At 35.9% G+C, this 144,179-nt stretch overlaps 1 pseudogene; it reads right to left on the bottom strand.

Annotated features, from left to right (window-relative positions):
• Positions 1-47,958: 47,958 nt before the first annotated feature.
• Positions 47,959-135,634, bottom strand: LOC110199083 (alpha-enolase pseudogene; annotated as a pseudogene).
• Positions 135,635-144,179: the final 8,545 nt, after the last annotated feature.

Genomic DNA, 144,179 nt, shown 5'->3' with positions numbered 1-144,179 from the left:
ACAATCTGGAAATATTTTATATTTCAATCCCCTCTAAGATCACAAGATTTATTACTGAGCAAATTGTACCTAGGTTGATATTGATTGACTTAGTGAAAATTACGAATCTATCAGCAAGATAGATTTAAAGTTGGAAGAGATCTTAGAAATTATTTAGTTCTATGCCCTCAACTTCAGGAAACTGAAGCCACAGGGGTTTAAAATATTTTCCCAAGTTGACAGTAAAGGCCAGAACCAAGATTCAGATTCAAGTTCTCTGATTTTAAATCCTGCATGTTTTCTGACATCTTGTTACCTTCCTATGGAAGATATTCATATTTCTTGATTTGTAATGATATTTTAAGGCACTGTGATATTAATAAGTTTGATTCACAAAGAACCCATAGTTGCCATCCTAAATTAATGAGACTTTTGTACTAGGTTTCATATTGCATTTGTGGTTTTACGTGTATGAGAAGAATCACACAGGATGAGAAGGCATGACAGCATTGTAGTATGTAATGCTCGACATTGTACCCTCATTGATGAGATCCTAAAGTTTTAATTGGCTAATATCAGGTCTACACAAGAGAGGCTGTGTGGCCAAACTGATAGTTAGCCTTGGAGCCGGAAAGACTTTGCTGCAAGTCCTGTCTCTGACAAATACTGGGTGTGTGATTTTAACCAAGTTGCTTAACCTCTCAGTGCTCTACGAAATGCTCTTAAACTATATGTTGTAGAGAAATTGATGGCATGTGTTGGTGGAAGGAGTTTTCCTCATCTCAGAAATTCCTTATACAAATAAAATCATAGCTCCTTTTCCTAACTCAGATCTACACAAGACATATTGAGGTATAGCTTCTGTAACTCGAGTAAACTCATTGCAGGTTAGTTGTGCAATTTAGGTAATTTCAGCTTTTGTCTCAATTACTTAAATAACTCAATCCACATATTTTTCTAGCTTCCTTGTTCTACCATGTCAGCAAATCTAATTTAAAAGGAAAGATAGAGTTTTCAGGAGTCCTAAAAACACCCTGGTCCCTGTTTAGGCCTATTTTATGATTTTATATTAGGTGAGAAAAGAGCTTATTTTTTGCTTTTTTAAGATTGATACAACAAAACCCTCTTTTGGGTAGGAAGTGATCCTTTCAGTTACCCATCTCCACTGGCTCAGTTGCTGCCAACATACCCAGGCTGCATGTCCTCTTGAGCCTAGGAAACTGCGGCTTGGCATCTAGAAATGAATATTATATCTTTGTGAACATGTGTAGCTCTTTTGTGTAGGAAATGAAATAGCTACTTGCCCTTATACCTTCAGAGGGATGCTGTATGCATCTTCCATTAAGTTTCAATGCCCTTTTTTCTTGCCTCCTTAGGTGGGAGAAAAATATTGACTCCATATGACACTTGTAATCAATTTACTTGGAAAAGCATCTTTTCTGTAAGTTCAAAAAATAGCTTCTCTAGGCCTTCCTTTTCAACCTATAAAATGAAGGGATGGGGCCAGTTGACTTCTATTGTCCCTTCCAGCTCTAAACTTTGATGACTTTCCCACTTCCAGGTGATTGGCCTACTCCTATTTGTGCATTTGGCTGTTCATTTCTTCTTGTAAAACTGTTAGTAGGCCAGTGCTCAAGAAATTACCCAGTTCCTTGAGGACAGGGCAGAGACTATCTCTTCTTGGTGTCATGACCAGCCCCATAATGCCTAATGTATTGCTTAACATAATGCAGCTATCCAGTGACATGCAGTAAACATTTGCTAATAATGGTGTCAATGGTGTCCGGGCCAAACAGGCACAAGGGTGTCCTTATTAAATATTGAGCTCTGTCCTCATTTATTTTGGAGCATGTGCAAATTTAAGCATGAGACAAAGTGTCACAGACTCAAACATGGTGTCAATCTGTGTGTGTTTACAACCTCTTTGCCTCAGGCAATCCTGGCTAATCAGAGCCTTGTGCCTTTCAAAATCAGGGAGACAGCTTATTATTTAACTGAATTTGAATCTGGTCCACCATCTGTATAATCTTTAACCTTATGCAATTGGAAGAGATTGTCTGCTGAATCATCCCTCCTCCCTAGCCCCTCCAACCCATTATAATGCTGAAAACCTACTTTGTAGAGGAGTGGAAATGCATCTTCCTAGAATAAGGTGCTAGTGGATCAGCAGAAACAAGCAAATGTTTTTAATGATAAATCTGCCCCGTGTCAAAGAAATATTGGTTAAAAAAAAACAGAAAGGAAAGGCATGGGTAACATCTTTGGGAGAATTTTTCTATTTAAAGCTATGAAAATGCTTTCTTCCCTTTTCCTTAATATTTCCAAATATTCCTAAATATTTGACTTTCCAAATTGAAGAAAACCTAATTTTTTCCAAGTGAACTGGATTTTCTGATTATTCAAATAGTGAATAGTCTATTTACTTTTACGCTATGACAATGAAATGAACACCAAAATAAGGTAGTGAGGAGAATGTATTCCTCATCTTTAGGTGAATCAATCGCAGCACGTTGCATATAAGTATCTGCTCATTTAAAAGTATGTTTAGGTGCACCTGTCTATCTGCAAAGGTTCAGATCATTACTTCCCAACTTTGTAAGGCTATTTGGAGCTGTATTACAATGATCAGAAGGAAGCTAACTACTCTAAATGTCATGACTTGTTTACAGCTATAAGAAATAAGCAAAAGAACAGAGACAATGAAGATATTTGCCAACATGCAATCTCTAAGAAGCTTTCTTTTTCTCTTATTAATGCCAGCTAGTCCAATGTTAACAGACATCCCAGTCTACCCTTCAGCACCTCTGGGCCTTTCCATTCACCCTGTGGCTTAGCTCCCTTACATATATTGTCATATGTAGAGTGCGACCTTCTTGGTGAGCTAAGGCACTTAGCACAGTGATTGATACATAGTAAGTGCTTAATAAATGCTTTTCATTCATTCATTCACTTATCCATGTTTAGATGTTTCACTCACATCTGAGTCTCCTTGACCTTATTTGGAGTTTTCTTGGCAGAGATGCTAGAGTGGGTTGTCATGTCATTATCCAGCTCATTTTACAGATGAGAAACTGAGGGGAAAACGGTTAAGTGATTAGCCCAGGGTCACACAGCTTGTAAGTGTCTGAGGCTGGATTTGAACTCAGGTCTTCCCGATTCAAGGCCCTGGCACTCTATAAGATGTGCTGCCTAGCTGTCCTACTAATTCATAATGTTTGTATGCATATTTGTATATACATAAATATATATATACGAAACTATACATACACATATGTATACATATATGTATATATGCACATATATGAAGATATTGTATACACTATATATTTCCAGGTGTGTGTGTGCATGTGCATGCATATATGTATATGCATACTGTATAAAAACTGAACTTATGTTTTGTTAGTTTAGGGAACTCCTAGGTAAGGAAACTCCCCTCACCATTGCTCTTCAGCTTGTATTTCTAGAGCACCTGAATCACAAAGAGACTAAGTTAACTTGCCCAGGATCACAGGCAGAAGTTGACCCCAGATTGTATTGGCTTCAAAGTCAGCTGTCTATGCACTAGGTCATATATATGACTCATATATATTCAGTAATGGAACCACTTTAGTATATCCTCAGAACAAATGTTCTACTTTTCATGAACTTAAAATAACACAAATTTCATGAAAAACAATAACTATCCATGACAATTCTTTCTTGGTTCTCTTAGTTCCATTGGCCACCCCTCTACTTCCTTTATTATAGCATCAACTATGTTGTCCCCTTGACCATGAATATTCCTTATCCCTCTGTCCTTGGCCTTATCTTTTTCTTAATATTTTCTTGGTTTTCTCATCAGTGTATATGGGTTGTATTATCACGTCTACACAGATGACTTACTATTGAGCCCTAGTCCCACATCAGCATTTACTTATTAGACATTTTCAATTAAATATTCCATTGGTATCTCAAACATAACATATCCAAAATGGTTCTATGAATTTTTTACTCCCTTCTCCAGGAAGGTACTTTCTCAGTTCTCTATTTCTGTCAAGTACATAGACATCTTTCCGATTATCTAGGCTTATAATGTTGGGATAGTGCACTATTCTACACTTTCCCTCATCCCCCATCCAAACAGTCCAAGGAGCAGAGAAAAATGGGAGGTAGGTGCATATAAAAGATGACTAAGTTTTCCATTTCTGTCAAGTTTATAGCCATCCTTCTGACTCTCTAGGCCCCTATCAATTCTCACTTGGATTAGTTCAAAAGCTTCCCAATTCACTTCTCTAGCTCAAGTTTCTATTTCCTCTCTGATCTACTTTCTATATGGCTGTCAAATCAATATTTCTGCAGCTCTGCTCATTTCATTACCATACTCCAAAAGCTTCATAGGCTCCCTGTTGCCCTTATAATAAAATATAAAATCATCTCTTTGCCATTTAAAACATTTCATAGCCTGGTTCCCTACCATCTTGCTAAGCTTATTGTTGCATATTACTCACCTTCATAAACTCTGTGTATCATCCAAACTAGCTTACTTGCTATTTCTTAGACACAATGTTTTATCTCTAACCTCGATGTCTTTGCAAAGACTATTATCTTATGCCTGGAATATCCCCCACCCCTACCTTATAGAATATGGTTTCCTTCAAAGCTCAATTGAAGTACCTCTACTACATAGAGCCTTGCATGATGCCCACCTTCCAATTACTAAGCTTAGAAAAAGTGGGCCACAACCAGGTTGGACCAGACTCTGTTGACATGTTGGCTAGTTTGGCTGAACTGCTTTTTTTTCCTTCCTTTTGTTTTTACTTTAAAATATTTTTGATTATAACTGTGATAATGGATGGCTCACTGGGAAAGGATAAGGAAGAGGAATATATTTGAAAATAAAGATGATTGAAACATAAAAAATTTCAATAAAAATGGTTTGGTGAAGTCTGCATTCACTCAGTTCCTTCCTGTTCCTTCTATACCCATAATGGTCCACTTTTATGATCACTTACCTAGCCAATTATTGCCTTCTTTGGTGTTAACAACTTGGCTTGGACCTCAAGGACACTGACAGTCTATTTTCCCCTCAGAGTCCTGTGATTCTAGAAAAGCTTCAAATCTGCTGAAGCTGACTCAGTGATGAACCTGTCTTTCCTTGTATCACACATCCACCCACCACGTCATGTGGAAATCCTATCACTATAACACATCAAAAATGGTGTTTTTTTTTTAAATCTCATCTACAATATAACAGCTGTCAGGGATGATATTGTGGCTGTAACTCACATTGTCCAAGAGGTGATCATAGCCCCATGAAAAGATTGTATTTCATAACTTCCTGCAACTGATTCAAAAGCCTTGGAACTTGTAACTGAATGGTCACGAATTACAAGTATCTAGTCTTTTTAGATGGGTTTCCAGTACTCAGGCTCAAGACACAATTCACAAAGCTGTATGGAAAGAAATAATTATCTCATTCATCAGCCTTCAGTAATAATTCATGAAGTTTGAACTATGTTACTGATCATATGTCTTTTATGCCAGCTTTATTTTTGTTGGTAAATAACAATCCATTTAATTACAGAAATAAATCTGGTGTAGCATCAGCATGTGCTTGAAAGTGATGAAAAAGTTTAATAAAATAAGTGCCAGAAATAGGGGAGCACAATTAGATGCCATACCTTGGCCTTGGCATTCATTTCTTTATGAAGAGGTGGAGTGGGATGCGCCCGAGTTGAATTTCAAAGGAATGAGTTCAACTTCAACACCAGCCACGTACTACCTTTGTAACCTTAGGGAAGGTGCTTAACTCCTCTGACCTTCAATTTCACCACCTGTAAAAAGGGATAAAAATGTTTTTCACCTACAGTCCCACAAGGTTGTCAAACGAAATAACATGTGAATAGCAGTTTAGAAACATAAAACGGGAAACGTACTGTTATTATGTTTTATTTCTCCAAAGGCCTCATGAACCCCAAATATCTCTGCCCAAGGGAAAATGATTATTAAAGCTTTCTACTGGAGTTTGCCATTTTTGTAGTTGCTGTTAAATTCTTCTTTGCTTTACTTCTATCATTGTCACATTTATTCTGCAATTTTTTTTTAAACGTATATTACATATCTCCACCCCCCCACACACTTCTGTTATGATCTCCTGGTCTGAGAAAAAAGTATCTTTACAAATACTAAATTATCAAAATGTAGGTCAAAAGAACTAACAACCATAGAAATAAAACCTTTTTTAAGGTAAAATTGCATGTAAAAATTATTTTTATGCTTTCACTTTTATTTCTACAGCAACTTTGTGTCCTATATAGACACACACACACCATCATAGTCCTCACACCCTTAATAATATTTTCCCTCTACTAAGAAAGAAAGAATGGAAAAAAGAATGACTGGCTGAATTAATTAATTAATTAATGAAAATCATTGTCAAAATGCACTGATACCTTATGATGACACTTTACAATTGTAAAATTCAGTACTTTTGTCATACTTTGGACCATGCCATAGAAAAAGGCAAGCACCATTATGACTTTCTTGGATAGTGTCTCTAATATGGACCTATAACATAGACTACGTTGTTATCATGCTAATTGGAATTGTGGGGGGCATTGGAATTGTGGGGGTAGATAGGCAGCAGTTGTGAGCAATAACCCAGAGAACTCAATGAGACGTTTGCTCCCTCTCCTCCTCCTCCTCTCCCCCTTCTCTTACTTCCCACCTCCTCTCCCTGTCTTCCTTTCCCCCTCTCCTATGCCCCCCTCTCCCTTCCTCTATCTCATCCAATCCCCTGTTCTCTCCCCATCTTCTTTCTTTCCCTCTCTTTCTCTTTCTCTCTACTTCTCTCTTCTTTCCCCTCCCTGTCCCTATCCTCTTCTTTCTTTCCCTTCCCTCCTTTCCTCCCCTTCCTTCCTCCTTCCCTCCCTTCCTCTCCTTCCCCTCTCCTCTCTTTTCCTCCCCCTCCCCCTTTATCCCTTTCCCCTTCCTCTTTTCTTCCCATTCTTCTTCTCCTACTCCATTCCCCTCTCCCACCCCTCTCCCCCTCCTTCTGTCTATCTTTCACTGGACAAAAACCCAGGTAGTCAGAACTCCAGAGTTCATGTTACTGTCAGGGTACTGCAACATGGGAACACAGAAGAGAATAATAAATGGTCCAGGTGTTCTGAAGGACACAGATAGTTACTATCAACCTTGGCACCCAAATTGATCACCACCAAGTCCTCTAATGTTCTTTCGTTCAAGTAAGAACTAATAAATACAGCAGTGTTTCAAACAGGCAAGAAATCTTCCAAACAATCTACTGGCCCATATATTTCAATCTGTTCATTTTAGTGGTGAATACCCACCTTACATATCTGGGCAAAATGATGTATATGGGAGAGTGGGGTTGGACCTGGAATCAAAAAGGCCTGGGTTTAGTACTTTGGACAGCATTCTCAAAATTTACAATCTCAGGAAACTTCATATCCTTCTTATAAATTTAGTTGATTTCAATTCTATGAGAGGAAATGAAAGGAAATGATCTGAAAGGTAATTTCCCCATAGTTTATTTTTTCTCTGTGTTCTGTATGACACTGTCTTCAATGAGACCTTTGTTTACCTTAGGTGAAACTCTTCAACCCCCTTTGGCTTACATGGTACTGAACTCTTTATACCTTGAACTTGTCATTCTGCTCTGTGATATACCTTCTTGCAAATGGAGGAACATTCTTATTGATATCTTTAAAGGACCTGTTAACATGCTTTATTCCCTTACAACATAATGTCCAAACTTTTCTGACAAAACTAAGTACAGTTCAAACAAATTCAAATTTTACCATATGCTTTCAATCAGTCAGTGACTTCCCTTGCAGCTAGGATACTCAGTTTATAGAACACTAGTCCTGGAGTTAGGAAGATCTGAGTACAAATCCAGCCTCAGACACTAGCTGGGTAACTCTGAGTAAGTCAAACACCCTCTGTCTAACTCAGTTTCCTCAACTTCAGAATGGGTATGATAGCAGCATCTACATCCTAGGGCTGCTGTGTGGATCAAATGAGATAATATTTGCAAAGCACTTAGGACAGGGTCTGTCACATAGTAGGCATTTAATACATTAATGTTTCCTTCCTTCCTTCCTTCCTTCCTTCCTTCCTTCCTTCCTTCCTTCCTTCCTTCCTTCCTTCCTTCCTTCCTCCCTCCCTTTCCTCCTTCCTTCTTTCCTTTCTTCCCCTCTAAAAAAAATTCTAAGATAAATTGTTACATCGTTTCCTTCATCCTACAAACATGGGGTCATTATCTTTTTTTTCTGGACTCGTGTCCACAACCCCACATCCATTGGGACCAATTTAATATGCTTTAAAGGAGAGGGAGGACGAAAGTCAAGATGACTGGTATCTGGCCAACTCTAAGTGCTCCACAGAGCCTGTTTCAGCTGCTTTCCTGGATGTTGAAAGAAATTGTTCTCATCTGCCCTAGTCTCACCAATGGGTTTGAGACCTGTCAGTTACCCTCAACTTGCTTTAACCAATCTCCCAAGACAGTTTACCTGGGTGTGGCCACTGCACATGGCACAGCTTCTTGGAGCCACAGGTGAAAGTTGGATGAATCAGGTGAACACCAAAAGAGGGTACACATCCCTGAAAAGGCTTCAGCAAGCCCTCATCCTAGAGGTGCCAGTCTTCCCGAATACCCCATATACTCCAAAACAACTATTACCTATTAACAAGTACACTGAAATCTATTATGTCTATGACACTAGCGGATTGGGCTCAAATCCCCTCCTTGAGGCTTATTACATATTCTACCTTGTTCAAGTCATGTAATCTCCCCTGGTCTTAATTTCCTGGTTTGTAAAAAGAAAGGTTTAGATAAAGGATTGCTGAGATCCATTCTAGCACTAAACCTGTGATGCTATGGCCTATTCTTATTCAGACTTTTCCTTTGCTAGTAAGTCTGACACTGTTCTACTTTTTTTTTTAAATGAAAACTTCTAGGATAAATCCAGAACCTGGACTGCCTTAATGAATGGAATGGTCCACGTTGTTATATTCAGCTCTGAATGTGCATTATGGAAAATCTACAGTGAGAATTCTAACATTGCAGCTTAACTATTCATGAAAATAACATATCATGTTGCAGTGGGCAAGGAGACAGCACAATTCCAATATCACCCCATAAAGGTAACAGCAAAACATTTTTCTACTTTGCTTCATTCTCAGGGATTAATCTAAAATTATAGTTTAGTGTTTGGCCCTGGCTTCAGATAGGGACACTAAATCTTTTAAATTCACAATTCAATGTTCAACATCCTTGTTGATTATTTTAATCACATCACACACAGAAGCACTTCAGTCATCCAATTTATCCCAAGAGGCACAGCCTAGATTGCTATGTCTAATCTTTGCAAAGCACCCTCTTCTACTACTATTCATTAATTAAACTTACTCCCATCTATGCTTCTGCTTGTCTTCTTTCTCCGCCAGCTCTAAGATTACTTGTCATCACATTGTTCCCTTCATCCCTTCCACATTTGCCCATCACCCATTTTTTTAAAATTTTGCTCCTTTAGAATCTTTTATTCTTTGATATTTTTTGTTGATGACTTAATAAAATCTTGACAATCAGTCTCCAATTCATTTGTCCATAATTATCTCACTGGAAGGCACCCTCCTTTCACCATTTTTGCAGTTGTTTCCTGTTCCTCAATTGAGTTTGACTATTCAGGAATAACAATATAGAATGATACTGCAATGTGACCTCTTTGGTGTGTTTCCCACAGTGATGAAGACCTCAATCCATCCATCCATGTCTGTCCATTCTGTGCAGTTTTCTCCCAGGATGTTACCACAGTAGGTAGTCCCAAACTTAGGGGAACATGGTGTTCCTGTTTTCTCTTTGCACTGCATGTATACCAATACATTATGTGGGTTGTTGATGTCATTTACATTTTTCCTTATGTCACCTGCCCATCTTGTTTTCTAGTTATACACTTCTTTACATAACATACTATTTTCATCATAATTCCCAGCTATAATGTATGAGAGCATGTTTAAATGCCTATTTACTCAGCAAACAGCAAGAGGGTGAAAATGTTTATTGTTCAGATGATGATATGTATATGTTTGACAGATAACCTTTTGAGCTTCTCTCTCTCCATATATTTATAATGTACACACATGTACATAAATGCAAATAGACATGTGTGTATGTGCATTTGTATGTACGTTTGTGTGTATATTTTTTGTAGAAAATATAATTGAATGAGATTTGACCCAGAATTAAACAGAAGAGTGGACTCAATTGCTTGTGGCAAGATGCAAAAATATTTTAATTACCCCTAAGATTCTCCCTGAAACAAAGATTCCTCTTTCTAGCACCAACATTCTTATGGTTGTGCCGTATGCTTTTAGAATCATGGTATACTACAATTTCTTAAAAATTGAAATGGAAGGGAGCCAAAATGATAGCAGAAATATGCACAGTGAATGTGAGAAGACTACATCAATTGCTGATAAGAGAAGAAAATTGCTTTGTTCAGGGGCAAATGTCTCCAGCCATCCTGATCTATATCTTGTTGCTGGATCCAGATGGCTCAGTATGAAAAAGTGAGGCTGACAACTTTGCACAGCCCTGCCTCACCTAAATCCAGTTCGCTCACTTGTCAAGACATCATCTTCCTGTTATCGTTGGTCCTCTTTGAGAATGAAGGACAAACAACAAAAGCAACAATAACAGCATTATGTAGTAGACCAAAAGCAAGAGTAGTTGAAATCTGGTTGTCAGAAGTGTTAGGTTAGATCCAAAGGTCAGATTCAGGACAGTAATACTGTAAGATAGCTGAAGTCTGGGGATGCCTCAGATCAGTAAGTCAGTTTATTAAGCAGGCTATTCAGTGTGCTAAGCGAGCCAGGCACTGTGCTAAGCAACGTAGATAAAAAGGGGAAAAAAAATAAACAAGAACCTGTCTTGCAATGGACGCCAGTGGAAGCAGAGGTGAGGAAGGAGCAATTCCCAGGCATGGTGGACATGGAGTGAAAAGACATGGAGTAAGGAGATGGAGTGTTGTGTGTTTAACACCTTTCCCCCTTTTCTTTGCTGTCTTTGAGATACAGACCTACTAGTATTGCTGGATCAAAGGATGTGCACAGTTCTGTAGCCCTTTGTGCACAGTTCCAAATTGTTCTCTAGAATTATTGGACAAAGAACTCATTATTTTCCCTTCAAAACTCTCTCCTTTTCTGAACTTCCTTCTAAGTTATGACATCACCATCCTATCGGTTACCCAAGGCTCAAAACCTACTTGTCATCCTCTTGTCCTCACTCATTTTCTTACCCTCTTATATCCAAGCCTTTGTCAAGTCCTAATGATTTTACCTTCACAACTTCTCTAGTTATCTCTTTTTCCTCCCCTGACTCTGCCATTATCCTGGTGCAGGTTCATATCATTTCATATCTGGCTATTGCATGATAGTCTTCTGAGTAAGTCCTGCCTAGATTCTTTTCACTTTCCAGTCCTTACTTCTATCAGCTGCCAAAGTAATCTTCCTAAAGTGAAAGACTGAACATGTCACTCCTCCCTCCCCACTTTTGCCCAATAAATCCCTGTTGTCCCTATTGCCACCAGAACAAAATATAAAAGCACTTGTTTGTTTTTAAAAGCCCTTCACAACCTGGCTCCTTCCAACCTTTCCAGTATTCTTTTACTTTACTACTCTCCAAAAACTCTAGATCCAGCAACAGTGGCCTCCTTGTTATTTCTAACACTTGAATGTATCTCAGCTCTGAGCCTTTTTACTGACTGTCATCTCCCGAATGTTCTGCCTTCCTTTCTCCACCTTTTGGCTTGCAAGACTTATTTCAAGCCTCAGCTAAGATCCTGCCTGCTGTGAGAAGCCTTTCCTAGTTATGCTCAACGTATGTTTTGGGACAGCCCAAAATGATTACAATAGTAAAATCAAAGATCAATGATCGTAGGTCACCATAACAGATACAATAATAATGAAAAAAGTTTGAAATATTGCAAGTACCAAAATGTGACACAGTGATATGATGTGAACACATGCTTCCTTCTGATATTGCTTCCAATTTACCCTATATGCATCTTGTATACACTTGATTATTTGCATGTTGGCTTCCCCATTGGAACATGAGCTTCTCAAGGGCAGGGGATTTTGCTTTTTGCCTTTCTTTAGACCCAGCATTGGCTTATTGCATAGCAGGTATTGCATAATGAGTGCTTGTTGAACATTTTCACACCCAATTTTGCAATAATTGTTTTGTTCCAATTTAGAGGTTACTAAACTAATTATTTTTAACAGTTATTTAGCTCCAGGGGAGTCTCATGATACAATGAATCCATAATGAGAAGAATAGAGCATTGACCTGAAATGAGGACATGGTCTCTTGTCTTGGCTGTGCCTTTAACTTTTATATGGGACTTTGGGCATGTCACTTAACTACTCTTTGGTAGAAAAAAACAGTAAATGTCAGAGGCGGGACTTGAACCCAGGCTCCATAGCCAACCCTGCACTCACTACAACGCATTGTCTCTGTAAAACGACAGCCCAGCTCTTTTGTGTTTGTAAAGCATGCTGTATGCAACATAGTTTCACTTGATCCTCCCAACAACACTGAGCTAGGCATTGTTATTGTCCCCATTTTACAAATGAGGAAACTGAGGCTCAAAGAACCTCAATAATCTACTCAGTCACAAAGCTACAACATATACATGGTAGGATTTAAACCCTAGCCTTCCAGATTCCAACTTTAACACTCTATGACTATTCCATATTTAAGGGAATATATCTCATTTTATTGAGCTTCACAGATATTTTTTAATCAAAGTTTTGTAGTAACCCTGCATGGAGCGTATCTATTGGTGCCATTTATTTTCCAACAGTATGTGTTCATATCATATTACTGTGTCACATTTTGGTACTTGAAATATTTTAAACTTTTTCATTATTGTTATCTGTGTCATGGTGATCTGTGACAAGTGATCTTTGATTTTACTGTTGAAATTGTTTTGGGGTATCAAAACCATAACTATATAAGACTATGAACTTAATAAATATTGTGTGTTTTGACTGCTCTACCCACCTGCCATTCTGTCTCTCTCTCCCTCTCCTCCAGCTTTTCTATTCCTTGAGACACAAGGCTATTGAAATTAGGCTAATTAATAACCTTACAATGGCCTCTAAGTGTTCAAGTGAAAGGAAGAGTCAATTGATGCAGCAAACTTCATTGATGTCTTATTTTAAGAAATTGCACAGCCACCCTCATCTTTAGTAACCACCACCCTGATCAGACATCACACATCAACCATCAACATTGAGGCAAGACTGTCTACCATCAAAAGGATTATGACATGCTTGAAGGCTCAGATGATGGTTAGGATTTTTAGCAATAAAATATTTTTTACTTAAAGTATGTACATTTTTAAGACATAGCACTATTAGATACTTAATAGACTTCAGTATAGTGTAAATATAACTTTCATATTCACTAGGAAACCAAAAAATTCATGGGACTTGCTTTATTGCAATAATTGATTTATTGTGGTGGTCTGGAACCAAATGCACAGTATCTCTGAGGTATGTCTTTTGTACTAGTAATATCCTTTCCTTTTATCCTTGGATAAAATATACCAGTAACATCCTCTGATTCTACGATTCCAATCCTCTCCTTTCAAACTATCAGAGAAAAGGGAGAAGAGTGTTCCTGTGTCCTAATTGCCCTGATGTTTTGAGTTATCACATCCATCATATCAAAATCATTTTACTATGAAACTTTCATACTTCCCCTCTATCATCTACTTGCTACTTTCTCATATTATTATTTTAGGCTGCCTAGGCTCACAAGTTTTTAACTTCCTTGGTAGTAGCTTTGAAAAAGAAATGTGTCAGTATTCCTTTTGTAGTCTATATATTGCCTACAATAACACTTTTAATAAAGTAAAGGCCTGAACTATAGAGATGTAACAGTAGAGATGTAACAATATCCTGAACTATAATAGCCATCATTTATTTTATGGACTATATTTCTTCCACCATTGTTGGCTGTAAAGTAAAATTCTGTTTTCTTCATTAACATACATTTTAAAATCACAGATTTTTTTTTCTTTAGGAAAAAAAAAAGAAACCCCAAAAAGCTGATTTCAAAACTGGTGAGAAAGGATTAATCTATGGCTTAGCCATAGCATAATCATTCTTTTTGGCTGTAATAATGTAACTCTTATCACCTCCTCAACAGCTCTGGATCTAATGCTATCATCTTGCTATTCTCTCCTTTTTTCATTGTGAAACTTATATTTATTTCCCAATGAATCCTTAGTGTGATCTATACTCCTTTGGTGCACATATTACTCTACATGCATATATATCCCAGTGTTTTATGTCTTTTACCAGTGGCAAGTGACATAAGATATTTTGCAGAGCCTACCAAGCAGAATGTTCCTCTCAATGCTACCCGACTTCCCTTGCTGACATTAGACTTTGGACACCATCCAATTTCCTCTAAATGAATGTGGGAAAGAACTGAACTGTTGCTCACTGAATCTCTTCAATTCTTGTCCCTTGTTTCCTTTTCGACTATGGCTTTTAATGGTTGTACTATTCCTCCTCTGTTTCCATAGCTCATAACCTTAAGGTCATTTTAGACTCACATTCTCTCTTGGGATGCACATTAGTCAGACAGTCAAGAATTTGTATATGGGGGCGGTAGTGCAGCTCCATTTCTGGGACATATGTATACAGGTTCAGTTGTTAAGACTGGTATACATAGATAGGCTTTTGTTATTTCCCATCTGTACCATTTCCTGAAGTATACTATTAGACTTTTAGTAGTCTCCTAATGAGAACTGAGAATAACAATTACCACTTTTTTGCACCTATTTTACAGCATCACAGTCTCCATATTATGTGAGGGCCCAGCATCTTTGCCTAACTGGAAAAATGGAAACTTATTATAAGGAACAGTAGAGGCAAAATTAATGTCAGCAGGTGGCAATGACAACCATCCAAAAAGGTAAGTGTGAGAACTTCCTGACATTACCAGTGGTCATATACATGCACAGAATCAGTGATGAGCTCAGTATCTCATTTTTTAAGAATGGAGACTGATCAGGCATGTCTATACTTTCTCTACCTTTCTTGATCATACATAATCCAATCCAGGTCAGGACGCCATGAAAATAATGATTTATTCTCTCCAAGCATCTTAATCAAGTAATCATTTAACTCTGTTTTTCTTCAAGCAGAGCTATGTCTATAAAGTCTTGTGAGCTTCCGTGTAGGAGCTTACATGAGCTATAGTAACCCAGGGAGGAGGAAAGCCCTGGGACACCATTAATGGATTGGCAACTACTGGGGGGTCAAGGAGTAGAAAAAAGTAAATGAATATGGAAAGAATTATATCTGGGGACCATACTGTTAGTGGCTATTAATTATGAGCACCCTGGGGCAAAGCCCCAGTCATCCTAACATGATTGGTATGCTGCTTCTATGGGTCAATCCCAGCACTACACTTTTTTTAAAAAAAATTAATTCTATTTATTTATTCTTGTTACATTTTAAGTCGTAAACTGTATTGCTCCTTCCCTCCCCACCTCATGCTAGAGAAAGAAACTATCTGACACCAATTTGCAAATATATATAAAATATTTTATACATTTATGTATGGATCTATGCATGTGTGTGTGTACTTCTATTTATATCTTGCTACTTTGCTAAAATTATTGTTTCAACTAATTTTTAGTTGAATCTCTAGGATCTTCCAAGTATATCATCATATTGTCTGCAAAGAGAAATTACTTTATTACCTCATTGCCCATTCTAATTCCTTCAATTTCGTTTTTTTCTCATTGCTATTGCTACTTCTAATACAATATTGAATAATATTGTTGATAATGGGCATTCTTGTTTCACTCCTGATCTTAGTGGGAAGGTTTCTAGCTTATCTCCATTACAAATAATGCTTACTGATGACTTTAGGCAGATGGTTCTTATCATTTTAAGGAAAAATCCATTTATACCTATGCTTTCAAGTGTTCTTAAGAGGAACGAGTATTGCATTTTGTCAAAAGCTTTTTTTCTGCATCTATTGATATAATTATATGATTTTGCCACTTTTGTTATTGATATAATCAATTTAGTTAATAGTTTTACTTATGTTAAACCATCCATGCATTCCTGGTATAGATCCCAGTTGGTTGCCATGTATAATCTTTGTGATATATTGTTGTAATCTCTTGGCTAATATTTTATTTAGAATTTTTGCATCTATATTCACTAATGAAGTTGTTCTATAACTTTATTTTTCTGTTTTTCCTCCTCCTGGTTTAGGTTTCAGCATCATATTTGCTTCGTAAAAGGAATTTGGTAAGACTCCTTTGCCTATTATTCCAAGTAATTCAGTTAATACTGGAATTAGTTGATCTTTAAATGTTTGGTAGAATTCACTTGTAAATCCAACCACCTTTTCTGAAGAAACCATGCACTGCAGTAGAATTTAGAGCAAAGTGGCATTGTGGGTAAAAAAAAACTGGCTTCGAATTCAGTAAGCTTGTGTCAAGTCTTGCTTTATATATTGGCTACATGATCTTAGGCAAATTAACTAACTAATATTATATATTACAGACTAGGTACTGATCTGTGCCGGGAGAAAGATTTTCTTACTAGGGGCTCCATATAGTAATGATTTAACATATTCAATCCAATGTATATGTATATGTAAATGTGTGTTGTACATGTCTATGCATATGCATATATCATTATGCAGTATTCATGTGTACATATATATTTATATATGTCAACACACATATCCTCTAGTTTTTTCAAAAAAAGGAACCAAGATGAAATCTGAATTAACGCCAGGAAGGTGTTGAGTATTTCAAGGCATCAGTTTCAGCCTACAGGTCTGGTACTGGTTCATATTCCTCAACACAATGGGGAAATTTGCTCTTCATTTTCCCCCAGATAGCACTTGATAAAGTTTATCACATACACTGCTTCTCTCAGGGAATTTAAAAACAGTAAAATAACTGTAATTTGGAAAATATTGTTTACCTATGTTCTTTTCCTTTCCTTCCATGACATTTATAATGCTAAACTTGCATATCCCATGGAGTAAGTAGGCTTATTCCAAGGGATAAGACTAGGAGCTAAACCTTTGATTTCATTGGTATAGGTAACTCCAAGGTAAAGACACTCCTTCACCAATGCAATTTGACAGCTTTTCTTCAATTTATTCTCTTGATTGGCACATAGGTGTGTATTCCTTTCCCATTCTCATTAGAAAGCTGTCTAGATTATGAAAGCGTTAAGTGATTTGCCCAGGGCCATATAATCTCTGTGTCAGAGGAAATATTTGACCTTAGAACTTCCTGGCTATGAGGCTAGCTCTTTACCCACTATATATCTACCTCCACACAGACCATACAACTCTGTGGAAGCCTTCCACAAACCGCCTTATTCTTCTTTCATGTAAGTTAAAGACGACTACCACTATGGGCATTCTCAAATGCTTCTTGGGGCAGAGGAAGAGTGATATACTATACACCAACATCTGTAGAATGGGCAAAGTCTGGAGAGACATGAAGAGGAGTCTTAAGAGAATAACTATGATGAATGGTTCTTCTGGCTGGCAGCTATGCCAGGTGAACAAGTGGTATGAATTTATGCTCTTGGTATCTCCACAGATAATTCAGAATGTTAGTTCTCTTATAAAAATGAGGGTCTTGGGGTATATGGATCTATAAAACCTTTTCAAGCTCTGAAATCTACAATCTACACAAATTGTATCATCTTAGCTAACTAGGAAATAAATCTTCAGCAAAGTATTTTCTCTAAATTTATGCCTTTTTTGCCTCCTCTTTGTCAGCCACATACTCTGGGTCCATAGGTGATACTATTTTAACAATGAGAACATGTATACATGGTGGGGTAAAGAGGGATTAAAAATTATAGCTCCTTTAAAATATCTATAACTACATTCTTTACCCTAGATAGTGTTGAAAAAGAATATATGGCTAAAAAAATTTCAACATTCTTTGTGGGAGGGATTATGGTAAATTGGGAAGTGACTTAAAATGAACTTGAAATAGATATTAAAGAATTTCTCCCAAGAAGGAAGATCTGGGAAACAAGAAAAGTTTTTAGCTTGGGTAGCCATTTGGAGAGGATGGGACTTTACAGATAGCATTTAGGGGCTGCCACAATTTCAAAGTTGATAGCTCCTCAGATCAATCAGAAAGAAATTACTTCCCTGAGGGTCTCCAGTATTTGGGATTACTGAGCACATTAGAAGAGGATGTAAAATTTGAGTGGGGGAAGGGAAGCCACTCCTATTATGTGTCTGTGCTTCCTGCTCGAGTAAAGTAGATACTTAACTGTATATTTAAGACCTTAAGTGCCTTATTATATCGGAATAGAATGTATTTTAAATCTTAAGCATAGGCAGGGTGAGAATGAGGTTTAAAAATGAGACTATGACACTATCTTTTTCTCTCTTTGAACCTTCGTATTCTCATGTGTAAAGTGCTTGTATTAGATTATCAATAAAGTTCCTTAGATATAAAAAAAATCATAGAAGTAATATTTTTTCTGTGTAATAGAGTTCATGGCTAGAAGTTCTTTTGCTTGAAATGGGAGAGGAGGCTGTGAAAAAGGCCAAGGCATTTGGCAGTGAAAACTGCACTTAGGAGGCCTACCATTTTCTGGAGATCATAGTGAACATTAGTAGCTGCACTTTGAGGTTGAGCATTGTGCCTGGCTCAACCACAGCCCAAATATTGTCTTTTACCACTTCCTCCTGATTTCTGATTATTTTAGCTTTTTTTAGGGTGTGGAGAGACAAGGTGGCATCAGCATTGTCTCAGGTGTTAAGGTTGGGTGAGTCAGTATGCATGACTCTAGCACATATGATCAGCAAAATAGACTTCCTCCATTTAACTTCTGTTGCTGTCAATAGACCACTTGATGGTGTTTATTCATTTGTGTAGGCAAAAAGTTAACGTCTGATATAACTTGATTTTTCAAACATACAAATTACTCTTACCCTGGAGGTAATGAGTATGGAGGGCTCATAATGGAATGTTTTCTGAAAATTCCCCAAATCTCTTTATCTAAATATTTATGATGTTTTATAAAACAAGATTTATGAAATAATTTCTATTATTCCAAATATTTCTACCTGGACTTAACAACTAGCCCTTTTATTGTTATACTCTCTCCCTTGACACTGCAAGGTGCCTGGCACGACAATCCTTAATTCACTCTACATTATTACTAGTCACATTGAAGCTACCGAGGTTGGTAGAAGGAATGTGGTAGAGAGGAACAAAAGGATTGAGGCAGTGAATTTACCAGGGACAGTGAGACCAGATATGAGAAGGCTCTAGATTCACAAAGTAATATGAATGAAATGACTTCAGAAAGGGCCTTAGTAAAAGGCCCCAGGTAAAAGTCATTGGATTTATGCCTTCAGTATTTTCTTAAATGATATAAGTGAAAATGTGGTTAGAATGTTTGTCAAAATTTCCAATTACATGAGGTTTAGTAAACTAGCTAACCCATTGGATCAAAGAGTCATGATAAATAGGTATCTTGACAGAATAGAATGATGAAATAAATAGAGTATAACATTAAATAAAAATAGATGGAAAGTTCTGCCTATGGATTAAAATAAATTTCTTTAAAAATATAGAAAAGATAATGTTATGGTTAGGAAAAAATGAGTTCTGAAAAAATCCTGAGGGTTTTAGTGGAATGGAAGCTTCAGATAAGTCAATGGAGTGACATGACATTCAAAAAAAATGCTAATGCTCACCTAGCTTATATTAATAGAGATAAAATGTACTAAGTGAGGTAAAAGTTCTATATCCTAGTCATACTACATCCAGATCATTGCATTCTATTTTGTGTACCTTTTAAAGAAATAAACATGTAATTTGAAGCACATATGAGAGGGAGACCAATATGAAGATATCCCTGGAGAAAAGGCCATAAAGGTGTCAGTTAAAGGAACCAAAGATGTCTAGCATGGAGAAGAGAAGACTTTTACGGGATATGATAGATGTCTTCAAACATTTGATATGCCTTCATATGGAAGAAGAATTTGAATTTTTCTGCTTGGTCCTAGAAAACAGAGTTGGAACAGTGGACGGAAATGGCACCAAATTCATCTCTCTTATCAGGAGGAAAACAACTATAGCACCTTCCTAATAACTAGAGCTATCCCAAGGTAGGCCTGGGCCACCTAACGCAGTAAGTTCTCCCTCACTGCAGTATCTTGTGGACAGGGTGGGTGATAATCTGGTGCAGGATGCTGTAGGAGTGATACCTGGTCAGGTACAGGTTGGACCATATGGCTTCTGAGATATTTTGCAAATCTTGAATTCTATATAATTTTGAGAAGCAGGGAAATAAAGAAGGTAATGAAACTTGGCATAAGAGACTTCCAGTGAGAAAAAAAAAAAAGATGATACAGGGAGACTGGAATGGTCTGGAAGTGGGGAATAGCCTGATGCTTTGCTTCATTTCCTTGATAATGGATAACTGAGAAAAGAAGTATTTAATAAATATTTATTACCTTTCCTTGCATTTACAGGAATGGTGCCATGCAAAGGAAAGCAATATATTAGGAAGAAATGATGCAAAGCAGAAAAAAAAATTTCCTATGATAGAACAAGGGTTTTTCAAGGCCCAGTAGGAAGTAGAAGAGTATACTTTGAGAAAAGTGGGATCCTGGAAATGGGATCAAGTGATATGAAAATTGGCCCTATGGAGGGGCTTGCAAAGGGGGATGTTATGAGATGGGGTGAATAAAAACAGTAGATTGGAAGGGAATATTAGAAGCATGTGTTAGTTTCAGAAAGAGAAATATATTGGACAGGCCAAATTTTGTTAATAGAAAAGATAAAGAGTAAGCCTACTTCCACCAAGAGATGTCTATAGAATAAAGGACATGGACAAAATTTTTCTAGATTCTAAGCTTGATTCTAAGAACTGGTAGTGAGGCAAGGACTTAGGTAGCATCCTTTGAGATATGGCTCTGCTATTGCTAAAAATCAACCAGAACATTAATAAATATAATTACTTCATCAATATTCTCAACTAAGAATCTCGCATCTCCAATAGCCTTTAAGAATTTCAAGCTGGAGGGGAACCAAGATGGCAGAGCAAAAAGGTAGTCACTCTCACCATCTCCTATCAACCTCTCAAAGCCCAGAAAATGTCACCCCAGGAAAAACCCTGGAATAGTTGAACCAGAAGAAAGACAGGGAGCAGCAGTGTAGTAGCCCAGGTAGCCTGAGGGATTAACATGAAAGGCCCCTCTTGCCTTGGGGGAAGGGGAGCAGTACAGAACAGGAGGCATCCCAGCAAGTCAGCAGAAAGCCCCACTTTGGCATGCCAGAAGGAGATCCTGAAACCCAGGTGGTGGAGCAGGCAAACACCAACATCTGGAACTCCAAGTACCTCAGTAAGTGTGGGAGATCCACTGGAAACCAGCTCATTCCACAGAAATCAGGTCTGCCAGTGCCTCAGGAAAAATAAGGGAAGCCTTGCTACAAAGGGCCCCAGGCAAATAAACACCCTTCAACATCGATCTGAAAGGAGCTGGGGAAAGCAAAAGGAAAGAAAAAGCAGGCAACCTAGAGTTACCCTAGAGTTCCAGCCTTGCTGTTTCCAGCAAAACACCAGGTAAGCTGCCAGAACCCTACAGCCTCCAACTGCCAACATCAGGGGCCCCAGCACACAAAGCCAGTGACCAAGACCTAGGCTCCCAACACAAGTCAGTGCCTTCTGCTCCCCAGCAGCAGAGCTCAATCTCTTTAAAGGCCAGGGAAAAATCAAACACCATGAGCAAAAATATTCTCAACTAAAACTGAAAATACTACATTTGCCCTTCCTCCATCATTCCTTTCAGGCTGCTCATTTCAGATGCTCATGTTCTATAGCAGACAAAGTGGTGAGCTTTGAATAAATAAAATTTGGATTTTACCCATGTCTCTTCTTGGCTATGTAGACAAACAAAGGGCCTGGCACTGAGTCCTCAAACTAGCAAACTTCATTATAGAGATTGTAGGAAAACTGTCCAAATTCTAGGCAAATCTCTTAGATTCTCATCTTCAATTTCTTTTTCTGTAAAATTGGAAACATTGGAATGCAGATTTCAAGCTGGAAGTGACCTTAGAAGTCAAAGTTCACTCCATTCATTTTACACATGAAGAAACTGAGGTCAATGTAAATTAAATGATTTGTTCGGGTTCACATGGCTAATGTGTCTGTTGAACCCAGGTCCTCCTAATTTCAAGTCCAACACCTTTTCTTTCATGTTTCATATTGAAGAAATACCTAATAATGTACTATTTACAAAGCACTGCATAAGTCAGTGAGCAAGGTACAAAGATGAACAATGCATGGTTATTGTGGTTGTATTTGTGGTTTGGGCCTTCCTTCACTAAGAGGATCATGACGTCAGGGAGATGATGACATGACTTACTATTGATTAATGAGGGAGAGCTGTGCAAAGTCCCTAGCCTCACTTTCTCCTCCAGAGCCATCTGGGTCCAGCGGCCAGATATAGATCAGGATGACTTTGGCCCAGGATGCAGAGGGAGATATTGGTCCTTTTAAGCTAATGTCTTTTCAAGTTCTTGCTTTTGGTGAGGCAACACAATGAGTAGGCCCCTTTAAGAAGTGAGTCAAGGGATGGCCCCTTTAATAAAAAAAAAAATCAAACTGGGAGGGGAAGACCCCCAGCATTACTGTCCAAAAGAAAAACAGTTACTATTTACGTTCACTCTGAGCCAGGGGCCCCCAAAAAACCACTACTGAGTGGTGCTTGGGTAGCGACCTGTTGTTGTCCAATCAATGAGATCCAGAGTGAAGTGCTTTAAGGCTTGGTCTTTGACAAAGACATCTAGCCAGTAAACCCTGAGGTAATGAGGTAGATTTCAGCCAGAAAAATGTACCACCCTTTGGGCAGAATACCCTCAGGTAAAGGGGGGAGAAGAAAGAAGAAAAGAGGTAAAGAGAGGAGAGGACCAGCTAAGTTGACCAACTAGAACTGGCCAGCTGGGTTCAAACTACTCACAGGTTGTTTGTCCATCATTCTCAAAGAGGATGTGTAAAGGAACTAGCAATTTAGTAGGGGATGTCATCTACATGACATATATACCAACATAGCATCAAAATATGCAACCAAATATGCCAACATAGAACATGATGTTTGTATTAAATAGAGATAGGAGATACATTCTGTGAAGATGGTGGAGTAGGTTAGAAATTTCCAGCCTCTCCAGATTTCCTCCACAGACAGAAAATTATATTAAAAAGGGACAAATGGTGTTGCTTTGGTGAGGGTGCACACATGTATTCTTTCTCCTGCCATACTTTGACAAGCCCTTCTGTTTAGTATTTTGGTCCTCAGAAACCAAGGTGAAATAATATCAAACAAGATGAGTTTTACTAGGGTGACAAAAATATCAGCCACAATTTATCAAGATGGGACAAAGGGCAATAATGTAGGAAAATGTTTTCCTTTTTGCTGTTCTAGGTTGTCAGTACTGATGCAAACCGTAGGTTGTGGTATTCATTGATCATTCTTTATACATAAAAAAAATCTTATTAAATTCCAAAAACTGAGTGAAATTTTAGAATGTTTAAGGCTATGACAGAAATGAATTTGCTGTGATTAAATTTCTTTCCTAAATTTTCCTGAATGAAATTGCCACCTTAATTTCTTGAGTCCCAATATAAAAAAATGCATAAGTAACATTATCCCATAGCCAGCACTTAAGTTGTTGAAGCAAAAATAACAAAGTTTACCCTTGTTCCTAAGAGTACACACATTTCCCCAGGCTAATTCTGGTTTTTATGTCTTCACTCTTATTGATTATATCAGCCATGCATATTGCCTGTTCACAGAGAGCAATTAGAAAAAATAGTAATTTATTAAAAATGATTACATGCTGAGTGAATGGCAAAGATTATAGAATAAAGGGTAACTTCTTTAAATGAAATGATTCTGTTATCCTAATTAATCCTAAATTAGATACTACTTAGATTTTTAGCACTATCTTCATATAAAATGGTGTCATTGAACACATTAACAACACAATTTGAAAAAAAAAGCAAAATGATGCAAAGTAAGTTGTAAATACAGTGACTTAAAATACAAGAACCAGGAAAACAATGTACACAGCTAAATGGAAATAACAACAATGAAATACTTGAAACAGAATGTATCAAAATTATAATAACCAGACTTGACACCAAAGAAGAGGTATGTACAGACATCTCTGCACTGAGGGATTATGGCTGTTTAACATTCATATGATGTCAAAAAGTTTTGTGAATGGTTTCGTTTTGTGGGATAAGTTCCATGATTCCACAAAGGTTTCTCTACATGCTCTGGATAGCTCCCTCTATACTTCTTTTATTTTTTGGATACCAGTGGAGCACATGGGCTAGTCCTTGGCTGTCGCTCACAATGATAAGTGTTTCATCTTTTCAGGTCATATTTATACATGATAACATCAATTATTCCATTTCTCTTAAGCATTTCTTCACCAGTAATGTAGTTGTTTTTTTTTTATTTTGCATATTCATATTCACCATGATTTTTTCTCTTGTCATTTGAGTGACCAACAATGTGTCTCAACGGATATGTGCGAATCCGAAAACATTCTTTAAATGAAATAATGGAGGTAATTTTGTTCAAGGTCCCTCTTATTACTGGTAACAAGTGAGGCATAAAACACAGAGATACATACTCACTGAATGAATACCCCACCATCATAAGAGAGGGTAGATTAGGCGAAAATAAGTAATGTAACATGATGGATTCTGATTATTTAAAAAGTTGATTATTAATACTCAACAAATAAGTAATGTGAGAAGTGCAGAAGAAATTTGTTTTCCATTGACTTCTTTAATATACTAAGTGAATGTTCCAATCCAGGCAAGAGAGGTCAATATATAATAGAAGAATAATGGTTAATGTTGTGGGAGGGGACAAATAAAGGCATTACACTCACATATCCACCATTGTTCATACCATAAATCATCTCAACTAACTTGTCAAGAGGTATTTGTAGGTAAAACTTTAGCCTTTTTTCCCCTTTCCAGAAGGATATCACTTTCGACGCAACTATTATAACAATACATTGTCTCACTTCATTAGAGTTACTAAGTTTGTTAAAAGCATATTTGTGAAATGGGGAAAGTCAGAAGACAATTTAATTGGAATTGCTTCAGATAAACGGAAAATGCCAGTGGAGATGTATAACTCCTTGCTAATGTCTATGGAAGGGATACAATTTGATTTACAAGCCATTTCAGCAAATAGTGACAGATAGCTTATGATAATTTTGCAAGAAGATCCAAATGTATTTATTTGCATATCATTTTTAATTGTTCTCCAATGCTAGTTTACAAATGTTCTATCTGCATATGTGGAGGAAATAAGAATGGGGGAATCTTACAAGGCAATTCTTGAGTTTAAGTGGAATTTAATTTTATTAAATAACTTGACCTCTCAATTTCATAATGATACATACATTGGAGAAAGTATTCTTATCTTCTTAACTTGAAAGAATTGCTTGGGGACTACATATTTTATACTAATTATTTTTTACAGGAATTAGGTCAGATTAATTAGTTTAAAATTCAGCTGAACAACAACGTCTCTGCTAATTACTTTGGAGTGTATACATAATTCACTTACAACATCAAAAAGAAAAATGGTAGGGCCAAAATGATGTAACTGAGCTCTGACCCTTGGGTAGTCAGCTCACACACAGTATAAAACACCTTATTACCGGAACTGAAAGGAAGATAGCAAAGGCTAATTTCAGTCAGTGTAGTGGAAATTTAGGGACTTAAAACTAAAAGCAGAATACGGTCTGATGACATATGTTTATTAATGCATATACCACGAGTAGCATATTCTTGTGTTCTTGGAGAGTTTAAGGAATTAAATAACTGTTACAAATGTTTGTCATTTCATGTACAAATTTGTCTCCTTTTCCTAAATAATACCTCAAAAATATAGCAGAAAAATGCTATATTTTACATTTTGGTTGGACTGAACCAGACCAAGTAAGATCAATAATATAGAGATACTTCTTTAACATGACTTTCAGGGTCCCATTGATATTAATACATAAATACATGGTTTTTTATTACTCTAAGAACACATGCTTTCATCCATGAAGGGGAAATTTATCCACTAACACAAATTGTGATTGCTACATATATATGCACACATACATCTATAATGCATGTATATGCACATAGCATCCTAATTTCTGTTGATGAGCTTCTCCAAACTTACCTCAGTTGCTCAGAGGACAGGTGCATATTGGAGACTTGGTGCTCAGACATAAAAACATCATAGTTTGCTAGTCCCTTGAAGAGCTTTGACTCTACTGCCTTAGGCTTTGAAAACCAAGTGACATATCCACAACACAATCAAATTTCACAGGAATAGAAATTTTGAGGAATAAATACATTTTTATATATGAAAATTTTATCAAATTTCATATCACATAAAAATAAGTTATATTGGGAGGTGGTAGATTTAGGTATCCAAACATAATGATCTTTTAGACTGCTAAAGTAGTGGGTAAAGTTTGAAACTCCAGTGGTTCCTCTATTAAAATAAACAAGGTATGAACATTTTAATCATCTTTATAGTCTAGTCATAAACAAACAAATAGTGTATTAAAAACATTCTAGAAAACTTATTCAAGTTATTTATAGCATCAGGCTTAAGGGTCAGCTGGATTTTAAGAATCAAATATTGTGATATATTTATAAGTGTAAAATTAAAAGGAAAAGAAATCACTAAAATTTGATAACACTAAATGAAATGGAAAAATAATTTTCAGAGTGAATATTGAAGTAAAAAATACATGTTGCAACACAATTTGGGCCAGTGTGATCAAGTTGTTGTACTTATTACATAAGTTAAAATTATTTTTTAGCCACTTACTTTAATATCCCAGTTTCAAAAATGATCAAATAATGAAGACTACAGATGGTTACTAGTATTATTATAATGAAATTTTGTAGCTCTGGTAAATGGGAAGTTTTGCTATTTTCCATGGAAGAACAATGGCTTTTAAAGCTATTGGGGACTGTCTAAACTGTTTTTATTAGATTCTCTCTGTCTCTCTCTCTCTCTGTCTCTCAGCTAATATTCATATATACATGCTCTTCATTTTGTGAACAGTTTATTTCTTTAGAGTTAAAAGATACTCTGTGAAAACTAACAACAAATAATCAAATGGAAGAGATTTAAAATAAATGTAATCTGAGTGTTGTAAGAAAAAAAAAGAAGCCTCTGGATGGTTATGCTGTACATAAAGAGATATGTGGTTGTGTGGAATGTTGTTGTCTATGTGATGCAGAGCTAGCATATAGGTATTGTGGACAAATATCAGAATATTTTGACAGGTTTTAGTGAGAGAGGTAGAAGGAAAGAAAAAAGCAATAGAATTTTGGAAGTCCAGATCTATATTCATTTCCTCCATTCTATCACAATGCTCTAATTCTGATGGTGTCACAATGAGTTTTGTAAGTTTGCAATAAACCTTAATACCCTCTCATATCATTCCTATATCCAACCAGCTGTTGAGTACTTCATTCTATGTCTACAATAGCTCTCACACATTCCTTCTTCATGCCACTCACATGGTTATCATGCTATTTGTGGCCCATATCTCCTCCCAAGTGGACATTAATGAAATCCTCCTAAAAGATCATCTTGATTCCATTATCTCACTTCTCCAATCTGTCTTGCACACAGCTGACAAAATATTCATATAAGAAGCATATGTTATCATACCAGTGCCCAAGTGAAAATCCTTCAGTGGCTCACTATTGCCTATAACATAAAGTAAACATCTTAAGGTGTCACCATTATTTGAATACAATCTATCTTTCTAGCATTTCTTTTCATGTTATTTCTCCTTAGACACTCTGTACAATAGCCAACTTACTATTTCTCATATTTTTATTTTGTATTTCTCATTATTGTTTTCCGTGCCTTGAATATATTCACTTCTCATCTCTACCTGTCAATATCTTTATCATACTTTAACTCTCAGCTCAGGTGTCCCTTTCTTTGTGAAGTCTTTCTAGGTGGTTATAATTAGCAATTTGTTTCTCTTTAAATTATATTGTATATTGTATATGAGATTGTATATTTCCGTCTTATATCCTCACCCTCACCCCTTTGGTAAAATGTTAATATCATGAGTGCAAGGCTTGTTTACATTATATTCTTTTATATGTTGGGCCAGTAATTGAATATGAGCATAGTAGGATGTTAGCACAAATTTGTTGAGTTGGATAACTACCTATAATAATAATAATAAAATTTAAATAATAATAATAGTAACTAGCATTTATATAGCACCTCAAGGTTTACAAAACAATTTTATAGATGTCATCTCATTTTATCCTCACAACAAGGGAGATAGGTGTTCCCTATTATTATTTTACAGATGAGAAACCTGAGGCACATAGAGGTCAAGTGACTTGCCACGGCTAGTAAGTATCTGAGACTGAATTTGATCTCAGATCTTCCTGAATTCACATCTATTGTACAACCTAGCTTGTGTATTTCCTCATTTCATTTGAATAGTCACCGTTTATTTTGTAATGGGATCCCTGCCCTTCCTGTAGCAGAATATTATCATGGAGCTGGATGATTCTGAGTAAGAGGAACCTTCAACCTAGCTTAAAACTTTAAAGTAAAGTTAGTACATCGGAGATTTAACTCAACAGGTTATGACCCCTATCATCATAAGTACTGGATAAGCCATGAGAAATACTGGATATGAATGTTGCCCCTTCCCTAGGAATTCAGGACTTGTCCTTTAAGACCTAGAAAGACTGGTTGTATGAATGGTGTCTGCCAAATGGGGCTTATTTGATAGATTATAAAAGAAAAAAGTTACGTTCAATTTACTGTTTAAAGAAACTTTGGGTAAGGAACCCTGGTTCTTGAGCCCTGAGTCCCATCTATTTGAAAAAGACTGTTACAGGAGTGTAAACTATAACTTTTGGAAAGTTCTACTCTAACCCACTCAAGCCCTAGGTTATCACTGCAATTTATGAAGTGTCTGCCCCTTAAATAATGTTGCTTTAAGTATATGTAACTATGCAAGTGTATAATTAACTATTATGTGAATTATGAAATGAATGAAGCTACTCAAATAATGTTATGTGTAACATCTCCAGAAATGTTTATATCCAGAGGTTATTAATTGTCAAGAATTCCTGACTTAGGAAACCTTGGTTAAAAAAAAAAGGGGAAAAAAAAGCCAGGCTAACAACTTCCACATATAAAATGCTATGCATATTTTGTCTAAGTCAATATCCCAATTCAAAAGCCTGAGTTGAATTTTTTCAGTTTATTTCATAGACACAAAATGGAAATGACCAAAGGATATTGACATTTATAATGTGCTCATGCAAAAAAAGAAGAAGAAGAATAATTTCTGAATTAAATGCCAAAGACGGTAAGAGACATTTGATGGAAAGTTTGTGGGTGCATACTATTGCTTTGAATTTTCCTTGGGAGTAATGAGAAGGAAACAATTATATTTCTTCCCATGTACTCTGCATGGTGGTCCAATATGAAAATTTACCTTGCTTGTTTAGTATAATGTCATCTTCTACTAAATTGACTCCATGATTAAATTTGACTATACAATATGTCCCCTAAATGGCCTGATAAATGATACCTACAAAAAGTCAGTGTAACTGAAGATTTTCTGCTGAAAATGAGTCCATACATATAAGCTTCATTTGTGTTTTGCTCTGAGTTTCAATATAGGTAGTGTGCAGAAGTGTGGGCCACCACCAGGGAGTAGGATGAAGCTATTTCTTGTTATATACTCTACTGTTTTCTGCCTCACCAGCAACCAAAATAATGGTTTAAGTAGTGTATAACTGTGCATAACACCGTGCAAAAAGAACTGCATAGTCTCAGCTCTTTATGAAAAAAAAAAAAGAACAAACACATATGACTACATTGGTAAAAGAAATGGAAATAGTAGAAGAAAACATTAAAGCAATTCTGGAGTGAGTAGCAAAGCACTGGTATATTCTGGTGCCCTTTAGATTTAAGGAGAAGATGACTGTAAGGTGTGATTCTATAAACTATATGTGACAATCAGTCTTCCAGCTTTTTTTTAATAATACTTCAGTTCAAAGTGAGATAGGAAATGTGTCTATTGAAGAGTCCAATAAACTTGAAGAAGACAATAAAATATCAAATTTTCATAGTTCTATCAATCTATTAAGTTCTTAGGCTGATGGAGTAGAAAGTACATCTAAATTACAAGGGAAGATTGAAATAATTTATTCAGATACAGTCATGCTAGCATAAAGCATACTAAATGGTTTTGGAAACACATTCACATTTTCCAAAATAAGAAATTCCACTTTAAAATGTAAACTTTATCTTAAATGGTTCCTCATGAATGTTTTCAAATTTTAATTTGCTGCAATTAATTGAAAAAGACACAGTCTTTATAAAAAGTGATTCTTTCTTCTTTGGCCAAATGGCATTTAAACATATGAGTTTAAAACTGAGATTTTCTTTATTTGGAAGCATATTTGCTTTGCCAGTTGCTAGAATTGTTTACTAGGTGATCTTTAGGGTAGTCTGCTCATTTGCAATTTCAAACTAATTCTGTTCTTTTTGCATGAGCACATTGTAAATAAATCAGCATCCCTTTAGACATTTCCGTTTGGTGTCCATGAAACAAACTGTTCTGGAAACCCAGCCCAGACTTTTAAATTGGGATCTTGGCCTAGACAAAATATGCATAACATTTAATCTGTGGAAGCTGTTAGCCTGGCCTTGTTCTCTACCCTGCACCCCAAGGTTTTCTACTAATTTTAGTAATCGTCAATTCCCCATCAGGTATTCATTGAGATCTATAGTAAATGTATTACAAGCTGGTTGACACCTCCCCGGACTTAAACTAGATGCTGGAAAAGCAGACCTTCTGATAGCTTCAAATTACTCCTATACTCAGTCTCCCTACAAATACTCCACATATCTTTTATAAGAATCTCTTTTTGATTAAGTCTTACTTGCAATCATTCATTAACCGGTGCCAATTATGGCTGAAACAATAGACTTTCCTCCAGCTATACTTCAGTAAATGATGGATTTTTGCAGGGTGTAGTAACTTTTAATACTTTAAAATCCAAAGAAAGCAAAAAGGTATACAACCAAATGTGGAGGGCAGTTTGTTCATAGCACAATTCTATTGGAGTTCTGAGAACACCTTGAATTTCAGTTTATTGAATATTGACTTCTAAGACCCATTTAACAGTCTTATACTATCTTTGAAAAGAAATAAATACTGAAATCAGAGAGCTAGATGATATTCCAGTTGGATGGATCTAACTATTTTAATGACTGGACCTAAATAATAATCATGAATTAGTTAATGCTAGCATAGAGAAAAGTCTCTAGGAGAGCATCACAAGGATCCATCCACGGTTCTGTACAATCCAACTTTTATCAGCGACTTGAACAAAGCTCGGTACAGATTAAAATGCTTATAAAATTGGAAGATGGAACGAAGATAGGAGGGAAATAAACATGTTGCATATTATACCATTGAAATCACTGAAAGTTTTAAAGGAAAGGAATGAAATGGTCATAGCAGTAAATAGTAGGATAGATTGGGGTGAAAGGGCCTGGAAGTGGGGACAATGGTTAGGGAATCTATCATAATATTCTAGGAAAGAGGTATCCAAGGCCTAAATTAGTGTGTCAGCAACGGGAATGAAAAGAAAAAGTAGATATAAGAGATATTCTGGAGAAAATAATGATATGACATGACAAATTATTGCGTGTGGGGGATGAGATAGACAGAACACTCAGTTGACTTGAAGGTTTAGGTTTTGGGTGACTTGGAAAATGTTGATGTCATTAGCAGAAGCAAGAACATCTGGAAGAAGAACCTTTTTTTTAAATTAGAAAAAAAATTGCCTTGACTATATTTATTATGAGTAGCCAGCAGTTTATACAAATGGCATATAGTAAACAAATACATATGTGCATCTGACATTTGGAGAACACTTGAGGCTGTTGTTGTTTTAGTTGTTGTTCACCTTTCCTTTTCCAAGGGACCAATGACATCACAGAGTGATATCTTGACTTATTAATGAATTGGATTTAAGTGAGGCAGAGTTGCACAAAGTCCTCAGCCTCACTCTCTCTTCCAGAGTCATCAAAGTTCACTGGTAAGGCAAAAGTCAAGATGACTAGTCCTCACTGAAAACCACATACCACATACACCATCTCTCTCTCTCTCTCTCTCTCTCTCTCTCTCTCTCTCTCTCTCTCTCTCTCTCTCTCTGTCCCTTGATGCAGGCTAGAAATATAGGTGTGGGAATTGTCTGCATAGAGGCAATAATTTAACCCATGGGAGTAGGAGTACATGAGATTACCAAAGGAGAGGATGTGGAAAATGAAAAAAAAAACACCTAGGGATAGAGACCTAGTGATTCTCACATTTAAGAGATAAAAGAAGGAAAGTGACCCACTAGAGAGAAAAATTATTTGTAAGAGTGGGAAGAAAATGGTCAGGAACTCAATTTTACAGATGAAGAAACTGAGACTTTGAGAGGTGGAAAAACTCATCACATTACTATGCAGTGTGATGAGCAGCATTCAAATTCAAGTCTTCCTAACTCCAAGTAGAAGAGCCTATCAACTACACTGTATTCCCTCTAAGAGTCTCCTAGAGTGATGGGAAATGTGGTGCTGCAGAATGGGGACTGGATTAGGATTTCTGAAATTATGAATTTTTGTCCCATTTTTTGCTATTAACTAGCTATGTGACCCTGGACAAATCTTTAAGTTCCTTCAGGTTTGGCTTCTTCATCTATAAAATGAGGGGACAGTTGTCTATGAGTTCTAATGTCTCTTCTTGCTCTTATTATTTAGGATCCTAATTTGCCCAAATCTGGGAACACTCTTTCGAAAGCAGCGGCAGCAATAGCAACAACAGCAACAGCAGCAGTGGTAACACTAATAGTAATTTGGAGAGTACCATAGCGCTTTAAGGTTTATAAAAGGTTTTATATAAGCTCTCTCATTTGATCCTCAAAATAACCTTTTGAGGTAGGTATTATTACCTCCATTTTACAGATGAGGAAACTGAGACTAAGAAAGAGTGACTTGCCCAGGGTCATGCATCTAGCAAATGTCTGAGGCAGGAGTTGAGCTCAGGTTTGCTGACTCCCAGTCCAGCACTCTATCAATTGTGCAATCTAGCTGTCAATAACGAGTGAAGTTTTTGAGTAAATTTTGCATATTTCACAAACTGTATTTTTTTACCTTATATATTATATATTAGTTAAGAAAAAGTTACAACTCTTCATTTTCAATGGTTGTTATATAACATATCACAATTATGTTGTGTGAGTTACAAATATGTAAGGGAGCTATGATTTTATCATTATTGAAAACTCCTGATGTAGGAAACTCACTGCACTTAAATTACCATCCAAGTATGACTTTAATAATATATCCTAGGGAACTAAATGAGGTACACCAAATATAAGTAACTTGCTTAAGTTAGCACATGTTTCAGAGGTAGGATGCGAGCTCAACTTTATTTTAACTCTGAGGTCAGTACTCCATCTATTATGCCACACTCCTTCTATATGTGGGTGGAGGAGGAAGATAAAAGAAGCAAGATAAAGGAAGAAAAAAGGTGGAGGAGAAGAAGGGGAAGAATGAGGAAGGGAAGGAAGAAGAGAAGACAAGTAGGAGAGTGAGAATAAGAATAAGATGATGATGATGATGAAGAAAAACAAAAGAAGAGAAGAACAGGAGGAGAAGGAGAAGAAGAAGGAGAAGGAGAAGAAGAAGAGGAGGAGAAGAATAAGAAGAAGGAGTAAGAGAAGAAGAAGAAGAGGAAGGAGAAAAAGAAGAAGTGGAAGGAGAAGAAAAAGAAGAAGAAGAAGAAGAAGAAAGAAGAAGAAGAAGAAGAAGAAGAAGAAGAAGAAGAATCAACAACTTTTGATTGGTTTCAGTGGCTTCTGATGACACAGTTTTATAATTGCCCTGAAAGAAGGAAATCACTCAAAACAGTGTAATGAATTCCTAAGAAGCACCACTGAACACTTTTATGAAAAAACAAAAAGACAAAAAAAACCTGAGAATAATAGAAAATAGTGGGAGATTGCTCAGACAAAAGCCAAATAAAATTGTTACCCTCAGGGTAGAAAAGTTTCTTCAATTTGAAAGCCATGCACTGAGCCATAGATCTTGGACATTTGTTCACAAACATAAACTTTTTTATAGCTCTGTGTTAATCATCGTAATATTTTATCCCCTTATGATCCTGGCCATTGGGCCAAATTCTGTCTTGAATACTTCCTACATTTCCTCTGGTTCTCTTTCAGGGGAGGACAAAAGGGAGGAACAATTAATAAGCTCTCTCTTTTTTTCTTTTCCTTCAAAGAATAAATTATTTTCTTCTTTTCTGAGTGTTATGTGTTGTCACTGTAAACTTCCAATGAGGGATGCAGATATCAAAGCAGCAAATTATTCATTTTTATTTAATAATTAATTTCATATGAGGTACTATGCTAGATACTCTGCTTGAACAATAGACAAAATCAACAGGATAGATTCCTCCAATGATTTTTTTCAACAAATTCAAATTCAACTATATCAACCAAATCAACAAATTTGAAATATTCAATGAATATTCAAAATATTTATATTCTCTTGGGAAATGAGATGCCTGAAAAGCTCAAATACAGTAATTTCTTAGAAAATACTGGATTCTGCTTAGTTGACCTTTCCAGTTTTCTCAAACATGACAAATCGCTTTTCTGTTGTTGCTATTTTCACCTTGTTATTGAAAACATTTCATACATTGGTTGACTTTAGTGTCTAAATATATTATAGAGAACATCACGGAATCTTAATTTTTTTAAAGAAATGCATTTTTTTAAATTTTTCCACATTCTTATTTAAAATTTAGAGTTCCAAATTCTATCCCTCCTTCCCTCCCCTCTCCTCTCTTTGAGATGGAAAGCAATTATGTAAAACATTTCTATCTTAGTAATTTCATACAAGAAGACTTGAATTAAAGAAAACAATGAAAGAAAGAATGAAAAACAGCACGCTTCAGTCTGTATTCAATTAATATCAGTTCTTTCTCTAGAGGCAGATAGTATGCTTCACCATTTGGGATTTTCTAGGATAATTGTATTGCTAAAAATAGCTAGATCATTCACAGTTTTCCTCTGAACAATATTGCAGTTATTACGTACAACCTTCTTCTGGTTCTGTTCACTTCACTATGCATCAGTTCACGTTAAGTCTTTCCAGGTTTTTCTGAAATCATCCTGCTTGTCATTGCTTATAGTACAATAATATTCCATTACAATCTTACATCACAGCTTGTTTAGCCATTTTCCAATTGATGGGCATCCCTTTGATTTCCAATTTTGGATCACCACAAAGAGAGCTGCAATGAATGTTTTTGTACAAATAGGCCCTTTAACCATTTTTTGGATGTCTTTTGGAGATAGACTTAACAGGTTTGCTTGATCAAAGGATATGCACATAGCTCCAAATTTCTCTCCTGGATTGTTGGGTCGATCCACAATTCCACCAGCAGTGTATTACTGTCCCAGTTTTCTGATATCCCCTGCAATACACATTTTCCTTTTTTTGTTATATTAGTCAATCTGATAGGTGTGAGGTGGTAGCTAGAGCTGTTTTAATTTTCATTTCTCTAATCAACAGTGATTTAGAGCATTTCTTTTTCATATGACTAGAGTTAGCTTTAATTTCTTCGCCTTGTTCATATCCTTTGACCATTTATCAATTGGGGGATAATTTGCATTCTTACAAATTTGACTCATTTCTCTACATATTTGAGAAATGAGGCCTTTATCATAAATATTGGCTGTAAAAATTGTTTCCCAGCTTTCTGCTTCCCTTCTAATCTTACTTGCATTGGTTTTGTTTGTGCAAAATCTTTTTAATTTAATGCAATCAAAATTATCTATTTTTTTTCATTTCACAATGTTCTCTATCTCACGTGTGGTTATAAATTCTTCCATTCTCCATAGATCTGAGAGGTAAACTATTCATTGCTCTCCTAATTTACTTATTGTATCACCCTTTATGTCAAATCACGTAATCATTTCAACAACTAGTCTGCCATCTTATAAATTCATGCCATTGGTTGGGAAAGGGAAAAATGTTTGAGAAGTTGAATAGTACCCAAAACGTAAGTTGTAACCAAAGCAGGTGCACAGCATCATCTTGGTCCATGAATTACAGCATATCATTAATTAAAGTGAGAAACTGTGGGTACTGTTTTCAAGGCTAGATAGTTACAGTAGTAAGAGGCTAAATAAGGAAGCTGACTCTCCCTTTTCTGCCAGACATTGCCTGAGGCATATTTTCCCACTGGTCCCCAAAGTCTTTATTAAATTTCAAAGATAATGACTTTGAATAGTTATTGGACCAATTTACTAAATTGTCACTAAATATGGTCTCAGGTATGCAGAGAAAGTTTGTTCTCTAAAAGCTAAGGAATCTGTATAGTTAATGTCAACATTCCTTATTTAAAAAATCAGAAAATTTTTAAAAAAGGTTCTGAATTTTTTTAAAAAATTATCAACTTGACTTATTAAAAGAGCATATATTTAATAAGTTAAACATGTAAATGACATGTGGTTCTATTGCAGTCTCTGAATCTATGATAATGATACATTGCTTTATCACCAGTTAAAAGATTAATGCTTAAATTTAATATATGTGTAATATTTGTTTCTAGAAGCACAAGTGTGCCCCCTTCTGAAGAAAATTATTATTGGCACCAATGTTTGCCCTTTAATAAACAATTCTCAATTTTTATGTGTCTTATTTAGAAAATTCTATTGGGGAGCTTTAAGAGTTTTCTTGTTTTGAGAAATATCTCTATTTAGTGGCCTTTTTCTGGTAATATTTTTGGGATTAAAATGTATTTTTGGTTGTGTAACATTTTCATAAATGAATCACTAAGGAATCTTTCTAAGACACTAATCTTTCTTTTGCTATCAGTTTGGGGTAAAAAAGGTGGGAAAGGCTATGTTTACAAGGTGCCGAATACAAAGGAGGGCAAGCAACTTTCCCCAGAATTGGAGTTACACGACAACCAGGCTGAAAATTTGAGCAAAAATACAATGGCTTTTTTTCCCCTTTAATTTAAAATAGTAGTGAGAATAGTAGTCTATGACATCCCACTTGGGGCAGCTTAGTTTTGGTTTGATAAATATCAGTAAGTGGTTAGAGTACTCATGATGCTTTCAAATTAATACATAATTTTAAGTACTGAAAAACTGTATCCCTGAGCTTCACAATATAAGCATAGGTCAGGGATGTAGCATTGCTGAATCCTAGCATATTAACCACTAGATGGGACTTCAGAGGGCATCATGTCCTACCCATCATTTTAAAATTGGTGAAACCGATGGCCAGAGAGTGAAATAACTTTCCCCTGGTCACACAGGGAGTTATTGCCAGAAATAGGACAAATATCTAGTTTCCCTGAATACTTCCTTTTTTATTACAAGATTTTGCTGCCTCAAGTTCTTTAACTTACTCTAGCACACTGTTAGCTATCGTTGTTTGTTCTTCTTATTCAAAGAGGGCCAAAGGACATTACTATCTTGGGGTCAAGGTACAGCAAATTTGACTGTGGCTGCTCAGTCTAATATGAGCTTGGGAGTCTTTAGCAAAGGTGAGGCACCTATAATAGTGTGTTTGAGCATTTGGGATGGAGGTACCTCTAGATTTGCACATCTCAGGTTTCCTTTGTGTTATTGAAATTCTGTTTTGCTTCTAGAGCAAAGTGTCTTCTTTGATGAAGATAGACCATGCTGGGTGGTCCTGTGCCAGTATCTCCCATGTCCACAATCAAGTACCAAAATTCTTCAAAGAGACCTGGATAGTGTTGTTGTACTGCTTCTTCTGACCTCTAAGTGAGCAACTGCCTTCTGTGAGTGCTCTGGGAAATAGTTTTTAGGTAAATGTACATTTGGCATTTAGACTACATGGCCAGCCCATCCAAGTTGCACTCTCTGCAGTAGAGTTAAAATGCTTGGCAGTTTACCTCTATAGAGGGCCCTAGTGTCTAATACCTTCTTTTTGCCAGGTGATCTTCAGAATGTTCCTAAGACAATTCAAATAAAAATAATTATATTTTCCAGCATGGCACTTGTATACTGTCCAGGTTTCACAGGCACAGAACAATGAAGTCAATACAGCTGTGTAGACTTTCAGTTTGCGTGTAACCTAATACCTCTCCTCTCCCACACTTTCCTTTGTAGCCTCATAAACACTAAACAAGTTGTAACAATGTGTCCATCAACCTCACCATGTATGGGAAAGCCCTGGAAAGTATACTGCCATGGTAAATGAACTTATCCATAGCCTTCTTTTTTATTTTCCATGTGCTGTAACCAATAGTCCCATGTATAGATGATAAAGAACTATCTGGTGGAGAAAATTTGTTTTCTTGGTATTAATTGACAGGCCAACATTAGTACAAGTGGCAGAGAATCGATCTATATTCTGTTGCTTCTCAGCCTCAGAGGCTGCATTGAGTGCACAATTATCTGTGAACAAAAAGTCAGTCACCAACTCTCCCTTCACTTTATTCTTGGCTTGTAGCCATTTCAAGTTAAATAGTTTACCATTTATATTTATACCAAGCTTACCTTGATATTGTTTTCATCCTCATTGAAGGCATCTAACAGTATCAGAAAACATTATGCTAAAAAGCATGAATCCAAACACACAGTTTTGCTTCACTTCATTGGTGACTGGGAAAGTATGAAAGTACTGTACTTTATCCACAACCTGTGCAACCATGACATTATGAAACTGACATACAATACTGATGAACTCCTCTGGGCAAACAAATTCCACCATGATCTTCCACATACCCTCATGAATGACAGTATCAAAGCACTTGGTCAAGTCAATTCATGTGTACAAACCTCTGTTCTGCTCCTGGCATTTTTCCTGGAGTTGTTAAGTTGCAAACACCATTTCAACCATTTTTTTGGCTCTTTAGCTATGGGTAGATGACCATCTTCCAGGTAGAGAATCAGGCAATTAAGGAGGACTTTGGTAAGACTCTAGCCAGAAATGTCTAAGAGAGAGGTCCCCCGTGACTGTAACAGGATAATCTGTTTCCTTTTCCTTTTTAGAGATGGACAATGGAGGCATGCTTGATACCCTGGGGAATAACCTTCTCGTGCCATATAACCCAGAAGATTTCAGTCAGCTGTTTTGAGCAGTGAACCTCCTGCCTTGTAAATTTCTGCTGGGTTAGAATCAATGCCAGGTACTTTGTCACACAAGAAGGGCTTAATGGCATTTAATACCTCTTCTTCAGCTGGAAGTTTGGCTAGAGAGGGATTGACTTCAGCCAGAGAAACACAGTTTGGGGCTTTAGTGTTGGTTGATAGCAGTCTGCTGAGAATACTATGGAAGTATTCAGCCCACTCTCCAGGATTATATATTTATCCCTGATCAATGTGTTTCCACTAGCACTGAGTAGTTGAGATGCACCAGAGGTCTTTGACTTATAACTAGTCTTCAGAACATTGTTTAAGCACTTTTGATTGTTGATATCAGCATAAAACTGAATCTCATCTGCCTTCTCATTGAGCCAAGAATTGTGCGTTTTTCTAAATTTTCCTTGCACTTTACTCTTGATAGAGTTAAATGCTGCCTTGTTAGAGAAGTTGAGCTGTCCTGATGGTAAAACCTGTAGAACTTTCACTTTTCATTAATAACTTCTGAGTTTTTCCATCATTTTTATCAAACCAATCCTGATGTTTCTGAGTGTTCTTGCCCATATGAGCAAATGTGGTACTGTAACTAAATCTCTGAAAACTAGTCACTCCTTTCCTGCACCACTGTTGTTAACTGTATGCTGACTCAGCTTTCCTTACAGGACAGCAATAAACTGTTCATGCATGGAGAAGCATGAGAGAGGAATCCATCACAACCTTAGAAGAAGGCTCTCTAACTTTTAAAAATACTAAACTTTATTTTAAGAAGAAAACTAATTTGCAAAACTTTTCAAGTGGAAAATTATGACATGCAGTGGAATAGTAGGATGCCAAGACTCAAAGTCAGGAAAGATCTGGATTAACCACTTAACCACTGAGAAATGTTATAAAACACTATAAGTTTCTTCAGCTGAGTTTCTTTGCCATATGAGTAGAGATTTTACAAATTGGGGAGGGTTTCTTATATTGATATAATTATAGGTCTGAGAGAATTTTTTTTGAGAAGAAATGAATCAGAACTATCCAGGATGAGATATTACAGAAGTGTTATGACCTGTATCTATGTAAAAATTACCCACATTGATTAAACCATAGAGTAATTTTAAATGCTAAAAACATGAATGCATGTATCATTCAATAGTTGGTAAAATTTGTCTTAGCTAAGGTGGAAACAGGGGCAAAAATTCTTGTTTTAGGACCCTCATCTAACCATTCTTTGTATTATAATACATTGGTTCCAAATCAACTTATACCTTTAAAAATGTAGAAAAGTTTATTATTTTTAAAAAAAAATTGTTTCATTGTTTTTACCACTCTACCATAGGCACTGAATCCACATTTGCTGAAAAAAAAATAATTTGGGAGCCCCATGTGCACACCAGGCTTGTAGAAAGTATAAAGTACTTACATAGAAAGAAGATGATGATGGTAATCACACTGATGACCATCGTGATGAGTTATACCCTGAAATAATAATGGTCAATATGAAATGTTTGACATTGTTTAGGGAAGAGAACATTTCACTTGGAATCATGTTGTCTAAACTCTAGTCCAATACAATCTAATAAACACTTAGCTATTGCTACAGGTAAGGCACCTTTCTAGGCACTGGCTAAAGGAGGATATAATGGGAAAAAATCTCTTCCTTCAAGGAAATCATATTCTATTAGATTTCTACTCCTAATCCTGAAATTTTGGAAGTAGGAATTACCTTTCTTTTTCAAACATTTGGGAGACAGATAAAGCCTTAAATTACCCAACTCAGCCCAGACGGTTATAGTCAGAGGAAGAAACAAGAGTAGTAGGGGTCTTCTTTAAGCAATGTTACAATAATAATTCTCTAAAATTTAAAAGACAAAGATGGACATGGAAGGATTTTAGAGAGACATCCAACATTTTCTCCTTAGACAACTTCTTGTATATAGTGATTTATTCTATATTCTAAATAATTCTAAATTCTAAAAAAAAAAGATGAGCTTTCTATGTTTTGACAAATTTTCAAGGAACATGAAAGTAAATCCTCAGAACTTTGAGCTAAGGTGATACATAGCTCTTGAAGCATAGTGGCATTCTTGTTGTCCTTAGGTCCTTTGCAGCTCTATCATTCTATAATTTGGTGTCAGCACAATGTGATCTATCTACATAGCAGGTAACATTGAAGATGGTGAAGAAAGCTTGGATTCAGGAAGTTATAAACCAGTGGGTCTTTAAATTTTTAAAACCTCACTAGAGAAACTGACTGATAAAAGCACATTTGTAGATGCTGTTGCCATATGGCTACACTTTCTCTGATGAATATACTCAGGATTAAATCTATCTTTGAACAAATGTCATTATTTAACTATGAAGTGTCCCCTTTCAGGCCCTTATCTCTCACTGAGCTATTATACCCACTGTTGCAATAATTGTTTAGATTGCACTTATCTTCTACTGCATATGTTACAAGTCCATCTCTTTCCTTGGTGGGGACACCTTAGTACTTTACCAACACATTTATTCCTTAAAACAGATCACATGTTCAACATACGTAGCTGTTACTGACTGAATTCATAGGAACGACAGTCACAATTATACTAGCTGCCAAAATATAGAGTTGACTAAAATATGAACTAAGATCACCAACTTATATATGGTCATTGATGATTATTCATGATTGTGCAATGAACAATTTTTATATTAAATAACCTTCATCACACTTACTTAGAGAAACTTAAAAAAACTACTCAGAATAGTAATTATGTTGAACGAAGGCATAATTTGGATCATAAAGGACCTCTAGTGGATTGTTTATTTCATTTCCACAGTGTGGATATTTCATATTGCTATGTTACTAAGGTAGTTATATATATGGTGTATCAATATAGAATGTAAAAAAATATTAAGAAAATTAACTTCTTTCACTTTGTTTTCATTACTGTAAGATCAAGAGAATGATGGAGGTCTAGCCAGCTTGGTTATTATGATTATTATCCCCAAGGAGGATATTCTTTCTGAAATCCACCCCACTTGTATGCCAGTCTTTCTGAGAACCAAAATGAACTTTGATTACCTGAATAGTTCTTTGATCGTTTTTGATTACCTGAATAGTTCCTCTCAAATGGCATCCTTAAGAAAGAGATTGTTCTGCTGAGTCACAGGTATCTGTCACTCATGAATCCATTCCGTGAGCATTTAATTACACGCCTATGATGTACAAAGCACTGTCACTCTCTTCAAGAAGTGGTAAGGACATTTAGCAGAGGTTGAGATGACCTAAGCATGACACCCCATAAGATTCATTCTTTCTTTTTCTTTTTTTACTTTGATGTGTAATTGAATATGTGATCTCATTGACATAGGAACTTCTGCTAATGATGCAGTTTCCAACTTTCCATACTTTCTTATTTTATGTGATTCTCATCCATATCTTCTGATCCATAAATCTGCTATAGAAAACCCACCCAACTTGTTGATATTCTTTTAAGCTGTTTGTATATTAGGGAAGCAAATGGGCTTTATTTCCTTACCTCTTTTCTGTCCATATGTCTTTCTGATGACATTTCTGATTTTTTTCCCAAAAATTAGCAAATAATTATTCATTGTTGATATGTCCCAACTTATGCATGTATATCATGTCCATCTCTCTTACCCTTTGTTGTCCAACAATTTCAATTCTTTAGAGATGGCTTCTCAGGATTAGCTGTCCTATAGTAACAGCAGAAGAATATTGTAAACAAAAATGGGCCCTTATTTCAAGGTTAATCTTAGGGTCATTAAAAACATTGTGTGATTTTCCAAAGGCAATTTAGCCTGCTTCTCCCTCTCATTCACTTCTGGGTCTATAACATTTCCATACGTAATGTTAGTCCAATATATATGTACTCACTGATAAGTTCAATGGAACCTCAATTTAAATGCATACCATTATCTGGAAAATAAACATTTATCCAAATTTTCCCCCATTTAGACAGTTAAACTGAACATATTTGGGATATTACAGATCTCACTTAAGAGACTCTTCAATTTTCCTGGAATGCATTGTGATGAGTACATCACCCACAAATGTGAGCATCTGGATAACATCACCATTTATTAGAAATACCTCTTCAACTTATTTTCTATTGGATGACGATGGCTAATAACTCTGGTGAGCATAATATGCCTCATCTCTCTGATTTATTGCTCATTTGATAAGAATAAATGACCATTAAACAAAGATATGTGTATATATATATATATATGTATATATATATATATATATATGTATATTTCAGTGATTCTTTATGATTTTGACATATATCTGTGGACTACCTTATTGGAGAATATTTAAGAGGATCTTTTGTTCTACCAAAATCAAACATGCTTTTATTGTTAAAAAACAGTAATCACCCCACAATCATGTATTCTTTTCTCTTTTCTGTTATTTCTGTTACTGTTAGGGTTTTTTATTTGCTGTAGAATATTATATGGATTAGTCTATCTGTTCACTTCTCATCTCTTTACCCAGAAGAACAGCACTAGATTTTATTATTTTTGGACAAATTCTTACAAAAATTAAATTGGCGCAATGATTTTCGGATAAGGTAATAATAAAACCAGACAGTGTTAAAGGATGTAAAGAGGGATGGTAGATTACACTCAGCCATTATAGATGATGAAATATGATTACCACTAATTTTATGTGTACCAAATGGCACAGCACCCTATTATGCAAAAGAGAAATTAACTGAAATGCAAAAAGACTTTGGTAGCAAGACAATACTTGTAGGTGCTTACCATTTCTTGTCAAAACTTCACATATATAATAGTAAATAAATAATAGAGAGGGAAATTATAGATATAAATAAAATGTTAGGAAAATAACTAGATTTGATATAGTTTATGGGTACCCAGCACACAGTATGCACTTAACAAATGTTCATTGAATTTATTTATTTCAGGATTTCATGATGTGTTTATAGAGACTGATCATATTCTGAAGAATAAAGAACTTGTAAATATGTGTAGAAGGACAGATATTGTAAACATGACCTTCCCGGACCATAACAAAATTAAAATAGTAATATGTAGAGGAAATATGAATAAAAAAGTTTATGTGAGAACCACATGGAGACTAAATAATTATAATAGGATCATAGATTTTTAGTAGAAGGCAAAATCTGTTTTTACCGTAGCCCATTAACAGTTGGCTCATTGTCACAAAATCTACTCATATCATCAAGTCATGTTCCCAGAGAGCCACTGGCTAGGATTCTAGGGGTAACATTTAATGGTCGGGAGAATTTTTTTCTACTACTATTGCTCACATTCCTCTCCTCAGCATCAATCACTGATTCAAATTCTCCCAATATTATCTAGCCAATTAACATTTAAAAAAGTGATATTTCCTGAGAAGACATCACAATAATTGAAATAAAACAACATACCAAATGGAGAGCATACACTCTACTACTCTCTGCATCTGTGGGGAAATGGGTCAAACTTGAAGTCATTACTACAAAGCATTTCATTTCTGGGTGTGGCATATCTAATGGACAAGTCACCCTATTACATTCAGAATGCAGTGTTTCAAAAGGGGATTCAATTCACTGTCTGGCTTCTTCAAGCAGGTTGCTCTTCAAGGCTGTCTCCTCACTTTACTCAACTACTGCTGCTACTAGCTCTGCTTGCCACGGGGATTCTTTTGCCTTTTTGAAGCTAACAAAGTCATAACGTGGCTCATTCTGTTTCCTAGTTTCACTCACCTAATGTTAGGAAAAACTAAAATACAACAGAAGCAGAACAAAAGGCGTTATGTCTCTAAGGCCACGTGGGGGACTCAGTTTAGAGTTAAACATCCATAGCTGGACATTGCTGCTGATAGTGTTACTATTTCTTCCTCGACTTGGAGGCTAACAGAAATTCTTCTTTCTTTTCACTCAAAAGCTGAAGGGAAGAGAATTTGACCATTCCATTCTTTTGTATGTAAATTCCCTATAGAAACCAAATTTTCATCCCTAAGCTATAACCCCTTCAGAAAATAGTGACAAAAAATTTGTTCGTAGTCTGAATTGGAGAGGCAAAAGACCCTCTATCACATGCTCCCAGAAGAAGGCTCACCAAAGCTACATGTAGATGGGCAGCAGATAGACTACATTGTGCATGTAAGCAGGATTGGGACTTCATTGGCTAGTCTTTTTGTCATTATATATACATATATATAGACATATATATATATATATATGTCTATATGTATGCATGTATATATGTATGTATGTATGTATGTATATATGTATGTATGTATGTATGTATGTATGTATGTATGTATGTATGTATACCAGAGCAAAAACTGTATTATGAAGCAGAAATCATCAGAACGATTTGTTATTGGCTAAGAAACAGTGGTGGATCACTGGAATAGGTTAGGTATACAAGGCACAGTAATCAATGACTATAGTAATCTATTGTTTAATAAACCCAAAGACCCCAGCTTCTGTGATAAGAACTCAGTATTTGACAAAAACTGCTGGGAAATTGGAAAATAGTATGGCAGAAAGTAGGTATAGTCCAACATCTTACATTGTATACCAAGATAAGGTCAAAATAGGTACTTTAGACATAAGGGTGATACTATAAGTAAATTAGGAGAATAAGGCATAGTTTACCTGTCAGATCTATAAAAAAGGGAAGAATTTATGACCAAACAAGAGATAGAGAACATTATGAAATGCAAAATGGATAATTTTGATTATATTAAATTGAAAAGGTTTTGCACAAATGAAGGCAATGCACCCAAGATAAGAAGGGAAAAAAAAAGTTGAGAAACAATTTTTACAGCCATTGTCTTTCATAAAGGTCTCATTTCTAAACTATATGGAGAACTGAGTTAAATTTATGAGAATACAAATCATTCCCCAATTGATAAATTGTCAAAGGATATGAACAGGCAATTTTCAGATGAAGAAAGTAAAGCTATCTGAAGCCATATGAAAAAATGCTCTAAATCACTATTAATTAGATAAATGCAAATTAAAACTACTCTGGGGTACCACATCACACCTATCAGATTGGCTAACATGACAAAACAGGAAAATGATAAATTCTGGAGAAGGTAGGGGAAAATTGGAACAGTAATGCATTGTTGGTGGAGTTGTGAACTGATCCAACCATTCTGGAGCGCAATTTGGAATTATGCACAAAGGGCTATAAAACTGTGCATATGCTTTGATCCATCAATACCGCTTCTAGGTCTGTATCCCAAAGGGATTATTAAAAATGAGAAAAGTACCTACATGTACAAAATAATTATAGCAGCTCTTTTTGTGATGGCAAAGAATTGGAAATTGAGGGGATATCCACCAATTGGGGAATGACTGAACAAGTTGTGGTATATGAATGTAATAGAACACTATTGTTCCATAAGAAATGATAAGCAGGTGGATTTCAGAAAAACCTGGCAAGATGTGCATGATGTTGAGGGAAGCAAGCAGAACCAGGAGAATGTTGTACATAATAACAGACTTGATAGACTTAGCTCTTCTCAGCAATGGAATGATCTAAGACAATTCTAAAAGATTCATGATGGAAAGTGCTATCCATGCCCGGGGGGGAAAAACCTATGGAGTCTGAATGCAGATCGAAGCATACTATTTTCTCTTTTTTTTTCTTTTTCTTTTCTTATGGTTTCTCTCTTTTGTTCTGATTTTTCTTTCATAAAATGACTAATGTGGAAATATGTTTAATAGGATTGTACATGTATAGTCTATATAAGGTTGCATGCTGTCTTGGGGAGGATATAGGGGAGTTGGGGGGAAATCTAGAAATCGAAATATTATAAAAGAGAATGTTGAAAACTAAAAAAAAAACTAATAAAATCTGACATCACTAAAATATAATCAGGATTTCTATGTATTAAGTACAATAGCTGAAAGTAAAAGATAAAAAATTCATTTAGAATGACCACAAAGTTCTAAATTTTTTAACTAATTGCTCAAGATATTCTCAAAACTTCTATAAATGTGATTTATAGAATGTTAATTCCTTAAGAATAGGGAGCATTTCTACGTCTCATGCACCTAGGATAGTGTCTTACACGGAGTATGGTAGATGCTTTATACATGCTACTGAACAGAATAAAACAAAATGAGTTTCAAGATATTCACTATTTATAACTGGAACCTACACATATTATAAAAATACTGCTACTACTTAAATTAACCTAGAGCTTTAGTGCCATACTAATCAAATTAACAAGGGGATACTTCATGGAATTAAATGAAACAATAAAAAGAATATGGATGAACAAAAGACCAAGAATATTTTTTGGGTTTACTGAATACTTTTATTATGCACATAAAAGCCTCCAAGGATCTAGCTTGTGGGCTTGTTGGGGCTGCACCACAAGTATATGGATGTATCACAGCAACACAGGCATCGGGGGTGAGAACAGGTCATTCTATCCCAGTCACAAGATGATAAGGGTCTACCCACACAGCCCCAGATGATCAGGCATAGTCTCTGGTAAGACAGTTGTAACGAAGCAGCAAGAACATCACAGAAAGGTGGAAGTTAAATAGCAGAGATCAAAACAAAACTGTTCTGATACTTGGTGTTGCCCATTCTTAGGACAGGAGCAGACTTTTACAGAAATGACTGGTGCCTGCAAGCTCTGAGGCCTCCTGGTCACAGAGCTTACTTGGCCTGAGGGTTTCTGAAGTTCCTTCCAGCAAATTTAACCTTGCTGCCCAGCTCTTCCTCAATTCTGAGAAGCTGGTTATACTGGGCCAGATGCTCAGATCTACAGGGGGCACCAGTCTTGATCTGCCCAGTGCAGGGACCCACCACCAGGTCTGCAATTAAGGCATCTTCATTCTGCCCAGAATGATGGGAAATCATTACTCCCCACCCATTGGACTGAGCCAGCTTGCATGTCTGGAGAGATTCAATCACAAAGCCAATCTGGTTTGCTTTGAGTAGGAAGCAGTTGCAGGCTTTCTCATTCAGATAGTCACTGTGAGATCATCCCCTACCACCTGGATGACTGCAGTAGCAGTGAAATTCTTCCAAGTTTCTCAATCACCTTAGTCAAAGGGATCTTCAATAGATACCACTGAATAATGCTTGATGGAGATCTTATAGACATCCTCAAGCCCAAAGGGGACAAGTATCTCCTGGAATCATCAGGAGACTTGAAGTCCAAGTCATATTTCCTAGATTGGAAGAATTTTGAGGCAGCAACATTCATGCCAATTATGACCATATCAGTATAGCCAGCCTTAGCAATAGCATTCTTTAGTAGCTCCAAAACTTCTTTATTCTCCAGGATGTTAGGAGCAAAGCTGCCCTCATCCTCTATGTTGATGGCATCTGGTTCATATTTCTGCTTAGTCACATTGTTCAGGTTGTGGTAGACCTCAACTCCAATGCATATAAAAAAGCCACAAATATTAAGTGGAGTATTGAAAAAGAGGAAGAACGAAGAGGTTTTGACTACTGCCAGACAAGTTATATTATAAAGTAGTAATTATTTTTTAAAAATTACAAGTAACTGATTTGAAAGAATTGAAAGTCAGTGGACCAGACTCAATAATTACAATGACAGTGGACTGGCCTATAGTGAGGGCAGTCCTTGGAGTATCTGTACTATTTCTCCCATGGAGAATGTGGAATTTATTATGACTTAAACTTTTTCAATCTTGTGATGACAGAGTTCTCTGACTGCAAAGATTACAGAACTAATGATTCAGGAGTTGCTAAGTCAGAATTGCTTGGCTCTTGAGAACCAGGTGGGGAAAAGTTTGCTTTCCAGTCTTCCATCTGGCCACATGACAGCCTCAAGCCCATGTGAGCAGCCAGCCCCTGGAGTATGTGTAGATACTCACTATGTGAGTCCAGTCTAATTGGCTATGTTGTAGTGTATGCTAAGAAGGTCTCAGAATTTCCTTTCTTTTATGTTTCTTTCCCTGGAACTACTTTGAGGTGGCAATGTCTAAGAAGTGCCCTTTTGAGGTTGGAAATCACAAGGTCTTACTAGAGGTTTCATTAGAGGTCAAATCCACATGATTCCTGAGGCATTTATCAGAGGGCTAGTGGCCATTGGTTGTCTCCATATATAATGTAAAGACACTGAAGACAGACAACAAAAAATATACTGGACAAGAACAGTTTACAATCATATTCTATCCAAATTTAGTGAGTATAAGATGTATTCTACCAAACTCCCTTTATGAGATAATTTATAATGATAGTCACTTAAGAAAAGACACTTTCAGGGAGTATTAGAACTCAGAAACCATCAGGAACTGCTGGCACTTATGTTTTGGTTGTTCTCACTGTGCCTTCTTAGTTAATCCCTTTTCTAAAATCCAATAGTGAACTGGTTTATTGTTAATGGGGAGTACACTATGGGGTGAGTGGTGCTTGTCAATGACAATATTAAGGCCACAGTACTCAGGGTTACTTCTAGAGTCATTACAAAAACAATCAATTAGGTCTGTTATGATTCAACCCTTAAATAGGATTGAAAGTTGGAAGGCTGACCCCAAAAAGGGTGCTTTACAAGGAGGGTCTAGAAAGAAATCGGCACAGCCCAGGAATACACAGTGTTTGACAAGAGCCAAAATGAAAGTTTGCACATGATTATTTACGTGACAAGAACTGGTGGGCAAACTAGAAAGCAGTTCAGCAGAAAATAGGTTTATACTAGCACCTTACAACATATATCATACAATTAAATACTAATAATTTAAATAGTAAAAAATACAATAAAAAGGAGAATTGAATAATAGAGTTTACATCACTAGGAAGAGGGGAAGATGTGGGTTTGAAGAGATTATAAAAGACATAGTAGACAATTTCCTTAAATATAATTTTAAAGCTGATAAACAAATGTAATACATATATCCAGAATGAGGAGAAGAGATATAGGTTAGTGATGATGTTGATGATGGAGGAAATCTTTGCATCAAATATATCTGAAAAAGTGATATATCTAAAATTCATAATGAATTGGTTAAAATTTATAAAACTATAATGGCTTCTCAATAAGAAAGTAGTGAGAGTACATGAATAGATAGTATTCAGAAGATGAAACGAAAATTATCAATAACCCCATGAAAATCTGTTCAAGATTGCCAATGACAAGAAAAACGTATATCAAGACAAATTTATAATTTCACTGTATGAACTTTAATTTGATAAAAATAGTAAGCAGTAAAACAGTCTATGATGGATAAATGATGGGTACTGGGGACAATATTTTTTTTTCTGGAGGAATTACTAATTACTACGACTGTTCTGGAAGACAATTTGAAATTTTTAAAGAACAATTCCATGTTATATGAAAAGGATGGTCTGTTCATTGTATTACTACATTGTTATGTATACCTGATGTATAAATCAAAGATGCACAATGAAAATGACTTAGAATTGAATAGGATGAAGAGAACAGGATGAATTGAATTTACAAGTTCTGCAGGGCTTTGAAAAATCTTAAGTGGCTCAATAGCACTGGAAAAATCATGTATGTTTTTGTTAACATAAATGGCTTGCTAGTAATGCTATATGATAGCATTTCTTGGAATGTCAAGATCTCTGAAGAATTAAATGTCATGGATAACCAAATGGAAACAGAAGTGTGGTGGGTCCAAAAAAGCTTAGCATATTTACAATGATGCTACACACACACACACACACACACACACACACACACACACACACACACACACTGTGCTTAATAAATGATTGCAAGGTGGCATGGGAACAGTAGACCTTTTAAATTATGGTTTTATCAATATATTTTCTTTTGACCATTTTGGTCAGCTGTCCCCAACCACTTGGCCTACCATTTGTATCCAGCTTTTTGTCATTACAAATCGTGATGATATGAATAATTTATTACTTCCTTTTCTTTTGTCATTTGTCTTTGGAATACAGTAAAGAGATGGCTTAATCAAGGATTTTGAAGAGTTTAGGAATTGTTCTTACTATTTTTATCAAATTAAAGTTCATACAGTGGAATTATAAATTTGTCTTGATATACATTTTTCTTGTCACTAGTAATCTTGAACAGATTTTCATGGGGTTATTGATAATTTTCATTTTATCTTCTGAATACTATCTATTCATGTACTCTCACTACTTTCTTATTGAGAAATTCATTATAGTTTTATAAATTTTAACCAATTCATTATGAATTTTAGATATACCACTTTTTCATTTTATTCAATTTGTTGATTTTTTCTTTATGATGTAGTAAGTAAAACTTTATTAAATAACCTATTAAGCAGGGTAGGTAATACTTTTGGACTAATACAGCAGAAAAACATAATTCACAAAGAAGAATCTCTCAAAGACATCACCAACTATATGGAATCCTTTCTCCTTTCAAAAGTTGCACAGACACCTTCAATGACCATGGTTTCCAACTTTGAAGAACATTTATCTCCCTGTTTGTTTCAGAGATAGAGACAAACAGTGACAGACAGAGGTACATGGAGATAGAAAAAGACAGGGACTCTTAGGATGGATTTCATCACTATGGGACTAAAGGTAGTTCCTCTCTTGGGAGACCATTGGAAAAATGAAGATGAATCACAGAGGGTGATTTTGTGGGAACAGAATCTATAATATTTTTGTGCCATGTATTAGACTATAATCTTTAGTAATGTAAGGAGTCCTCACAGTAGTTAGGTAAAAGATCTTTTGAAATATTGAACTTTATTCACATATTCCTTTCCATTTCAGCTTCTCACTGATTGATTCACAAGCATCCTGAGGATTCCTTCCTCCTCAAATAACTATATAATTAATGGGTGAATTTCATGATTCAGCTATCAAGATTGCCTTCTGTGAATGCAGTTTTCCATATTGTTGTGTGGGAAGTCATCGTGCCATTAATTTCTGAACTACCACAAATATAGCTTATCAGATCACACATAAGACACACATACACAGACACCTACGCTTAACAAATTGTTACATACAGTTTTATTCTTTACATATTTTTAAAAATGAACAGATGATTTGTGTTACTTGAGGGGGTGGAGCTAAAAATTTCTCCAATTATTTTTTTTTCACGTCATAGTCATGGGAAAAAGTTAAAAAATATTTTAAATAGAAGTGAATCACTTTGGATTCTGAAGTTTCTTGAGGGAGGGAACTCCCCCTCCCCCACAGGGTCTAGCCAAAAATGTTTAGTAAAAAAAAAGTCCTTCTTATAATTTCATGATTTGAAGAAATGTTTCCAAGCTTAAAATTGTTTGAGTAATAAGGAGTTTATTTTTTTTAATTGAGTGTACTTCCTGAAAGTCATTTTTAAAATAAATGCAGTAATGAGAGTGAAAGCATTTAGTAAATAAACATGTTTTAAGATATTTTTAGCTCAAAGTTTTAAAGTCTCCTACACATTAAAATCCTGTAGTGGCTAAAAATATGAGATGGATTTATATTTCTATTGATGCTTCTATTCTAAAGAACAGTTGTATTTTAATATAGTAGGAGAAAGTTTTGGTTGATACCTCATTTTGGCTGCAAAACATATATATGATTTTATAAAATATTTCATATATATACATAATCAGACATACTTGTTGGAAATTGGAACATTTTTGATCATTGATTACTTGGTTAATAGAAAAGTAATCTATTTAAATTATTCTTCTGGACGGTATAAATTTAAAGAGCCCTCTTGTTAAAACGTTGATAACTCTTCTTCCTCCTTCAGATATCAGTGTTTATTTCTGTCTTTATATTTGTGTATCTGAAACTACTCTATTAGGAGAGAAATAGAGTACTCTTCCTCATTTTGTTCTGATTCTCTAAGATTGATGAGTTTTATCTAAATGAGAAATTATGCACTTGGCTTCTGAAGCTTCTCTCCAAAAATCACATACTTAAACAATGATCAGCAAAATTGTCACTGTACTGTAGGTATACATGCAAGTGTATAAATATATAATATATATATATATATATATACACACACACATACACATGCATGTGTATACACATATGTAATGCACATGTATACATATGCACTATATATAAGAATATATACCTATACATATAGGTATTAATATGTGCATGTGTTTGTGCATGTGTGCCTGGATAAATGAATAGGTAAACCCATGTGGATCCTGTAAGATTTTATGCATTACTTCCATTTCCTACCTATTTCACTTTTGAGGGGGTTTGCCTCTCAGACACAGAATCACAGTATTTTTGATACCTACTCACTACAGCCCATTTCCCTAACTTAAAAACACAGAGGACAATTGAGATAATGGTAGACTGGGCATATAGATATAGTAATGTATAGATCACATGGGACACATTTGGAATCCAGCTTTGCCTTCATTAAACTTTTTTCTTCCAACTGAAGTTGGATTCCCCAGCCAAGTTTCAAATACATTTGATGCCTGCTGAAATAATGCTCATTTTTAAGTATACCAATTAACAATTTTATTTTGGCCTACATTGATAGGTACCATCAAACAATCATACCCACTACATATGACTCTACAATACCATATCCACATAAAGTATATGAGAAACACTCATGGAACAAAAGAATTGTGACCCCTTATATAGCTCCAGCTTTTTCTTGTTCCATTGGATAGTATGAACTCCAGGCCACTGCTTTCACAGTTCCACAATCAAAGTGTAAATTTCCAATTCATTTGCTGTGAGTTTGACTTTTATTCCATTTCTTTTTCTGGGATGAATAAATTTCATAACTCACTCCACATCTTCTCATATCCCTTTTCCTAAATCTCATACTTCTCTTTTACCCCCCTCCCCTCCAGTTTGGAAATTACACCAAGAAATAAGATTATAACGGATGCCAAACTTGCTTAAATCTGAGAACTACATTTCTAAGGCTTGTACAAATGAATTTAATGCATAACTTTCATTAAGTACCAGACCTGGAAAGGAAAAAAAATGTCTATAAAGAATGTGTAAAATCATTCCTATCACTGTTTTATATTGATTTTAGTAACTGGACTAAGGTAAGCTGCCTTGGAAAGTCTGATTACATCTCTGTGTTAACAGGAATGAAAGGCTACATAAGTTGAGAGAATTATACAGATGATTATGACAAGAAATGACAAAATTTTAGTTTATTGTTCAATAACATAGAGCTTCAGAAGGCCACTGGGGAGATTAGCATCTCTGGAGGAAAAGATGATTTCTTAAAATCTCTTTAGAATGATTTTAATCAATAAAATGCATATCTTTACAAAAACAATATAATAATCTTTAAGTTTTAGGGAACTAATTGGATATTCACAAAGTGAATCCAAATTAGGGGAACCTGTAAATCTGCCACACGTACAAGGCATGTAACTTTTTTCAAGGTTATGAAGGGTGTGAATTTAATGAAAAAAATTTAGTTTTTACCCACACTTCTAGTGCAAATTCTTCAGATTCTGCTTCACTCCTACTGTTGTTTATATAGTTTTTATAGTTCCTCCCCCATGCCCAACCAACCATGAACATCAACTCATAAAACAGAAAGAAATAGCAAAGTCAAGAGCACAGTCTATTCCTGTTCTGAAGCCATTATAAGCTCAAAACCAAACATAAAGATTGAAGTCAAGGCGTGTAGGAGAAAACAATGGTAGCAGAATAAATGAAAGTGAACGAACATTTAAGAATGCAGTCAACTGTCAATTGTCTCCCTATATTTTACTTGTTGCAATTATCATTTTTAAATCTGGTAATCATTAAAAATTAGACAGAGATAAAAAGGTAGATGGTAGATTGATAGATGTTAGTTTATATATAATAGAAAATAGATAATAGATAGAAAATTCACTTATTAAATATTTACTATGTTAAAGACACTATATTGCATTCTTGGAATACAAATGCAAGCAAACAAGACAATCTCCATTCTCATGGAGGTTAAATTCTTTTTTAAAATAATTTAATATTTTTGCAATTACATGTAAAAACTATTTAATTTTTTTTTCAAATTGTGAGTTCCATATTCTCTTCCTTTCTTTCCTTCTCCTCATTGAGAAGGCAAGCAATTTAGCACAGGTTATACATGTATAGAGGAGCTTAAATATAATGGGGTAATATGAATATGAAGGGAGTCTAAAAGAGGAGCCCTGTAGTGGTGTGGACATGGTGAAACATGACATGAAGACCTGGTTCCAGAGAAAATAAAGTGAAACCACCAGTGCCTGGAACATAGCACATAAATAATGAATGAATGCTTGTTGACTTGATGAAAACTCTGCTGCAAGATCCTGATTTCTTAACGGCAGAGTCCAAGGTTCTGATGGGAAAAGAATAAAAACCATGGCCAGAATCTGGGCAGCATTGTTTAGAAATGATTGGGAAGAGGCTTGGAGCCATGGCAAGATCAGACAAAAACCCACCTATCAGAATCTACATCTCAGGGCATGAGACTGTGAGTTTGGAGAGAAAATTAAAATATCTATTCCAATTCTCTGTCATGGCCAGATGTGATCTTGGATTTATGAAGCCTAGTCCAGTGGAGGACAAGCTGTGGTAGGTCCTACTAAATGAAGCAGACTTAGAGTACAGTTCTAGTGACAGAAGTCCTAACGGTCAAGACTAGCAGGCACTCAGTTCTTTGACCATGGCTATGGTGTCTCACAAACCAGTTATAAAAGTAAATTTGAGAAATAGCTAGTACAGTTTTCTCCTCTTGCATTACCTGTCTCCACACATTTGTGCTACACAATTACATACTCATTGAAACATACAGAGTTAGCTGGAAGAGACATACAAACACGAAATCAAGTAATGCATTAATCAATAAGCATTAATTTTTAAAATAAACTTCACCCCCCCATGACACAGATTTATTTTCTTTCCCTCCTGTCCCTCCACTGAAAATAAAACAAAACCCATGTAACACATACAGACAGTTTGTCAAAACAAATTGCCACATCCACCACATCTAAAACTCATCTCATTTTGAACTTTGAGCTCATCACCTCTTTGTCAGGAGATGAGTAGCATTCTTCATCATCAATCCTCTGGCATCATGACTGGTCATTGTGCAACCAGAGTTCTAAAGTCCTTCAAAGTTATTTTTTTATGATGTTATCATGTAAATTGTTTTCCTAATTTTTCACTTCATTTTGCATCACCAACAAATATTTTACAAAACATCTATTAATGTTCCAGGCACACCAATTCAAGGAGATCAATGGCTGGATGCACAGACACAAAAAGGATATGCCCATTGGTTCTGGGCTCACTATATTTTTTTATAAATTTCTGAATATGTGACAGTGTTGATATATTCCTTTTATTGAAATTCTCCTACATAGTCTTATCTGTATGTGTGTGCTTGTTATAATACACTATCCTGATGTTTCTGTTACTTTGACTTCTCTGAAAGAACAAGTTATATCAAACTAACTTTATTTTTCTTTTCTACTAGAATTGTAGATCTGGGAAATTTTATCCATTGTTATAGTTGTTGCATATGTTGTTTTCTTGGCTCTGCATCAGTTAATTTTTGAAATTCTGCATCAGTTCCTATGCATCTTTCCATACATCTCTGGATTCATCAAAAACATTATTTCTTACAGAAAAATATTTTTCCATTTTACATTAATGTACTACAATCTGTTTAATTATTCCTCAACCAAGGGGTATCTTTTGTTTCTGATTCTTTGTTACCATGAAAAGCACTGCTATGAACATTTTGGTACATATGGGGATTTTCTTTTTTATCAATGGCTTCCTTGGGGTATAAGTCCAATAATGAAGTCTCTAAATCAAAGGATATGTACATTTGCTTCACTTTATTTCATGGTTCCAAATCGGTTTCCAAAATGGTTGCAATATTGCACAGCTCCACCAACCATTTGTTAGTGTGTCTGTCATCCCACAACCTTTCCACCATTGATATTGCCATCGTTGTCATCTTTGCTAATTTTCAGGGTGTGAGGTGGCATCTTAGAATTGCTTGAAGTTGATTTTATCTCATTATTATTGATTTAGAATATTCTTTCAAGTGGTTGTTAATACTTTGTATTCTTTTGAGAGCTGTTTGTTCATATCTTTGAGAAATGCCTATCACACATACATGAATACATACATATGTACATATGTCAACATTGACTGTTTGTATATTATGGATACCAAAACCTTATTAGAGAATTTTCATACTTTTTTCTCATTCAACCATTTTGCTTATCCAGAATGTATTAATTTTGTTTGTGCAGAAACTTTTCAGTTTCATGTAGTCAAAGTTATCTGTTTAATTGTGGGTACTTCTTCCATCCTTGGTTTAAGGATGCATCTTCTACCCACATCTGTGAAGGGTGTATGATCGGCTTGTCTTCTATTTTTTTAATACTATGATCTTTAACATTAAGGTTACAATCCACTTAGAATGTATTGTAGAATGTAGTTTAAGATATTGGTCTAGGCCTAATTTCTGCCAGACTGTTTTTTTATTTTGCCAGCAGCTTTTATAAAGTAGTTCTTTCCTGGGTGATTTATATTTTCCACTTTATCCAACACAGTGTTGTTGCATTACATTATTTTTGATTTTCCCTCATTTAGTCTACTGATCAATTCACTAATATTTAACTAGTACCAGATGGCTTTGATGATTGTTGTTTTAGAATGTAGTTTGGGGTTGGAAAGTGCTATTGTTTTTTTCATTCTCATCTTTTTAAATCATCTCTCTTGATATTCTAGATTTATTGTTTTTTCAAATGAATTTTGTCATTGTTTTTATCAAGTTACATAAAATATCCCCTTGTTAATTTGATTGTTATGGTAGTAAAAGTGTAAATTAACTTTGGTGATATTGTCTTTTTTGTTATATTGGCACAGTCTAGATGCAAACACTGAATATTCCTCCAGCATTTTAAGTCATTCTTAATTTTTTTAAAGAACAACTTGTAATTGAATCTATACAAGCCTTTTGTGTGCTTTGATCACATTTGAAAAAAAATTACATTAATTTCTCATTGGCACATTTTAGGAAGGACATCAGTAAACTGTAAAATGTTGTGAAGAGGGAGATGAATCAATTGCTGGATATAATGTTCACCAAAGTGTTGGAGATACTGGTAGGGAGAATAGAGGTGAAAGAATTAGTGGATAGTGTTACAGATTTAAGAATCCAAGAATGAATGCTGAAAAATGAAAGAAACCTCAAAGGCAATCTAGTACAACCACTACCTGAAGAAAAAATCATTTGATAATATATTTTTCTATAACACAATATAAGCTATAAAGACATGTTAATAAAAACCAGTCAATAGAGTGATGGCTCTGGAATCAAGACGACCTGAGTTCAAATCTAGTCTCAGACACTTGCTAGCTCTACGTCCCTGGGTGAATCAACCTTTCTCAGTCTCAGTTTCTTCATGTCTAGAATAGAAACAATTGTGACAATGACATTCCAGAGTTGTTGGATCAACAAGGATTCCTGATCAGATACAGGGATGGACAAGATGGTGTCTGAGGTCCCTTCTAAGTGAAACACCATAATTCTATGATACACTGTCTTTTTCACTGCCTCCATCAAAGCTCTATCCTTTGACTTCATCTCATATTTCCTTTATAGCACTCATCCATTCTTTTGAGTATAGTTGAAGATGAATGGTTAGTGAATTTCAGAATTACTGAAATGACCAGACCTGAAATTACCACGTCTTCAGTAGCTTGAAGTCAACTTGAAAGTATCTCATGAATCTGCACTCATCTCTATGATATTTACATTTCTTTGGTCAATGAATTAGACAATGCAATAGATGGCATGCAAATCACATTTATAGGAGACACAAAACTACGTCATACAGGTAATACATTAGATGACACCCTGGATCCAGAAAGATTTCAACATACTATAACAATGAGCCAGCACTAAGAAAACAAAATTTAAACAGGATAAAAAAATCTATTTTACAAGCATAATTTTATTCAATGATCATTTATATATTACTTAACATGTGGCAGGCACTGTGTCAAAATTTTGAATATTTTTTTTCAAAAAGACAGTCCCTGCCCTACGAAACTTAAAATATAATGAGGGAAGATGATACACAAAAGGCAACTGTAAAAGGGGAACAATAGGATACTCAATGGTAGTATGTATTCCTTAAAGTTAAACTAGGCAGAGCCACTGATGGAACGTGGAGAGTTACCTAGAAAGTTGTGAGCCCTCTATAAAGGAAGGCTTTCAGAGTTTATTGCTTTACTACCCAGACCTCCAATCAAGAGGGAGAAGCAACTGATGGTGAGTTGAGAAGGTATTAAGTATCAAAAGCCTGAGCCAATTTGTTAGATGATAAAATTTCAATTTATTAACTTATCCTGGGGGAGGCATGATTTTCCTTGGAGTCAAACCAAGAAGAACTTCTGAGGGAAAATGGAGAGTAAGATGGAGAGGCACGTCTAAAAAGTTGACTTGGGAGCTTTTAGTACAGGGTGTAGATGTGAAGCTCCTTATGTATTAAAAAAATGATGTGTTATAAGAGGTTAATGTGATTTTAGACTTCCTTCAGAGATGTCTAAGAATAGGGAGATGATAGTACCACTGAACTTCACTATGGTAAAACCTCATCTGAAGTACTATTAAGTTATAACTCTACAATTAAGAAAGGCACTGAGAAGCTGGAGAGAATCTACAATACAACCAAGATGGTGAAGAGCCCACGAATCATGTCTTTTCAAGAATTTTTAGAGAACCTAGGGATATTTATCCTAGAGTAGGAAAGGTTGGTAGGACAGGAAGGGCATGACAACTGTCTTAAAATATTTGAAGGACTATTTTGTGAAAGAGACATTCAATCATTTTTTAGGATTAGATTACTTAGTTTCCAATTATTTTTTAGTCTATCTTTCCATGGCCCTTTAATTTTTTTATTACATTATGATCTGAAAAGGATTCATTTAATATTTCTGCCTTTCTGCATTGGATTGTGAGGTTTTTATGTCCTAGTACATGGTCAATTTTTGTGTATGTGCCATGTACCACTGAGAAAAAAATATATTCCTTTCTGTCCCCATTCAGTTTTCTCCAGAGGTCTATCATACTTAACTTTTCTAATGTTCTATTCACCTCCTTAACTTCTTTCTTGCTTATTTTGTGGTTAGATTTATCTAGTTCAGAAAGGGGGAGGTTGAGGTCCCCCACTAATATAGTTTTACTGTCTATTTCTTCCTGTAACTCCCTGAACTTCTCCCCTAAGAACTTGGATGCCAAACTATTTGGTGCGTATGTGTTCAGTAATGATATTACTTCATTGCCTATGGTGCCTTTTAGCAGGATGTAGTTTCCTTCCTTATCTCTTTTGATAAGATCAATTTTTGCTTTTGCTTTGTCTGAGATGAGGATTGCTACCACTGCTTTTTTTACTTCAGCTGAAGCATAATATATTCTGCTCTAGCCTTTTACCTTTTACCCTGTATGTGCCACTCTTTTTCAAAAGCGTTCCTGTAAGCAACATATTGTAAGATTGTGTTTTTTAATCCATTCTGCTATCCGCTACCATTTTATGGGAGAGTTCATCCCATTCACATTCACAGTTATGATTACTATCTCTGTCTTTTTTCCATCCTCCCCACCTCCCATTTAAGCTTTTCTTTCTCCTTTCTCTTTTTCCTTCCTCACTAGTGTTTTGCTTTTGATCACCGCCTCCTTCAGTCCCTAATCCCTTCTATTAGTGCTTTCCCTTTTCTTCCCCTTTACCCTTACTGCTTCTTCCCTCCCTTTTATCCCCCCTCCCTTTTATTTCCCCTTTTCCCTCCTACTGCCTATAGAGCAAGTTAGATTGCTATACCTAATTGATTATGTTATTCCCTTCTTGAGTCAAATCTGATCAGAGTAAGGTTCAAACAATGCTCATCTCCCTCCCTTCTTTCCCTCTGCTGTATTTGATTTTTATGTCTTTTCCTGTGATTTAATTTACCCTTGTCTGCCTCCTGCTTTTTCAGTACATTTTCTTAGATCAGATTAATCAACTTACTTGGATCCATTTAACCTACTCGATTAGACTTTTTTAATATCACTACATCAAAGTCAACTTATATCCACCCACTTTGTGTATACTCCTTTAACATGGTGTAATAACAATACAGTTCTCAAGAGTTGCAAGTGTCATCTTCCCTTGTAGGGATGTAAACAGTTTGCCCTTATTAACAACATATTGTATCTTTCTGCCCCATTTACCTTTCTATGTCTCTCTAGAGTCTTGTACTTGAAGATCAAATTTTCTGTTGAGCTCTGGTCTTTTTATCAGGAAGGTTTGGAAGTCCCCTATTTCATTGAATATCTATCTCCTTCTCTGAAAGATCATGCTCATTTTCGCTGGGTAGTTGATCCGTGGTCGTAATCCAAGCTCCTTTGTCTTACTAAATATCATGTTCCACACCCTACGGTCTTTTAATGTAAAAGCTGCAAGGTCCTGTGTAATCCTGACTGTGGTTCCAGTTCCGTGATATTTTGTTTCTTTCTGGCTGCTTGCAGTATTTTCTCTTTGACCCGGTAATTTTGGAATTTGGCTACTATGTTTCTTGGCATTTTCAATTTGGGATCTCTTTCAGGAGGTGATAGGTGGATTCTTTCTATGGCTATTTTATCTTCTGGTTCTAGGACTTCAGGGCAGTTTTCCTTTATGATTTCCTGGAATATACTGTCCAGGCTCTTTTTTTCATCATGATATTCAGATAGACCATTAATTTTTAAATTGTCTCTCTTGAATTGATTTTGCAGGTCAGTTGTTTTACAAATGAGGTATTTCACATTTTCATCCATTTTTTCATTTTTTTGTTTCTGTTTGACTGATTCTTGCTCTCTCATAGAGTCATTAGCTTCCATTTGCCTGATTTTAATTTTTAACAAATTGTTTTCTTCTATTAGATTTTGTACCTCCTTCCTCAATTGGCCAATTGTATATTTCAGGACTTGTTTTCTTCAGTGTATTTTGTTTTCCAGTTGGCCAATTGTATTTTTTAAGGACTCTTCTACCTCTCTCACTTGACTTTTAAAATCTTTCTTGAACTCTTCTAAGAAGGCTTTTAGGGCTTCAGACCAGTTCATATTCCCTTTTGAGGTTGCAGATGTGGTTTTGTTGACAATGTTGTACTCTTCAGAATTTCTGACTTGATCTTCACTCTTCTCACAATATGAATCTATGGTACTTTTTTTCTCATGGTGTTTCTTTATTCCCTGGCCTTTAAAGAGATTAAGCTCTCTTGCTGGGGAGCAGAGGGCACTGACCTAAGCTTCTTGTGTTGGGAGCCTAGGTCTTGGTCACTGGCTTTGTTTGCTGGGGCCTCTGATATTGATAATTGGAGGCTGTAGGGTTCTGGCAGTTTACCTGGTGTTGGGCTGGAATCAGCATGGCTGCAACTTTCGGGCAACTCTAGGCTGCTTGCATTTCCTTTCCTTTAGCTTTCTTTAGCTCCTTTCAGATGGATGTTGCAGGATGTTTATCTGCCTGGGGCCCTTTGTAGTGCTGCTTCCCTTATTTTTGCTGAGGCACTGGGAGACCTGTTTGCTCTAGAATGCCGAGGCACCTGGTGGTTTTCTGAACATATGAATCAAACTACCAAGAAATTATTTTATAGAATTAGAAAAAAATAATAACAAGATTAATTTGGAAGAACCAAAGGTCCAGAATATCAAGGGAACCAATGAAAAGAAATTCAGGTGAAGGTGGCCTATCCATTCCAGATCTTAAATTGTATTATGAAGCAGCAATCATCAAAACTGCTTGGTACTGGCTAAGAAATAGAGTGGTGCATCAGTGGAATAGGTTGTATACGCAAGACACAGTTGTCAATGATTATAGTTATCTATTATTTTCCCATTTTCTATAGAACAAACTCCAATCATCTTAGCATGACATTCAAAGCCCTCCATAACCTGAATACTATATATTCTTAGACTACTTTTCTATATCTAGCCTCCACATCTGTTATACTTATGTCCTCATTACTTCTGGTTGTGGCTTACACAGCCCTGTTCCTTCACACAGATTTGTGCTTTCTATGGTAGTCAGCAGGAATGGGCTTGCTCTCCTCTTTAACAAAGATTTACCTTTACTTTTGAGGCCTTGGTCAAGTTTCACCTCCTCCTGGAAGCCTTCTCTGGCCACTCTGACTTATAATGATCTTTCTTGTTTATGAAGACATTCAATAAATAAATATTATCAAGTAACTATCATGTTCAAGGCATTGTATAGATGCTGAGATCATAAAGATGATCTCTGAAATTTTAAAGTTGAACAAAATTCTTGATGCTAGTAAGAGGGATGTGAATGGCAAGAAATCTTCCAGTTCTTAATGCAGGTCCTTAATTATCTTTTAGATGCTTTAATAAAAAACAAAAAAAAATTGATGATATTATTTTCCATTTGAACAAAAGCTCTTCTCGTGTCTAGGACTGGGTGATTTTCTTCATCCTGAGATGATCACAGGGATGTAAAATATAATTTTGAACATTTTCATAATTCTGATCAAAATAATAATAACCAATTATGATTTCAAAAGACTGATGAAGTATACCACTTGTCTTCTATCAGAAATAATGCACTAGAGTTATACACACATGGATTTAAGTGTCTACATCTCAGGCAGTGTATGAAGTGCTAAAGACACAAAAAGAGGTAAAATATAGTCCTTGTCCTCAAAAATCATATATATGCATAATACACACACACACACACACACACACACACACACACACACATATATATATACACACACATGTATGTATATACACAGTGCATATTTCTAATGTATACATGTAATATCTATACAAATACATGTATATATGAATAAGTGTGTAAAATATATGTACGTGATAAATATATGTGTGTATATGTATATGCATGTATGTATACATATATAATTTTCAAACATGGCTGATATTTTGTCGTGTTTGTATTTATTTATTTTAATAGTGTTTTCTTTTTTCCAACTTACATGCAAAGACTATTTTTAACATTCATTTTTAATAAAATTTTGAGTTCCATATTTTCTTTCTCCCTCCCACTTCCTAAAATATAAGCAATTAGTTACAGATTTACTCACATACATAAATACATGTATATACACATACATACAATTATGTAAACCATATTTCCATGTCAGTCATGTGAAAAAAGAAATATTTTTCAAAAAATTATAGTTTGTAAAAGGAAAATCCATGAAAAAATAAAGAAAGTGAAAACAGTATACTTCTTTCTGCATTGAGACTCCATTAGTTCTTTCTCTGGATGTGGATAGCATTTTCCACCATGAGTATTTTGGAGCTGTCTTGCATCATTGTATTACTGAGAAGACCTAAGTCAATGATAGCTGATCATTGCAGAATATCACTGTTACTGTTTACAGTGTTCTCCTGTTTCTGCTCCTTTCATTTTTACCAGTTCATGTAAGTCTTTCCAAGATTTTCTGAAATCTGTTTGCTCATCATTTCTTATAGCACAATAGTCTTCCTTTACATTCTTATACCACAACTTGTTCAGCCATTCCCCAATTCATGGGAATTTCCAATTCTTTGCCACCACAAAAACAGCTGCTATAAATATTTTTGTGCAAGTAGATCCTTTTCCTTTTTTTTTCTTTTTTAATCCCTTTGGGATACAGGCTTAGTGTTGGTATTGCTGGATTGAAGGGTATGCACAGTTATATAGTTTGGACAGTTCCAATTGCTCTCCAGAATGGTTGGCTCAGTTTACAACTCTATTAGCAATGCTTTATTTCCCCAGTTTTCCCAACCCCATTCCGACATTTATCATTTCCCTTTTCTTTCATATTAGCCAAACTGATAGGTGTGAGGTGGTGCTGCAGAATTGTTTTTAATGTGCGTTTCTCCAATTCATAGTGATTTAGAGCATTTTTCTATCATTATAGAAAGCTTTGATTTTTTTCATCTGAATACTGCCTGCTCATATCCTTTGACCATTTATCAATTGGAGAATGATTTGTATTCTTACAAATTTGAGTCAGTTCTCTATGCATTTGAGAAATTAGGCCTTTATCAGTGGCACTTGATACAAAAAAAAAAATTCTGTTTTCCTTCTAATCTTGCTTGCATTGGTTTTGTTTGTGCAAAACTTTAAAAAAATTTATAATCAAAATTATCCAGTTTACATCGTGTATTACTCTTCATCTCTTGTTTGGTCATAAATCTTCCCTTCTCTATAGATCTGACAGGTCAACTATTCCTTGCTCTCCTAATTGTCTTATGGCATCACCCTGTATTGACATTTTTCTTGACTATGCTTATTTATTACAATGGAGTATAGAAGAGCAAAACACAAAAGGCATATCTGCTTTATCATTTGATGATCTCATGATTGGTTATTGTTCTTTGTTTGCATTTCATCCTGGTTCTGCTCATTTCACTCTGCATCAGATAATAAAAAATGGAGTAAGTATGGAGTAGTTGACAATGTTCTGGACATGGAGTCAGGAAAACCTGGGTTTATATGCTGCCTCAGACACTTGCTAGCTGCGTGATGCTGTGTCTCACGCTCCTCACCTGTAAAATAAGACAATTTGAATTGGTAGCCTCTAAAAACTTTTCCAGGGCAGCTACGTGGCCTAGTGGATAGAGGGCTGGACCTGAAGTAAGAAAAACTCCTCCTCCTGAATTCATCTCTGGTGTCAATCAGCAGCTGTGTGACCCTGGGTAAGTCATTTAATCCTGTTTGCCTCAGTTTCCTCATCTGTAAAATGATCTGGAGAAGAAAATGGCAAACCACTCTAGTATCTTTGCTAAGAGAACCCCAATGGGGTCACAAAGAGTCAGACATGACTGATTAACAAAACAATAACAGCAAATACAAAGGGAAATAAAACTTACTTTTGGATTAAATTTTATTTTGGATTGTTTATTCCCTTCTAGTATTACAAACAATTCAAAGAGCATTTGAAATAATAAGCTCCAACTTGGATGGCTCTCCCTCCTTATCTCTGTTTCCTGGCTTCCCTAATGTTCCAGCTAAAATTCCATCGTCCATAGCAGCCCTTTTTCAATCTCCCTTAAGTCTAGTGCTTTCTGTAGATTGATTATTTTAAATTCAGCTTCCATATAGCATGATCATATATAGTTGTTACCATGCTGTCTCTCTCATTAAACTGTTAGCTCTTTGAGAACAGGGACTGTCTTTTATCTTTCTTTGTATACCCAGCACTTAACACATGTCTCAAATATAGTAGGTAATTAATAAATGTTTATTGACTGCTTTAAAAAGTTTTCATAAACATTTTCTCATTCACAATAATTATAAGGTAGGACTGGGACATATTATTATTGCAACTTTACAGATGACAAAAAAGAAAAGATTTCACAAAGATACTGTGATATGTCCAAATTCTCACAAATGAAGTCAGTCAGTAAACATTTATTAAGCACCTACTATATGATAGCTCTGGGTTAATTACTGGGAACACAATAGGAGGCAAAAGACAGTCCCTGTCTTCACAGAGTTCACAATTTAATGAAGTGGGAGTTGAGAACCCATTTCTTCTAACTCAAGTCCCAGGTAGCTTGATAGAAGGGAGATTATGTCTATTATTTAGCAACACATTTTATGTGATATGATTAGAGAATTAAAATCAACAAACATGCATTAAATGCCTACTATGTATGAAAAGATTTGCTCTATACTAATGAATAGAAATGAAAGAGAAAAAAAAGGAGGCCCTGTCCTCAGGGAGTTTAATTCCTGGAGGGGAAATCAACAATTTTGTAAATATTTAATGATATTGAATAGTAACTTTGTAAACTAAAATCAGAATTATATAAATATAAAGAAGTACAAAATAGTTACAAAAGGGAGGGAAAAGGGGGAGGAGTTGGATCAGAGTGGCCTGTGTAGGAGGTAGCAATTGGGTATCACTACTAAGAATGCCATAACTTTTGTCAGGTATAGAAGAAGAGACAAAGCATTGTAGAGTCTAAGCACTGACATGAAAACTGATCACTTATATAAAGGCTAGCAGATGGAAGATGGCATTTCAGGTTATCAAGTCAACAGGTATTTATTAAGCACCTACTACATGCTAGGCACTGTGCCAAGTACTGGGGGACAGTCATAAGACCAGTTCAATTAGAATGGAGAATGTGCAAAGGGAAACAACAGGCAATGATACTGGAAAGTTTGAAGGGGTACATAGGATTAAGTGACCAGGGGACAAATTAAGAGTTTTGACTATCTGAAGGCAAGACATAGGAATTTCTGTAGGGAAAGAAATAATGTTATCTGACTAAAGTTAATGGAGCACGTAAAGGGTACAGATGAAAAACCTGAGTACTACTGAAAGAGGCACGAGATTAAATGATGTAGCAACAGAGAAATGGACCTAATTTGTCACAGTAGGCAAAGGAAAATTCTTCCCATCATAATTTTGCAATAACTGAAAACGATTTTGAGCAAATGGTTGTGGGAGGCCATAAAAACAGAAAATAAATTAGATTCAATTGCTGTAGTCAGAGTATAAGGACTTCATAACACAATGGTTAGAGCACGGGACTCGGAGCTACCTGAGTTTAGTTCCAATTTCTGATATTTGCTATCTGCGTGACACTGGACTCATCATTGAACCTCCCTGTGTGTTGATTTCTTTTTCTCTAAAATGGAATAATAATAGTAGACGCTTACATGGTTTGTGTGAGGTTCACATAAGATAGATTTAGGGACGAGACCTGTAATTTCATTGGCATGGGCAGCACCTGGTGAGGTATTTCTTTTACTAATGCAGGCCAGAACCTGGTTGGAAACTCATAGCCTTAGGAAACTTCTCAAAGTGCTGAGACCCCACACTACCTAGCCAGGACCACAGAGTCACAACTTGAATGTACATTTCCCCACTTTCATGGCCATCTCTCTATCCATTATGCTGCCATGCCTCACTTCATATAAAATAACATGTGTAGCATAAGATAATATGTATCCTCACACCAACCCTTTGAGCATATACTATTATTACTTTCATTTTACAGATGAAGACATCAATATTTAGCTTCATGCCACTAGCACAGATTTTACATACCATAAAGTACTACACAATATGATCTATTATAATTTTTATTAATCAGCATGGAAAGTATTTTAAAGAATATTTAACGAAGATTTCTAACTCTCATGTACAACATTAGTAACAGAAGGCATATTTTTTTTTAGTCAAACTGAAGAGAGTACTTCACATCAACTTTCCTTCCATTTCATAATTAGCTTTTAAATACCTTAGCCCCCTTGTCCAAGATCTCTAAGTAGTTCATAACTAGAGATGTCACTGTGTACCCTAAAGTGTATTATTTACATAACTAAAAAGATAGAGTTTTCCTAAAGTGTGTTCTCTCAAGGACTCACACTGTGGCATGATAGAACTGTTCCAATGTTCCATATTCCTATGAATTGCTGATTGGGATTGCTCTAACTGGTCTCTTCTCTGCTTGTTATTCTTTGAACTTTTCAATTGCTTCCTGCTATTGACATTGAATTTCTAGCCTGATTTCATCTTAGTCTACTCAGTTGTATTGCAGTTAATACTTCTGCTTTGAAGCAAGTGGAATAACTGTTAATGCCGCTCTTATGATACTCATTGGCTCTTATTCAGGATGTGAGTACTCACTTTCTTTATACCTTCCTACTTCCCATAGTTATACTCTGCCAATGCATCCTAAGTCCACTTAAATTACTTAGCATGCATATAATTATAACATTGGCTTTTAGCTTAAACTTATCATAGGTGACTTTACCTTCTAAAACATAAAATCATATGGACTCTATTTCCTTCCCAAAGCTTTAGTTGTTTACTTTAAGCATGTGGTGTGTTTTCACTTGATATCATCAATGGTTCTCTGGGAAAGAATATTAACATTAATGTAGAAAAATGGTAGCCTTTATATTTCAGTCACCTTGGATTCTATTTTGTAAAGAGATGAGGTCTTCAAGAAGAGCCTGAGTGAACACAGGGAAATAATTTAAAAACCTAAACCTTTCTTAGATGTTACCTGTTCCATTCCCCTTCCCCACCTATTTTAAAGAAAAAAAAAAGACTAGTGAATATTGACTTACTGAAAGTCACACAGATACTAAATGTGATAGTAAGGACTTAGAATTCAGGCCCTTAGATTAAAATTTCAGCAACCTTTCCATTTTTCTCTGGCTGTTTCAGGGGGGACACTTAGCCAGGTGCAAGTTGGACTGTTGTTTGTACTTTATTTTTGAAGAGGACAAATGACATCGTAGGGTGATATCTTGACTCATGAGCAAATTGGATGCAAGTGAAGCAAAATTGCACAGAGTCTCACTCTCTGCTTTACTCTCTGTTCTAGAGACATCAAAGTCTTGTAGCAAAATAAAATTCAGGATGACTGGCAGTGGTCTGGTATTCAGTGGATGGCCTTGGTGTCTTCAATGCCTGATTAACTTGAAGTGCTCCTCAGTGCCTGCTTTAGTTGCCTTCATGGCCATTAGAACAAATGGTTCTCATCCACTCATTCTTCTGGGGGAACTCTTCACATGCTTGGGGTAGATAACTCCCTAACTCCCAATGGATTTAAGGCCCATCAATTGCTCTGAAGTGTTAGTTTGTCTGTCGAGATGGTTTACTGGGTTGTGGCCCCTTCAATGCTACAGCTTCTTGGAGCCACAGGTGAGAGTTGAGGGCCAAGTGGAAACCAAAGTGAATCAGCAGCCTTGAAAAGGGATTTCTGATCAAGTATCCTTGGACTTCATCTCTTACCTGTTTCATAGCTCTCATCCATTCTTTTAATTATGGTTGAATATGAATGATAGGTGAATTTTAGAATTGCTCAAATCGGAAAACCTGAAAAAAAGGACTTCAGCATATTGACATCAACTTGAAGGCAGTCTCTAGTAGTTCATGAATCTATGCTTTCTTATCCCCTTCCCTTCCTATATTTTTCTTTTTAAATTTTAAATTCCAAATTCTCTCCTCCCCACTCTTCCTCACCTACTATGAATGCAAACAAAAATATATCAATTAAACAAGAATTCATGCAAAATATTTCCATATTATCCACATCATAAAACAAAACAAAACAAAACAAGAAAATTATACTTCAATTGCACTCAGAATTCATCAGTTATTTCTCTGGAGGTGTGTTTTCCTTCACATTTTTTTAATTGATTCCCTTGATATTCTTGACATTTTGTTTTTCATGACTTTTTTTTGACAAATCTATGGAATAATTCTTTGGCAATTTGATTGGTATGGCATTGAATAAGTAAATTAATTCAGGTAGAATTGCCATTGTTATTATATTGGTTAGACTACTGATGAGTAATTAATATTTTTACAATTGTTTAGATCTCTTTTAATTTCTATGAAAATTGTTTTGTAATTGTGTTCATATAGTGCCTGGGTTTGTCTTGGCAGATAGAATCCCAAGCATTTTTAACTGTCTGGATCATTTAAAACAGAACGTATCTTTCTATCTCTTCCTGCTGGGCTTTGTTGGTAAAATATAGAAATACTAATAATTAATGTGGGTTTATTTTATATCCAGCAACTTTGCTACAGTTGTTAATTGTTTCAGTTAATTTTTTTAATTGTTTTTCTAGGGATCTCCAAGTATACCATCATGTCATCTGCAAAGAGGGATTACTGTGTTTCCTCATTACCTGTTCTTATTACTTCAATTTCTTTTTCTTGTCTTATTGCTATAGCTAGCATTTCTAGTACAATATGGAGTAATAGTGGTGATAACATCCTTATTTCAACCCTGATCTTATTGGAGAGGCTTCTAGTTTATCACAATTACAGATAATGCTTTCTGATAGTTTTAGATAGATATCACATATCATTTTAAGAAGGACTCCATGGGGCGGCGGAGTCAAGATGGCAGAGTGATAGCAGTGACTTACTTGAGCTCTCCCCCAAACCCCTCCAAATGCTCATAAAAAATGGCTCTAAACAAATTCTAAAGCAGCAGAACCCACAAAAAGACAGAGTGAAACAAATTTCCAGCCCAAGACAAACTGGATGATTGATCAGAAAGGTATATTCCCGAGCTGGGAAAGAAGTTCAGTTTGGTGTGGGTGCACAGGCCACAGCGACCCTGGAGCAGGCCTCTGAGGAATGAATTGCAGGCAGCTGTGGTGGTTTCCAGACTTCTCAACTCACTAATGCCAAAGACAACTTAGAAGGTCAGTGGTCTATGGTGAGAGAGAAGTGCAGTGATCTCAGCTCCAGTCCCAGAGCTTGCCCCGGGGCAGCGGCTGCTCCTGAGCTTCCAGCCCACAGACTGAGGGGGAATCAGGTGGATGATCAGAGAGGGATGGCAGGGATCTCTTTGTCAGTGCTGAGGCAGGAATATCTTGCTTTGCCCATGCTTAGATCTGTGTCACAGTTCTGAGGGGCAGTCCTGGGGCTAGAAGGAGCACTGGTGTGGTGGAGCTTGTAGTACTGGTGGAGATGAAATTCTCCTCACAGACTCAAGCACAGGCCAGGAAAGGAGTAAACACCTCGTCCCTTAACATACCACCTTGGAAGAACTGAAAATTTACAGGTCCCTACAAGTATCTCTGAAAACAGCTGTACAAACCCCTAAAGCTTGGGACAGTACATTCTCCACATTGGAAGCAGACCTCTACCTTAATAAAGATTTTATATCTCAAGTAATTGGCTGGGATCATGAGCAAACCTCACAGGAAGTGTCGGACCATAGAACCTTTTTTCGTAACAAAGATCAAAACATACAACCAGAAGAAAAGAAAGTCAAAGCTCCTACATCCAAAACCTCCAAGAAAAATATGAATCAGTCCCAAGCCTTGGAAGAGCTCAAAAAGGATTTTGAGAAGCAAGTAAGAGAAGTAGAGGAAAAACTGGGAAGAGAAATGAGAGTGATGCAAGAAAATCATGAAAAACAAGTCAATAGCTTGCTAAAGGAGACCCAAAAAAATACTGAAGAAAAAGAAAGACTCCATTGATTCCCACACTACCTAGTGTTTTTAATAGCATGGGTCTTACCGTTTGTCAAAAGCTTTTGTCCACATCTATTGAGACAATAATTTGATTTTTTCTTTTAGCTATTGATTTAGTTAATAATAACAACAATTTCCTAATTCCTGCATTCTTTGTATAAATCCTACCTGGTCACAGTGTATGTATAATCTTTGTGGTATAATGCTATAATCTCCTCGCTAGCATTCTATTTAATTTTTTACATTCATATTACTAGGGAATTTGGAGTATAGTTTTCTCTTTTTTCCCTCTCTCTGGTTTGAGTACCAAAATGATGTTTTGTCATTAATGGAATTTGGTAGGGCTACTTTATCTATTTTAAAAAATAGTTCATATAGCATTATAAATAATTATTCTTTAAATATTTGGAGGAATTCACTAGAAAATCTATCTGGAGATTTTTTCTTAGGAAGCTCATTTGTGGCTTGCTTAAGTTATTTTTCTAAAACAGGGTCATTTAACTATTCTAGTTCCTCTTATGTTAATCTGGGCAATTTATATTTTTGTAAATATTCATTCATTTCATTTAGATTGTTAATTTTACTAGCAGGTAAAATAACTCCTAGCAATTACTTTAATTTCATCCTCACTGGTGACGTATTAACCCTTTTCATTTTTGATACTGGTAGTTTGATGTATTTCAAAAATAAAAGCAACCATTGGTTTATCATTTTACTGTTTTTCCCATAAAATCAGCTACTAGTTTTATTTATTAGTTCAATTTTTTACTTTCAATTTTATTAATAGCTCCTTTGATTTTCAGGATTTCCATTTTTGATGCTCAATTCAGGATTTTCAATTTGTTATTTTTCTATTATTTTTAGTTGCGTGCCTAATTCATTGTGCTGCTTTTCCTTCTATCACTGTATATACTTACAGTATTAATTTCCCATGAGTACTGCTTTGACAGCATCCCATAAATTTTGTGATGCTTTTTCATTGTTGTCATCATTCTTAATGAAATTATTTATTGTTTCAATGATTTGTTCTTTGGCCTATTCATTCTTTAGGATTGGATTATTTAGTATCCAATTTATTTTCGATATATGTTTCCCTGGTTCTTTATTGAATGTGATTTTCATTGCATTATGATTTTAAAAAGATGAATTTTATATTTCTCCTTTTCTGTTTTTGTTTGTGAACTTTTATGGCTAATGTATGTTCATTTTTTGAAGGTTTCAAGTATAGCTGAGAAAAAGGTACACTCCTTTTCATTCCCATTCAGCTTTCTCTAGAGGTCTTTCATATCTAACTTTTTTATAATTTTATTCAACTCATTAACTTCTTATTTATCTTATGGTCAGATTTATCTGGCTCTGAGAGAGGAAAGTTGAGGTCCCTCACCAGTATAATTTTACTACTTCCTTCTGTAATTCATTCAACTTTCCTTTAAGAATTTGGATGCCATCCCATTTGGTGCATATATTTAGTATTGATATTACTTAATTGTCCATGTTACCTTTTAGCAATATGTAGTTTCCCTGATTATTATCTCTTTTGATTAGGTCTATTTTTTTTTTTTTGCTTTGTTTGAGATTATGATTTCTACCCTTTTTTGAATTCAGCTGAAGTATAATTGAATCTGCTCTAGCCCCTTATTTTACTCTATGTGTGTTCTTCTGTTTCAAGTGTGTTCCTTGTAAACAACCTATTTTTGGATTCTGATTTCTAATACATTCTCTTATGTGTTTCTGTTTTATGAGAGTATTCATCCTTTTCCCATTCCTATTTATGGTTACTAATTGTGCATTTCCCTCCATCCTATTTTCTTCTGCTTATCCTTTTCTCTCTCTTTCTATGCTAACCCCCCCCATTTTTATGTTAATTCCTATAAATAACATTATCCTACCTTGCTATGGGGACAATAATATAGTGGATGGGATACTGTGTATGAGAAGAAAAGAAGTCCCACCTCAGATGATTAGTGGCTATATGACAATGGCTATGCCATTTAACTTTAATGGACTTCAATTTTTCATCTGTAAAGTGAGACATTTGGAATTGGTAACTTCTATGGTCCTTTCCATCTTTACCTCTCTGATCTTCATCAAATTTAATTCATTCTATTCATATCTTTCTTCTGATCCTTAATATTTGTCCTCCTGAAATCAAGGGCACATCTCTCTCTCTCTCTCTCTCTCTCTCTCTCTCTCTCTCTCTCTCTCTCTCTCTCTCTCTCTCTCTCTCTCTCTCTCTCTCTGCCTTTAACACCTCTATCACAAATTTTTAGATGAAATAGTAATACTGCTTGCTACTAAAATTTCCATAATTTCCACCCCAGCTACCAGGTCTTCCTCTCTGGTGATGATTAGATCCAGGACAACTCCCCAACTTTGATACATCAGATTTTGAAAGGTAAAAATTATGATATTCTGAATCCTAGTCCGACTCTCTTCCACCCTCAACACACGCACGCATGCACACACACACACACACACACACACACACACACACATCTATAAGAGAGTATTCCAAGTGTTTTACAGAGACCTAGGATTATCCCAGAAAGCCATAAAATCAATGAAACAAAGTTACTTTCAGATATACCTTATGTCTTTCTGTTTTCTTTCATGACTCTAGATCAGAGAGTAACAATACAAAAGACGGATACCTCTAACCTCTTCGATTCTCTCAGACATCATCAAATTTGATTGCTCTTGACATGCAGAGTTGAGTTCTAACTGTTATTAGGAATAGAATCTCCTTCACAGAAGCCAAAAGACAAGGATTTCCTTAACTGAATACCTCTCAGAAGAGAAAATTACTACCAAAATGATTACACTGCATTTGGGAAAATGAAGCCATCCCATGGTTGGACAGGAGACCTACACCTTACCTCTATAACAATTACTAGTTGATCAGACAGTGAAGTTCCCAGATGAATATGAATTATCTATTAAGCAGTCTCATGAAGGAATTTTATCTTCTAGGGTGGGTATAATGGATTATTTGAGGGTTATTTGTTTCTGTATGTGTTTATAAGTACCTGTGAGTCATTTCCTTCATGCACACATTCTTTGAAGCTGTTCTACATTTAGCAACTTTGTGGAAGAGGAGCCTGTTTCCCACTTATGGTTAGAACCTAGACATGAATCATTTCTAAGCTATATTTTAGAGATTTTCCTTGAGTTTACTCTGAGTTGATGACATTAACAAGTAATAAAAACTTCACTCCAAAGGGGTCATAGTTCCTAGGGTGAATCTAGATTCACGTCACCTAAAGGATGTTTTCCTCTACATTTTTCATGAGACACCTGAAATCCTTTGGCATGCCACAAGTGTCCTCAGTGGGCCACAGGTCATGCAGGCCTGGTCCAAGGTCACACAGCTAGTAAGTGTCTATAGCTAGATTTGAACTCGTATTTTCCTGATTTCAGGTCCAGAGCTCTACACACTCTGCCACCAAATGTTCAAATTATTAACAAGTTATATAGCCCCATCACTACTCTCTCACGCATCTTTGCCAAGTTTGTTTTCTGTTTCCTGAACTCTTCATCTATTGTCTTTTTTTGTCCAGATGATCTATATTTTAATCTAAAGAAAATTTTACTTATTTTTCTTCCTTCCTAGATTTTTACTGTTCTGCTTCTTTCCTCCAGTTTCTGAATTTTCTGACACAAGTATGTTTGCTAAATACAACATACATTTTATCTGTCCTATTCCTTTGATATGTTATACCTATTTAGTACCACAGTTGAGTCATGAGCCTCTTTCCACTAAGTTTCAGAGTTATCTCTGATATTCAATTTATACTTTTCTATTAACATCTTCAGTTTATCTTATTTGCTAGCAATGCTTTGCACGTCTTTACACTTACTTTATCTTTAACATTTTCTAGCTCTACATTAGAAGAAATAGTAGTACTGGAGGAAATAGATGTTGAGTCAAATATAATTTGGGCCAAACTGTAATAAAGACTGGAAATAAGTATGCCTAATATCCAGCTTTTTGCATTTTTAGTAAGTACACAACTCTGGGAACAGTACATCCTGGTTAAGTAAAACAAAACAAAACTTGAAAATACTTTTTGCTTCAACACATGAAGAATTTCTAAAACAGATAAATTACAATATCCTTCCTTTACAAATCTGACACAGTGATAGTTAATTCATGTTGTTTTGATGACTGAAGATCTTTCTAAGGGTCAGCATTGTAAAAATGAATTCTCATTATAAATGTAGATGGTGTGTGAGATTGAGATGGATATAAAATAAGCCCAGAATGTACACTAGAAATTTGAGTTTCTTTCCTTGTCATTTGAAAAAATAAAAATCTGGTCATAAAAAGGTTATTTTAGTTAAGTTAGGTTTTATTAAATCTTAATACCATAAATAAGAAGACAAAGATAACTCAACTTTGTTCATTCCCTCTAGAAAGAGGCACCAAAATAGCAATTGTTCCTAAAAGGCAATGGAAAATCTTTTGTGTCTTCATATTAACTCAGCTTACTGGATTTATATTGCATGAAGAATAAAATTCATTCCTGGGAGCCAATATGGCAGAGTAAGCAGTAAATCACTATAGCTTTCAAATATTTACCTCCTAACAACCATAAAATAGTGCCCCAGAACAAACCCTGGAACAGTAGAACCAGCAGAAAGATGTGGTGAAGAAGTCTTTTAGCCTGGCAGACTTGGAGGATCAGCAACAAAGATCCATCTCACTTGGATAAAAGGGGAGCACATTCAAAGAAAGGATGCATCCTAGTGAGCCCCACCTAGCAAACCAATGGGAGATCCTGAGTCCTAGTGGGATGGAACAGGCAAATGCCAACAGCAGGACCAGATGTGAGGGTTCCCTGGGGGCCTCAGAATAATGTCAGCACAGCACCAGGTAAACAACCAGGGCTTGCAGCCATTGGCACAAAAAGCCTGAGACAGGTTCCCTACCACTCTGGGAGCAGAGTTATTATGGTGACAGGGAAGACCAAGACACAAACTCTGAAGATGACAACAATGTCAAGACCTATGGGCAAAACCCCAAAGAAAACTAGGAAGTGGTCTTAAGCCCAGAAAGAACTCAAAGAAGATTTCAAAAAGGAGTTAAAAATTCATATAAGAGAAGTAGAAGAAAAATTGGTAAAAGAAATGAAGCTGATGCAAGAGAATTATGAAAAAAAAAAGACTCAAAAGTTTAGAAAACTCCCTAAAAAGTAGAATTGGCCAAATGGAAAAGAAAATACAAAAACTAATTGAAGGAAGCAACACCTTAAAAGCTAGAATTAGGCAAGTAGAAGCTAATGGCTTTATGCGACAATAAGAATCAATCAAAAAAAAATCAAAAGAATGAAAAAATGGCAGAAAATATAAAGTGCCTTGTGGGAAAAAGAGCTGACCTGGAAAATAGATCCAGGAGAAACAATATCAGAATCATTGGACTACCTAAAAGTTATAATAAAAAGAAGGACCTGGATAGCATCTTTCAAGAAAATATTAAGAAAACTGCCCTGATGTCCTGGAACCAGAGAGAAAAATAGACATTAAAAGAATCCATTGATCACTTCAGGAAACAGATTCCAAAATAAATACCCTAAGGAGCAGTATGGCCAAATTTCAGAACTATTAAGTCAAGGGAAAAATACTACAAGTGCCAGAAAGAAACAATTCAAATGTCAGGGAATCATAATGAGGATCACACAGGACTTGGCAGCTGCAACATTAAAGGAATAGAGGTAATGGAACATGATATTCTGGAGATCAAAGGAGGTAGGACTACAACCCAGAATCACTTATGCAGTAAAATAAAGCATAATACATCAGGGGAAAAATGATCATTCAATAAAATAGAAGGATTTAAAGCCTTCATAAGGAGAATCTGACCTTCAATATCAAGACCCAAAAGAAGAATAAACAAGGGACAAAAACCCCACAAGAGATTCAATAGAGCTAAACTGTTTACATCTCTACATGGGAAGATGATATTTATAACTCTTGAAAAAATGTATCACTAACAGTACAGATAGAAAGAATATACATAGACAGATGTGAGGGAATGGTAGAAAAAATTAAGGGTTGAGAAAAAGGAGTATAATGGGTGCAGAAGGAAGGGAGAGGTAGAATGGGGTAAATTACCTTGCATGAAGAGATGAGAAAGAACTGTTACAGTGGAGGGAAAGTAGGGGAGGTGGCGATGGGCATCTCTTGGACATTATTTTCATCAGTATTGCCTCAAAGAAGGAATAATATACATAATCTTTCCTGGCAGGGCAAAAGGAAGGGAGAAGATTAAGTAAAGTCTGGAGGTGGGATAGAAACTGACAGAAGGGAGGGCAGATCCGTGGAGGTGGCAGACAGAAGCAAAACACTGATGAGGTGGGAAAGGATGAAAGGAGAGGGGACAAATAGGAGGAAGAATAGGATGGAGGGAAATACATAGGTAATAATCATAACTGTGAATGTGAATGGGATGAACTCTCCCATAACAAGGAAGCAGATAGCAGAGTAGATCAAAAACCAGAATCTTACAATATGTTGCTTACAAGAAACTCACTCGAAGTAAAGAGATACACACAGAGTAAAGGTAAGGGGCTGGAGCAGAATCTACTATGCTTCAGTTGAAGTAAAAAAAAAAACAAACAGGTGTAGCAATCCTGGTCTTACACAAAGTAAAAGCAAAAATAGACCTAATTAAAAGAGATAAGGAAGGAAACTACATCTTGCTAAAGGATGCCATAGACATTGAAGCAATCAAATTAGAAAAGCAAGTAATAGTCTACCTGTTAGATCTATTGGGAAGGGAAGAATTCATGACCCAACAAGAGATAGAGAACATTACAAAATGTAGAATAGGTAATTTTGGTCTTATTAAATTGAAAAGCATTTGTACAAACCCAGTGCAACTAAGGTTAGAAAGGAAGCAGAAATCTGGGAAACAATATTTGCATAATTGTCTAAAATTAAAAGTCTCATTTCTCAAATATATTGAACTGTATCAAATGTATGAGAAAACAAGCCATTTGCCAATTGATAAATGGTCAAATGATATGAATGGAAAGTTTTCAGATGAAAAAATCAAACCTATGTATAGGCAAAAAAAAAAGTTCTCTAAATCGCTTTTGATTAGAGAAATGCAAATCAAAACAATTCTTAAATACTACCTCACACAATCAGATTGGCTAATATGACAAAAAAGGAAAATGATAAATGTTAAAGAGGATGGGGGAAAATTGGGACACATGGATTTTTGGTGGAGCGGAGAACTGATCCAACCATTCTAGAGAGCAATTTGGCACTATGCCCACAGGGCAATAAAACTGTGCATACCCTTTGATCCAACAATGACACTGCTAGATCTGTATCCCAAAGAGATCATAAAAGAGGAAAAAGGACTTATATCTGCTAAAATATTTATAGTAGCTCTTTTCATGGTGGCAAAATATTAGAAATTGAGGGGATGCTCATCAATTGGGGAATGGCTGAACAAGCTGTGGCATATGAGTGTAATGGAATACTATTGTACAATAAGAAACAATTAAAGACAGATTTCAGAAAAAAACCTGGAAAGATATGTGTGAGCTCATGCAATGTGAAATGACCAGAAGCAGGAAAACACTGTATGCAGTATCAGCAACATTGTGTGATGGTCAATCTGAATCTTTCAGCTTTTCTCAGCGACACAATGATTCAAGATAAGTACAAAGGACTCAAGAAGGAAAATGCTGTCCATAACCAGATAAAAAACTGAAGGGCTCTAAATACAGATTGCAGCATATTTTTTTCACTTACTTTGTTCTTTTTCATTTTTTTTCCTTTTTGATCTGTTTCTTCTTCCATAACTGTGATGAATGTGGAAATATGTTTTACATGATAGCATACGTATAAACTACATCAAACTGCCTGCCGCTTTCAGAAGAAAGGAAGGGAGAGAGAAAAATTTGGAACTCAAAATCTTGGAAAATGAATGCTAAAAATTTTCTTGATCTGTAATTGTGGGAAAAAATAAAATACTATTTAAAGCAGGTTAAAAGAATAAAATTCAAAAAGGAAAATTTGAGCGAACTGTTATTTCCAGAAAATTATTGAGATAGTAGTTTCACTGTATTTTGTCTATTCCATTTTATACATTTCTCTTTATCTCACCATTCTTGCTTTAGATATATCATCCTAAATGAAAATTTCCACAGAGAGGATACATAATTAATTTGTTAAATTTACATTTTATATGTTGGTGTTTTCTTTTGTATCTATTCTATGCAATTTTCTCTTTCCCTTGCATTCTTTTTGAAGATGTATAATACTTGGGGCAACTAGGTGGCACAGTGGATAGAGTACTGGCCCTGGATTCAGGAGGACCTGAGTTCAAATCCAGCCTCAGACACATAACACTTACTAGCTGTGTGACCCTGGGCAAGTCACTTAACCCCATTGCCTAGCCAAAAAAAAAAAGATATATAATACTCAATACAAATGTTCATAAAGAGGATGCATAATTAACTTGTCATATTTAAATATTATTTATTGATATTTTTCATAATCAATAACTTTATACTTTTTATTTTTAATTATTTTTTTCATATTATTTTAATTTATGGAACAAAACAACCATTTCCACGGTATAGTATAATGAAAAAAGGTAATTGCAAAAGAAACTACAAATCAATTAAGCACAAGTTGCTATTCCTTTCCAAAATACAACAAAATTATTGTGTTATTTTTTTCTTCTCCCTCCCCATATATATGTGTGTGTGTATGTATATATATGCATATCTATATATGTAAATATATAGATATACACACACATTTTTAATACTTTTTATTTATTTATTTTGATTTATCACCAATCATTTCCATAAGGTTTGGAGATTTAAATTTTTCTTCCCTCCCCTTCTTCCCGACTACCCTCCCCAATACGGTACGCAATCTGATATAGGCTATAGATATACATTCCTAATAAACATACTTTCACATTAGTCATGTTGTAAGGAAGAATTAGAACCAATAAAAGGAACCACCACACACTTTTTTTTGTGTATATGTATATGTATATGTATATGTATATGTATATGTATATGTATATGTATATGTATATGTATGTATATGTATATGTATATGTATATGTATATGTATATGTATGTGTATATGCATATGCATATGTATATGTATATGTATATGTATATGTATGTATATGTAAAATTACTTTCTTTAAAATAATTGATATTAAAAAACTCTCTGATCTGAGAAGTAATTAAATGATTGAGTTTTTTGGTCTACCAATGCACATGTCAGTAAGAAGTTGTATAGTGTGACATCAAGCTGTTGTTGGTTTGTGTTATGAAGAGGTTACCTTATTGATATATCTTAGATGTCAATACAGTAACCAAAAAGAGTGATAAAACATGGTTCAGTTCTATATTTGCTGAACTGCTAGGATCTTTACCAGAGTTCAGTAAAATGTTATTGAAACTACTTACCTCCAATAACCCCATCCTTTTCTCCAAAGCAATACTCTAGGAAGGAATAAAAAAAAAGGATATAGTGGATAAAGAAGTAGGAAGAAAATACAATCATTAGATTAACAGAGACAATATAATTCAGCTTAAGAATAGAGAAATTTCACTTGGGGCCCAGGTCTCCTAGGAATTCAGTTCAAGTGGATAAATATTTATTAAGGGAATGAAATGCTAATGGCATTGTTATAAGATCTGAAAATTCAAAGAAAATTTGGGGAAAACAGTCCCTGGTTGTATTCCGTATCTAGAGATTAATAACATTTGGAGGAGTAAGAGCTCATCAACAGCCAGAGAGATCAGGATAAGGTTCCTTGAACTGAAACCTTGAAGAAAGTCCAGGATTCTAAGAAGTGGTGATGAGGATGTAATATGGTATATGTACAAGGCAGAGAAGCAGGAGAGGGAATACCAGATTCTGAGACAAATGGAACATAGAGTGAATGAAAGGGAATGATGTGCAAAATAAGAAGGGAGCAAGTATTTATTATGCTCCTATTATATACTTAGCACTGTGCTAAGATCTTTGCAAATACCATAACCTTTCATTCGTATAATAATCCTGTGACAGATATTTTCATGTTCCTCAAATTATAGTAAGGAAACTATGGCAAAGAGAAATTAATTGAGTTGTTGAGGGTCAGACAACTAGGGTGTCTGAGGCTGGACTGGAATTCACTTCTTCTAAGGCTAGTATGTACTATCATCTGCCTTTAATAATGTGAAAGAAGATGGGAAAGTGAGCTTGGAGACAACTAAGGAAGGTCTTTAAATGTGTACTTCAAGCTTCTCTATTTTGTCTTGAGCCACTGAAGATTTTTGAGCAGGGGAGTGACATTATCTAATCTGCACTTTTGAACATTATTTTGTATCTTTTACATAAAGATACTGATTTTCCGGGTTTGTTAGTAATTGTTGTCCCTTTGCTCTGCATAGCTTACTGGAATTGAAAGGCATATAATTTACTTTTTGTACTAATGAATATTGTTTTATTGGGTAGATGTTAGATTGTAGGATAATAGATTTGGAGTTGAAAGAGACCTCTAGAATCAAATAAGAACTCTTCTGTTCATCATTTAGAGCTTATTGTGACCTGTCTCTTCCTGTTTCCTCATTTTCCTACACATTACCCTTCCACAGGCTCTATGGTCCAACCATGCTAGTCTGCTTGATTTTGCTCACACACAAACTCCATCCCCCATCTTGATGCCTTTGCAATGACTGTCCCTCATATCTGAAGCTGCATTTTTCCTCACTTCTACCCTGCATGAACCCTATATGCTTTTAGGTCCTGTACATAAAAGGCTCTAACTATTAATGAGCCTTTACCATTAAGATTAGCTTCCATCTGCTCATATATATGTCCATGTTGTTTCCCCCTTTGGATTGTAACATCTGTGAGGGCAGACATTGTTTTTGTTTTTGCTTTGCTTTGTATTCCCACTGCTTTTCACACTGCCCAACATTTAATAAATACTTAGTGAATGTTTACTGATAACCTGATTTTTTTTGTGTGTGTGAGGCAATCGGGGTTAATTGACTTGCCCAGGGTCACACAGTTAGTATATGTCAGGTGTCTGAGGCTGGATTTGAACTCAGGTCCTACTGACTCCACGGCCAGAGCTTTATCCCCTGAGCCAACTAGCTTCCCCTTTGATAACATGATTGACTGATCTTGTTCAGCCCCTTCCTTTTTCCAGATGAGGAAAGTGAAGAGCCTGGAGAAAGTTTTTTAGAAATTCTTCTAAATAACAAATAATAAATAGATCCTGAATCAGAATTTGAATCTCCTGCCTCTAAACTCTAAGTTCTCTTGGACCATATGCCTCAATAATTGTGGGCATTTATTGCAGTAAAGAATGTGACTCTTGGGGCAGCTAAGTGGTGCAGTGGATAGAACACTGGCCCTGGAGTCAGGAGGACGTGAGTTCAAATCCAGCCTCAGACACATAACACTTACTAGTTGTGTGACTCTGGGCAAGTCACTTAATTCCATTTCTCTCTCTCACACACACACACACACACACACACACACACACACACACACACGAAGAATGTGACACTCCCCAAATAGAGTCAGGTTAAGTTTTGAGAGGGCATATATATTCTGTTTTGAAATCCCATTTCGGTTATAAATGCCCTCCTAATTTTTGTATGACTGAGAGGGAAGGAAGAGAGAGAGAAAGAGAGAGAGAGAGAGAGAGAATCAGTTTTGACCATATGGAATGCAAAGGAAAAATAAATTGAATGAGATAAACACATTTTTTTGAAAAATATTAGTCCAAATTGTCAAATTGTATCATTCTATATGCCTGGCCCCTCTGATATCAAACAGAGGTGTGAAGTAACTGAAGTTATCAGGATTTGCGAAACATTAGCATAAGACCTTAGTTTGAGGGAGAAATGTGCACATGTTTATTTCCTTTCCAAATTCTATTTCTCTGAATCTCTTCTTGAGTCCTTTGTGACCTTGCCTAGCTTCCAGTTTGGTTTCTCACATATTTTAGAGAAAAGGTATATGTAAAGAGAGGCTGCCTCATTTTGATGGACCTTGATGGCATTTTTAGGCCACAGACACAAGTTTCCCAAACCACACAGCTGAGAATGAAACTTTTCCCTGAAATCAAAGCAATCATGATTTTGTCTCAACAGTGCAGATTCAGCAACTAAACCTTGAAAGCATCTACGTTGAATTTAAATCTACAAAAAGTACAGATTTAAAAATAAACCAGTCCTGAATGTCTTTAGAATGTCACATCAAATTGAATAGTGGGGAAATGATTAGGTTTTTATAATTTTATATTCCTTGAATAGGTAGATACCAAATTTGTTCAGTGGCCTCTAGAAGTAGGACATAGGTGCACTCAGAAAATGGCAGCATTGTGTTTGCCTTGTGATTTCCCTTTTTTTTCAGTCATCTGTTTTCATCCTGTACTGTATGTGACATCCTGATCATTTTTTGCTCTTGAATATTTTCTGGTCTATGGATTTTCATAACACTGTTCTGTCTTGTTTCTCCACCTACCTGGGTGGAGGACAAACAAACAAACAAACAAACAAACAAACTAGAATCAGTGGGGAGAGGTTTCTGATGGACAAATCTAGGCTTGATGTAGGGAAAAACTTCCCAGTAATTGGAATCTTGAAAAAGTGGAAGACATTGCCAGGAGGTATCATGTTGGCTATAATGTAGAGTGGCTGCTTTTTCAGTCACACTCAGAGGGCCTCTGAGCTCTTTCAACTCTGAATCTTTGTTATTCTGTGAATTATAATATTACTAAAAATTCAGAATAGGTCACTGTCATTGGAGAATCTGATCTGACTTCTTTCAGCTAGAAACATCCATTGCTCTTAAACAGAATACCTGAGTATAATAAAGCTCATTCATCAAATCAAAAGGATAATGGCTCAAACTCTCTGTCACAGAAGCCTAAGGATAATGTCAATGTCATATGTAATTGGCAGCAGAACCAATGAAGGTGTTCTTAAGATCATATATTTAGAGTTGGAAGGGGCCTTAGAGGTCACTGAGTCCTATCTTTCATTTGATAGATAGGGAAAATGAAAACCAATGAGGTTAAATAACTTGCACAAGGTCAGAGATTCACAAGGTATCATTCATTGGGCTGGGCATGCTTCCTTATCTCTTCAGGTCCAGTTCTGTCCATATTTAAAGAATGCATATCCCTCTGAATACATGGACATCTTGCCAATTATGAACATTGACTGAGTATCCAATTCTCTTCTTCCTTTGGACAATAATAGGTCCCATGTCAAGCCTCACTTGGTCATTGTTTGGGTTTTCACGGCTCAGAAGTGAGTGTAAATAGGAACTGTTTCTGGTTTGTTTTTTTTTTTTTTGCTAGGTAAATGAAGTCATTCTCTGCCCCATTTCTTACCTAGCCTTACTGTCTGATTGGGTGTTGCCTCAGTCAGACTGAGACCTATTAAAGAACTTAGCTTAAAAAGTCCAAGGTCTCCCACTGCATTCAGGGCCATCTCCAGTTCTCCTGATCTATATCCTGCCACTGCACCCAGATGAGTCCAGAAGAGAAAATGAGGCTGGTGACTTTGCACAGCCCTCCCTCACAAATCCAGTTCACTTGTATGCCATCGCATCAACTCCATGATGTCATGGTCCTCTTTTGTCATGGTCAACAACAACAACTCCCCTGTTAGAAGTGATAAGACAATGGGAGATTGTTTGGGATGTACTAGCACTCCCTGTGATGAGTATTAACATTGTCATTTGAAGAGCTAATGATGACGTTTTGATGTACTAGCAAACTCAGACTGCATTATATGCATTCTATCCACACGTCTGAGATCTCAAGGAGACCTTAAAAGGCAAGAAACCAACCCTTCCACTTCAATTTTACACAGAACAAGTGGAGGCCCAGAGAGAGTTGAAACAAATTGTGAACATCAAATCAAGAGTAAATGGCAGAGCTGGGATCTGAACCCAAGTTTTCTGATGTTGCACCAAGTACTCCTTCTATAGCATGCTTCTTCTCATCTCCATGAAGCTGATTCTCTAATAAATATATTGATCCCCAATTTCTCACTAGAGCTGCAGTGTGGCATAGACAATTTTCTGCTGGACATAGCCACTTATATGTCTCATAAGCATCTGGAAATGAAATTCATTCAAAATAGAACTCCTGCCATTCTATCTGCTGCCAGACAAATGTTAGCTTTGTTGGTATGTTCTGCTCTATTCTTTATGACAAGAGAGAGTTCAGTAGTTGAAGGCAGGGAGAGTATATAAGAAAATTGACATTTTCTTTTAAAATGTAAATCATCCACTTTCTCCCTAATTAAATTTGCCCTTCCTCCAAATTTCCTTATTTCTCCTTAGGTCACAAATGTCCTCCCTATTGTCCACATTGCAAAACTTGAAGCTCTTTTGTTTCTTTCCCCTCCATCACCCTCATATGCAGCCCATTGCCAAGTCTCATTGATTCTACCTCTCCATCACTTCTCACATATATTTTCTTCTGCCCTTCATACACTAACCATCCTAGTTCAGGATTTCATCACCTTTCATCTGCATTGACATATAAGTCTCCTAATTGATTTTGCTGTCTTTTATTGGCCCTACCTTCTCTTTTTCAAGGTTGCCAAAGCTGCTGAAATAATTTTCCTAAGGCACAGGCATAATTATATCTCTAGAGATGCTAAAAAAATCACCATCTCCCTAATGTGTCTAGACAATTGTTCTTAAATGTTGATCTGTGAGTACTATTAAAATATTTTTGAAAATTGTATTTCAATATAATTGGTTTCCCTTTTAATCCTATATATTTTACTTTTCTCAAGTAAAAATATGATTCTGAGAAGGGATCCTTGAGCTTTACCAGACTTCCAAAGGAGTTCACAGCACTAAAACTTTAAAGATCCATGAACTATGTGCACATTGTTTTCCCCAATACAATAAAAGCTCCTCAAAGCAGGGGCAGTATTTTGTCTTTGTATCCTTAACACTTAGAGTGGTACTTGACACATAATTGGCATGGAATAAATGCTATTGTCCTGAAATGAGGAATTTTCTCCCTGATGAATTCTTGCTAGTCCTTTAAAGCAGGGTCCCCAATAATTTTTAATCTCTGTACCCCTTCATGTACCCACTACTCAATATGAAAGCAAACACATTCTAGTGTTTATCAAGCACATATATGTGCATAAAATAAAAAAAAGACAACTTTACTTAGTACATAGCATTTTTAATAACACTACTATTTTTATAATATTTCAATATGGTAATTGTATTTCCTATCAAATATCCCTCATATCCCCTTAATAAATTTCCCATGACTTTTTGGAATTACATGTACACAGATTGGCAATCCTTTCTTTAAAGCCTTTAAAGATACCAACTCCTCCACGACATCTCCCTGATCTCCATTCACACAACAAGAACATTTCCCAGTCTGACAGCACAAAAACCTTCCTTGATATCCACTGTACCTTCTCTTTGTTAATGTTAATTATAATTATGTGTTTGCACCTTTATGTCCACTAAAGTATAAGTTCCATGAGAGTGAGGATTCTGTAATATCTAAATTTTGTTTTCTTTTCTAGGGCCTATTACAGTACTCTGGACACAATAGAGGTTATTGCATGTTTGTTGAGTTGATCTGAGCATGACATAGTCCTTTTCTATACCCTTCCTTGTGCTTATGATATAATTGGGCTTGGAAACTTCTGGTGAGGAAACTTAACCTACCAATGCAGAATGCCTCCTGGTCTACAACTTTGGTCTTAGAGAGGTACCTGGAAGACTTAGAATTTAGATGACTTACCAGGGTATCTCAGCCCAAAGACTAGTGAGACTAGACCTGAGGTCACTTGAATTAGGAAAATTAGGTCCACTGTGGAATTATCCCTTTCACAAAATGTTATTGCAGTCAAAAAAATTATTAGCTACACATATTAGACCTTTTCAAAATAAATTTCCAATAATTTTAAATGGTTTTTGTTCCTTTTTATGTCTTCAGCTGTGAGAACAAAATCCTAAAATACACACACACACACACACACACACACACACATGTACATTTATTTGAGTGTGAAAACAAATAAATTAGACTCTCAAAAGAGAAACAAACATACCAAATCACTCTGCTTTTGAGAAGTTAAAAACATTTATCCTTGGAATTTTCTTTCACTGGATGATAATTAATAATAACAATAAATATTTATATGACAATGCATATTAATATCTTTGTAGCTATAAAGTCTACAGGACATAATACACCCATTTGGTTTACTCTAGCAAGATTTCACCTGTTTTGTTGTTCTTTTTTTCCCCCACATGTAAATGATTGGTCTGAATTCACATTGTCAGATTCTTTTTGTCTTTCAAATAAATTGTTCTGAAGCACTTGCCCTAACTTATAGAGTTTTTGTTGCCACTAATAATAATGTGTGTTATTTTTATTATTATTATTTTACTCAGGGAAAAAGAAAGGCCAATATCCTTCATGCTAATATTTTTCAGGTGAAGTATGACTGAATGTCATGTAATATGACAGTTCCCGAAGAACTGACAATGAAGACTTGAAAGGACCAAGGAGAAATACCTGGCATAGTGAGCAGGCTTCAATGTATTACAAACGAAGACACAGGAAATAGAAGCAATGTAAAGGATGTCATCAAAGAACTGTGTGAATGAAAAACATAAGAGGTGATCTAGCAAAAAAAGATAAGCCATAGACAGCAAATGTGCTTTCTGGACATCTTTGTGATGTCAGGAGAACAAAAAGAGGAACTGAACATATTGGACGAACTGTATATGATGAATTTATAAGAGGACATGGATAAGAATGGTACAGAATTGGCAGTGAGGTCTACATTATCAGAGTGAATGCTTATGTATTAGATCATAAGTCCATAGAACAATATAATTGGAGTATTCTCTTCAGTTTGCCCAAGTCATCTGGTATTGAGTGTAAATAATATTGGTAGTTCATGTTAATAACACTGGGGTAGAGAGGACAATAAGTCAAGGTTTTGTTTTGTTTTTTGCATTAAAAATATCACCTATAGCTAGAGCAGTTCTGTCATAGTGGCTCATTGTTATTACATATCCTGCCTTATTTTAGAGAAATAAACTACCTTTTGGAAGCTTGCTTTTAGATTTCAACCCAGTTCTATCCTCACTAAGGCAGGCAACATGGAAATTATATGCTGGTGGTTTCTGACAAGAAATAAACATTACCTTGAGATTTGTAGATCAAATTGCAGGAAGGAAGCAAGAGGTTATAGAAGTAGTTTTGCTTTGTGTAACAAGTGGCTTGGACATGACAAGTTTTTTTTTTATAAAGCAATTTATTCTTCCCATAGAGAACTTCATTTCAATTCACATTAGCACTTAACATATTAACTTTTAGATTTGTTTTGATTACTTACCTGTTAAATAATCAAAGATTGGTAAATAAAATTAAGTACAACAGGGAGCCTTCTGTAACATGAAAAGTCATTTAGTAATATTCATAGTGATACCTCTACTCATTTATTATTTAAAAATACTTAGGCATTTCAAAAACAAGGCATCAATTGATTGGATATAAGGAATAAAAAAGAGAGTGAAGAATTGAGAATGACACCTAGATTGTGTACCTGGAGACTGGAAGAATAGTGGTACACTCAACAGCAGTAGGAAATTAGAAAAGTGGAGGATTTGGGGTTAAAAATAATGAATTTAGAGATGCTGAATTCAGGATGTCTACAGAACATTCAATTTGAGATGTCTTATAGGTAGTTGGAGAGGTGAGAATGGAAGTCCTAAGAAAGGTTAAGCTCAGACAAATAGATCTCAGAGTCATCTGCATAGAGATTATAATTGAAATAATGTGAGCTTTTGAGATCATCCATTAAAATATTATAGAAAGGGAAAAGAAGAAGGTCAAAGGTAGAACTTTGGGTGAGCACTAGGGTAAGTGGTTTTGATGTGGATGAAAATCCAGCAAAGGAGACAGAGAAGAAACTGTCAGATAGGTAGGAAGAAAACCAGGAGAAAGAAGTGTCATGAAAATCTAGAGAGAAAAGATTGTCATGGAGAAGATGGTGATCAAAAATGTTAAAGGCTGCAGAGAGGCCTGGAATGATGAGGATTGAGGAAAAATGCATTAGATTTTTCAATAAGAGATTTTTATTATCTTGGAGAAAGCAGTTTCAATTGAGTGATGAAGAAGGAAGCCATACTTCAAAGAATTAAGAAGATAATTGAAAGGAAAGGAAGTGGAAATACTGATTGTAGTCAAATGCCTTAAGTAGTTTAGCCATAAAAAGGAGGAAACATATAGGGCTATAGCCAATAGGGATGGACAAAGTGAAAGGTTTCTGAGGATGTATGAAACATAGGCAAGTTTGTAAGCAGTAGGGAAGCAGCCAGTAGTCAGGGAGAAACAGAAGATAAGCAAGAGAGTGGAGATGATGAATGAGGTGGGCATTCTTCTGGAGAAGACAAGATGGGATAAGATCACTCGTATACGTAGAGGGGCTTGTGTTAGCAAAGAGAAAGGTCACCTCTCCATGTGAGACCAGATAGCATCTGGGTGATTTGAGATGATGAACATGAAAGCAAAAGAAGCTCTTTGTGATTGGCCTTGATTTTTTCAGTGAAATGTGAGGCAAAGTTCTTAGCTGGGAATGTGGGGGAGAAGGAAATATGAGAAGTTTGAGAAGAAAGTTTCAGGAAAGCTGTTGTGGTGACTGATATAGTGAGATAATTAAGGAGATAGAAAAAGATTACCTAGCAGCAGTAAAGGGCCAGCCAAGATTATGTAACATAAAAAAAGAAAAAAAGATTATGTAACATAAGCCAGCACAGTTTCATGACTTTTACCAGTTTTACAGTGGGAATAATCTAAGGCTGAGACTTGGCTGGCCAAGACCTTTGATAGGATGTGGGATAAGAGACTTTAGAGAAGAAGAAAGTATAGAATTTAACTGGTTCACCTATGAGGTTAAAATGGGAAAGGGAAGAAAGCATAGGCAGTGTAAGGTTCATGACCTGGGTAATGAAAGAAGGGTTGAGGGCCTAAGGGTTACAGTGAAGATAGAGAACTGGGTTTGAGGTTGCAAGGTAGAGGGAGAAGTGGAATAACAACATATTACAATTAGATAATGGAAATTTAGAGCTCATGAACAAAGAAGTGGTACATTTGTAGGTGATGGAAAGATCAAGCATATAAACATCCCTGTGTGTAGCTGCAGTGGGAAAGATAAGTAGGTCATAGGAAATGAATAAGTTACTAAGCTGGGAGTTAAAATGTTTGAAGGAGTATCAGTGTGTATGTTGAAAAGTCTCTTAGTATGAGTGAAAGTGTTTTGGAAGAAAGAAATATCGTGAGCCAGGCTCTGAGTTCATTGAGGAAGGAAGGAGCATGTCCTAGATGATTATAGATAATAGTTATCAGAATCTGGATTGGGTGATAAAATATAGGTTAAATGCAGCTCTAAAGAAACATTCTTGAGTGATGTTGGTAGAGGGAGATCCTCAAAGTGGTAGTTGGAAGCAATAGTCTAACTCCCTCATCATGATCTCCAAATCAGTTGTATGAATGGAAGTGCATCCTGTGCCAGGGAAACTGTGTACTCAGGAGGAAGCCATGTCTCAAGAGAAGATGGAGTGAGAAGGGAAAATGAAAACTAGTTTGTTACCTCTGGAGAAGACATTCCAGAGAACTCAGTGGAAGAGTTCGGTAGCATTAGAGAATAAGGTTAGAAATTAGGGTTGGGTTGTGGAGGATGGGAATAAGGAAATAGTCTTTGGAGGAGAGAGAATGGAGTTTGAGCGATAGGAATGAGGAATTTAGAAGTATTGGGGTGGGATGCGTATGATAGGGTGTTAGCATATTAGTTATCAACAAATTAGTTCAGGTTGCTTATCATTGTTCACACAGGTTCTGTCTTGAGTGGCATTATCTCAAGGTATCAGACAATTGTGTGTGTCTGGGAAAGGGTGTGTGAAGGAAAGCCTCATGAAACTGCAGCTAGCTGGAAAGGATTCTTGGAGCATGATGGAATGATGGAAACAAGACAAGATTTTTGGAGTTGTAAGTAACAAGAGAGAGCTCCCAGAGCCTGAATGAATGACACGTGCAAGGTAAATCAGGTCATAGGAGATGAGAAGCCAGTAAGAAGGCTTGAGTGACTGGTCTTTCCCCACCTTATGGATGGCCAACACCTTCATGGAATAGGCAAATGCTTGGTCAGGGAAGAGGTGGAGGAAGTGGAGCTTGAGTTTAGAAAAGAGTTTCAAATTGAAAGCACAATTGAAAAGCCAGACGTTATTGGTGTAATTATGTCTATAGAATGCTGGGATCCAAAGGTCTGAGCCAAGTGGAGAACAAATTACCAAGATTTAGGTATATCCTGGGTAATCCCTATTAGACTAGAGAGCAAATTGGGAATATGAATAGGAGATAGTCTCAGTTAGTCTTTCCAAAGCCTGTTGCAATTATGTAAGGTCCACTGTATTCTCTTCTGAGTCATCTGTGACCTAGTGTGAGCTCACTGGGCTGTGAATAAACAGTTCATGTGTACTGGCTATGATTATGGAGGACCTTCCTTATGAATTTAATACCAACTATTACTAGCATAAATGACTTCTTTGAACAACTTTCAGAAAATTATCTTTAGAAGAATTCTTGACCTTTAGTATATAAATGGATGGTCCACTTAAATTAATGGGTGTCTTTTTTAAAATTAGAATTTGTGTTATAATTCTGAATTTAACAAATAGAAAATGAAAGGACCATTCCACAATACAAGGAAGAAAGAGGATTGAATGTGAAATTGTAAATCTATATTTTGTACAGATTGTTTTGCCTTTTAAGGTGATAATGAGTATAACAATTAAAAAAAAAGACTTCCTGTTTGTTTCCTTCTTATCTTCCTTTCATTGTATGAATTTAAAAAACATTCTTATTAACCTTTTTTCTTTATCATCTTTTTTCTTTTCTCTTTGTCCACTCAGTCATTAGTCTTCCTTTACTTTCTTTCCCTCCACTCAATTAAAAAAAATCCTTGTAACAAATGTGCATATGATCACATTGACCATGTTAAAAATGTATGTATTCTGCATCTTGAATCTATCACCTCTTTCTGTCAAGGTGTGATCAGTCCATTCTCTGAAACGATGTTTAGTTACTACATTGATCAAATATTTGATTTTTTTTCTTCACAATTTTATTGTGGTGGTGGTGGTAAAGTCATTTTTCAGTCATGTCTGATCCTCCTTTACTCCCTTTAGGATTTTCTTGGCATGGATACCAGAATGGTTTGCCATTTCCTTCTTTAGTTAATTTCACAGATGAGGAAACTGAGGCAAACATGATTAAGTGACTTGCCCAGGGTCACACAGCTAGGAAGTCTCTGAGACTGGATTTGAACCCAGGAAGATGAGCCTTCCTGACTTTAGGCCCAGTACTCTATGCACTTTACCACCTATTGGATCCTACAATGTTTTTATTATTTTATTAACTGTTCTCTTGATTTTGATCATTGAACTCTGCACCATTTTTTATGTCTTCTTAAATTTCTCTGAAACCATAATTATGACTAATATCCCCTCATTCATGTACCAATATTTGTTTAGCCATTCTTCAGGTAACAGATGCCCATTTTGTTTCCAGTTCTTTGATATAAACAAAAGTTGTTTTTTTTTTTAAAAACATTTTTAATATATGCGGGTCCTTTTTTCTTTCTTTCTCTCATTGAGGATAAAGGTTGAACAGTTATATATCTGGATTAAAGAGCATAGGCATACACTGTTTAGTAACTTTTTGTGTACAATTCCAAATTATTTTGCTGTTCATCCTTCATTTCAAAGAGGACCAATGACATCACAGGTTGATGTCTTAACTCATGAATGAATTGGATTTAAGTGAGGCAGAGTTGCACAAAGTCATCAACCTCACACTCTCTTCCAGAGTCATTAAAGTCCAATGGCAAGATGAAAGTCAAGATGACTGGTGATGGCCCAGGATGCAGTGGATAACCTTGGGTTTCTTTATGTCTGACCATAGCACCTACTTCAGCTGCCTTCATGGCCATTGGAACAATTTGTTCTCATTTGCACATTTTGTCAAGGAAAGTCTTCAAATGCTTAGAGTAGACATCCCCCTAACTCACTAATGAGTTTCAGGCCTGTTGGTTACCTGGTTTAGTCCATCTGCCAAGAAAGTTTTACCAGGCTGTGGCCACTCCTTATGTTACAGCTTCTTGTAGCCACATTGTTTTACACAACGACTGGAATAATTCACAGCTCCCCCAAGCATGAGCTGTGTGCCTATTATCCCGCAGCCTCTCCAGCAATTATCATTTTCCTTTGTTGTCATCTTTGACAATCAGATAGTTAGGAGATAGAACCTTGTAGTTGTTTTATTTTGCTTTTCTCTAATTATTAATGAATTATGGCATTTCTTCATGTGCTTGTTAAAAAATTGGATTTCTTCCTCTGAAAAATTCCTATTCATATTCTTTGATCAATTATCTATTGGGGATATGGCTCTAGTTTTTATATGTGTGAATCACTTTTAGGTGACCATTTTCAAAGTGTCAAATAGAACATATCAGAGATTCAAAAGTAAATTAATTACAGACTTACAGCATGAAATTAATACAAGAGAAAAGTTAATTATTAACTTCATTTCTAATGCATACACGATTTAAGTGAAATGCCTTTAAAGGGAAAAAATATGTAAAATTCTGGTCGTGGGAAATCTTAGCTCTAGGAAAAAAATGAAAAATCCTCTGATAAGATTAGGTGTGATAAGTCACATTAATAACTTCAAGCTCAATACAGAAAGTCAGGAATAGAAAATGTGAAACAAATATACATATTTTTTAATCCAACTTTCTTAAAGAGATTTAAATTGCAATGTAGGCTAAATGAATTTGAAAACCCAATTTGCACTTCAGAAGACAATCTAGATACCACTAAAATGTGTTTTCTCTCATTGCTGGATTGGAAATTTTGAAAATCACATGTAATCTAAGCTGAGGAAGAAGCAGTTTTAGTTCCAGAAGTTACTAAGAATTTCTAAGAAGAAATAGGATAGCAGTCCTCCTTTCAGTGAGATTAGAGTTAATTTTGAGAAGTCAGTTTTTCCATGATGAAAATAGAGACCATTACTTTATCTTTCCTTTAGATTTTTCTTTTTCTCTAGTTTTTGATGACCTTATCTATACCATTTAATAAAATTAAATTTTAAATTGGATTAAAATATATCATCAAAACATTATGTCTACCAATGAGAACCTGTTTGTCCATAAGATCCCAGAGAGTTATCCCAGGTTCTAGGTAATTTGGAGGTCAGAACCCAATCTCAACAATAGTTCAAAAACCTCTCCCAATTCTGTAACTGACTAATCAGAGAAAATGCCTAGCTAACAATAAAGGCATTTGATAAAAATATAACAGAAATAAAATTTCAACATAATGTTTCCCATATAACTTGAGCTGATTCTCCTACAAACAGATAAATCTTTCATGTGAAGGGTGGGCCTTTATAGGGAACACACATAAATGTGTTTTCTGTGAACAGATGTGGCCAAGTCTCATAAATGATGGAATGAATTCTGCCTCTTATCCTGAAGATCTGATGATGTATCATTGTAATGCCATCATATCTCTCCTACTTCTTTCTAGATATTACTCTCCATTGTTCTCTGTTGGTCCTACATCTCTGCTGCTGCCCCTTGCACATCCCATTTCTACTCCAGGCTATCTTAGCTATCCAATTATTGTTAGGGTCACCTAATTTCCCATATTATATCCACCGGGAATGCTGTGATTAGTACATCTCTCCCCTAAAATGAAGCTCTACAGTAATTTAAATCAGACCTATTAGCCTGCCCTGTAAAATCTAGATAGTCACTTCATACAGTCCTGCTATTCCTATCCCATCCTTTGGTACAAAAATTACAAATAACAAAAAATCTTTAAAAGTGATGGTAATCCCATTTGTCAATTATTTCAACTTCAGATCTGTTTTTTCTAAAACTATGGTGATGTGGTTAAAATAAGGGATGACCATTGACCAGCTGGTGAGATTCACTGATACTCTCCAACATCAGAAGGTGATGAAGAACCCTTTATAGTACTAACTTTCATAAGAGGGGTTGACAAGAATTACACAGAATGGGAAGAAAGTTATGAGTGGTTGTCTGCATTGTTGGAAAGAAGATCCACGGCAATGAGATAACAGACACCAAAGAGTGTTTGAATACTCATGTGCACATGTTACATCACCTAATTAGAATGTAAGCTCCTTGAAGGCAGGGACTATTTCAGTTCCGTGGACATAGTATGTACCTAAAATGTTTGTGGAATTGAATTGGTTACAGGGAATTCAAATGAGCTCCTTTTGAGAATAGAATTTATTTAGAGTAATAAAACAAAACAGTGAATGGTAAACACATGAAAACTTTGCCTTAGGAAAAAAGACTGGATAAAACAATTCTCTTCTCATTTGTCTATAGCTATAAAAATATACATTCATTCACAATTGAGTGGATTTACACTCCCAATCATTTTTGTTACCCTAAACTTTTCACCTCATGATTAGTCCCTTCCACTAACTACTCAATGGCTAGTTAGTTCTCTTCTCCAAAACACTAAGGAAAATTAAATCAAAGGAAATGCATGATATAAAATGTTACCTAAAGATTTTTGAGTAGGTGCAAGTAGTATCTTTAAGAAAATACAAGTCAAGATGAGAAGCAACATACTTGAGTATCTAGTAAGCTGGCTTTAGAGTCAAGAAGATTTTGCCTTAAGTGCCATTTCTTATACATTTTGGCGGTGTGGTTTTAGGACAGTCACTTAATTTATCAATACTCTAGGCCACTTTCTGTGACTATGTGACATAGAAGGAGCTAGTCTTAATTACTAAAGGAGAAAGAAAGAAAGAAAGAAAGAAAGAAAGAAAGAAAGAAAGAAAGAAAGAAAGAAAGAAAGAAAGAGAAAGAAAGAAAGGAAGGAAGTTAGGAAGGAAGGAAGGAAGGAAGGAAGGAAGGAAGGAAGGAATGAAGGAAGGAAAGAAGGAAGGAAAGAAGGAAAAGAATGATGGAGGGAGAAGAAAGGAAAAAAGAAACAAAGAAGGAAAGAAAGTCGTGTGGAACTTCCTACATTAATAAAAATCACAGGTCCTATTAAAAAGAAATTAACAAGAGCTATTTGAAAACCATATGTACTTCCATGGATTCAGTTTTTCCTTTAGTTTCTCTCTAGCTGTGTCTGTCTCTTTCTGGCTGTCAGATGTTGTTTAATACTGCAACCACTTCTGTAACCTTGCTTTGCAGGACTGATGTTGCTGTTGAATCAGCGGACTTTTTAAAGAACTCACTGGCCAATTTACTTTCTTTTTTGGGGGGAGGGGGTCTATACTTAAATTTTATTTTTTTTCTTATTTTTTTCTTAATTTATTTTGATTTATCAACATTCATTTCCAGTTTACTTTCAAAGTCAAATTTATTTACTCCATGTCAATGAAGCCCCATTCTAGTCAAGGAAATTGATATTCTCAGAAGCTCAGTATTTCAGTTTCATCACTTTCTACTGATTATGAGCAGAAAATCACATTTTTTGTTTTCAAAAATGATGTTTTTTCCCCTCTCAAAGAAAATGCTGAAATAAATAGAATTTTGAAGGAGTAGAAAAGGAAATCAGGTGTACCATTAAAAAATTAAATACCACAAAATCTTGTTAATTTAGACCCCACTAATTTGGAATGTATTAAAATTCAACTTGTATTGGGTTGAAGTTTTTCTTTTCAGTAGCTACAAGATAGGTTTTACTGAATAAGTTAATATGCTTCCAGAGAGGGGACATAATTACATTATTTGAAAGAATAAATTATTTCAAAGCATTGTAACACTACAAGAATACCCACAGAAATGGAATTTTCTTAAGCCAAATTAACCTCAAGCAAAGAGAAAATCAGGTCTTGTAGGACCTCTACTTGAAAATAGTGACCATTGTTTTGGGCATTACTGTATGCTCTTAAAAACAAAACAGGTGAAATTCTTGATAATTAATCCAAAATCCATTAATTTCTAATCTGTGACATTTTGTATACACATTTATTGGACTCTAGTCACATCCATTTACATATACTTCAATGGATGCATCATTTCATTGGTATGGGTATACTCCCTTCACTGGTAACAACTGTTACCTATCCATTCCTTTTCTATGTCCATGTATTTTTCATAAATTCTCAAGATAAAGTCTACCCAGTGCACTAGAAACCTTTTCTGATTCTTTTAATACTTTTTGACTACAACTGTAGCATTCAAGTTGTCCATTTGTTATCTATTTCTTTCTCTATATGACACTGTACCACCCTTCACTCGCCCCCCACCTTCTTTTAAGGTCTCACTTGTCCTTGATATTTTTTGCATCAATTCTCATATACAGGTTCCCCTCGTTAATGTGTGGCAATCTACTGAGAGGAGTAAGAATTGTGTGAATGAAACTGACCCCATTTTGTAAACTTAAATTTCATTTGCCTATAAATTCCTTGCTAATTGTGGGAATTGAGTGACATCCTTTTTCACATACAGGAAAGTCCACCTGCTTACTATCCCCCTCACAACTCTCAAAACTTATTCAATTCCCTCCTAAATAGGAATGTCCCTGATCTTTCCAACAATTAGAAACAAGGTTACCTAATCTTGTACTCTGCTTTATATCCTATTAATTGTATACTTTCAATGGATAAAAATTTGTCTCTCCCTGTGTTTGAGGTCCTATTCCTACTGGGGCTTTGGCTGGTCCTGATGGGTTATGGAACTATGTACTTTGCCAATAAATCAGTATGCTTGGACGATTGAACCTGTTTCCTCAGCTATTTCAGATTTCACTCAAAACACTACTCACACTTATACAGCATGATTCTGTCCATTGGCCTTTGAATCACCCCTTGTTTTTTTCTCCTGATATTGTGATATTCCATACAAAATAGAATTACAGGAAAAATAATGGTGTTAAATGATGGAGTTTTCCAACAGTAAAACGTTTGAGATCATTGAAAGGTCAATCCCTTCCTTCTACTCACTTCTGGGCCTAACATTATCCAATTACTTAGCTTGTAAAATGAATATATACATGTACTAATACAATGTTTTTGCCTTTTCAATTACTTGTTATAAAATAAGCATTATATGTTTTTCTTATGTTATCTTTTTATGATTAGACTAAACTATTTCTAATGTATTTTGAGCAACTTTGTATCTCAGTGAGGAGAGCTTGTATTTGGAACTTGAAGCCATCAGCACATTGGTATCTTTAAATAGAAACATTTGAAGAAATATTCTATCAATAGGAAGTTCTCTTATATGTTGATTTTGCAGGGACATCTTCCATAACACTGGCAAGCATTGCTTATGCCTTTTCATTGAACATGTCTCTATGTTTCAAGCCTTGTTCTGTTGTTAATATCCAACAGGTTATTAAATAGAGTTACCTCCATGATCACACTTGCATGGAAATCTTGCAAGATTTTTAACATATGCATAGGAGATATCTTGTTAGAGACTTCAAAGATACAACTTGTTTTTATCAATCCAAATGGTTAAAAATTATTTACTGATGCCTTTTCATTTTACATTATAGTAACTTCCAGATATAAATATTAACAACCTCTAATTAAGATAGCCTTTATAAAGAAACAAAACAAATTATCCTCTCTCTCCTCACAATGGTACCACCTGTGACCCTTTCTTTTTATTATCACTTTAAAAATAATTCTCCTCTTTGGTACATATTAAAAATTGGTTCCTACATACCTCTAAAATTATGTTGACTATATCATGAATTTCTTGTGTATAGATTTGTTTTATTTTGGCTTCAGTTTTGAGGTTCCATTTTAATGCAGTGCACTGTGGGGCAGATCTATTCATACAAGTTTCCCAATTCCTAGAGTAAGCATGGTTTTGTTTTTGTTCCACCTACTCCCTAAACTATGAATCTCCTTTTCCCATATTACATACTGAGAGATCAGAGTTTTGCATTTAGGTAAACCATTTGTCTCTTTGCACATACCTCCAACTCTTAGCTTCCCTAGCTTCCTTCAACATAGTTCAAAAACTACCTTCTATTGGCCACCTTTTTTGGTCCTCCTCTTCCAAGTAATGATGTTTTCCCCTTTCAGATTAACTTCATATATATTTGCCTTAGCTTGTACGTAGCTAGTTTTATACACATGTCTTCTCTCTTAGAATATCTCTTCTCTAAGAGAAGGAAGGGGGTTTTTTTGTTTGTTTGTTTCCACATTTAGAACAGTGACTAGAATGTTTTAAGTATTTAATAAATATTTATTGACTGACGGACTGGTCTTGCAAGCATGAAGATCCTGAGTTGTCTAAAAGTCTTTTGTGCCTTTCTTGTTCTAACTCTGCAACATATTTTCCAAAATATTTCATTGTCCTTCCCTGTCCCCACCTTGACATTGACTTCATTGAATGCCAAGGCATATGTTGACTAAGTTTGAAGGATCTTGTTAACTTCTCTATATAATTTACCCCTTTTATGTTATATAAAATTGATTTCATTACATAAGTTTCATTTACCCTCATAGTTGTCTCTTTGATTACATTCATCTTGAGTACCACAAAACAAGAATATTGAGTACCTTGTCAAATTGTGTTTCTTGTCACTTTTGGTGCAGGATGAATTCAATTTTCTGGCTTTTTGATTCACCACTTGGAAGAGAACTGTGAATTGTTCTTTCATGTACCTGCAACTTCTTCCTCTTTTTTGATTTCATTCATGGGGAGATTGGCAATGTGGATAGAATTTAATTTCTCTAATCTCATATCAAAGAATAATGATTTAATATTGAATACTAACAGTGAAATTCATTTTATAGATATAGGTAGATAGATATCTATCTATTTTATAGATATTTCATAGATATATCTATTTTATAGATATCTATTTTATTTATATATATATATACATATATACATACACACACATATATACATATATATACATACACACACACACACACATATATATCTACACACACACAGATACAGAGAGAGAGAGAGAGAGGTAATTTGAAAGCTATGGTTCTTAGCACTGACTGTCCCAGGCTTCTCCTACTCCCTTACCATCAATTCAGAAACAGAAGAAAACTGGAGGACTATCATTTTGGGTTTCGGTCTGTTCCATGGGTGACTAAGACAAAAAAAAAAGTTATTCTCTAGTGGTCAACTGTCTGATAATGCACTTTTCATTAAGTTAGAGTGATCTTCAACCAACAAATTATGGTTTTGGATCCCTACCTGAAGCCTGTTTACCTTAGTAGAACCTAATAGAGTTTGTACTCTACTGGTAGAGAGGTGGTGAGATTAGGGACTATTCTACACCACAATTAAGTACTAGATTCTGACTTTTATGTTCCATTTTAAGTCTACATGTTTATTTATAGGATCACAGATTTAGAGTTGGAAGGACCTAAGAGATCATCTATTTCAGCTACCTCATTTTAAATGAGGGGAAACTGTGATCAAGAGAAATTAAGTAATTTTCCCAGAGTCACAAAGATTAATATCATAATTTGGATTCAAGCCCAGATCTCATGATTCTAAATCTAAAGCTCTTTCAAATCATATCGTGATGCCTCTTGTTTTTCCAGATTCATTCTACAGATTCTTTTGGAATATTTTTGTGACACATAAAGTCCCATTTATATTTTAAAAATGAAATTTACAAGAGGTAGCTAGGTGGCACAGTGAATAGAGCTCCAGCCCTGGATTCCGAAGGATCCAAGTTCAAAACTGGCCTCAGACACATAACACTTACTAGCTGTGTGACCCTGGGCAAGTCACTTAACCCCATTGTCTAGCCAAAAAGAAAAAAAAAGAAATTTACATAGCTAAACTTAAGAGATTTCAAAGAATAATCTGAATCTTTATGTAGAAATTTCAATTTTTGCTAAACATTTTTCTATCAGTAATTTACGTGCGCTAATTACAAATAATTAATTTCTTGTAATTAGAGACAGTGTTCAAGAACTTTATATCATTCCAATTTTAAACTTTATTATTGTTGATGCTCAAAAGTAATAAAATCTAATTTCTTAAAATATATATTCTATGATTCCAATGATCATTTTTTTTAGTTTTCAAAATTTACTTTTATAAGATTTTGAGTCCTATTTTTTTCTCCCTCTTCTCTCCCCTCCCCAAGATGACAATCAACCTGATATAGGCTATACACATACATTCATATTAAACATATTTTCATGTTAATCATGCTGTGAAGGAAGAATCAGAACAAAAGGGAAAAAACATGAGAAAAAAAATAATAGGCTTCAATCTGCATTCAGACTCCATAGTTCTTTCTTTGAATGTAGATAGCATTTTCCATCTTTTGGAGTCTTTTGGTATTGTCTGAGAATCTTTCATTGCTGAAAAGAGCCAAGTCTATGAAAGTCAGTCATCATAGAATGTTGCTATTACTGTATACAACGTTCTCCTGGTTCTTCTCACTTCACTCAGCATCAGTTCATACAAGTCTTTCCAGGTTTTTCTGAAGTCTGCCTGCTCATCATTTCTTACAGCACAGTAGTATTCCATTATATTCATATATCACAACTTGTTCAGCCATTCCCCAATTGATGGACATCCTCTCAATTTCCAATTCTTGGTCACCATAAAAAGAGCTGTTATAAAATATTTTGTACACATTGATCCTTTTCCCTTTTTTTTTTTTTGACCTCTTTGTGATACAGACCTAGTAGTGGTATTGCTGGATCAATGGGCATACATAGTTTTGTAGCCCTTTGGGCATAATTCCAAATTGTTCTCCAGAATGGTCAGATCAGTTCACAACTCTACATTGGTATGACAACATTAATGTTCCAATTTTCCCACATCTTCTCCAACATTTATCACTTTCTTTTTTTGTCATTAGTCAGTCAGATAGGTATAAGGTGGTACCCCAGAATTGTTCTAATTTGCATTGCTCTAATCAATAGTGATTTAGAGCATTTTTTCATATGACTATAGATAGCTTTAATTTCTTAATCTGAAAACTGCCTGTTCATATCCTTTGACCATATATCAATTGGGCAGTGTCTTATATTGTTGTAAATTTGACTCAGTCGCCTATATATTTTAGAAATGAGGCCTTTGTCAAAGACATTGGCTGTTAAAATTGTTTCCCAGCTTTCTGCTTCCCTTCTAATCTTGGTTGAATTGGTGTTTCTTGTGCAAAACTCTTTAATTTAATGTAATCAAAATTATCCATTTTGCATTTTATAATATTCTCTATCTCTTGTTTGGTCATAAGTCCTCCCCTTCTCTATAGATCTGACTCTCCTAATCTGCTTATGGCATCATCCCTTATGTCTAAATCATGTAGCCATTTTGATCTTATCTTAGCATACAGTGTAAAATGTTGGTTTATGACTAATTTCTGCCATACTATTTTCCTTTTTTTTCCAAACAGTTTTTTTGTCAAATAGTGAATTCTTATCCCAGAAGCTGAAGTCTTTGGGTTTAATAAAGTCCAGATTGTTATAGTCATTGGCTACTGACTACTGTGACTAAACTATTCCACTGATCTACCTATTTCTTAGCCAGTGCCAAATAGTTCTGATGATATATGCTTTATAATATAGTTTTAGATCTGGTATGGCTAGGCCACCTTTCTTTACATTTCATTAATTCCCATGACATTCTGGACCTTTTGTTCTTCCGGATTATTTTTTTAAAATTATTTTTGTTAGCTCTATAAAATGGTTTTTTGGTAGTTTGATATGGCACTGAATAAGAAAAATAATAGGTAGAATTGTCATTTTTATTATATTAGCTCAGCCTACCCATGAGCAAGTGATATTTTTCCAATTATTTAGATCTGACTTTATCTGTGTGAAAAGTGTTTTGTAACTGTGTTTGTATAGTTCCTGGATTTGTCTTGGCAGGTAGACTCCCAAATGTTTCATATTGTTTACAGCTGTTTTAATGGGAAATTCTCTTTCTATCTCTTGCTGTTGGGATTTATTAGTAATATAAAGAAATGCACAGGATTTACGTAGGTTTATTTTATATCCTGCAACTTTGCTAAAGCTTTTTTATTATTATTTTAAGTAGTTTTTTAGTTTATTCTCCAGGATTCTTTAAATGCATCATCATATAATCTGGAAAAAGAGATAGCTGTGTTTTTTCATGGCCTATTCTAATTCCTTCAATTTATTTTTCTTCTCTTATTGTTAAATCTAACATTTCTAGTACAATATTGCATAACGGTGGTGATAATGTACATCCTTTCTTCACCCCTGATCTTATTAAGAAAGCTTCTAGCTTATCACCATTACATATAATATTTGCTGATGGTTTTAGATAGATGCTATTATCATTTTAAGGAAAAGTTCATTTATTCCTATGCTTTCTGCTGTTTTTAATAGGAAAGGATGCAATATTTTATCAAAACTTTTTTTGCATTATTGAAATAATCATATGATTTCTGTTAGTTTTTCCCCCCCATTGATATGGTCAATTATGCTAAGTCTTCCTAATACAAAACCAGCCTTATATTCCTGGTATAAATCCCACCTAGTCATAGTGCATCATCCTCATGGTAAATTGCTGTTATTTCTCTGCTAATATTTTATTTGAAATTTTTGCATCAATATTCATTAGGGAAAATAATCTATAATTTTCTTTTTCTGTTTTGAATCTTCTTCATTTAGATATCAGCACCATATTTGTATCATAAAAATAATTTCGTAGGACTCTTTCTTCACCTATTTTTTTGAAATAGTTCATATCTTATTGGAATTAATTGTTCTTCAAATGTTTCGTAGAATTCATCTGTAAATCCATCTGTCCCTGGAGACTTTTTCCTTCAGAAGTTCATTGATGGCTTCTTCAATTTCTTTTTTTGAAATGTGGTTACTTAAGTATTTTGTTTCCTCTTCTATTGATCTAGACAATTGATATTTCAAAAATATTTGTCTATTTTACTTAGACTGTTAGATTTATTGGCAAACAGTTGGGCAAAATAGTTCCTAATTATTGTTTTAATTTCCTCTTTATTAGTGTTGAATTCACCCTTGTCATTTTTGATACTGGCAATTTGGTTTTCTTCTTTCTTTTTTTAAAAATAAAATTAACCAAAGCTTTATCTATTTTATTGCTTTTTTTTATAAAACCAGCTTATTTATTGGTTTATAGCTCTCTTACTTTCCATATTATTAACCTCTTTTAATTTTGAGAATTTCTAATTTGGTGCTTAATCAGGGATTTTAAATTTGTTTTTTCTACCTCTTTTAGTTGTAGGCCCAATTCATCGATCTCCTCTTTCTCTATTTGATTCATTTAAGCATTTACAGATATAAAATTTCCCCTAAGATCTGCTTTGGCTGTATCCCATAAGTTTTAGTGTGTTGTCTTATTATTGTTATTCTCTTTGATGAAATTATTGATTGTTTCTATGATTTGTCGTCTGACACACTCATTCTTTAGGATTAGATTATTTAGTTTCCAATTAATTCTTAGTCTTTCTTTCCATGATCCTTTATCACATGTAATTTTTATTGCAACATGATCTGAAAAGGACACATTTAGTATTTCTGCCTTTCTACATTGGATTGTGAAGATTTTATGCCTTAATAAATGGTCAATTTTTGTGTAGATGCCATGTACTACTGAGATAATGTATATTCCTTTCTATCTCCATTCAGTTTTCTCCAGAGGATTATCATATCTAACTTTTCTAAAATTCTATTCATCCCCTGAACTTCTTGTTTATTTTGTGGTTGGATTTAACTAGTAGAGTTTTGCTGCCCATTTCTTCCTATAATTCACTTACTTCAACTTGTAAGAATTTGGACGCTATACCACTTGGTGCATATATGGCTAGTATTGATATTACTTCATTGTCTATGGTACCTTTCAGCAAGATGTACTTTTCTTCCTTATCTCTTTTGATTTCTGAGGGAAACTGGGGATAACTCAGGCAGCTTCCTGCCTTCTTTCTGCCTTCTTGGCTTCCCAGCCTCCAACGGTCATTACATTTACTTTGTCTGAATTGGTAAATCTTGTCTACCCTTATAGGCATGTTGTTTTACTATTTCTGAGGAAGGATGACCATATATTCTATAATGTGCCATTCATATCTTAATAGTCACAATGCCTAATATTCATATCACGTTTTAGGATTTGCAAAGTAGATTAGATATATTTGACCCCCAAATGGCTCACAGAGATAGGTACTCCAGGTCTTATCAGCTCACTTTTGCAAATGAGAAATCCAGGGTCCAGAGAAATGTAGTGGGTTGCCAATTATCATTAAGTTAATAAATATCAAGTGAGGAATTGAATTCCAAGGTGCAGTGCTTTGTTCCAATATGCCATTAAGTACTCACTCTGTCAAAGTGCATCATAACTATATCAACTTACACAATTGCTCTAGTGAATATTTCATTTGTACCAATAGCCTGTGTATTTTCAGGATGATAGCCAATATTTTGTTAAGTGACAAAATGCTCTGGCTCAGTGAATGGAAATACTTATATTACTCCAAGTACTCTAGGCTAGAGCTCACATTTTGTCATTTAAAAATATCTCAGTGGGACACAATATTACTTTGTAAATATAACAAGATGACTTGTCTGTCCCACTGTACATTCTCAGCAATTGAAAATCATTAAAAAACGCTGCATTACTTAAAACATTTGAATCATAGGGCCACAGAGACTGATAAAAAGCCACAAAAAAATGTGTGAGGGGGATTATAAGGAAAACAGCAACTGCACAAACAATAGCAACCAACAATAGCAACAATAACAAAAAAGGGGTTTTTGACTGAAACATGGACTCTTTTCCCACATAAAAATTCTTCATGCTTTGTCAAACCTAATACTGAGGGTCACAGGTGGGCATGCTGGTTTAATATAATTAAACATATCTGTAATACTCATATAAAATATATAATTCATAAACAGAGTATGAAACATATCTCCATTACATTGGCACTTATTAGATTGTTAGGTCTTTGAGGGTAAGGATTAGGTATTTGTCTTTATATACAGTATTTTTGGTTATTCCATTATCACCACCTTCATATAGGAGACACTGAATATTAAGGCATATCTTGATTTTGAAACTCCCCATAACACTTATTTGACAAACAATAAGTACTAAATAAATGTAAGAATGCTTAAATTATTTAAGTTTAGTTGAGATTTATTGAACAATACCCACATGCTCAGAATTTTGTTTTGTGTGTTGAGGAAAGTAGAAAAAAGGTCAGATATAATTCCCATCTTCTAGAAGCTTCCTTTCAAGATAGGGAGAACAGACTAATCTATTTCAGCTATCCTATATCATAAAAGCATTTAGTACATTTCTAGTTAGAAGTGATCTTAGAAGTAATCTAATCCAATCCCCTCATTCTGTGGAGGAGAAAATGGCCTGAGAGTTTAAGTGACTTGCCCAAGAAAGGTAGAGAGGGTGAGATTTGAGATTGGGGTTCATGAATCCAAATACAGCACATTTTCCACTGTACCACACTGCCTCTCAATTTTGTTGAGGCAATTGGAAGTTAAGTAACTTGCCAAGATCACACAGCTAGTAAGTGTCTGAGGCCAGATTGGAATTCAGATCCTTTTGACTCCAGAGTCAGTGCTCTATCTACTGTGCTACCTTGCTGCCCTTGCCTCTCATTCTTATGAAAACAATTTTTAAAAATTCTAGAAAATAAAATAAAAATTACAACACTCTTAAGCTACTAAAACCTGAATCTTATTTAATCTCCATCATCTTTTTCCACTCTTGTAGAGAGACTTCAAAAAAGAATTGGCAATACTTTCATGCATAAACTAATACAAAATATGTTGCTTAATTATTTTCCTGAAGTTTTCCATACCAGAGTTGCTGTGTTATGTTGTAAAAATGTTGTATTGAGTTTTTAAGGTGCTATGAGTGAGGGATAGAGGTAAAATCACCCTCAGGACATCAAAAGACAGTTTATTTTAAGAACACTGATATATATAAGGCAGGGTAAAAAAAAAATCAATGACAAAAACAAAACAAAACACAGTGGAACTTACCATTGAAGCTTAATACTAATCCAACGTAAGACAAGCATCTCCAAGAAGGTAAATAAGATACCACATCCATTATACTAGCCATGCTGTATTGGGGTGGGGGGGAATGAAACAAAACAGAGCAAAACATGGGATGTGAAGTCCCAATATGGGGTAAATCTTCTTGTCGCTGACATTTAAAACCTGTTTCTTTTGGTGAGTCCCTTAGCTTCTCTTTGTTCTGATTCATTTTCCTCATCCAGAAAATGAAAGAAGAAAAATGTTAATGTTGCTCCTAACTCTAAATCTTAGGTTGGCATACATTGATGGTAAAGTTAAAAGAGTCACCTGCTAAATTGATAAATTGTCAAAATAAGGAAAAAATGTGAAATCGTGTATTTTAGTATTATTGGCAAAGTATTTAACAGGTATTAGTCTCGTTGATTGATAATACCTTTTATATATTTTTCTTGCAAGAGAGTAAGTACATTGGTAATTAACTACAATCTAATTACATTCACCCTGTCTTTTTATTGCCCTCTGAGTAACCTATAATTTTGATTCTTCTGAGATTATAGAGTTCCATAATTCAAAACAATACAGTGGGATGCCCCTTCACTGGAAACTTTTAAGTCAAATGAGCATTTGTCAAAGATGTTTTTAAAAAAGGATTCCTGTTTTGGCATGAGTTAGACTTGAAGACTTCTTTTCTCAAATTAAAAAAAAATATTTTCCCGATTACATGTAAAAACAATTTCTTCTTCTTGTTCTTCTTCTTCTTGTTCTTCTTGTTCTTGTTCTTCTTGTTCTTGTTCTTCTTCTTCTTCTTCTTCTTCTTCTTCTTCTTCTTCTTTCTTCTTCTTCTTCTTCTTCTTCTTCTTCTTCTTCTTCTTCTTCTTCTTCTTCTTCTTCTTCCTTACAATTTTGAGTTCCAAATTCTCTCACTCCTTCCCTTCCCTCCCACATCATTGAGAAGGCAAACAATTTGATACCTTCCCTTCTATCAGCATCCTCTTCTTTTCATCTTCTTCCTTCCTACTTCCTGTAGTGTGTTAGATTTATATACCCAACTGAGTATTAGTGTCATTCCATAGTTTAGCCAATTCTAACGAGACCAAGGTTCAAGCAATATCCACCATCCATCCATCTTCCCCTCCACTGTAAAAACTCATCTATGCCTCTTTTATGTGAGATAATTTTCATCATTTTCCCCCTTCTCCCTTCTTCCAGTGCATACCCCTTTCTCATCCCTTCATTTTTTTGAGATCATCCCAACATAATTAACTCATCCCCATAACCTATGTCTATGTAGATTTCTTCTAGCTCTCCTATTAATGATAAAATTTTTAGGAGTTACACATATCATCTTCCCATAAAGGAATGTAAACAGTTTAACTTCATCGAGTCCCTTAAGATTACTCTTTCATGTTTACTTTCCTTATGCTTCTCTTGAGTTTTGTATTCGAAAATCCTATTTTCTATTCAGCTCTGGTTTTTTCATCAGGAACACCTCAAAGTCTTCTATTTCAATAAATATCCATTTCCCCTGAAGAATTATACTCAGTTTTGATGGCAGGTGATTCTTTGTTGTAATCCTAGCTCCTTTGCCCTCCAGAATATCATATTCTAAGCTATCTGATATAGAATCTACTAAATCTTGTGTGATCCTGAATGTGGCTTGAGAGTATTTGAATAGTTTCTTTTGGGCTGCTTGCAGTATTTTCTCTGGAATTTGGTTATAATATTCGTGGGTATTTTATATTTTGGAGTCTCTTTCAGGAGGTGATTGGTAGATTCTTTGTTTCAATTTTACCCTTCGATTCTAGGACATTAGGGTAGTTTTCCTTTGTAATTTCTTGTAATATAATGTCCAGGCTCTTTTTCTTTTTACTATGACTTCCAGTCTAATAATTCTTAAATTATCACTTCTTGCCTTGTTTTCAGGTGAGTTGTTTTTTTCCCCAATAAGATACTTCATATTTTCTTCTTTTTTATTTACTTTATTTTATTGTTCATGGAGTCATTAGCTTCCACTTGCCCAAATCTCATCTGTAAGGAATTATTTTCTTCAGGGACCTTTTGTGTCTCCTCTTCCATTTGGCCAATTCTGCCTTTTTTTTTTTGAGTTATTGTCATCTGTGAATTTTTGTACATTGTCTTCACCCCCCTTCCCCCACATCTGGCCAATGCTGCTTTTTAAGAAGTTGTTTTCTACAGTGAACTTTTGTAGAACCCCTGTCCCAATTTTTATGCTTCCTTTACTGTTAACGATTCTTTTTTTCCACAATTCTCTTGCATCACTACCATTTCTTCTCCCAATTTTTGCTCTATCTCTATTTTTCATTTTTGAAATCCTTTTGGAGTTCTTTCAGTAAATCATCCTTGTCCTGAGACCAATTCACTTGCTTCTTTGAGACTTTGTATGTAACCATTGAAACACTTCTCTCTTTTCTGTTTGTGTTTTGATTTTCCCTTTCACCATAATAACTCTCTATGGTCATTTTGTTTTTGTTTTTTGTTTTGCTCATTTCTCCAGCCTATTTCTTGACCTCTAACTTTATTTTAAAGTTGGGCTCTGTTCCTGGAGTTGAGGGGGCACTGTCCCAAGCTTCAAATTGTGTTTTTTTGGTACTGTTGTTTTCAGAGCTAGTTGTGGGAGTCTCTAAGTTTTAAGTTCTCCCAAAGACATATGATCTAAGGATAGGTGTGGTCACTGCTCTGCTGGCTTATATTCTGTTTAAGCACTATTTTTTGCCCTGAAATTGTGACCAGAATCCATGCTCCTCTGTGACCGGGAAGTCTACCATGCTAGTGATCCTCCTTGCCCTGGGACTGAAACTTAGGTCCCCAAATGTGCAATGCAACAGACTCCTACACCCAGTGCCAACTAAGAGTCCCCTGTATTCTCCTTCTGACCAGTTGTTCAACTTCCTTAATCTTTGTGTGCTGAGAGCTCCAGAAGTCACTGCTACAAATTTAATTGACCCCAAGTCTATTGCTGGCTTTTGTTGGATCATGGGGCCTGACTGCTGGCCTGCACTGGGTTTCTGGCTTGCACTGGAACTTAGGGCCTCGCTGTTGGCTTGCCAGGCATGGCCTGCACTCTCCTCTTATCCCAGTGAGACAGTCTTTCCCTGATGACCTTCTATGTTGTCTTGGGTTGGAATATTGTTTCACCTGGTACTTCTATTGATTTTGCTACTTTAGAATTCATTTTGAGGCATTATTTTAAAATTATTTGGAGGGGAATTTAGAAGATGTCAGATGAGTCCTTGCCTTTTCTCTGCCCTCTTGGCTCTGCCCCAATTTGAAGACTTTTGAAGTATTTTTTTTTGACATCAAGCTTTTTTATTTCAATTATATGGATTCTACCCATCTCTAAAGTTTGCACTAAGATCCTCCTTGGGGCCATCCTCCTGCTCCAATTCAGTCAGTTTTCTCCTTTTTCTACATAACCATAGCCCTGATAATTTATCGTCTTATATATTTAATGTCATTTCATAATACATAGTCTTGTTACTTAACTTTATATATATTTTTTTAATTTCCTTCAATAAATCAAGAAGTAGGACTTTAGGATTTGGATTTTACATTTTTCCCATATCCTTTTCAGTATCAGGCACAGGGTTAAGTTGATAGCATATGTTCTAAATATGCTTTTTGAAAATATTTATGTAAAATTGCTCTCATGAAAAAAAAGTTTAAATACCCTCAATATTAGAAAATGTTCCCTTCTATCTAATTTAATCTTTCACTTATCAGTTAAATCTCATTTCTTGGGGCAGCTAGGTGGCACAGTGGATAGAGTCAGGAGGACCTGAGTTCAGATCTGGCCTCAGACATGTAGCACTTACTAGCTGTGTGACTCTGGGCAAGTCATTTAATCCCAATTGCTTCACCAAAAAAAAAAATCTCATTTCTTTGCATTCTACTCTCCAAAAAAAAAAGAAGAACAGATGGATTTCATCCTTAGATTACAAACCATTACTCTAATGGGAAGAATGTTATTAATTGACCCAAACTTTCTCTTTTTAGGTGGCTAGCCCAATGACTTTAACTCTTAATCTTTGTTCTTTTCTCTGTCTTTTAAGAATTAATAATTTTTGCTGCTTTATATCCTATCAGTGAAGAGTCAGAATATCTTGAAATTTTAAAACATTTTGCAGCTTGTAATGAAAATGTCAGCAATGGAGAACATTTTAGAATAGCAATAATAATTATGGCTTACCACTAGAAAAGGGAACATTCAAGATAAGACATGCAACAAAATTAAACCCACATCAATTGTTGAAGAGACTGAGAAATGAAAATCACAAACCTAAGTAACTTTATCAATATTTCATTATGATTAGAGTTAAGGACTACTATAGGACTAGGAACTATGGTCCTTGGTTTCCAATTATGGCTTGGCCACTAAATATTCTGTGTTCTTGGCCAAGTCATTTTCACTTCTGAACTTCAGTTCCTTGGACTTCAAAAGAAAGGAATAGATTAGACTGGGGCCTCTTAACTTTTTTGTATGGCCTTCCTTTGGCAAGCTGATGAAGCCTATGGACCCCTTTACAAAATAATGCTTTTATATAATTGAAAGAAATACTTCATTTCAATTATAGGTAGTGAAAATAAGATGTAATTCTCCCCTCTTCCTCAAGGTTCACAGATACCTGAGGACCTCTGGTTCTAATACAGAAACCTTGTACTAGATAAGCTTCAAGGTCTTTTCTAGCTTGGATATAGGTTGATTCTCTTATTATAGATACAAGTATCATAGCCAACTCTTAATTATTCATGTTAATGGTAAGTAGGAGGAACTTGTCAAACATCTTACCACTTTCTTTTCAGAAATAATTTCTTACAAACATTTCTTTTACTCTGTTGGAAAGGTTTCCAGGAAAGAAACAATATTTGATGAATGTCAATTAAATTGCAAATGCCATACATGCTGGACAGCATTTTTTTTTTATAATCTAGAATTCCAGATCATTGTACACATTCAATAAATGCCTGTGGAATTATATTCATTTCCTCAAATTTTCCTTACTTTTCCTTCTCTTTGTCCGTCATATGATGGAAAGTGGAAGGAAGTACAGGAAGGAGAAAGCAATATATCCTCCAAGTCAATCTTACAAAAGAACACCAAAGGAAAAGCTGTAAATGTATAAAATTGTGCCCTTTATGGGAGGTGCAGTGTATAAGTGGAGGATCAAGGGCTATCTATATCAATGTTATCATGGTCAAGCAGTATTTGAATAATAATTTTGGGGAAAAATTTATAGTTTTTTTATTCAGCTTGCAGACACACTAATTCCCAGATCTAGCTTTGAAAAGAAACAATGGGGAACAATCTAAGAGGAAGAAGCAAATTAGCCTTTGCAGGCATCAAGCCAAGAATGAGTCTAACAGCATCTCCATGGTCAAAGCCCCAAAGAATAAGCTTTATTGAAAATTAGGTATTTCATTTGCAGATTGTATAGCAGCTGTCAGTTGCAATATGGAGGTGCAGAAGAATGAGAGCTGCGAAAAGCAGCTATTTGATATATACGGCTGACTTGAGAGTCTCAACAACTCAAGTCTAATTATATTTTCATCATGGCCTCACTTTATCAGAAACCTGTGACCCAGAATATGACTTGTTAAATGGATTATCACAGTGAAACAGTGCGAATTTTTTTTTCAAGCTGGTTTGAGCTTATTGATGTTAGCTTCTATGATACCAATGGTCTTTGTCATTTATTGTCTCCAGAAGAAAGAGGCTTTATGGTGTATTTTAAGGAGGAATGTGACAAGGAAAGGAAGCTAACCCTCTTATCTGTACATCTATGGTCAAGTGATTCAGGGTTAGGATACAAATCAGGGTCAAGTACAAAGAGGCCAAACCAACTAGATAAGGAATAATTTTCAGCTCTAGGCAACTGCTAGTTGTACATAAGGAGTGAAGTCTTTGACACTTGTGTTTTAAGGCGCTACTAAGAATCTAATGACAAAAGAAGAAAAACTGTTCTAAGTGTGTTTTATTTTGGTCAGAGGGCAGCTCAGAATTAGGATACAAAGAGTCAGATTATAAACCATGGAAGAAATGAGGAGAGGCAGGTAAAGAAAATAACAAAGAGGTTATATTTGTCAAGAATATTCACAAGTACTAATTAATGTGTCTGAAATAAGGCTTAGAAACAAGACTCTTTCAAAGGAGTCAGAATTAAGAAAGCCAAAGGGAGGAGTCAGAGACAAGAGTTGAGGTTCAGTTTGTGTTGAGTTAGAACCAGGTCTCAAAGACTGAGTATTAAGGGCAACTGGTATATAGAGTCTCAAGTGAAAGTTCCTTTATGTCCTTGTTCCTATGGGGAAGTGGGCATTTAAACATACACTAACTCCAGAATTTCTCTAAGCTTTGGTGTCTTCATCTATACCAGAGTTTCTTAAACTTTTTTTCCACTCACGACCCCTTCAGCAGTTTTTTTTTTTTGTTTTTGGCAATTGGGGTTAAGTGGCTTGCCCAGTGTCACATAGCTAGCAAGTGTCAAGTGTTTGGTCTGAGGTCGGATTTGAACTCAGGTCCTCCTGACTTCAGGGCTGGTGCTCTATCTACCGTGCCACCTAGCTGCTCCCCCTTCAGCACTTCTTAAATTGTGAGTCACGATCCCATATGAAAATTATGCACTTCTAGTTAGATTGTGAGGCTATGAGATCATGCAGGTAAAGTACTTTAAATGTCAGTTGTTACTTTTATAATTCTTCTGGACAATCAGAAATAAAGATATATATTCTCATCTAGTGTATGCATAACAATTTTATTTCCTTCATTCAAAATATTCTCTTCAGACAAAATCTCCCTAGTTATCTACCCTCATATATTTTGGAGATCATAATCCTAATCCTTTTCAAATACTCAAATGCCTTCATATGCCTCAGAAATTATTATATAGTAACAAATGTAAATTACAAAAGAAATTCATGGACAAGGTGCAGTAGATGATGTAGTGGATAGAGCACTGGTCCTGGAGTCAGGAGCACCTGAGTTCAATCCGGCCTTAGACACTTATTAGCTATATGACCCTAGACAAGTCACTTAACACCAATTGCCTCCAAAAGAAGAAGAAGAAGAAGAAGAAGAAGAAGAAGAAAGAAGAAGAAGAAGAACAACAACAACAACAACAACAACAACAACAACAACAACAACAACAAGAAAAACAAGAAGGAGGAGGAGGAAGAGGAGGAGGAGGAATTCACAGATAGACTAGTTCAAGTAGAAACATGTAACATGATGATAAAGGATGTTAAAGGAAAAAAAAGACTTCCTTGAGAATCAAAAGAAAAATGGTATCATACTATTCAATTATCCTCTAATTTGATACTTGAATCTGAGTATTCTTTCCTTTGATGCCAATCACAACCACTCTGCTCCTGTTCCTATGCAACCTTCACACATATGTAGTGCTTTCTTGGTCATATCTATGACACACATCAGAGAAAGACCACGCTTCTGGAGATGAATACTAGCTAGGTGGGCAGAGATATCCCAAGCTTCTCTTTCACTTGGATCTCAGGATAGTTATGCTTTGACCTTGAGACTGGAAGAGGGAGTTGATGTGACTAACTATTCTTTGCAACTCCTGTTCATGTTTTCCCACATATTTGCAACAGTAGAGGGAGGGAGGTGTATCGACTACCCAATATCTTTGGAGCTTTCTAATTTTTCTTTACAAATTCAGGGATGTAGAGGCAGGATGGGAGCTATTCATCAGCAATCCATGATAACACAAGAAAGATAACTGAAGAAAGAGTAACATTTTGATACAATTAATATATCTAGTAATCAAAGTTTATATATATATTTCTGATACTAGATTTCTCATAATAAAATTTTAAGTCACATGTATGCATATAGACACACACACACACACATGTATTTGTATATTATGTGTGTGTGTACACATTTAAGTATTCTACCCAAAGATTACAATATTGTTGTCACTTTGGCTAAACAGTAGTTGAAGAAGAAACAAGGAAATGCATTCCATTTTTTTTTTTTTTGCTGGAGAGCTAGACTGTCAATGTTGGAATGCATGAGCTGTCAGATGCTGTTGATATGTCAGTTGTTTTGTGTATTTTTTTCCTTGCTACAAGAGAAGTCTCATTTGGTAGACAAGGCAAGAGAGTATATTTAGAAGTGACTGTGATAGGAAAACAAAAAGTACCAATAAAATAGTTTTTTTTTCAAAGCACAGAATGTGAAAAAAAAAATAACCAGTAGCTGATGGTTATAAACCCCAGAGGAAATCACTTCCCACTTTTAATGGAGAACAGGATTGTCAATATGTGACTAAAATATGTCCAGTTAGAGGAGAGAATCAAAAAGTCCTGAGTCTAGTTCGATTTGAAATATTTAGTCACCGGCTGTAAGTTAATTTATTTCTTTCCTCCTACTTGTTCTGTAGCTGTATGAAATTGTCTCATAAATTCAATCAAAAGGGAACATTTTGGTTTCTTTATAGAATACAGTAATCAGCCTACTATTGGTGAGATCTTTTCCCAGTCCAAAATTGGCCTGGATAAGCTTTTCAGAGAAGAGGTATAAAGTTAATAAACAGAGAAAACCATTGTCAGAAATACAGTTCAATGTCCAGTTATAAGATGAGAACTTGGGTTTCAATTCTGCTTCCAAAAATAAAATACCAGAAGGATATGTTGTGTTATAGGAGTATAGCTTAGAAGGGTTAGTGTTCTTGATATGCACACATGTGCACAACACACACAACACACACATACACACACACACTTCACACCTTCTTCGAAAGTCAAACTCCGAGTAAACTGAATTCTTAAGAACATAGTTCCAACTGAGAAGTATGGGAACATGTGTGTGAAGTCTCTGAGCACCAGAAATGATTCTCATTGCCTTAAAACTATACATTTCATTCCTAAGGGCCTTACTTCCAGGCTTATTGATGAATATTCAACCATGCAACTCATAGGAAACAGCGATCTATTTTCTCAGCCCATGAAGTTTAGCAGCTAACTTGGAAGATTTAGGAGAATTGTTAGAGGTAAGCAGAATGATAGCAAGATGACAGATAGCCTGACAGTGATGAAGGAGACAGAAATATACATAAGTAGATGAACTGTGTAATGTATTATAGCACACTGACCAAAAGATCCATTCATAATGGATCACTGAGAAAAAAATAATTGCAACTTATTCAATATTTTCTCTTTATGAATGGGGGTTAGTACATTTTAAAAGATTTCCAGCAAAGTTTGTAAAGAAGTTATTTATTAGAGTCACTTCAATCATCTGGAAAATTTCTTAATGTGGAAGAAATTTCATAATATTTGTGTTTGTTATATGATAATTTGTATAAAATGATACACAAACTTAAAATTATATTATGCTAAATATTGTATGACTATACACATAGTAACTGAGCCCCTGAGCTAAAACTTAATTCATGTTAAGTAAAATTAAATGAGATTTTAGAAAAAAATGTACTTGTGGTACTTGGCATTTTCTTTCCAGACATTTTAAATTCTTTTAAAATTTCCAGAAACAAGATTACAATGCTCTCAAGGGTTTTTAATAATGCCTAAGTAGATGTTCTGGTATTAGCCTGGGAAATGCTGAGTCAAATGGTAAAGAAAAATTTGTCTTGAGAACTTTTAAAAGAGTTATATAGTTGAGTCACCTTGGGGCCATACCCTATTTACTGGATGTATCTTATTACAGCCTTGTTGAAAGGAAATACTAAAAGATCTTTCCTCCTTGGCCCTATTCAAATTGCTAACAAAAGACAACTGTGAGTTTGCTCCTGCTATGGAGAGGGCTTCAGATGCTAAAGGTTTGAGAGTATATCTACCAGAGCCCTCAAATCTCTCTGCTTGTTGGCAAGACTGTTAAATGTGACTGTCAAGGGACTGCCTGAGTTTAAAGAGTTGGCACCTTTAAGGTTCTTGTTGATTAGTTTCAGAACTTTCTATTGAATTGAATACACAATCATTCTAGCAGGTGACATTTTTCTTGCGTTTTCTTAATATATTCTGCTTACTTGGATACCCCAAATAAAGAACAATTTAGCTTCCCTTGATGTCAATATCTTTTCAAGGGGCAGCAGTACAGGGACTTACCTTTTCAAAAAGTTGAACATAATTCAGATGTGTTGCAATTCAACTAGACCACCCCATGTACTTTTAGGAGAACAGTGTAGGTAGGTGGTCTTTGTGTATATATCAATTGGTCCCTTTGAGAGTGTGATTTGGAGAGCTATGGAAAGTCTCCATTCACCTATTAAATCACTGATTAAGAGTTGTATTTAAAGATTTAGTGGATCTATGATTTCATTAACTTGTATGCTTTCTCCAGTGGTTCAACTCCCAACCCATCCATCCTTTTAATCCCGCACAACACTTCCACATCCTCTTATTCTCTATAATTAATGGATACACTCAATGTTTTGAAGTATTTGCAAATGTCCTAAGTATTTAATATGATATTAGTACCAGGGCAGCACTCAGGCTATCCATCTGTTATCTTTCTGTCTGAAATTCTAGCATTAGAAATGTACTTCATTGGGGGATAAAATTTTCCTCATCTCTGTATTTCTCTTTAAGGATACATATTCTTGGAAAGGTGGAGCCAAAATGGTGGGGTAAGGGCAAGGAATTGCCTGAGCTCATCCAGATTCCCCTCCAAATTACTTTAAAATAATGCCTCAAAATACATTCTGAACTGGCAGAACCCACAAAAGGATTTGAGTGAAACAATTTTCCAGCAATTGACAACTTAGAAAGTCAGCAGGAAAGATCTGTCTCACCAAGGTGAGAGTGGAAAAAGCAGCAGGCCTTGTAGTTGACCAAATTGGCAGTGGAGGCTTCCACAGCTCTCAGGCCACAGGTGGTGAGGGGGGTCAGACAGAAGAAGGTTACTGAGAATCCTTTGTTGGCACTGGAGGTGGAAATATCTGTTGCACTGCCCATGTGCAGTTCCAGTTCAGTCCCAGGGCAATGAGGATCACTAGTACACTAAAGCCACAAGGGAGCAGGCACCCTGGTCACAGTTCCAGGATGGAAAAGAATGTTTATTGTCTTTCCCAGGCCAGTGTAACAGTGACCTAAGATCATATCACATTGTAAGAACTGAAAACTTATAGACTTCAGGATTACCTCTGAAAACACCTGCACATAAAATCCTGAAGTTTGAGACAGTGACCTCTCCACCCTGGAAGTAATGTTCAAATTTAACAGAAAGGTAAAAGTTAAGAAATAAGCTACAAAAATAGGCAAATAACATAAACAGAATGTAACTATAGAAAGTAACTATGGTGACAGGGAAAGTCAAAATAAAATCTCAATATAAGATAACAAAGTCAAACTTGCTACATGCAAAGCCTCAAAAGAAAAAAATGTGAATTGGTTGCAGAATGAAAAAGAATTCCTGGAAGGGCTGAAAAAATTATTTTAAAAATCAGATAAGAGACGCAGAAGGAAAATGAGGAGAAGAAAAGAGAGTGATGCAAGAGAATCAGCAGATTGGTAAAGAGTGAACAGCTTGGTGAAGAAGGCACAAAAATACCAAAGAAAATCATACCTTAAAAATATAATATGACAAATGTTAGAGGGTGAGGGAGAAAGAAAGATGAACAAAAATTCACTGAAGAGGACTCCTTAAAAAGTAGAAATGGGGGGCAGCTAGCTGGCACAGTGGATAGAGCACTGGCCCTGAAGTCAGGAGGACCTGAGTTCAAATCTGGCCTCAGAACAAACACTTGACACTTACTAGCTGTGTGACCCTGGGCAAGTCACTTAACCCCAATTGCCTAAAAAAAAAAGGCAGAAATGGTCACATGGAAAAAGACATATAAAAATGCACTGAAGAAAAGATCACCTTTTATATTAAACATAAGATTCTATATTTAACACAAGATTTAGCAACCTCTACATTAAAGTATCAGAGGGCACGGAATGTAATATTCTGGAGGGCAAAGGAACTAGTATTACAACCAAGAATCATCTGTCCAACAAAACTAAGAATAATACTTTGGGGGAGCCATGGGAAGTGGATATTTAATAAGAAACTTTCAAGCCTTCCTGATGAAAAGACAAGAGTTGAATTAAAAAAAAGTGACTTTCAAATACAAGACTGAAGAGCAACATGAAAATGTAAGCAGAAAAGAGAAATCATAAGGGATTCAATAAAGTTATACTGTTTACATTCCTCCCGGTAAGATGATGCTTGTAACTCCTAAGAAATTTATCATTATTAGGACAGTTAGAAGGAGTATACGTAGCCAGAAGGAATGGATGTGAGTTGATTATGATGGAATGATATACAAAAATAAAATTGAGGGGTGAGAAAGAGAATTTCACTGGGAAAAGGAGGAAGGGAGAGGTAAAATGGGGGGGTAAATTATCTCACATAAAAGAAGTATAAAAGACCTTATGCAGTGGAGGAGAAGATGGGGAAACAGAGGACAGTGTTTGAACCTTTCTCATCAGAATTGGCTCAAAGAGAGAATAACATGCGCATTCATTTTGGTTTAGATGTCTTTCTTACTTTACAGGGAAGTAGGAGAGGAAGGGAAAAAGAAAAATGGGAGGTATTGATAGAAGAGAAGGCAGATTGGGGGAGGTGATAGAAGAAACCTCTTTTGAAGAGGCATAGAGTGAAAGGAGAGAGAGAGAGAGAGAGAGAGAGAGAGAGAGAGAGAGAGAGAGAGAGAAGAGAGAAGAGAGAGAGAGAGAGAGAGAGAGAGAGAGAGAGAGAGAGAGAGAGAGAGAGAGAGAGAGAGAGAGAGAGAGAATAGAGGGAAATAGGATGGAGAAAAACACACTAATCCTAATAGTTAAAGAAAAATTTATAGCAAACTTCTCTGATTAAGGGTTCATTTCTCAAATATATAGGGAACTGAGTCAAATTTAAAAGCATATAATTCATTCCCCAGTTGATAAATACTTAAAGGATATGAACAGGAAGTTTTCAGATTAAGAAATCAAAGCTACCTATAATTGTAGGGGAAAAATGCTTTAAATCACTATTGATTAGAGAAATGCAAATTGAAACAAGTCTGCGGTACCACCTCACACCTATCAGATTGGCTAATATGACAGAAAAGGAAAATGACAAATGATGGAGGGCATGTGGAAAAATTGAGGCACTAATACACAGTTGGTGAAGTTGTGAACTCATCCAATTATTCTGGAGAGCAATTTGGAACTATGTCCAAAGGGCTACCAAACTGTGCATATTTTTTGACCCAGAAATATCACTGCTAGATCTATATCCCAAAGAGATTTTAAAAAGAAAAAAGGACATATAGGTACAAAATTATTTATAGCAGCTCTTTTTGAGCTGGCAAAGAATGAGAAATTTAATGGATGCCCATCAATTGGGGAACGGCTGAATAAGTTATGGTATATCATTGTGATGGAATATTAATGTGCTATAAGAAATATCAGGACACTTTCAGAAAAACCTGGGAAGTCATACATGAACTGATACAAATAAAGTGAACACGATCAGGAGAACATTGAATACACTAATAGCAATATTGTATAATGATCAACTATGAATGACTTAGCTATTCTCAGCAATTCAATGATGCAAGACAATTCCAAAGGACTTATGATGAAAAATGCTATCCATATCCAGAGAAAGAACTGATGGAATCTGAATGCAGATTGAAACATACTTTTCTTGGCTTTTTTTGTCCGTATTTTTTTTTACAATATGACCAACACAAAAATATGTTTTTTCATGACTGCACATGTATAAACTATATAAAATTACTTGCTTTCTCAATGGGGTGGGGAAGGTAGGGAGAGAGGGAGAAGATTTAAAACTTAATTTTTTAAATGAATGTTAAAAATTATTTTACATGTAATTGGAAAAATAGTATAAAAATAAAGTAAGGAATAACCTATTTATTCTCTAGTAATGAATCACCCATTTAATTCTTTAACCATTACCATGAACCTTCTGACTAGACTTTTAGTCAAATTTCCCTCTAAGGTAGTTCAATTATAAACCAATAAGAAAAAAAAAAAACGTACCACTACAATGATCACAATAACAAAAGAAAACAAGCAAAAAGTAAGACAAATTACTCTATAAGTAATATTAAAGAACAAGTTTTGCCCTCCATAAAAGGAAATAGAAAGAGGAAGATAATAACAGCCAATTCTAGAAAATTTTTTTCTTGATGAAGAGTTCATCTGCTTATTAAGCCAATAAAAATATAAGGTTTTGTGCATGTTCTGGTAGAACATAAGCTCCCTTGTACAAAAATATTCATAGCAGCTCTTTTTGTGGTGACAAAGAATTGGAAATTGAGAGGATGCCGATCAACTGGGGAATGGCTGAGCAAGTTGTGGCATATGAATGTAATGGAATACTATTGTGCTATAAGAAATGGTGAACAGGCTGACTTCAGAAAAACCTGGAAAGACTTATATGGTCTGATGCTGAGTGAAGTGAGCAGAACCAAGAGGACTTTGTACACAATAACAGCCACGTTATGCAATGACTAGGAATGTTAAACTGAACCCTTCTCAGCATTACAAGGATCTAAGACATCTCCAGAGGCCTCAGGATGGAAAATGCTGCCCACATCCAAAGAAAGAACTATGGAAGTCGAATCGCTATCACTTATTTTTACCTTCTGTTGAGTTTTGTTTCATCTTTCTGATGGTTCCTCCTATTGGTTTTAATTTTTACTTACAACTTCACTAATGTGAAAATATGTTTAATGGATATGTAAATGTAAAGCTTATATCAGATTGTGCGCCGTCTTGGGGAGGGTGGGGGGGGAGGAAAAGGGAGAAAAATTTTCAACTCAAAAGCATATGGAAAAAAAAAAACATGAAAAAAAGAACATAAGCTCCCTGAAGGCAAAGATTTTATTTTTAGAGGATTTGGACTTTGTCAATGTTTTATTGCAGGTTGCTCATTGTAAACATCTCTGGACTGGGATTTACAAGATCTGAGTTTTAGTCTGGCTTTTCAACTAAATACTTAGATGACCTTGGCCTTTATAAATCTCAGTTCTCTCAATTGCAAAATGAGGGATTTGGAATGTGTGATTTTGGGAGTCCAATCTCTTCTCATTCATAAAAAAAAAATGCCCCTGATTCTATTGTTTCAATCTTGTTCTATGTAGAGGTAAGGTCAACCTCTCCTTTACCCCATGACCTTTGCTTCCTGAGAAAAAAATGGAGTCCATAGTTAGTGAACTGTAATATTAGCTATACCATGATTGGATGTGAATGATTATGATTTTCCTCTCAGTTTAGTCCATTGTCCTTAATAGGAGGAGTCGGATTGGCCTTTCTTATGTCAGAGATCATATTCTTCAAAGACCATGTTCTCAAAATGACAACTATTGAGTTCTCTTCCAGAATTCTTGAACTTAAGGGGTTGGCATGTTTTGTCAATGAACTTCAGCACTTTCTGTTGAACTGAACAAGCAACTTTTCAGTTTCCTTTGTCCCATTTTAATCTTTGGTTGTCCAATGTAGAAAATAAGTTGGCAAATTGTCTCTATATGTAGCTAGTCTGGTATGCTGAAAATGGTCTTGTTATTAGTTTAGAGGATTTGAGTTCTAATCACAGCTCTGCTACTACTTGTGTGACCTTGGGCAATTTACAAATTATCTCCGGCCCTCAGTTTTCCCACTTGTCGAATGACGGGGTTGACCTAAATGCCCTCTAATGTCCTTCCAGCCCTAAATTCATGAAAATATGTTCAAATTGTATTTAATAGCCTTTCCTCAGAGCACTAAATTTGTAGTTGGAGCACCTACTTCAAATTTTCATTCTCATGCTTGGTACATCTATATGACCTTGAACAAACCTCCTAACCTTTGCAGAATGAAAAACTGGATGTTTAGATTGGATGACTTCTAAGGCTCCCTGCAGTTTCTACTTTCACAGATGAAGGGAGGACCAATGTGTGTTTCCATTTGGTCATCTCTGCTCAAACTTTATTCACCTTTTTGGATACTCTCTCCATACTTTCTATGAGGACTTTGGTGTTGTTTCAGCTTTTTTATCTTCACAATTTGACTCTTTGCGTCAAGTGTCTTCCCATTATAATTAACTTTGTACATTCCCAAAATAATTTGCTTACCATATCACTACTCCCCCACTCTCCCCATTAGCTATTGATATTAAAACCCTTCACACATTGGTCCCAATCTAGCTTTCAGCCTTATTGAACATTGCTCCCTCGATGGACATTATGAATCAGCCACATAGCCCTCTATCTTATACATCCATGTCTCTGCCCTGGCTCCCAGGCTGGGATTATATCACCTCTTCTATTTCACTTCTTAGAATCCCTCATTTCCTTTGGATCTCTGCTCAAGTGCTGCCTGCTTACTATATAAAGCCTTTCATGATTCCTTCAGCTGCTAGTATTCCCCTTTCCACAAGTTTTCCCTAGTGGTAAGTGTGCATAAAGTGTTAGACCTGGAGTCAGGAAGACTCACCTCCCTGAGTTCAAATGTGGCCCTGAACAAGTCACTTAACCCAGTTTGCCTCAATTTCCCTGTCTGCAAAATGAGCTAGAGAAGGAACTGGCAAACCACACCAGTATCTTGGCCAAGAAAACCCCAAATGGGGTCATGAACAATCAGACAGACACTACTGAAATGACTGAACAACACTAAAATCTTCACTGGCTCCACATTTGCTTCCAAGTACAGTTCTCAGCATTGTCTTTCGTCTAAAGAGCCCTGTGGAGGGCTAAACAAGGACATGAGCTACTTTACTTAAGAGATGGTCTCTTTGGCCTTTTCTTTACCAGCCTCAGGAGGCAGGGTTGGGCCTGGGGCTGACACTGGCCATTCTCTCCTGGGCCTTGTTCTCTACTTGTTTCCCTAGGGAAGTTACCCTTCTCCTGACTTGACACACAATGAAGTTGTTTTTGCCTCCCCATTTTCCCTTATGCTTATTTCCTTGATATTTCTCCTTCCATAATTGTTTTTGCAGAGTATTTATATAATTTAATTAGCCAACACATTTGACTGTTTACTCCCTCAGGCTATAGAAAGGCTTCATTTAAAGAATAATATCAACACATAAAATAAATGCCACACATCCTCCAAATAAAGCAATTCTGTGGCATTTAACATGAAAAAAAACCCCATCCATCTCTACTAAAAATTCTGTTTCCCTCCACTTTAAAGGCTAGAGTCAACTGAAAAACAATATCTGATATTTGCCTAATAACTTGATATTTTTTCAAAACCTCCCATTACATAATTTTCTCATTTAACCCTCAACTTTAAATATGCCATTAGAATGTTGTATTGAGTCTAACTGACTTGCTGAAGATTTCCTATGCAGTGACTATTAGAACTGAAAGAGGAAACAATTTCTAGACTTCTCCATATTACTCTTTCCATTAAACCATGCTGTTCAGTCAGCATCGAATTCTACCATCACAGCAGCTCTATGAAGTTTAAAGTATAGGAAAATTTGAAGCAAAAGATTCATAATGAAGCTGGTTAGGATCTGCACCAGGTCTTTCATCCTCACTCTCTGCACTTCCCTACCTTTTCACAAGCAGTTTTCACAGCCTGTAGAAATCTCTGCCCTAAGGCCCACCTGACTAGAGGCAGGGGAGGGGAAGGGAATAAAAAAGGGGAAAAAAAGGGAGGAAAGGGAAAGGAGAGGAGACAAGGCAAGGGAACATCTCTAACCTGCACCACCATTTCATAAGGAACCTCAGCCAATACATTTCCAGATCCCCTTATTTGTACTCTTTTTTTTATTGGAATGTAAGCTCCTTGAGAATGAGGGTTCTCTTGTTTGCTTATATTTGTATCCCCAGAATTTAGCACAATGCTTGGCACATAGTAAACACTTAAATGCTTAATCCATATCTCTATTTAAGAAACCTGTGGCTAATTACTCCAAACCTATACTGAGGCATCCTGTAGTTATCAAGGTAAAGTATTATCTTATGGGTACCTGTGAATCAGTTGGTGTAACCTGAAATCCTTAAAAGATAGGGTTGACTGAGAGCCCTCAGAGTTAGTAATTCTTGGTAATGTTATCCAACAATATAAAATCAAGGTAATTTTGCACACAGAATCCCAGAATTTCTGAATAGGAAGAGAACTCAGTAATCATCTATTGCAAAATGTATTCTCAACACGGGAGGAGGTGGGAGACAGATACTTCTGCAACCAAATCAATTAAATTCTTTAATCCTCTTTTTTCCTTATTTCTAAAATGGGGATGATGACACAATAAGGAAAGTAAAAAGCTAAGCTTCTTGAGGGCAGGCTGTTTTTCAGTTTTGTCTTTGTAGAGCAGGTTGATCTACATAATAGAAGAAGACTTATTGGAATGGGGTTATAGAGTTGGAATCACAAGAAAACTCAGAAGCCATCAAGTCCAGCCTGCCTCCCCCCCCAATTGAACAGATGAAGAAATTGTGGCACAGAAAGATTAATGACTGGTCTAGGATCACACAGCTAGCTATTAAGATGATATGAACTACGGTCTACCTGTCACCAAGCTCAGTGCCCTATCGCTTCAAGATAGATAATCTAGAACATGGTAGCTGTTTAACGAATGTTTATTGAATTGAATTTACATTTCTTATGCTTAGTTTTGTTTTCTCTATAACCTCAGGCTTGCCCCCTAACCCTGGCCAAATAGTTTAATAACTTAGGTTGGTAGTATGGTTGGGTAAGCCAAATTAATCCATTTATACACTAATATCTTGTTGGTTCTAGAATCCTATTGGGACAAGGTAATCCCTCTGCTGGTTTAGATCATAACCTATCTATACTGTCTTTTTCTATTTTCCCCCATAGACAATTCTATGGGGAAGGAGGACTTCATCCTCTTTTCCATATTCTTCCCAAAATTCTTCATAAACTGTCTGGTTGCTCTGCAGGGCTTCCTCTTGATCATAATGTTTTGTGACTAGAAATACAACAGCTTGGCTCTTAATCTGACAATATCCTGATTATTTAATCCAATCTGCCTGGTTTTTTTGGTCATCAACGCCATTTCCTGAAGCTGAGGCCAGAAGCATTCTACCACATGCTGTTGGTTCAATTCAATTCAATTCGTAAAACATTAAATAAGTTCCCACTACATATACAGGACTCTCTTAGGCACCAAAGACGCAGATCCAAAAATAACTGCGCTCATAGACAAGAAACCCTGGCTTTGGATGTGCAAGAATGCATTATTATTCTTGCCCTACACTGCCATCATCTCTCAGGGTACTTCTGATAAATGTGCCAGAGAGCTCAAACCTCTCTAGCTCCTTTGTCATCATTAAATCCCTTATACATGATCACACCAGTTGTATTTCCCCTTACCTATGAGGCAGCTTATGCTTATCTTCGAAAGGTTATCCATATTTTAAATTCAAAGCCTCTTCCCAATCTCCATGAAGAGAGAGATGGGGGCTTTCCTGGGTCTGGGATCATGTCACGCTTCAGCCTTTCTAATTTCTATATCACCTGTTCTGACATGATCTTTCCTTTTTACTTTTTTTTTTTTAAGTACTCCATCTTCTTCTTCCCTTGGGAAATTAAAGTCTGCTTCTGATATTTGGCCCCATTCTCTTTTGTAGACACAGAGTCTCTGGATTCTTTTTTTTTTTTTTTTTTGCAATAGCTACCTCCTCTGTCAATAAATTACCTGCTTCTTGTCTCTTAGGGACATGAATGTCTCTTTCAGCTCCTTCCCTTATTCCTTAGGCACTAGCCCTTTTTGAAAAGGTTAATCTTTCATACAATCTATTTTTTTTCTTTCCTTTCTTTTTCTTCTTCTTGACTGACTTTCCCTTCTAGTTAACTCATCACCAGTCAAGGGCTTAATAGACGAGCAATCGTCTCCAAACCATCCAGTGCAACTGGGCTTTGGACTAGCTGAAAGCTCAGAACTGCATCTCCCTGTCTACCCGAGAATTTTGGGGTAATTTTCTCCCAAGCCTGGGCAGAGGCATGCCCAGTAAATAAAACTCCATTTCCAGATACTTCTTGTTATCCTGCTTTTTTTCAGTCTGATTTGAAATCATTTTGTTTCTTTTGAGCCAACTTGTCTAAGAGGTCTGCATTTGTCAATGAGAAGCCATGAGCCATCTGTCCTGACAGACAGGTTTATGTTCAAACTCCCCTGTGAGTTTTGAGGGAATCAAATTTTTTTCCTTTTTTAATCTCAAAGGAAACTCAAGCCACTGCAAAAGCAGGTGATAGTCATTCATAGGCAGCAACTGGCAGCTGTCTGAATGGTATGATTTGAAACACTACTTCCTTCCTACCTTACTTATATCATACTCCTCCTCATACCAATTCTCTTTTACTTGCAATTCTATGATAATTTATTTTTTTCTGGTGGTATACTGCATACAGTGCTGGGCCTGGATTCAGGAAGACCTGAGTTCAAATCTGACCTTAGAAATTTACTAATTGTGTGACTCTGGTCAAGTCACTTTTTCTTTGTCTGCCTCAGTTTCCTAAATAGTAAAATGGGGATAATAATAGCACCTCACTACAAGGTTTGTTTTGAGAATCAAATGAGATGATTTGCAAACCTTAAAGAACTATATATGTTGGCTATTATCATTATTATTAGTAGTAGCATTATAGGAATCCCCTATTAAAATGAAAATCTACCCAGAAAATGAGGGGTGGTGGGTACATTTTAAACTAAAAAGAAATAATATGTGCAAGAAACTTTGCAAGCCTTAAATAATTATATAAATGTTATTACATTATTATTACTATTAATAATAATAATCAACTAATTAACTGGGATGAAGGCTGGATTTGGATTTGGAGCCCTTGGTTTTGACTTTCGTTGAGTCACTTAACTTTTCTGGTCTTCAAGTGGCTCATCCTTAATATAAGGGAGGGGATAAGACTAGAAGGTCTCCAGGCCTTTTGGCCACGTGTAATCCTATAATCTCGTAGGGCATTCCTTCGCAATTGTCTAAAAGCAAATCATTTTAGAAATGAAAAATTGGATAGGTCATCAGACAGGGCACTAGGAGAAAGAGTACAGGAAGAGGACATATAACACATGACATAGAACACCTTTTTTGTGTGTTGTGGACCCTTTTGATCAGTCTGGTGAAGCCTTATGAGCCTGTTCTCCAAATGCATATACATTTAAAAAAAAATCCTGATTGGAAGATACATTAAATTTCCGTTCTCTCTTCATTTCCTACCTGACTGCACTCCTCTGAATTTTTCCACTATGCCCCAGGTACCATGCACCTTCTTCCCTGAAACCCCTCTCCCCAGCTGTTCTGGGACTTCCAAATGTTATCTTCTCCCTTCAGAATATAAGCTCCTTGAGGGCAGGGGCTGTTTTCTACTTTCTTTTGTATCTTCAGAGATTAGTAGATTATTAATTTAGTAGGTTAGTAGTTTATTATTAGTAGTATCTTCAGAGATTAAAATCTTTATTGACTGGCTTATTGATAGCGCTTTGTGAAAATTAAGATTTTTTTCTATCCAAGTTTATAGATTCCCTGAAATCTGTAGGCATAGACCACTTGGGGTGGGGGAGGGGTCCATGGCCTGCAGATTAAGAATCCCTGAAATAGAAGAATGCCAGGGAACAAAATATCATTCTCCTTTAGAATTTGGCCTAGGTCACCTCTAGTATGCAACTACTTATTTCAGTGAACAAAAGCCACCAAAAGAAGGAGGTCACTTTCCAAGAAATAAAATAAGAATTGCCAGAATGGATGATCATAATAATGATGTAATAATGCAATCCTTTGTTGCATAGTAGATAGAGATCCAGCCTCATAGCCCTTGGTTCAAATGCTGCCTCTGAAACATACTGGCTGTATAACTCTGGACAAGTCCCAAATTCTCAGTTACTTAGGCAATATTCGAAGACTATAATCAATAAATCAATAATCATTTATTAAGTGCTTGCTGTATATCAGGTACTATGTTAAGTTTTGGAGATAAAAAGAAAAAAAGCAAAACATTTTTTTCCATAAAAAAACCTAAATTCTGATGGAGGACGTGGCACTACATATGTAGGCTCTAGGTGGCACAGTGGTTAGAGCACTAGACCTGGAGTCAAGAAGACATCTCCCTGAGTTCGAATCTAGCCTCAGATACTTACTAGCTCTGTGACCCTGGGCAAATCATTTAACCCTGTTTGCCTCAGTTTCCTCCTCTGTAAAATGAGCTAGAGAAAGAAATGGCTAACCCACTCCATATCTTTGCTAAGAAAACCCCAAATGGGGTCATGAAGAGAAGAGTCAGACAAGACTGAAAACCAACTCAAAAACAATGTGTAGGAGCTACAGGATAACAGATGGAGTGATGGGTCAGGAGAGGTGTTTTGCAAAAGCCAGGAATTCTCAGAGGTGAAGGGAGGAGGGCAGGGCATTCCAGATGTGGAACGTAGCCAGTGCGAAATATTGAAGACAGAATATGAAAAAGCATACAATCACCAACAAGTAGCACAGAATTGCTTTTTTCCCCCTTTCCACTGATGTAGAATGTGTAGAAGGGAACATGGTACAAAATGATTGGAAAAAGAGAGAGGGGAAAGGAGGTGAAGAGCCTTAAATGCTTAAAAGAGGATCTTAGTTTTGATTCTGTAGACAATAGGTAGATGTTGGAGTTTACTGAGTGTGAATGAGTATAGGTTTAGGGAGTGAGACAGAGGTGCTTTACAAAAAAATCACTTTGGCATCTTTTTGGAGAATAGATTGGAGTAGGAAGAGACTTGAGGTAAAGGGACCAAGTAGGAGCAATTATTTCAGCAAGAGGTGATTAGGACCCAGGGATGTTGTGAGGCTCAGTTTAAATAATGGCTGTAAAACACTTTGCAAACCTTAAGGTGCTATACAATGCCAGTAGTGATGAAGGTGATGATGATGATAATGATGATGATGACGATGATGAGCCTACTCTCTGGTGATGACTCATTTCCTGAGCCTTCTACCGCCCTCCTGCTGAGATCAAGCAAGATTTATAGAGAAATACAAGGGTGTGCCAGTAAATGTTTAACAACCTGATGCTCTGGGAGGAAAATTATAACCACCCACACTTTCAAGTTTAGTCTGTATTATTAACATATTTTTGTAAGTCTATACTATCAACAAAGCAGTAATCAAATCCTGATTTATAACTTGCTGATTTTTGAGGCGTAAATACTCACAATGAAAATTAACAATTGGCTCTTCCAAGCACATTTGAGCTGTCTCCAACACATCCCTGTGAGGAAGTAACTAGGGTAAAGGCTGTGCGAAGGGATAGGTAGGGTAGACACATTCTTATCTACTATAACGTAGCTAAAGTATTTATCTCCATTTCATTAATTTGGGAAACTGAAACCCAGGGTGGTCAGATGAATTATGCATTGTCATGTGTTGAGTTAATGGCTGATAGAAGATCAGAATGCAGATCCGATTCCTAATCTAGAATATTTTCTCCTATGCCTCTTGTCTTAGATTGATACAATCATTAATATAACAACTATGCATCTGTACAAACAGGACAAGGCAAAAATTATAACTAGTGTAGATTGTAGTTGACACTCAACATCTCCTCCAAGGACTGACTAGCTGTTTGCATTCCTACTCTGAAATTCTGCAGTTCCATTATCTCATATGCCTGGAGTGTTCAAAGGAGTTGGCACAAATTAGTTATCTTACTAAATCGGTTTTTCACCTTTTGCTTTCATATGACCAGTATCTGTCAAAGTAGCTTGTAGGTTAATGTAAGAGAGAAACCCTTAAAGATTTTATCAGCTTGAGTACTGGGCCTCTTCTGTTTCCTGTGTCATCTTTGAATGATGGAAATTGGAAGTTTGGGGGAGGAGGAGGAATGGGTTTATTTTTTTCCAGACTTTACGTGACATTCAAATAGCTTTCTAACTCACACTCATGGTTCCCTTGGCATTATAATATACTTGATGCATTTTTAAAAGAGGCTGAATTTTCTACCATTCATTGACTTCATCTTCTCTGGGCAAGGAGAGGAAATACAAGGATTTAGAGAATGAGGAAGTGGCAAAGATGTCCATTTTTTAAAAAGTAGATAAGACTGTTCTTGTATAGACACCACTGTTCCTAGGGAAGAAGAAAAGTGTCATTTCAAATCAATATCAAAAGGAGATATATTGGAGGCACAACTCCAGGTGAATGACTATCCAACTAGAATTTCTTTCCAGCATCCCTGACAGCTTGTGACAAGTATTATTGACAAGCCTAAGAATGAAGAAAGTAACACAAACCCTCGATTTTTAAAGCATTCCAAAGTGGGGTTTGCTATTCTATAGCTAAAAAAAAAAAAAGAAAGATTGACAAGGATTCTTCCCACCCTCTTCTGTACCTCTTCAGTAGGCCACAGTTCTCCTTGTGGCAGTCAGGGGCAAATCTCGGACAAAGGGTGCAGGCAATTTTTACTGGTTACTCTATGCTCCATAAGACGCAGCCCTTACCTTCAAGGACTTATAATCTGATATGAAAACATTCCATAATTATGTAGAGGACTATGGTGAGATGCTTTAATGTTCCAATATCTGTCAATAATGATGATGTCTGGTCCTCAAAAGATAACTTCGATTTATTTCATATTTATGTAAATGTTGTCTCTCCCATTCAAATGGAAGTTCCTTGACAGCAGGAACGGTTTTTGTGTTATCTTTGTATTTCCAATGCTTGTCATAGTGTTTGGCCCATAATAAGCCCTTAATGTATTCCTGCTGATGAATTTTTGGGGAGAAGTCCAGGGAAGTGTCTCAAGGAGAGCTGGGAGGGCCTCTTTCTTGGGCTATAGGCCTAATGTGAATGGGTCCAAGGAACGTACAAAATCATAGAACTGGAAGAGACCTTGGAAGCTGTCTAGGCTACCTCATAACCAGACAAGATTTTGTACAATATACACAATAAGTAGTCATTCAGTATGTACTTCAGGATCTCTGGTGAGGTCAATGAATGGCAATCAATCAAAGGATTAGAAAGAGTTGAAGGAGCCCTTAAAAAACCAGCTGGTCCAACTTCCTTATACAGAAGAGAAAACAGATCCATGGAGGTACAATGACCTACCAAAGGCTGCAGGAGTAGTCAGCATCAACCATGGGATTTGAACTCACATCCTCTGACTCCATAGTCCTTTTGTAGGAGGAAGAGGAGGAGAGGAGGGGACTTTCCAGGTCCCCTTTACCTTCTTGTTCCCTTCTCTCTGAAGTTACTTACTTTCCATCTTCTCTGCATGTAATGTGAACTTCTCTAGACATTTGCATGATTCTCCTATTAGAATGTAGGCTTTGAGGGCACGGGCCCTATTTTTGCCTTTTGATGTTGGTACCTGAGGGGTGGAGGTGGGGGCTGAGGCCGACTGAAGAAATGGAGGATAATCAAAATTATTTTAGTGAGCTAGGGAATCACAGCGTGGAGGAAGAACACCTTGATTCTCCCCATGCCCATTATGTAGGCAGTATACAAAAAAAAAATTCTGATTGCCCCACCCTACTTTTGGCTTCGGGAACAGGTCTAACTTTGTATGCTAGCAGAATTGCCTTTGTGACATGAAAAACAGGCATAGAAATCTTCAGTTTCACTATTGGAGAGTCCTTCCTTTAGGTCAAAACATTATTTCTCTCAAAATTAGGTTGACATCACCTTTTGGTGTATTAGCTGGTCAAAATCCATTCACACTTAATTAATCCAGTCTCTTTCATGACAGCTAGCTGTGATCAGGGTACTTGATGGGCTGGAGAGGGAGGAAGAGGTCATTTTGGGACACTATAGCATCTAGGTAGAGGGAAGATTTGGGCAAGGAACACAAGTAGAAATCATGACAGCTGGGTATCTGGCAGGGGTATGGTGAGTAGGCAGAGACATCGAGAAACATCATTACCTTGAATTTATTTTGCATGTAAATATACATATGCATATATATGTGTGTGTGTGTATAGAGGTAATATACATATATACATCAATATATACATATACATACATACACAGACATTGTCCCTTAGTGGACAATTCCTAAAACAATTTTACTTAATGTGAATCTGCCCTTTTATGCGGGGAGGAAGGGAGGGAGAGGGCAGTGAGTCTGTGGAGGGAGGGGGCCAGCACAGGTTCAAGAATATGTAGGGGCTGGGGACAGAGAAGGTGAACAGGCACAGGAACACATGGGCTGAGGCCAGACAAGTGGGGGCCTGGCAAAACCAAGAGGAAGAATGGGCAGGGGGTAGACTCATGGTGGCGGTACAGGGGGAAAGGCAGTGCAGGACAGGCACGCAGTACCCGAGCACTGGGACAGATGGAAGTCAGACATTCAGGGGAGGACAAAACGGTGGGTGGCTAAAGCAGGGCAAAAGTCCGCTGTCTCTGTGCTGGAGGTCTCAAGGCAAGCCCCCATCAGGTGGCAGTGTAGGTCTCACTGGGCCTACTTGGAGGTTTTCCTTGAAGGGGGGTGGATGGGAGGCCACAGAGTGCCAAGGTAGAGAGAGAGAGAGAGAGAGAGAGAGAGAAGAGAGAGAGAGAGAGAGAGAGAGAGAGAGAGAGAGAGAGAGAGAACACAGTACCCTCCAGTAAAGTTAACATAGGTGTGGATTCTTTCGTAATGTGAATTGAGGAAAAATGAGATCTATGAAAGTGGCACATTGGTATTCAGGGGCCTAGTTACAGAGGAACACCAGGAGAATAGAAAGAAGAAATAGTGCAGAACAATGAGGACCCATTTCAATATACATCCTGAGCCCTAACTCCACATCGGGCTTTAGTATACCAGATGAAAGAGTCATTATATCTTCAAGAAAGAAGGCTCTGAGCATTCATGTTTTTTTGGCCTTCCGAAAGTGGATTATTCAGAATTAAAAAAAAAAATCAGAATGACTGCGGAAGACTGAGCAAGACTGTTTCAGAGAGATATGACAGAAGAGAGGAAACCTTGGCAGAGGGCCTCTCTGAAAACACATTCATCTGAAGTAGACTGATTTATGTTAAGTTCATGCCTGTGGTATTTTGAAACTTTTATAGCCAGTAAATAAAAAGAAATTGTTGCTGTCAAGTTACCACTTCTCAAATCATGCATGGAGGATGTGAAGTGCCTGTTCTTAGCAAAAATTAAATAAAGGTCAAGCAGGGACTCCCTGAGCTCTCTGCCACAGGTGACCATGCTTCTTTCATCATTAAAAGCTGCTGCAGTATGAAGGGAACACCTTCTTATGCATTCAGAAAATATGGAAAGACTTTGGGTCAAGGTCATTATTTTCCTTTGTAATTTTGTGTACAGGCCCCAAAGCAAAACTTTCGCGTTTAGTCCCTAGAGATATCCTTTAGAAGCAATTCATGGTGAAAACTTCTTCCTTCCTGCCTCTACCATCTTCCCCTGCCCCACCCCAAGCACACTTACCTTTGGTGAGACGGAGAACTTCCAGGGGCTGCTTAATCATGACACCTATGTTCTATAGCAAAATTAGTAGTCTTCATTTTAAATGTGCAAATTAGGTAAGATACATTTTCTGTGTTACTTTTAGAAGTTTTTGTTTTTCTTTGTTAAGTTTTCCCTGTATCTGGCTGTACAATTATCCATCCCTCCATTTATTCCATGGACATTTATTAGGTGCTTACTTAATATTTGGAGAGGTAGCCTGTCACAAGGACTAGAAAGCTGCTCTTAGAGTCAGGAAGACCAGGGTCAAGTCCAGCTTCTGACGTTTACTTGCTGTGCAACCTCAGGCACATCCCTTAACCTCTCAGTGCTCCAAGTATGTCCCTTGGATTTATTGATAAATAGTAGGGGATTGGCATGTATTCCTCCTGCCTTTTGTTATATGCTGCACAAGAAATATAAAGATTGATGATGAACTAGTCTCTATCTTCAAGGAATTTTTCACCCAGACCTAAAATTAGGTGGTTTTCCATCTCACTATACTACTCCTCTACTCAATAAATTTGAACAAGTCCTATTACCTTTAGCATCAAATATCAATTTTTCTTTTGGCATTTAAACCTCATCATGACCTGTCTCCATCCTCTCTTTCTAGACTTATTACACATTATTCCCTTACATGCATACACACACATGCATGCACAAACACAATATACATGCATGCACAAAAAAATAACATGCATGCATACACAAACACCACACACACATACACACACACTCACACTCACATCATGTTCAAGTCAAACTAATCTTCTTACTTTTCCTCACACGTAACTCTCCATCTCTCATCTTAATGCCTTTGCACTGGCTGTCACCCATACTGAAGTGCATACCTCCTTCACCTATACCTCGAAAAATCCTAAACTTTGTTCATCTTAAACATCAATTTTTGTGGCAATCAGCTATATTCTATGGCAAGCCCCTATTCTATGACAGGCACTTAGCTAAGCACAGGGAATACAAAGAAAGGCAAAAGAGAGTCCCTGATCTCAAGGAGCTCGCAACAGGGGAGATGGGTAACTATATGCAGACAACAGATATACAAGGACACACTGGAGATAATCAACAGAGAGAAGGCGTTAATATACAGGGGTAACAGGAAAGGCTTCTTGCAGAAGCTGAGTTTTTAGCTGAGGCATGAAGGAATCCAGGGAAGGAGGCAGAGATGAGGAGGGAGAAAATTCAAGGCATTGGGGGGGTTGAGAAAATATTTGGAACTGGGAGATGTAGTGTCATATTCAAAGAGTGATGGAGGCCAGTGTTACTAGGTCAGAGAGTATACACAGAGATATGCGTATAGGAAGACTAAAGAGGTAAGAAGGACACAAGTAGAGGCCAAATAGAGGATTTTTATATTTGATCATGGAGGCACAGGTTCTTAACCTTGGGTCCATGAACATGTTTTATTTTTTTAATATACTGACAAGTATTGATAAGTGTACTTCAATTTTTTTTTGTTTTGTAAATTTATAAATTTTATCCTCTGTATTTAAGAACATTTGAAGTGGCTCATAGGCTCCAACAGACTGAAAAAAAGGGTTTATTACATGCAAAAATGTTAAGAACACTTGTTCTATAGGGAGACTTTCCTATACTGGATAGCTGCTAATGCTTTCACCTCTATATTAATTTCTATGTTGAGTATTATTAGATACATATATGATATTTCTTCTTACTAGATTGTAAGTTCCTTAAGGGTAGGTTTTTTTATTTTTGTCATTGTATTCCTCATGCCTAGAATAGTGCCTAGCACATTGAAGATGCTTAATACATGTCTGCTGATTGCCTGATTGAAGTATTGACTCCTTTTGGCTATGGAAGATTTATTTATTATACTGGAATGAATTCAACTTTCAATAGAAGCATAACACTTTCCCATATAGTATAGCTTACTTAGTAGGAGAATTTGAATCGATATGGGTCAAAAATTGAGGGCTGTCTTGACTCCTCAGGTCCTTTCCAGCTTTGAGATCTCTGATGCTATGAAATCAATTTCTAGCATCAATAGGGAAAGAGTACCTATGTTTAGAAATGGACATCTTTTGATCAAGTATTCAAATACTACATTATTCACAACTACCTTTGATACAGTCCTCTAATTCACTCCAATAATCCTCAAATGTTCATTAAATTTTTATTCATTCCCAAATCAAATGATTGCCATGGGACTAGGAAACTCCCCAGCAGAAATCTCTCAACTAGGCCTCACATTCTGTGCATAAAAGTGTTGAAATATGTTTCTGAAGTAGACTTAATTTAAATGCTGTCCAAATAAGAAAGCGAGCTATCTGTGGAAATTAGATGGCAGTGAGTTATAACTCATGGTAAAAAATAAAAATCAGAAAAGAAAACATATTAAATGCACCTAAAACTCAATTTGATCTATTTACGTAGAATAGTCTGATATCTGACACTCAGAATAGTGAGCTTTGAAGGGCCGTAAAATCTGTCATAGGTACAGAAATGTATTACCTAGGAAAATTCAAGTAACAAATTTGGAAAGATTTGATTTAGGTACCAAATCAATTTAAACTGCCATTTATAATTCTTATGTGCCAGAAGCCATTAGAGATGCTCAGTAGGGGAATCTGGCCTGTACTTTAAAATGCTGTCTCTGCAGGCAGATTAAGTGGGTAGCCCATCTCTTGTTAAAAGAGAGAAATGAGCTTTTTTTTCCCCATTTCCCCCTACACTATAATAGCAGATGACTCTGTCAGAGTCTAGAAAATAGGACTTGAAATACAGATGGAGGGAACAGGAATTCACTTCACTTTTCTTGAGTGAAAGCCTGAGACCAACATTTTAGAGAGTCAGTTCCTTTACTGTTTAATTATCAAAATGCTAGGCCCAGTGATAAATCATTCTAGTTCCCTATTCCATTTACAATACAGTATAAAAACTAGATCTGTTCTTAATTTCTTCAACTGAATTGGCACACACACCATTCCATACTGCCCTCTGATTTTCCAATCAATTTAAGCACTACTACAGATGAAAGTGCTAACTAAATTACTTACTAAATTGCATTTCCAGAGAACTTTGAGGTTTAAAAATTATTAAATAACATGTTAGCGCTTAGTGAAATTGGATAGATTTGGTCACAGAATATAATAGACAGAGCTCTGGATTTAAAAAGTAAAATAGCCTTAAGTTCTACTCCCACCTTTGTGTGTCACTTCATCTTTCTGTGCCTCCATTTCCTCATCTGAAAAATGGGTATAATAATATTAATAGTTACTACCTCACAGGAATGTAAACAAAGCAGTTGACAAATCCAGTTATCTATATCCCAAATTACTTTGTGTTTGGATACTCTATTTATTTCATTTATTTGTTTTAAATGTATTCTATCTATAGTTACATCTGTATTTGTTGACATTCCATCAGAATATAAACTCCTTAGAATAGGGAGTCTCCTTTGTGTTTGTAACCCCAGGGCCTAAGGGTACCTAGCTTTTAGTAGGTATTTCACAGGTGCCTGAGGATTAATTGATTGATTGGTTTTAAAGATCTAGGTAGACGTCAACTGACACTAATTAGCAAAGAGACTTCCCATCAAGCCTCAGCTGCCTCCTTACTCCACTTCTATAGTCCCATAGTCCCATTAGTGAGTTTTCCCCCAAATTTCCCTTTTGGAGAATATAAGCTCCTTGAGGGCAGAGCTTGGCCTTCTTTTTGTTGGTATTCGCATTCTTAGCACATAGTATACTGCCTAAGTGTTTAATAAATACTTATTGGCTGACTGACTTTTACACCATTTTTTTCCCAAAGAAATGTTTGACCCAAGGACACCCATATAGTTCTGAATACTTTGGCTTAACGACTCAGCAAGGTCTTTATTTACTCTTCTTATTTACCTCTAAAACAATTAGTCATTATATCTGCATTTCTTATTAATTGAAAGAAAGTGATGGCAAGTAGATATTTTCATAACTTTGCACTGGAATGCCCTCCCTCCCTTCATTGCCTCTGCTTTTGAGAATCTTTATCTTTCTTAAAGGCTCATCTCTGAGGGGAAGCTCTTTCTCATCCTCCTAGTTGTTAGGACTCTCTCTCTTCTCAAATTATCTGGAACTTATTTATCTGTGTAAAAATTTCATCCCCTCCCTCCTATAACCCAAGTTTTAACCTGTGGACTGTGGTTTCTTACAGCAAGGACTGATTTTATTTTTTTGCTTTTAATTTGCTCTTTTTTAAAATTTGCTGGATTCTCTGCTGCACAGCATCCAGAATTAGGTAACCAGAGTGATAAAGGGTAGCAAGGCCATGATAAACATCTCTTGAAGGAACTCAGAATATGTAACCAGGAGGAGAAAAAAAAGACATAACCAAAGCACTACATATTTTTGGCATTATGGCTTCCTTCGGCACTTTGATGAAGCCTCTGGACCCCTTGTTAGAATAATATTTTCAAATAATTTAAGGAAATATTAAATTTTAGTTAGAGATCTGCAAAATTAAAGATGCATTTTCCCATCTAATGGATGCCCTGAAAAAATCCATGGTCCTTTTGGGTCACTATGGACCCCAGATTAAAAACCTGTGGCTTTGAGTGATGTGATAGAATTTCAAATAAATGAAGAGAGAATAGACTTCACCCCAGAAGGAAGCAGTAAGAAAAATGAGTGGAAGTTACAAAAAGGCAATTTTTTTTAATCTTGTTATCACAAATACAATAGGGAAAAAGCAAAATAAAAGAAAATGAAACTTACAAACAAACAAAAACATTATTCTGAACAACTAGATCTATCCCAAAGATAGTGGATTCTGTCTCCTGTCTCACTTAACTTCTTCTGGGAAAGGCTGGATTATTAATGTTGAAGAGGGGATTATCATTCATTTCTGGAATAAACTAGATTGCTTCTGAGGCCCCTTGTAACTGAAATTCTATGAATCTACACCTTAGCAAGGTCATACAACTGGTAAGCAGTTCCACAACAGGAACTCAATTATGTTGAATTTTGGTCTAGGGTTCTTTCCCTTAGCAAAGATTCTTAATATAGGGTTCATGGTTCCCCCTCTTTTTTTGACAACCATATTTCATATAATCAGTTTCCTTTGTAATTCTATGTATTTTATTTTGTGCCTTTGAAAAGATTATTCTGAGAAGACATCCACCAAATTTACCAGAATGCCAAAGGAATTCATGCCATTCCAAAAAACAAAACAAAATAAAACAAAAATCTTAAGAACAGCCGCATTATGCTATGCTGAGCAGGCCACTTTCTGGCCACAAGTTTATAGAGGAGGCTAATTAAACTCTGAGTAAATAAATACAGCGTACAGATTTCTAAGCATCTCTGCCTGAATTAGCCATTAGCCTTTCAAAGATAAAATCTTTTATAAGCTTTTCCAAGTATAATAACATCTCCCCAGCGAACTGAAAATTCAATTTTGCACTTATTGTATATGGTTAATCTGTAGAAAGAATGTGGGTATTGAGGGTGAGAGAACAGTGGTTGTTTTACTGAATCCCATTTCCTTCAATGCTCTGCTCTTAAAAGCGGGGAGATATATTTGGTTGATTTTGTTACTATCTAAACAAACTTTTTTTTAAATTGGCAGAAATGACAGAGATCATATCCTCTCACTGATGAGTTCAGCAACTGGAGAATAGAGAAAAAAGGGGAAAAGAATGGAAAAAAAGAGGCAAGAGTAGATTGCTTATACTATCACCTGGCTCAGGAGGTCTAAGAGATTAGAAATGTCAGAAAGGCAAGTTTGAGTAAGGGGAAAACAAACAAACAAATAAAAAACCTTGAGAATAAGGTGATGCCTTGGGAAGTAGTGAGTTCCCCCTGTCTAGAAGTTTTCAAAAGAAGTTTGGATGACCAATGGTAAAATATGCCGTAGAGGAAATCCTGGTCTCAACTAAATGACCTCATAATCCCTTTAGACTCTGAGGTTTTGTGATTTGTGGAGATATAAAATTAATTCCTTCATAGATAGACTTTAAGGAAAAGCAGGCATCATTCAATTAAATAAATCTTCTATCAGGCATCAGCCATATCTAAGGATTCAAATAAAGTCACGATGGCACAGTGATGACTGGTGGTTCTTTATTTTCTCTTAAAGGCTTCACCAGTGGAACATGGGTTTTTGCAAGTCCATTCATGCTGGACAAGCTCTGCTAGGACCTTGGCAGCAGATTATCTGTCCGCCATGTAAAGACCAGAAAAACTTGGTTCAGAGACTTACAAATATGTGCATGGCTACAAAGAAGAGTCGTCAAACAGATATGAGGAGAAACATGCATGAGTAGTCTCATCAAAACCCAGAGAGGAGGGACTACTTGGGAAGAGAGCATATTAAAAAGTCAAATGCTACAGAGAGGTCAAGAAGGAATGAAGACGAAGAGAAGACCTTTGGTTTCGGTAAGTAACAAATCACTGGTACCTTGGAAGAGAGCAATTTCAGTTGAGTGGTGATGTCAGAAGTAAGAACACAAGGGCCCTGAGAAGAGAGTGTTAAGAGAAGACGTGGGGACATTAAGTAGTACCTCTTCTTTGAATAGAGAGAAAGAATAAGAAGGGGAAAATGCTGAGGAGTTTTGAGAAGGAGAGGGAGGGAAATAGATGGAACACTTATTGGATAGTTTCAAACTCCTCTGTGAAATAAAATGTTCTTATCTACTGCTGAGGTTGGAAGTACTGATGGGCACTTAAGAAGAGAGGGAATAGTTTGGAACAGTCATGGAGAATAAGCTAAATAAATCATCAAAATATAATTGAAGGTGTGTCAATCAGCAGCAAGGGTCCAGATAATGTTTTCCATACCTTTTTTTTTTGTTTTTTTAACTATACTTGAAATTTCATCAATGTTGGGAGTTATTGGTAGGAATTTGCTTTATCAATTTATCAAATTGGTACTTTCTCTGCAGTTTATTATCTCAGAGGGTTGCCTGGAAGCGCTGAGACTGTAAGTAACTTGTCTGGGATCACATAGCCAGCATTTGTTGGAGGCAAGATTTGAAGCCTGGTGTTCCTGACTCAGTTCCTTAACCATGAGGTTGTGCTGGTTCTCACTATACCATGATAGTAAGTGAAAAAAAAATTATATTATTATTATTATTATTATTATTATTATTATTATTATTATTATTATCATCATTATTATTTTCCTTCAGTGATACTTGGCACTTTGGAATGTGGCTTGTAAATCAGCAAAGTAACAGTTCATGGAGGCAAGACTGGATTTGAATGAAAGTAAAGCCAGACAAGGAATAATGGCGCAACAATGGGCCATGGGAGGATTGAAGACGTAAAGGGATCCCAATGGGGAGTTCAGAGCAAGTATAGTGTGAGGAAAGGAAAAGACAGGAAGTTATGATTAGAGAGAGTCTTGGAGAGAATACAAATCTGGCAATGTTCTCACAATACACGATTGTATATCTGTGTATGCTTGTGTGTCTGTGTGTGTGTGTGAGAGAAACAAACACGGAGAGAAATATTGTGGTAAGTGGAGGGAATAGACCCCCTTCCCCCCACCTGCTTCTCTTTCTCTCTCTCTCTCTCTCTCTCTCTCTCTCTCTCTCTCTCTCTCTCTCTCTCTCTCTCTCTCTGTCTCTCTCTCTCTCTCTCTTTCTCTCTAAAGATATAGATGATAGATACATAAATATAGATTATATGTATATCTATATAATACATATATCTGTAGAGAGAGAGATTATGTTGTCTTCCCTCAAACTACCCTTCATCGCCATCTCATCCTACTTCCCATAATATGTGCTATATTCCAATCAAACTAGATGACTATTTTCTAAACAAGAATCATGCTTTCTTACTATGAGTCCTGTGCCCTATTTTTGGAATGATCTTAGTCCTATTTCCACTGTTTAAAAAATTCCTTATCCCTCAATGCTCAGCTCAAACATCATTTTCTGATTTGGCTTTTCCTGATTCCTCCAACAGGAAATGTTTTTCCAGAAAAAAATAAATGCTAGTAGCTAAAATATTTTAAGTCCATGCAATCTTGTTGCTGCCATCTACTGATACCTAGAAGACTTCCCCAGTGATTTTCTTAAAGTCTCAGCACCTGGATGGTGGTCTTCTTTTCCACCCTACCTGCTGACATTGATGATGTCATTAGGAACATTTGATGATGTCATTGTGAAAAGTGACATCAACTTTGGATGGCATTACTCGTAACAATAATCACTCACAAAGCACAACATTTTTTTCAATTCTGTCAGACCTCTCTCTCTCTCTATGTCTCTCTGTGTGTCTCTTAAATATTTTCCATGTTTTCTCTCCTTACCAAGGCAGATCACAACCCATCAATTCCTTCTTATCCTGTATTGTTTTTCTTGTTCATGTCATGCTACAGATCCTTCAGAAGAGATCCACCTAACCAGAGCTTGCCTAGCATTAAACTTGGTTAAATAGATGCTTTCTAAATATTCTCCTCCAATAAGAATTCTTCCACCTTTGTAGAAGGCTTGAAAGATATGTCAGTAATTAATTTAGTTCAATGATCCTATGATTATATAAATCAAGGTTTTATATATATATATATATATATATGTACATATATATATACACACATAT

This window comes from Phascolarctos cinereus, unplaced genomic scaffold, assembly GCF_003287225.1.
Source record: "Phascolarctos cinereus isolate Bilbo 61053 unplaced genomic scaffold, phaCin_HiC Scaffold_4;HRSCAF=312, whole genome shotgun sequence".
Classification (NCBI taxonomy): Eukaryota; Metazoa; Chordata; class Mammalia; order Diprotodontia; family Phascolarctidae; genus Phascolarctos; species Phascolarctos cinereus.
Note: the sequence above shows the minus strand (reverse complement) of the source record. Positions and strands in the feature narration are given on the sequence as shown.